The following is a 104,522-nucleotide window of genomic DNA, read 5'->3' as shown; positions in this document are numbered from 1 at the left end:
GGAAATAATGAAATAGCAAATTGCCATTTGTTTCACTGTAATGCCGCATTTTTGTTTGACTTGAAGAGTTAAGGGGTGAGAGAGTTGCTGCCTGTTGCAGCAGAGTTTGCCCCCATCATTTTTATCTCTGTTTTGACAGAGGTCTGTGAGACAGAGTAACTAGTAAAGATGCAGACACAAGTGAGTTTTACAACAACGACCAGGCAGGAGACAGCTGGTATTGTAGCTTAGTGACTGAAACAGATGCAAACTGAGAGAGAGAGAGAGAGAGAGAGAACAGCTTAAACCAGACTAAGGTGGTTGACTGGTCTCCAAGCATGGCAAAGCTGTTCTGTTTTTGTGGTTTTAGAGGGGTTTTGAGGACTGGAGACCAGCTGGTCAAAATCTGTTACTTTTCAGAAAATATGTTACAAAAGCTGTCACTGTGGCAGTGCCCTTTCAAAAGGTCCTACAGTAATATGTATTATATAGGTACAGATATGTATACATTTGGTACCAATATGTGCCTTTTATGTACCTGACCTCTTGCCAAACTCTCTTGTGTGCTTTCTTGCCTAATCCTCTGAAACTCGCCCTCTCCTCCCCATGATCTCATCAGTCACCAGGACGTTTCAAAACAACACGCCGTTCAAACAGATACGTGAATGGCTGCTAATTTAGTAGTCAACAGCTTCAAAGGTCACCAAACTCTTTGTTCAGCTGGTCTCCTTGCTAAGACTGTCTAGTAAACTTTGACCTCTGTGGATGAGCAAGTACTCGTGAAAATCAAAGGCACACATGCTGCGAGAGATCTTGTCTCCCGAGAACATGAGTTGTTGGAAATGTCTTTGGAGGTCGGGAAATACTCCAAGCCTTAATTTTGTGCAGGCAATGAAGTACTGCATCTGAACGGGTAAAGGCTTTTCTCATCGAGAGAATCCTATCATGACAAATGAGAGAAATAGTTTCCAGATCTGATTCTGAGAGATTTTTCTTTGCTCTTTAGAGAAATTGCATGACGAGTTTTAGCTACAATTAGGGTTCACGCCAAAGGGTGACAACCGTGAACATCGTCTGGATCTCTAGGCATAAAAAATGTGCAGATTTCAGATAAGAAACTTGACGAATTTAGATCTCTTGCCATATACTCTTTTTGCTTTGTGCCAATTCCAAAAGTTAGTAAATGACGATTTATATTCATGAAACATCGGAAAAGTATTATACAAGAATGAACACTTTGTTTGCATTGTTGCCAGTACAGCATTTTCAACAAGTGAGTCAAAGTTTAGTTTGGGACTCATATAAAGAGAAACAAGTGAGGAACGCAGACTGGAAATAAAGTGTTGTTTGCTTTGCAGGAACTCAAACATTTACTGAAAGAGATTCTGTAACACTTCTCCTGGATTTTCTTCTCTTGTGGCCCTGATAAACACACACAGACCTAGACACTACCACCATCACTGACCAATTTCTCTTTCAAGAGACTGACTGACAGGCACATTTGGTTTCCAAGGTAACCAAGCTTTTGTCTATCTTGTTGCCAGGTGACTGGTTGTCACAGAATCAAAACAGATACACATTTAGTATTTGATGTAAATCTACAGTTGTAACCTCTCTCTGTTTCTTGATCTGTCTATCAGATTCTCTCTCTCTCTCTCTCTCCTTTGGGTTTCATTTAACCTCATTCCTACATTTACTAAACCACCAAATACAATATCATCATAGGGTTGCAGATCTTTCAACAGGTGCAGAATGCAACAGTTCTCTCTGACAGACAGATAGACGGCCGGATAGATAGACAGACGATTGATAGACAGATAGAAAGAGTAGGTAGGTAGGTAGGTAGACAGGCAGACAGACAGACAGACAGAAAGATAGACAGACAGACACTTAGACAGACAGACAGATAGAGTAGATAGATACAGTAGACAGACAGACAGACAGACAAAGTAGATAGTGTAGATAGATAGAGTAGATAGAGTATATATATAGTAGATAGATACAGATCTCTCTGACAGACAGTCAGACAGACAGACAGACAGACAGACAGACAGACAGATAGATAGATAGATAGAAAGAGTAGATAGAGAGGATAGATAGATACAGCAGACAGACAGACAGAGACAGACAGATAGACAGACAGAGTAGATAGAGAAGATATATATATATATATATATAGTAGATAGAAACAGTTCTCTCTGACTGACAGTCAGACAGACAGACAGACAGACAGACAGACAGACAGACAGACAGACAGAGTAGATAGATACAGCAGATAGACAGAGTCAGTCAGACAGACAGACAGACAGACAGACAGACAGATAGATAGACAGATAGATAGATAGATTAGATACAGTAGATAGATACCGTAGACAGACAAACAAACAGACAGACAGACAGACAGACAGATAGATATAAAGATTAGATACATTAAATAGATACTGTAGATAGATACCGTAGACAGACAGACAGACAGACAGACAGACAGATATAGTAGATAGAGTAGATAGATAGATAGATAAATAGAGTAAACAGACAGACAGACACGATAGATAGACAGACACAATAGATATACAGACACGATAGATAGATAGATAGATAGATAGATAGATAGATAGATAGATAGATAGATAGATAGATAGATAGATAGATAGATAGATAGATAGATAGATAGATAGATAGATAGATAGATAGATAGATAGATAGATAGATAGATAGATAGATAGATAGAAAGAGTAGATAGAGAATAGATAGATACAGCAGACAGACAGACAGACAGACAGAGGCAGACAGACAGATAGATAGATAGATATATAGATTAGATACAGTAGATAGATACCGTAGACAGACAGACAAACAGACAGACAGACAGACAGACAGATAGATATATAGATTAGATACAGTAAATAGATACTGTAGATAGATACCATAGACAGACAGACAGACAGACAGACAGACAGACAGACAGAGTAGATAGAGAAGATAGAGTAGATAGATACAGCAGATAGACAGACAGATAGAGTGGATATATACAACAGACAGACAGACAGACAGACAGACAAAGAAACAGACAGACAGACAAAGAGACAGACAGACAGACAGACAGACAGATATAGATAGTATATAGATACAGTAGATAGACAGATAGACACTTAGACAGACAGATAGAGTATATAGATACAGTAGATAGATAGACAGACAGACACTTAGACAGACAGATAGAGTAGATAGAGTAGATAGATAGAATAGATAGACAGACAGACAGACAGACACACAGACAGACAAATAGATATAGATTAGATACAGTAGATACATACCATAGATAGACAGATAGCATTGTGTGTTTGTGAAGGCATGTCTGCCCTTCAAGTGACACAGTTTAGAGGGATCTGAGACTAGTCGGGTAAATTTGGCTAATTCTGCTGATGTGCCGGGGGAGAGAAACACACTCCAGCTGACTGAACTGGGTTAATATTAAATGTAGGGCAAAGATCCAAACCAGAACCCACCACACACGCTCACTAAAACACTTCTCCAAATACAAATGGTGGCTGGTACAATACAAAGACAGAACGCAGACCACAATGGAGCATCAGTGCCACACACACACAAACCCACTTTAACGCTCATCTACGGCGCACTGGCATAAACAAACACACAAGAGCTCTCACACAAGTAAACTTTCAATGGATCTATGTTCTACTGATTGTCTACTGCGTAAATATTTACTTTAACACTCTCGATGTTCCCCGTGCTCTTCATCTGCTTCACAATATTCCCGGCACCCCTAATGTGGAAAAAGATACAAACACAATCACACAAAATCTGTTTACACCACCCATAGAGGAAAAGACAGAGGGAGAGATACATGGGTAGAAATCATTTGGTCTGCCACACACGCAGCACTTATGCAACAATGCATAATACAATGCATTTGAACAGACTACTGAACAAACAACAGGCACCAGAATTAGCAGTGAACAAAAGCAAACCTGACGTAACACTTCAGTTAAAAGAGAACCAAAGAATAATGTTCATCTTTATTTTCACAAAAGAAATTGCATTCAAATAATCAATGATAGGACAATAAAATAGCTGCATGGAAATTATTGCGCTTACCATCATTTATCAAAATATCTTCTTTTGTGTTCATCAGAAAAAAAAAATTCTTACAGGTTTAGAACCTGAGGATGAGAAAATCATTACAAAATTTTCATTTTTGGGTAAACTATCCCTTTAATACATTTTTATGTAGTTATATTTTTAGCAAAAATCTCCTTTAGGCTGTGCTATATTGCAAATACACTCACAGGTGAAAGGGTACAGACACTCTGCTGTGTGTCGTGCCTAATTACACCCCATAGACGTGACCATATTCACACATAGAGACAAGAAAACTCCAGGGGGACATTTAGGAGTCCTGACTATTAATATAAGCAGACAGTGTTAATGTTACACGGGGCATGATTTGTACTTTGTGCTTATGGGAGATCCTGACCTTTCAGAAAGAATGAGAGAAAGAAAGTAAGAGGGAATGAGAAAGACATTGCGTGTAATGTGTAAAGTCAATGACAGCTGGAGGTTCTTTTGAACGGCTTGAATACGGGAAGCGGGGCATTTGTGAGTTTGCCTGCGTTCAATGTATATCATGAAGCTTGTGTTACACCACATGTACATGTCTTCTGTATGTGTATTTGCCCTTTACTGTAAATTAAGGGTTTGGTTCCAAAACGCAATAAATCCATTTTGACTAATTTCGTGTTTTCTATAACAAGAAAGTGACACGATGGAAAATCACTATTTTCTGTTACAAACTTTCACATGGCATCTTTAGTTTATAATAACATAAAAAATTCAAATCCATAATTTGATTTATTTTAAAAACGGATTTTTTTCCCCGCAAAATGCAATAAATCCCTGACACGTTTTTTTTAAATGCTATAAATATAGCAAATCAATATATAAATGTGCATTCATCAATGCCATGTTATTTTCATTTAGTTGACTAGTGGTATACACTGATTAAAAAATAAACATTAATGGCATTAATCAAAACACTGTCATTGCTGCTATCATCCTTGTGATGTCGTCTCTGAACTTTTTTTGACAGTAATCAGCTGTAAAATGTTTTGGTCCTGCTCGATTTTCGTTGACTTGAGTAAAATAATGAAAAGTTTTTCATAAGATGAGATCCCATGGGGTCTATGTGTTAGCATGACAGAAGTTTGATGCTGTCGTGTGAGAACAAGCAACAGCCGACATTTTTCCGTCTCCCGAGTTCCTCTGACGTAAATTATTAGATTTTGATGGCTTACGTTTCTTCAACGCCACAGAAAACCACCACAGGTTTATCAATGCCATCAAAGTATTATTTTGTTTTTGTTTGTTTGTTGATCACGAAGTACAAAGTAGATGAGGAAAACTAGAATTCTGTGTGTATTCAACATGCCGCCATTGTTGTTTACAATGTGTGGAATGGTGCGCTGTGATTTGCTGAGCGGATTTATTGCATTCTGCAGAGAAGAAAGACTGGGGTTTATCACGGTTTGGGAAAAAAGGGAGAAAAATGACAGAATAATACAGAGGATATTGGATTTTACATAGAATTAAAAATGTACTTTTTAATACTGACCAGATACAATACTGATTTTGGCGGTAACAATAAAAAAAAATGTTTATCATGTTTTGGAACCAAACTCTTTAAATGATGTACCAGAATAACTGTGGGTATACACCAGTTGTGAGTTTAACAATTTGCGCGAGTAGATTACATACAAAGTCAATGCAAAGACGCGATCAGATGCGTTCTCGCGTGGGGCGATGCGAATGACGCGATATGGGCGGCACGTTTACCCTGAAAACATGCGCTATTCGCCTCAAACACGTCTTCGACCAAGTTGAAAATATTGCGAAAAATTTGCATGACACAAAGTTAAATCCCGCGAGTAATCTGGAGCGAGCAACGCGATTGCACGCATTGCATTTGGTGCAAACTAGTGATGCACCAATGTATCGGCCGCCGATATTTATCTGCCGATTTTTTAGGAATTTGAAACCAATTTGTCTGTTTAAATCGGTATCGGCCCAAAAAATCCAATCGGTGCATACCTAGTGCAAACCCACAGTAACACATTTATGGCACACTACTATTTTTTTAGGTGTACAGAACTCGCAGTTTCAAAACACGAGTGCGCATGAACATACGGTAAATGATGACAGATTTGTAAATTTTTGGCTGAACCCTTCCAGCAGATCCACACCTCAAACCTCTTTAACTCATTATTTATCCATTTTTTTTTTAAACACAGAAATAATTGAGGTCCTAACCGCACTCAGTAACATCATATATAATCCGGAACTTATGTTTCCACACACACTTTAGGAAACATGGACCATGAGAAGAAGTCAAAGCTTGTGTTTTTATGTCCGCAATGAGAGTTTCTTAAGTCATTAATAGTTTCTTCGCCTCCTAATGCCTCCCTACACCGAATATAAACACGCACAAGTATTACCTTCATAAATCCCTACCACAGACTCCCCCTTTCAAAAACAAATGTACTCTTTCTGTCACATGCAGACATGTTCATGGTTCACTGGATCTGTACGCAGCCTCCACTGTATCTGTATAGGACCGAGGGCCGGCAGGTTTTGTTTTGTGGAGGGAAATAACAAAGAAAGACCCCCATTCCCTGACCCACACCGAAACCCTGCCCACACTAAGCCCCTCACACGCATTCCACACGGTGTCCGGGTCAAAGGCCACGGCAAGCATAATAATGAGTTAAAAGGGATATGAGATGCGAACAACGGTGAAGTTCATTCACGACTCAAATCCAGCTCAGCGGAGAGAATTTGAGGGAACAAAGTGAACTTAGGGGAACTTAGTCTTTGTGGAGGTGAGATGAAGGATGCTAATCACACAGTTTCTATGATAGCATCACTTTTCTCCAATTGGTGGACTGTCCCGCAGCATCATGGGTAATATATTACATTAACGGGACTAGTCAGACATAAGTCCTCTATAGAGGCATACCATTTATTAATAACCTTGAAGTTTTAGGTCTGTCTTAATAGGTTTAGAGATATAAAGAAAGGTTAAGAGATATTTACAATATAGAGATTGTGAAACAAATTTATACCTTACTGTTGTGCCAAGTTAGGGCACAATTGTGAGGGCGCTTGTGTGAGAAACAGCGTGTATTAAGTGTGTTAGAGGAAGTATGATAATTAAAAGCTGTTGTGGTCTCTGCACAGAGCGTGTCTCCAGAGGAAGATGCTAATCTTTATGAGCATGTGTGCGAGTGTGTGACCTGTGTCTCTATGGGAGGATGCGTCTTCTGATGGAATGCTGACCTAGAAACCACAACATGGATAATCCTGACAAGATCACAAATCTCATTCTGTCACCAAAAGGATGTGTGTTTGCAGCTTGTGTGGAAGATAATGAGAATTATGTGTGTATAGAATTGAAAAATCACCCACAAATGCCTCATAAGAAATTATATGAATTATGAGTATTTGGTATGTATGCGATGCATGATAACAGATGCCGTAAAATATATATAAAAAAAGTTAAAAAAGAACATTATTTATAACATTTCAAGTCAGTGGTTAATTTAAGACCAGCTCGAGTGCAAGTACAGGTCAATAAACACAAAAATTTAAAAGGGATGCTGTATATTATACGCATAAACGAAAAGATTCAATGCTAACCTCTAGCCTTTAGCCAGACCCCTTTAAATCACGAGCAAGCTCTTTGCACACACACACAAACAGCCACAATGAAAACAAACACACACACAGTCACACAGTTTCGCTATCTATGAAGCCCAGACAAATCTTCACCCCTCAGGCGGCCATTAGGAGAGCGAAGGTGAGTTTTAGAAAAAGAAGAGAGCTCGTATATATGCCATTATGATGGGACCTGTCAATCATGAGTACTGGAAAGTTTCATGGATTTTAACTTATTATAATGAGATATATAAATATTTGAGATATCTCTTTAATAACTTCACTTGTCTCTGAAATCGTGTACTGTGACATCTATTGTGCACATACCAAATTACTAAATTAAATGAAGCTGCTTACATATTACATCAGCCATGTTTGTCATATTGTGTTTAAAAAAAATGTTTAGGTGTTGTTAAACCACAATTTATCCATTTTAAAAATCAAATGTTTAACTGTATGGGAGCTGGAAAATGTGCATATTTTCAAATAAAGTGAAGTGTCCCTTTTAACACAAATTGGGTGATTCTCGCGAAATTAGACTTATGAGGTGTCATGAAACATTTTGATAAAAAAAGTAAATGCTATCAAAATAACAAGCATACAGTTACAAACATCGAAGTTCACGTACTATTTTGCACATGATTTCAAATGACATCATACAAACCAATTTAGTTGTTTTTTCCACATTTAGGGGGGAAAGTCATTACCGCAACGCGTCCATGACTAGATTTGGGTTATTTGACATGGAAATATTTATAATTAAAAAATCTAAAAAATAAAAAGCTTCAGTGGATGTTACACTATAAACATTTACAGTAAAGAAACATGTGGTATTTGGTGATCAATGGTAAATGTAGAGACAATAATACGGAATATAAATGTGTCCAAGAAAAAAATTCTCATGGTCCGCAACAATTTTCAATCATTGTTTAAGCCCTCAAGGAACTAACATTTAAAAAAAAATTTGTTGGAAGGGACATAATTGACTGTGACACTCAAGATGGCTACCAGGAAAGCAGTTCTTCTATACAGATAAAAGATGAAATTTTGTTTGTCATAGTACCTTGACAACTTTTTAGTTCTCATTACCGAAACATGAGTTTGTAAATGCATATATTTATGTAATATCATGTTGCGGTAATGATAATTTTTGATAATGATAATCTAAAAAATGTAAATAATTCTGTAGGAAATCTTTTTTCAATCCTCTAAAAATAATGGTTATAGTAAGTTCAGACCTTAATCTTATATGTGCAAAAAAAATTGGCTTCAAGGGCACCCAAAATGTGTTTTTGCTATAATAAACACAGAGATGTGTGTATTCTTGGACAACGCATTTAGTGTGTCGTCCAGAGTTGTATATTACTTAAGTATTTTTACTTTCTACATAAAAGTAAATTTTCAATTATTCGTATTTTATTAGTGTTTTTCTTTGGAAAACAAACATTCCAAAACATATTATCATAATTTTTACTCCACTACATTTCATAATTTCAAGTTTTTGGTTTATATTTAGTATTTAAGTACATTAAACATCTATTAATTTTTTGTACTATTACTTAAGTGAAAATGTTTTCGTACTTTTACTCAAGAAAGTAAAAGTACACAATTTTTATGTAATTAGGCATTAAATCTATTTTAATATGCAATATATAATGAATACACAGTATGATTTTATGCTTTAGAATGTAGTGAAAATTTTTTAGTAAAGAAAAGTAAATTTTTTTCCCAAGACAAACACTATGATAAAGCATAGATGCTTGGAAAATGTAACTAAAATACTTAAGTATTATACACCTCTGGTGTCGTCCCTATACTAACACTTATTGTGTTGTATTTAACACATCACTTCTATAACAGTGCAGGACACAGGTTCTCTCGCCACAAAGCCCATTAATTTTCCCCATAGACCTTTGGATTATTGCAAAAAATAAGCTCTGTGTTTAACAAAAGTTAAAAACACTTACACATTTTGTCCAACAAATTAATCTTCACAGATAAACACAAATTTTATGAATTTTGAAGTCTAAATGCGTTTACTAGAAATAAAACAAAAACCTAATTTAGACTTTAAAATTCATAAAAGTTGTTTATCTTGTTGGACAAAATGTATATAATAAACTTTTGTTAAACACAGAGATTATTTTTTGCGGTAATCCAAAAGTCTATGGGAAAAATTAATGGGCTGTTAGCGAGGAAACGGTGTGCCGCAAACTTCAAGAGTTGGCCTACAAAAATACGCCATGGAGAGGTGCATGACTTGTGTAGACCTGATAGCATGTTTCCCAGAATGCATTTAGCGTAAATGGCAATGAAGCAGAAAACACATAATATTTTGAACTACTATGTAAGAATGTAGTTGTGTCTGATGAGCCTCTAAAATTAATTTATTTAATGAGCATTGTTTGGTCTTATAGGCTATTATTTGTTCTTTTATTTACATTAAGTCTGTATTTGTTATTATCGTTTTAGTTGAGGTAAGAGGTTCACAACTTACAGTGAAAAGGCTGGTACAGGTAGACATTTGATAATATGTGTGTATTGCTAAAATTTTGCAAAGCAAATAATCCTAAGGCATTTGCAACATTAGCCTATATAAATATTATTCTCATTTATGCATTTAAAGAGTACATTTCACAAGACTTTTTTAAGATGTCAAATAAATCTTTGGTGTCCCCAGAGTGCGTATGTAAAGTTTTAGCTCAAAATACCCCATACATAATTTATTATAACATGTTAAAATTGCCACTTTGTAGGTGTGAGAAATTGGGTGTTGTCTTAAATGCAAATTAGTTGATCTCTGCACTAAATGCCAGTGCCCTGGTTGGATATTGCAGATTAAGGGGCGGTATTATCCCCTTCTGACATCACAGGGGAGTCAAATTTCAGTGAGCTATTTTTTCACATGCGTGCAGAGAATAGTTTACCAAAACTAAGTTACTGGGTTGTTCTTTTTTCAAATTTTCTAGGTTAAGAACTTGGGACCCAATTATAGCACTTAAACATGAAGATTTTCATGATATGATAGTCAGATTTTCATGATATGTCTTCTTTAATTCAAATGACAAAATGCAGCAATTACATACATCAAAACAATGTTGATAGGTATGTTTATCAATTTTATGAATGTTGAATTTATTTAAAAATTCAACGCCTGTCAGGTAGGCCTAACACATCTAAATTCTCACAAAGACGCTTTCTCTTTCTGTGAAGACTCTCCACGAGACTCCGTTCTTTACGTTGTTGGCATTAAGAAACTAACTTTACCTTTGTATGTGGCTGGTCAACTGTCGGTGTGAGAAAAGCGAATATCAAACCAGCCAAGCGCGCGTTTGATGTGCGCGCTCATGTAACAGACTCGTCTTTGACAGACTGTCAGTGTCCCGCTGGGGTAGAGATATTATTGGACTGAAAAACAACTCTATCGTATGCTGCCCGAGGATGCGTCCATCGCGAAGTCTGTGTTTTGCTTCAAGAACAAACACACACATTCAAACAGAGCAGCTGCCGGTGCTTACAACTGTACTGAGAAGGGTCATGTGGGGTTTCTGTAGAAAGGGGTTTTACGACGTGTCAAGATGCCCTTTGATTTAGTGTTCGGACTTGAGGGGAAACATATCAAATACTGATACGAGATGAATGAGAAAGACAGAAAGATGATAAAGGGAGTGATTGTATCAATAAAATGCCAGTGATTTCATCCAGCATTTATTTTAAGACAGTCTACAGACAAACAGTGTCGCAATGTGGAGGTTAAGTTAGGCTTATACCGTTCAATCAGAAAGGGGATTAAAAAGTTGCTAAAAGTATCTAAAAAGAAAAAGACATACCATAAAATTACTCCGTGTGCGTTACATTCCAAGTCTTCTCAAGCTTCGTTAGCTCTTCGTTAGCTTTTTGCAACAAAAGGTTTTATTGTAATATTAGCCTCATTCATGCGGTTGAGGCATTGATAGTGAGGGCAATCCCATAATGCTTTGCGCCCAGTTCAGTAAAAGTATAAATTGGAGATTGCAGAAGAGTTCGTAGCTATTTTATGAAGTGGCTATTTCAAATTAATTTATACGATGTGAATCATACAAAAAACTTGATCAAAATAATAAATAATAATAATAATGAAGCCCCAAAACCCAAACATCACCAAGGCTAAAACAGATGTAATAGCATTAATGTTGTGTTTATTGGAAAAAATTTTGTGATGACGTTTCAAATTTGGTAAAAAAAAAAATAAAAAATAAAAACAAAAATCGGTATTATCTAGAAAATAGTTTTTGGTGACTCTTAGAAATAAGACCCTTTCAATTGTAAAGTTCTAATTAATGTATTACATTATTAATGTAATTTCTTGCCAAATATTAAATTCATGTATGTACATTTTCAAAGAAAATTCCTTCTTTATTATTTTTAGGAAAGATGCTGCCACATATGAATTCTATAGCCTGAGGCAATCTTAAAATTCAATTGCATTTTTATGGTGTACTACATATAGCATTGTACAGTTGTAGGCCTATTGTAAATGTTGTATCTGTATTGCATAATAAAATGCATAAATGATTTATACCAATTAGCCACCTCATAAAATAGTTATGAATTGCCAAGAGATTGTTGAATATCTTTAGGTTTCTTTATTCATTAGAAATATTGTAACACAAAAAGGTTGCATTTGTTAACATAAACTAACAATAAACAATACTTCTACATAGTTTATTAATCTTAATTCATGTAAATTTCGGCATGTTTATAAAACCGATTGTTGTAACTGTTACAATTAGTTAATGCACAATAAACTATCATGAATGTATTGTTGAATGTTGAACTGTAACTAACATTAACAAGAATATATACATGATGAAAAACTTTTGTTCATGTTAGTTAATGCTAATGTTAACTAATATAACCGTATTGTAATGTGTTACCAACCTTTTTTTTAATCACTGTACCTAAAAACCAAATATAAGTGCATACCTTCACCGGTCAAAAGCACACACCCATTCTTTATTTATATATTTTTCCACATTACAGAATAATAATAAACTCATCCAAACTATGGCATAACAAAAATGTAACCGTGGGAATGATGTCGGTGATTAAAAGCATTCAAAATAAATCAAAACTCTGTTATATTTTAGCATCTAAAGTGCAGTCACCCTTTGCTTAGAAACTGCAAAACCGTACTTGTGTCATTTTATCAAGAAGCTTCTAAAAATGTCACCTTAAAGGAATAGTCAATTTTCTTAAAAGAAAAATCCAGATAATTTACTCACCACCATGTCATCCAAAATGTTGATGTCTTTCTTTGTTCAGTCGAGAAGAAATTATGTTTTTTGAGGAAAACATTGCAGGATTTTTCTCATTTTAATAGACTTCAATAGACACCAACAATCAACACTCAACACGTAACAGTTTCCTTCAACGGAGCCCCAAAGGACCACAAACAATCCCAAACGAGGCACAAGGGTCCCATCTAGCAAAACGACTGTCACTTTTGACAAGAAAAATAACAAATATACACTTCTAAAGCACAACTTCTCGTCTAGATCTGGTCCAGCGGGACCTAACGTAAATGCGTAGTGACGTAGGGAGGTCACGTGTTACATATATAAAATGCACATTTGCAGACCATTGTAAACAATAAACTGACACAAAGACATTAATTAGTATCAGTTGACATACAACAACGTAGGAACGGTCCTCTTTCAACACACTTGTAAACACTGGGGCGGAGTTTCACGTTCGTCTTCTTTGACCTCTTGACGTCATGACGTATTCACGACCGGATTTGTTATTTTTCTTGTCAAAAATGACAATCCTTTTGCTAGACAAGACCCTTATGCCTCGTTTGGGATTGTTTATAGTCCTTTGAAACTCCGTTGAAAAAAACTGCCACGTGCTGAGTTAAGTATTAATTGTTGGTGTCCACTAAAGTCTATCAAAATGAGAAAAATCCCGCAATGCCTTCCCCAAAAAACACAACCTCTTCTCGACTGAACAAAGAAATACATCAACATTTTGGATGACATGGTGGTGAGTAAATTATCTGGATTTTTCTTTTAAGAAAATGGAATATTCCCTTAAGATGAATTTGAGAGAATATCGAAGAAGTTCAAACTTTTTTGGGGGGCTCTTTAAGGCTGATTTCCATCAATATTCAGTCTAAATCATCTCTTTCAAAATAATATTTTAAAATATTTTATTTTAAAATTATTCTGGTTGGCACAGGTATATTTTTATAGTAATGTCAAGCATGTAACTATGCACCTTTAGATCAATGTTAACATTTCAGTCAAGTGTATCAAAAGTGTTTTGACTGGTAGTGCATGTTTAAACTTCTTAAATCAAACTATTGAAATCAATTCAAAGTCAAGTCTCCTATGTGAAAGACTAGGTTGTAGACACAGGAGCAGTTTGGGAACTGAGCTAGACAGATAGACAGAATCACACTTGTGAATGATAGCTGTGATAAACCAGCACAGTGGCAGAATTACAGCATTGGCAACAACCTTTCAGTTTTTATCAGTGCTTTTTACTGCATGGAATGTAGTTTTTATTTGATTGAGTGTCTGTGTTAAAAAGAGAGAGAGAACTAGAGAGATATATAATATATATATATAAAGATACAGGGCTGGTAAAGAAACAGGAGCACCGGAACATTGCTTTTTTCAATGTCTTAAACATTGTCTCAACATTTTTAAACATATTAACATTTATTCAACATTGTCTCACTACTTTTGTAACATCTCAACAGTCAGCATCTCATCAGGTCCCATCCAGTCCAACTGGAGTTTCAAAACTTTGAAAAGTTTGTGTTCCTCTCTCTCTCTCTCAATGAAATAAGGACCGTTTGTAGAAATACTATAGAGAGATCAGAAATGCAACAGTCTTTATCACAATTCAGTTTCAAGGCAACTCAAATCATGACAATTTTTGAACATAAAAAAATTCTCCTGTGAAATAAAATGCAAAACGGCGTTGTTTGGAATTTTTGCCACAGGTACTGAAATGCTTTCGGTGCCTTAGGTCAACATTAATCATGCCAGATGGTTTCTCTTTGCTCAAAGCTGATCAGGACAAAAGGAAAAATTCCTGCCTAACCCCATGCCCTGCCTAGCCGAGGAAGCGATTTGCGTCGAAGGATTTAGACAGTCAATCACACAATGCTCGTTTGAAGGAAAAATTATTCCTTGATAAAAACAGAAAAACGAAAAATTTGCACTGAAAAGCCTACAGGCATGCAGGGGCGAGAAGTTTGGGAATTCTGTGTGCCCTGTTTAACTGAGGCTGTTGGCATGATATAGTAAAAGAAGTTTACAATCGCTGCATCCCCTCTGCATTGCAATAACATTATTTGTCTCTGGCTCTATTAACAAAGCAACACTTAAATATAACACAATATGAAAGGAAATGTGAAAGCATCTTAACAAAAGAAGTGTTCACAATAAAACCAATTTCTGCCATTTTATGCGTGATAATGACAGGCTTAATCCTTAAATCAATATTGATAAAGAAAACTCAAGTCATTTGGGCCATTTTCACAGTCACTTTTCATGTCTTAATGTCATGTTTCATAAACTGAAATAACCGGTGAACTGTGCACCAAAAGCTTTAAGCTGATACGGGTGATAATGTCGGTTCAGAGACATCACCCAAAATATGATAATGAGAGGCAAGATTGTAACCTAGCAACAGATATTTGTAACACTCAATAGGACGTGGACAGCTTGTAATCGGGTTCATTAAGACACACAGAGGCGCAGTATTATTCAATCTGTCTTTGGCCAATACAACAATCACAAAACTTCGAAACGTATATATTCTGTACAAACTCACAGCCGGATTCCATCTCTTGATGTTATATGTGAAAACCCAAACAGCTGTAATGTAAATGTATGTGTTAAAAGTGTACAAGATGACAGTGTGTGTCTACGGTAAGCAAGCAGTTCATTACAGTCTACACAGTACTTCAAAAGCTCACGCTGAAGCCCTCAAATCATCATGAGTGCAGTCTGTGATCTCCTAACTTTGACCTTGGACCCCTTAGAAATGCAAAGAAGGGTCTCCAACTGAAACCATCAAGCATTCGTCTTCACCTCCTCCACAGGCACTTCCCGCTCCTCACGTAATGATGTTTAAAAACCGTCAAAAACAAACAAGTGGGTGCTGAGCAGTTATGATAGAAGAGTCTTTGATGCACAATAAATAAATATGACTGAGATCTGGGTTCAAAGAAACGAAGACAAACATCCACATTCAGATGAAAAAATATACAGGGGGGCGAATTCACTAAAAATGAATTACATTCGCCGAAAGCGCTCGTATATTGTGCATTTCAACAGATCTGGATACTGTACAGTATCTCTCCAATACTATAATCCTGTATCAGCACTTACTGAAGGATGCATCTGATTATATGCCTGGCATTTTATTATCATTTGATGATTATAGTAGTACTGTATGACTAGTAGAAAATGGACACAAATATATCTCCTTAAACACAACTGCCTTTTGTAGGCATTACTGTAAGTGCAACTGCCAGGCAAATAGTGCAGAATTGTGTGATGCGGCACAGTCCATAATAATGCAAATTAATAAAGAGGTGCGCTTGTGCTGAAAACAATAACAATGACACATTTAAATATTTCAGCACATCTGGTGCATGGTTAAACCAAAACATGGGTGGATAGTAATAGGCAGGTTTTGGTGTAAATGTTTAGTGAATTCACCCCCAAAGTTGTTTAAAAAAAAAAAGTATTATATTATTAACAATTCTACTGTTTGGTTTTAAGGGAAAAGCACATGAATCTGAACCCAACCATTAACAAGCTCATTTAAACTCATTTTGAAAAAATGTGTGACACTTCCGTACATACATTCACTTTCCCATGTCACACACGTGTAAATAAAACAAACACTCTGCAGTAACATAAACCCCAGATCTGTACCGAACTTCCAGCCGGCAACACAGTAAAACAGTCGACAGGTTCATCTTCTAATAGAGTGCTGTAAAATCTAGGCTCTTACATATAGAGTCTTTTAAAAACACACCCTATGTGTGGATAATAAAGTCAGGCTATCTGTGTGTTCGGCCGTCCTCTTCTCATACTTTATAGTAGATATTGGCGGGACTTTGTGGGGGCATCTCCTGCACAATATAGACGGGGTGTCCGTAATCGCCGCTGACTTTCTCGTAGTGGGGGCAGTAAGCCGAGTCCGAGGTCCGCAGCGGGATGATGATGTCACTGGGCTCGGAGCCATTATTGTTTCCCCCGCCCGACCCCGTCCCCACCCCGCAGGAGCTACCCCGCTTTGGGGTAAGAGAAGAAAGCGAAAGAGCAGGGTGGTGAGTCTCCGAGTGCTTGGCTTTCCGGCGACGGTAACACACTACACCGATCACGACGGCGATGAGCAGGAGCAAGGCTCCCCCGGCACCGCCGGAGATCAGGGCGATGTTAGACGCAGACACGGCGCCGCTGTCTTCTCTCTCACCGGCATCACCTCCATCACTCCCTTTAGAGCCATTTTCCAGATCTAGAAGAGAAGAGAGAAGATCGATCAATAATGTCTTAAACCATGTAGCTTATATGCTTTCAGGCTTTATTTTATGAGTAAACCTACTACAAATATTTTGGTACTTGTCTCATGTTTGGCTTCAACAAAAATACATCTTATATCATATTTATCAAATAAGCCAGTCCAGTCTAAATTTCCTTTATTCCTAAAAAGAAATTTGATATTAATATTAATACACCAAGTAGGGTGTCATCTACAATTTTCGGTTAAAGGAATAGTCTACTCATTTTCAATATTAAAATATGTTATTACCTTAACTAAGAATTGTTGATACATCCCTCTATCATCTGTGTGCGTGCACGTAAGCGCTGGAGCGCGCTGCGACGCTTCGATAGCATTTAGCCTTAGCCCCATTCATTCAATGGTACCATTTAGAGATAAAGTTAGAAGTGACCAAACACATCGACGTTTTTCCTATTTGGGACGGGTAGTTGTACGAGCAAGTTTGGTGGTACAAAATAAAACGTAGCGCTTTTCTAAGCTGATTTAAAAGAGGAACTATATTGTATGGCGTAATAGCACTTTTGGGAGTACTTCGACTCGGCGCAGTAACACCCTCCCTCTCCCATTATGAGAGTGAGAAGGGGAGCGGACTTTTCAGGCGAGTCGAAGTACTCCCAAAAGTGCTATTACGCCATAAAATATAGTTCCTCTTTTGAATCCGCTTGGAGAGGCGCTGCGTTTTGTTTTGTACCACCAGGCTTGCTCGTATAACTACTCGTCTTAAATAGGAAAAAACGTTGATGTGTTTGGTCACTTCTAACTTTATCTCTAAATGGTACAATTGAATGAATGGGGCTAAGCTAAATGCTATCGAAGCGTCGCAGCGCGCTCCAGCGCTTAAGTGCACGCACACAGATGATAGAGGGATGTATCAACAATTCTTAGTTAAGGTAATAACATATTTTAATATTGAAAATGAGTAGACTATTCCTTTAACACAATCATCCTCGGTTGTGTTGTTAACTTCATGCTTTATTTTAAAACCTTGGGTTAACATTCTTATTAACAAGATAAAAACATCAGTGACAATTTTAAGAAATAAATCCGCTATGGTTGTCTAATGTCTTTTGGAACATGTGGCATAGTGTGAAAATCAACTGTGTCCCACATTCTGGTTATTACCTGGAGTTTTACTGTTGGGTCGGGCTGGATCGGGTTTGGGCTTTGGAGGAAGGCCATACGCAGCTAAGGGAGCAAACAAACCGATATGTGTTACATGTTCAAAAACACGAAGTGCGTTTCAATCCAGGGTTCAATTACATCGATAACGAACAGGAGAATGAGTGTTAATGGTGATGATAATGGTACTTACTCTGTCCCACTTTGAGAACCAGCTTCATCCCTCGTGTCACGCACACGCCTCCTCTCATGCTATCGATGCCCTCTTTGGTGCCATCAGAGGTAGCTTTTGGAAAGAGGTTAAAATAACAGAATCACATTAATTTTAAAAGTACTGCTTTTTAGGGGACCATTTCAATTCATTTTAGATGATGCTTCATTGAAACCTTGTGAGTTTCAGCAATAAATATATTGGATTATGATGCTCACTTGAATGCACTATATGATTACCAAACTTGCTAAGTGAGTGCATGAGTGCATGTGTGTGTATTAACCAAGGTGATGTACAAAAATATGATTAATACATTACAAAAAACTGTGATTGTACAATGCAAAAAATGCTTTTATCATTATAACGCACAGATATTTCCATCTACTGAACTTGTCATAGTATGAATAAAGGTGTTACTGTACAATTTAACATTAGCTTTTAAAGTTTCAACTTTCATCTGTAATTAAATTTACAGCTATTTACAATTTATAACACCAGGTTGCAAAGTTTACATTTACTGTATAAGCTCGGAAATAATGGTACAAAAGCTCTTATCGGGAAAGTATCCTTTAAAAAGGTTGTAATACGATTTAGGTACAGATATGTATACGTTGTTTTAAATAGGCTACACACTAATGATTGCTCGCTGCCAACAAAATAAATGTGCCATGTCTTATTAAAAAATGGTTTGTCAAAATGTATTTTTGTTCATATCTTTAGATATCTCAGAATTTGATTTTGAAACTGTAATATGGTTTTTACAGACTGGGTCACATATAAAAAAAATTTTTGTCAATTGTGCTGCTTTTTCTCACATATTTAGACACTTGTATCCATTTATAATTGAACTATAGTTAGATGAGGGATGAATAGTGTAGATACCTGTCTATTATAGACAGATAGATAAATAACATCCACTTCAAGTATATAGACAAAATAGTATTAAAATATTTGCCTGACAGCTTAATTTTTAGCAAGTGTTACAACTAACCCCCTGCCTGTTACAATGAAACCCACCTATGGTGTAAGTTGTAACGTTTGCACATTTGGTGTAATTGTCCAAGAATACAAGAAACAAACTTCAAATGGTCATTTGTAGCAGAGATTTGTGTGTTGCTTGTGTAAAAATGTAATTAATCAAACTTAAATATTTTTTTAAAGATTGAGCCCTAACCAAAAAGCGTTAGGCTGTGCACCGCTCTCCCCTACTTTTTGGAAGGGACAGCTTTTGCACCTATTTTCTGACAGTGTGGGGATTAGACAGAAGTTTTAACTAGATTATTTTCTGTCCTCTTTGTCAACAATTGTAAACACTGAGGCGTAGTTTGCATACGTCATCCGTGAACTCTTGACATAATGACGTATTGCGTGAGGTCGCGCTGGCGCATCACATGAGCGGAGATAGACGAGAAGTTGTGGTTTAAAAGTGCATATTTAAAAAGTGACAATCGTTTCGCTAGATAAGACCCTTATGCCTCGTTTGGGATCGTTTAGAGTTCTTTGAAACTGCAATTTTAAACTGCATTAAACCCGTTAATGTTGGGGTCCATTAAAATGAGAAAAATCCTGGAATGTTTTCCTCAAAAAACATAATTTCTTCTCGGCTGAACAAAGAAAGACATCAACATTTTGGACGACATGGTGGTGAGTAAATTATCTGGATTTTTTTAAGAAAATTGACCAATCCTTTAAGAATCAACCATTGTTTTTTTACAGTGTATAAGTAAAGTACAATAAGGTTCTAGTCAACAAATAATCATTTTACAACCACTGTTCCTGTCCTAATATTTAGGGCCCTTAATTTACTGTATAAAGCGGAATGTCATGGAATTTGGATTCAGTTTTTTTTAAAACCCATTAAATTCAAATGCAATTTTTTATGTGGTTTTATTAATAAGCAAATAAAATAACAGAAAGGTGCAGAAACGGTTCCCTTTTGTCTAATGTTGGACATAAATAAAAGATGCGTCCGTTTCTCATCAAGCATTGCAAACAATGGCAAGCTTTGCCTTATCAGAGTGCAAGCAGGTTTCGTCAAAGCCTGGGACACAGCAGATCAGGTACAGTATACATGTACTTTCTTCCCACGTCTGCCTTGCGTGCGTACACATCCGCACAACACGACACTCTTCATAAAGCTTTTTTATTAATTGAAATTTAATTGAACCATTAAAACCAGAATCCAGAAATTTGGGATTTCATAGGGCCCTAAATATTGTTACCACTGATATAAACAATAGCATTACATCTTCCTTACTCTTAAAAACATAGCATATAAAAATAGCATGAAGGACTAAAAAGGCAAGTACTCCATTCCCGCATCTTGTTTATATGAGTAACTCATATGTAATGGAAAATGTCATTACTGCGCAAAGAGACAAAGCCACTAAAGCAAGCCAATTACTATTTAAAGACAGTCATCCGCAATTTGTATGTTTTTGGAAACTTTCTGGTACTTACGAACTCTTTGGTAAACTAATGGACAGAATACACACACCATTTCTCATATTGCCTCACTCAGATTAAACCCAAACTTGCCCTGCAGCTTTTCAATATACTGTATGCAAACAACCCGTTCAGACTCTACGCTCCATCTTCTCTGTTCCAGATGACAAGATTGTGTCATTATCATTGGAACAGAACGGAGAGCTTATCTTTTAGATCTTTTTTACATTGCTGAGCTTAGTTTATTTTCAGATTAGGGAAGCTTAAGTATTTAATTTTGTTTTAAATTGCTAACATTGTTAAACATACAAGAATGGATGTAAAAGCATAATGAAATCAATTCTTACAGAGTGCTTGTATCTCTTAAGATTCGCTTTTTTCCTATTTAAAACTTGGCCTGCTTTGTATATAGGAAACTCTTTTAGTAATAACATTGACTCGACCGCAACTATGATGCCTTTTAACAATGTATACAATAATCCCTCCCCACACACACGCGCATACACACACACACATTCATTGCATCTTACAGCATTCACATTACTAAATATTTCATAGCTGTGGCGCCTCGGTACTTTAAAGCTCGGTACTTTATCCATGTAACTCTGAACAACTCGCCAAGCCAGTACTGAATACTGCATTCAAATGCTGTTCAAGATCCCTATGGCACAGAGAGACGCATCTTCAAACTTATTTTCCTTTCCAAAAATAAAACACGTTCATGACGGCGATATTGAATTCTTCAACGCAGAAACGCTCGGCATTCGATCCATACAATATTTTACTGAACTGAATGACATGCTGTAGTTAATCTCCAGCGCGCTCAGATACAAAGACTTTTCCATCCGAAATCTCTCTCAATTATTATATTCTTAGTAAACCACAGACGACTCCTGCTCATGCGAAGTTATGTCGACTAGGAGTGCCAGTAAACATTCAACAGCTTTTTTAGGTGAAACGTGAAAAATGTTTCAATACGAAGTTCAACTTTAAAGCACAATATTCATATTCACACATTTTCTAGTGGCACTTACATCAAATGTAATTTTAAGGAATGTTCCAGGTTCAATACCTGTTAATATTTTCTCTCTTGACATGCTTTCCATCACCACCGAAACCATTATTAGTGCAACATACATTTACAGTTCACAAAGCATTTTATGACCCAATGTGGTTTCACCTTTTGAGCCAGTATAGATTTTAATTTTATTCTGGTGCTTTAATCGATAGATTTCCAAGTAAATGCATTACTTGAACACAATTTTTACTAACAGAGACGAGTCAATTATTCTTTTCCCTATGTCGATATTAATAGCGTGAACGTGTCAATATAGCACACCTTTATAAGCACAATTTAAAATTCATGAACCTCATTTCACCTCTCATTGCCTAAACATGGGTCAAAAACATTAAAACACCGATGTATCAAAATCAAGACCAATGAACTCCTTTTCTACGGATATGCCAAAATAAACTCTTGGATTATATCCAACCAAAATATTATATTCGCTCAAACTTGACTTAAACATGGAATAATCTTTAGGGAACACATTGCATATAAAAGCTTCAACCCCTCACACACAAATACGTGCAAACACGCATTCATGGATTGAATCCAAAAACATGACCTTTTCAGTGCTCGCGGCTGTCATTAGTCAACACACTGGAGGTGTAGAGAAAATGATTCATCACCTAATGGCTCTCATTGTGTTCTGTACCTCCCTGGATCTCTGTTCTCCCTGTAGGGATGAAGGGATGCAGAGACAAACGTGTAAAAGCTAAGCTTGTTCGGCAGATGGAGAAATAAGAACCGGGATACTCAGGGGTGCATACCAAAATTTCTCTAGTAGACACTGCTTCATGATTATTATTAATATTAATTCCAAAAGCAAAATGAAACTACGCTACTTTATTTAGAAAGCTTAATAAAGTAGGACACGTTCAAAATGAATGGCATTCAAAAATGCAAAACTGAAAATAGGCTAAACAGAAAGTTTTAGGAGGAATTCCTTTTAAAATTTAATGTTAAAATTAAAAAATATCCCTTTAAAGCCAAGATTTACTCGCTTGCACTAAAGTACACAAAAGACTCTCTGGAACATTTTCAGATCATGCTGGGACCAAATTTATGGAGTCCATGCCAGCTTAACTTCATGTTGTTTTTAGCCAACACTAATAAAAAATAAAGTTAATTTCTTTTGAGTCCAATTGCTATGCTGATAATATAATTCACGACTCTATTAAATGAAAACAATGGCATGCAGCCTTCAAGTATATTTCTCAATTAAGTAAACACTGCTTCAAGCTCCCATGTAATTATTTCAAGAAATATAACAGAAAAGACATTATTAATAAAAAAAAACAAAAAAAGACTATAAAACAAACATGCAGTTTATATAAAGGTGTTTTTGCATAAAAATGGAGTGAAAATCTTATTTTAGCATAGACTTATTATTAAAATACCAATAGTTTTGAAAAACCTATTAAACAAAAGAGAGAAGCGGCTTAGTTAAAAGGTGAAGAAAGTTGAGAGAGTGAGTAAAAAAACAGACCTTCTGAACGTTGTTTGTGGACAAAAGGTTATTAGTTTAAGAAGAAGAAGATAAAAACAGATACGACCCATACGGCAAAAAAAAAAAATGTTTTCTGGCCAAAAATATATTTTAAATATATGCTAAACACATTTTGTACAAACACTGAAAAACCAACTTTTTGGTGTAGATTAACTCTCATAATTTCTACATAATAATATTAACATTTATTGAGAACTAGATTTTCCTAAAATGATGATAAATACACAATAAATTCATGTAGAAAATGAACTGTGTGGGAATAGTAAGTCGTATTAGATATTTTCTTGTATTATTTAAGTGTTTTATAGTCACTGCACATAGTCCTAAAATAATTCAAGAGCAGATTCAAGTAAAAAAATCTTAGTTAATTTAACTTAAGAATATTAAATCATTAAACAACAAAAAAATCAAGTAAAATGAACTTAAATTTATTTGCACATGTTGCAAGGAATACCCACAATCCTTTGCGCTTGAATATTTTTATTTTTTAAGCCTTATCACAGAATAAGAACTGATAAGAATTTAATATGTGTTAATAAAATGTTATAAAGGTTTAAGCTCTTATATTATTGATGTTGTTTTGTTGCAAATGATAATTTTGTAAAGTCACCGTTCAGGTGATCAGTGTTTCTTTACATGAACCCTGTTCGGAACATTATATTGTGTTTCTCTCCACAGTGCGGACAATGCATGTCAAAAACGCAGTTTGTGTGCGTTTCTGTTTAGAATCAAGTTTATTCAATGACTGAAATTTTGTGTTATAATGCCATAGAACTATGTTAAAGAAAATAACACAGTAAATATGATTTATTTAATATTTTTAGGACAGCAATGCTTCAATTTCAAAAAAAAAAAACTAATAGATTTTACCTAAACGATTAAAATAAATCTAACTTCTAAAATTAATTATTTAAAATATGTTTTTCATGCATTAATAAGTAGATTTAATTTGATTTTAGTAGGTAAGCTGTACTTAAAAAAGCAAAAAATTTTACTTAAAAAAAGTTAGTGCAAATTGTTACGAGGATTTTTTTAAGTACATTTTACAAGTTGTTTTTTTCAGTGAAGTAATGCTCAATTGAGTATATTTTTAAATACGAAAATATATTTAGTTTTAACCTTCATATATCAACATTTATTCCAAAATGTATTTCAAGGGCAAGCAAATATATATTAAATACAAACAATATTTTAAAAATATGCTAATACAAGTTAATTTTACAAAGTATATTTTTGAAGTTGAAACTATATTTAATTTTAACTTTTTTTAAACTCTTATGTTTACAGGTTTCGTAACAAAAACAAAGTTTTTCTTTTATTGCAATGTAAACATATTTCCTTGGATTGAAATATATGGAGGGCTAAATATATTTGGTAATGCGGTAACACTTTACAATAAGGTCCATTAGTCAACATTAGTTAACTACTAACATGAAAAAAAACATGAGCAATACATTTGTTAAAGTATTTATTCATATTTGTTAATGTTAGTTAATAGAAATAAAGCTTTAATTGTTTATTCATGTTAGTTCACAGTGCATTTACTAACGTTAATGAGATTTTAATAAAGTATTAGTAATTGTTGAAATATTAACAAAGATGAATAAATGCTGTCTAAGTGCAATTCATTATTAGTTCATGTGGTTGTTAACAATTGATAACTAATGAACCTTATTGTAAAGTGTTACCGTTAATGTTTTAAAATGTAGGTGAACAATACATTTTTGTAAACACATTCCAAAATATTTCAGCAAATATATTTTTTGGCCATTTCTTGTATATTTTGAAATATGTTGAAAAATAGACTTTACGGTCAACATGTTCTCCCGAGCAGTCTGAAATAAGAGCCAAAGCTTCGGAGAGTGAGGGAGAGAGAGAGGGAGAGAGAGAGAGAGAGCGTGAGAGAAAGAGAGAGAGAGAAAGAGACAGTCGAGTGCAGTAATTGAGATGATGATCTGTGGCGATGGAAGGAAAGGCATGTCAAACAACGAAAAGATAAAAACTGGCAGTAAAGAAACTACTCTTGTCTGGGACATTCTCAACTCTCAATTCCAACTGCCTCCAAAACTACCCCACAAGAGATCCCGGTCTGGAAAACGAGGACTGACCCATGCTGTCCAGTGACGGGAGTAACAACAGCTCGAAAAGATGGTTTTAACCCCTGACAAATAAGGCCGGCAGCCAAGTCAACCTTTTCAGCCCGCTAGGAATTAACACAATCTGTTTGAACTGCACAAACCAAGAGTAATTTTCTTGAGTAAGCTAAAGTTCCTGCTGGCAAGAAGGCCTCAATGACCTCATTACCCAGCAGCCGTGCCAGGGCAGGCCTAAAGGGGGCAGCACGCAATTTGAGTGTGTTATTATCCAGGACTATATACAGAACAAGAGAGGTGTAGTATTGTGTAAGTTGTTGTTTTAGCAAAGTTTTAATGATCATCCATGTTTACTTTTTGCTCTTTTTATTAACAATACAAGGAAATATGTACACAAAATGCTTTCTTCTGCCAAAAGTCTCTTGACCTCTCTTGGCATCACATTTGAGAAGACTGACATCATTCGATTAGGATTAGAAATAAGAGTTTTATTTAATTTAGGTTTAAGAGAGCCTGCAGTTTCTTGCTATTGCTCAAGAGGAGCTGACACTACAATATTGCACTGTTTTTAATACTCTACAAAAATTACCTGTACTTTCTAGCTGTATTTTAATAAAGACCCTACTGAAAAATCCATTAGAATTGGAATTAGCTGGTTTAAGCTGGTCCTCCCAGTCTGGCAAAGGCTGGTCATGCTGGTGGGTCAGCTGGTCTTCCAGCCTCACCAGCTAAGTCCAGCTAGACCAGCTTAAAAAGTGACCAAAACACAGCTAGACCAGCTTGTTACACCAGCAAAACCAAGCTGGGAGACCAGCTAAAACCAGCTCACCAGTATATGCTGGTCTTAGCTGGATTTTTCAGTAGGGGAGACTAAAAAATGTATTATATATGGCCATTATGCCATTGCAAAATCAACAAATCTAATGGTGACCTTAGACTTTTGCACAGTACTGTATTTCTAATGATATAATACCAGTGTGGGAATTTCCAAGGACACCTAAAAATCTCTTTAAATGCATCTCGCTGCACCTCGACAAAAGGTTAAAATGAAATTTTATGCTTTTGTAATATGAATTTTTGCACATTTGACACAGAATGCACAATTATATCCGCTCACATCAAGTTTAAACTTAAGGTGACGGATGGAGTTCAACCAATCCTTCCTAAACAGAAAAACAGAAAAAGCCTGATCATGTACAGAGATGCACTAAGAGCATTTAGTATCAAGGAAGCAAAGGAAAAAATATGCCTTATTGTGCAACTACAAGGTCAGAATACTCTGGGCTGCAAAACATTTTGACATAAGAACCTGTTGACCAATGAGAATGTCAGAGGGACAGGTCCAGTTGTGCTTTCAGCAATCCAATTTGCTGTATTCCCACTTGGTTTCAAACTGATCCGGCTCCAAAAACGGCTCCTTCTATCCGCCAAACGCTCCATTAGAGCTTTCTCTAGTGCGTAAGTGCCCTGAGGCTGGAGATTGGGAATATACACACTTTTTTTCAAAGCTGGAACCTCAGTTATTACCAGCTAGCATAATTTTCTCCGCGGTTAGAAATTTGGATCTAAAACAAACACCTTTGATTGTGGGAATGCGATGCACTTTGCAATTGAATTCGGCCTGCTTCTGTGATCTGTATAAAGCCTTGTCAATCCGTGGACTTAAGTAGATTGTGGTTAAGCAAGTCTTTTATCTGCTACATCGCAGATGTGATGTGCTAAGTGAAAATGTTAGTGTGTGTATGAGGAACAGGTGGTTGCGCAATGATTGGGTAGATATAACTTAAGTGAACTCTTCATTGATTGGTCAGTCTGTCTTATGATGTCATTGAATGGCTGTTGCTGCCAACAAGTGCTCCTAGGACAGGGGTGGGCAACTTCTGGTCCTGAGGGCCAGTGTCCCTGCAGAGTTTAGCTCCAACCCTACTCAAACACAGCTGAAAAATCTAATTGAAGTCTTCAGGACTGTTTGGAAATGACATTCAGGTGTGTTCGATTAAGGTTGAAGATAAACTCTGCAGGACTGCGGCCCTCGATGCCCACCTCTGTCCTAGGAAGTTCATACATCCTACAATATTTTTGTGGTCTTAACTTAAAGGGACATTCCACTTTTTTTTTTAAATATTCTCATTTTTCAGCTGCCCTAGAGTTAAACATTTGATTCTTACTGTTTTGGAATCCATTCAGCTGATCTCTGGGTCTGGCGGTACCATGTTTAGCATAGCTTAGCACAATCCATTAAAACTGATTAGACCATTAGCATCATGCTAAAAAAAAAAATAGTCCCCTGCCATTGAAAGTAACCAAGGGAATCACTATGCCTCCTGCAGCCATGTTACAGCATTAAAGTCCTTGATCATAACGCCAGAATGAAAGTATAGTCCTAGCCATATCTGCCTAAAAAAAATCACAGCTTTTAATTTTCTGTCGGTCTTAGTACATGATGTAACTACAGAAGAGTCAAGTCTTAAATAGGAAAAATATTGAAACTCTTTGGTTATTTTTTAGTGCGATGCTAATAGTCTAATCAGATTCAATGGATTGTGCTAGGCTATGCTAAAAGTGGCAACACCAGACCCGGAGATCGGCTGAATGGACTCCAAAACGGCAAGAACCAAACGCTTAACTCCAGGGGAGCTGGAAAACGAGCACACTTTTTACAAAAGTGGAGTGTCCCTTTAATGTTTGTTAGCTTTGTGTGTGTTGGTTTTATGGTTCACGGGTTATGTTGTAAAAATAAAGGCAATTGATTATTTTTCAAACAAGAACCTAAGAGCTCATCGATACTGTAAGTTCCACCCAACTTTCCATTTTAATAAAGACATGCATCAATACTAGGAGGATAACACATAGGGTCTTTAATCATGTCCAATACCAGTTTTATGCCATGATTTTGTAATTAACGCCTCAACTCAGAAAATCCAGGCTTCCAATTGGTAATAACAACAACACTGTAGTGTCATTCATCACATAAATACAATCCTTCTGAAACTTAAAGGAACAGTTCACCCAAATATAAAAATTCTCATAATTGAAAAAATTCATTGTAAAAAAGTTGGTTCAACCTAAAAAAGTAAGTTACCTGGTTGCCTTAAAATTTAGAAAAATATCAAACTTAAAAATATTAGCTGACAGTGAATTTTTACACAACTTTATATAATATTTTAAAGGGGACATGTCACAAAACTTTTTTAAGATGCAAAATAAATCTTTGGTTTCCCCAGAGTACATATGTGAAGTTTTAGCTCAAAATACCCCATAGATAATTTATTATAACATGTTAAAAATTGCCACTTTGTAGGTGTGAGCAAAAATTTGGCATTTTGGGTGTGTCCTTTAAAATGCAAATGAGTTGATGAAATGCAAACACTGAATCACAATGATGGTGGTTTGTTGCAACTGAAACTCAATTGTGCTGTCAATTATTTTCTCTCTCTCTCTTTCTTTCTCTCTGCACTAAATGGCTTTGCCATGGTTGGATAGTGCAGATTAAGAGGTGGTATTATGATAAGAAGATGACCTATTTTTCACGTATTTGCAGAGAATAGTTTACCAAAACTAAGTTGAAAAAATTTCACTGTAAAAAGTTAGTTCAACTTGCCTTAAAATGTAGAAAAATGTTAAGAAAAAAATTATCTTTTTCACATTCTAGGTTGATAGAAGCACTTGGGACACAATTATAGCACTTAAACATGGAAAAAGTCTGATTTTCATGCCATGGCCCCTTTAAAGTTGAATGTCCTCAAAATTTAAAGGCAAGCAGGTAACTTACTTTTTTAAATTGAACCAACAAATCTGTTTTTACAGTGTTGGACTGAACATAGAGTACTCAAACAGCAATAAAATGTGATGTTATTAATTGTATAAATTGCTATACAAGCTTTATATTAAATTAGGTTTACCTAATATATTCGGGATATTGACTGAAGTTTTTGAAGCTTTAGCTTTATCAGTCCTTCCAGAAAAATGCTGAGTTTTTTTGTGATTGTTGCGGGCAAAAATCCTCGATTTTGCGGCACGTTTTCTTAAAAAATGTGATGGAATATGCGGGATATTTATGCAATTTATGCGTTGGAATTGCAGGAATTTCCAAAAATTGCGGAACTTGCTAAAACTGCGGAAACTTGCAAAAGCTGCAATGATGTTCACATCACATAATCACGTCATGTCATAACGTTCCCATGGCAACAGAGGACACGGCTGCGCTTGTGTGAAGTAAATGCAACATTTTTCAACTTTCTGCTAATATATATGTGACTTTTTGCTACGAAAATGCGGGAATAATGAAACCATGCAAGCCCCCGCATATTTTGTGCGCGGAAATCTGTAATTAATGCGGCGAAAGTGCGTCGTATTTGAAAAAAATGCGGCCCGCATAAATATGCGGACTTTGGCTGATTATACAATAAATCGTGCGATCGCACAATCGCGTTTTTCTGGAGGGACTGCTTTATTCAAAAAAGAACACCGAAGAGTGACTTTTAAAAGTGGAAAACTTTGCACTCAAGAGGGTTTAAAGGCGGAGTCCACGATGTTTGAAAAACGCTTTGGAAAAGGAGACGGGCCGACTACCAAAACACACTTATAGCCAATCAAATCAAATCAAATGAAAGATTCTATTGGGGTAGGGGCGTGTTTGTTTAGGTGATTTCAAATATCAACATTGGCTTTCAAACATCATGGACTCCGCCTTTAACAGTCAAATTTGTTAAATACCAATGAAATGACTACAGTGACAATTGAGTAAATAAGACATTTTAATTACTGACTAATTAAAAAAGATTCTTGCAATTAAAGTGAAATTACTCTCAACCTAAACATAAAAACCTGATAAAAACGCTCATGTACAAGAAAAACATGTCAGACGCACTTAGAGGGTTTTTGCATCTGAGCTCCTCATCTTTAAATGTATGCATTTGCCAGATGCTTTTATCTATCCACTGAGTTATACAAGAACACAAAATAAGCTCAAAATATATATACGTTCTGCTTCAGAAGACATATTAACCCACTGGAGTTATTTGAATTACTTGATAAATGTATGTGCATTTTGGAGTTTTACCGTGATGTCAGTTTAATATGTTAGTTTTATATATACTGCATATGTTTTAAATACACTGTATATGGCATGATGGTGAGGGTATTTCATTTTTTTGGTAATCTTTTCCTTTAAAAAGCAGCATGTGACTGCTGCTTAACACACAATGAGTGACAACACAGCCGGTCTCTATGGAAACGGCTAAAGTCCTGTGGCTGTAATCTTAAATGTCATCTTTGGTGAGCAATTGACAGGTATTAACAGCTAATCCTGTCTGACATCCCCTCCGCCTGCACACGCACACAAACAGGGCTTTCTGCTTTAATGATTGACCCATCCAGCGGCTCAATGCAGAAACAGGCAGACAGAACCCCTGCAGTGGACAGAACCACCAAACAGTGACATGGACATAATTCAGACTCTTCTAAGATCACAACAAAATACCAAACTATCACTTTAACAAGGCTGTACATTCACAGGCGAAGCAATAAATTTAGCCGCAACTAATGAAACAAGACATAACTCCTAGTTAACCGAGCTGTCTGGGCATGCTGCTCCCTGCTGCTTAGACAAGAGTAAGAGAGAAAGAGAGGGATGGCAGGTTTAGTAATGGCCAGGGCCGTGCACAGGGGGGTGGCCCGGTGGCTAGAGCCCTGCCTTTCTGCCTTCATCTCCAGTCTTTGGAGAGTGCAGACGGCAGTTCCCCAAGTTTGTTGCATTCACAGGTAGATTCATTACATTACCTTAGTTGTTGATCAGCTTAATTAGTAATTTGGTAGTTTGTTTTTGTATTTCGGTCGGTAATGATTTGCTCTCTGTCTTCTAAAACTTTTACATTCATTCTAAAGACTTCTTCAATATGTCTAGATATGACATCTTTTAGGAAGTGTCTCAGAGACGTATAGCAGATGAGCAAACAATCAAAAAACAACATCTTGCAGATATAAATGCAGACATCAAATAGACATCTCCGAGATGTATGTGTGCTACCAGTAACAACTAAATATTCACATTCTTAAAATTACAATGCTAGTTTTATCAAATATCACCAAATTTGTGATTGTTGGCACACTTTGTAGACAAAAAATACAAAAAACAATGCCTTCACAAAAATGAAGACGGAGTGGAAAGGGAGGCTGCTAAAGGCAACATTGCAAACATGGATTCAAAGCTCCAGCAAGCCAGCAGGTAAATCATATAGAAGATTTAGCAGTTTGTCACACTTTAATTCTTGTTATTAAGTATATAATCACTTGTCTTAGTTTCTACTAGTAATCTATAATAATAATTATCATATTTGATTAAAACCATATTAATAGTACCACCCTCCTTAGTGCCCGTTTTTTGGTTGGGCCACTGCCCCTTAAAATCTCTGTACACGGCCCTGGTCTTAGTTCACCTTGACATTTGCCCAACATTGGGTATTGAAATGAAAATCCAACATTGGCCCGACGTCAAAATCAGACGCTGATCCGATGTCAAGACCCAAAGTTGGCCTGATGTCAAAATTCAATGTTGATCTGAAGTTAGGATCCAATGTTGATCTGACGTCAAAATCCGGCGTCGATCCGACGTTGATATGATGTCAATATCCGACATCAAGATTCGACGTTGATCTGACGTCAAAATTCAATTTTGATCCAACGTCAACAGTCAATTGATTATTTTTAAAACAAGAACCTAAGAGCTCATCAATACCTTAAGTTCCACCCAACTTTCCATTTCAATAAGACATGCATCAATACTAGGAGGATAACACATAGGGTCTTTAATCATGTCCAATACCAATTTTCTACCATGATTTGTTAATTAACGCCTCAACTCAGAAAATCCAGGCTCAAAGAAAATCCTAAGCTTCCCATTGGTAATAACAACAACACTGTAGTGTCATTCATCACATAAATACAATCCTTCTAAGACAACTTAAAGGAACAGTTCACCCAAATATAAAAATTCTCATAATTTAAAAATTTCACTGTAAAAAAGTTTTCAGGTTTTCACTTGCCCTGCCAAAATTTTCACTGGCCCCAATAAAAAATGTCAGTGTCTGTCACATATTTAAAAAAATAAAGCCCAAATCCGACGTCAAAATCCGCAATGATCTGACATCAATAATCAATGTTAATCTGATGTCAAAATCCGGCATTGATCCGACGTCAAAATCCGACATCAAGATCCGACGTTGATCTGATGTCAAAATTCAATGTTGATCCAACGTCAAAATTCGACGTCAAAATCAGTGATGATCTGACGTCAAAATGCAACATTGGCCTGAAGTCAAAATGCAACATTGGCCTGAAGTCAAAATCCAACACAAGTGGATACAGCAAACTGACAACAGTTTTTGTCAGTTTATACAGTTTTTCCAGTATAAGTCTGTGGACATTTGTTATAAATAATATTGCTTACAACCTAAAGGGTTTCTGCAGGTCTTAAAAAGTCTTAATGGGTGAGGTTCTGTAAGGGTCTTGTCAGCAGGGTTAAATAATTACAAAAACTATAGGATCCCAGTATTTTTAACTTTTCAAGGCTACTTATAATATAAATTTTCATAAAGGTTACATTAAGAATTAATGATCTAAAATGAGATCAGATAAGAGAGATATAGAGAGATGGAAAGAGAAGATGAGACGAGTATAAAGCAGAATGAGGAGGTTGCCCCTCAGATTAAACGAGTTTCTGGCAAACGTAAGCGTCTCTTTTATCATAAACCCCTCGAACCGTCTGCAGCATGCTCGTATTTTGACATCACATGAAGTTTAGATGACGCAACAAACACATATTTTGAAATGATGAGCCACACACATGACGGGCTACATACATGTTGTGACGAGCTTTGCATCGTGCGCCCTCAAAAAAAGAAGTCACTGGCTGACACTGCATTTAAATGTGAAAATAATAATATTATATTAATAAGTATTATTAAAAGTAATACATTTTGGGAGGTAATATGAGTTAATACTCGATTGATATTAAGGCTGTGTAACAGGTTTGCAATAAATTAGCAATTTAGTTTAAAAGTAATGTATGGTCAATAATATAATATCTGGCAGGGATATGTGTGTGCAACTGTACATGACAGTGGTGATATTTATTTTATGTATTCATTAAAATGTCAGATTTGTTTTATGCAACAACCAATATGTTGGTTATATAATTGAAAAAACTTTTTTATATAAAATTTAAATATATTTTATAAAAAGAAAGGGGTTACCCTATACAATCAAGCACAATATCGCACACTGAACTTCCTTCTATACCACACAGCCCTAATTTATATGCTTAATAGTCACGAAAATATTCACACACACAAAAAAAATCATAAAACCATGCTTCATATAATTCAATTTATCTTTTGCTGAAATATGCCCCAGACAAGATTTCATAAGATTCACCTAGATGAGTGGAGAGAGGATGCCAGAGAGGATATGACAAATCGATAGTCATACGCCAGGCAAAAAGAACAATCCGAGTTAAACACGAGTGAGATGATAAAGGTTTTCTAGGTCATGTTCATGTCAGTAATGTTTGGAGGAGACAGAAACGAGGAGGAGAAATCCAGTAAACAGACCCACTTTTAACAGCTTTTAAAAAGGAAACACACCTGTCAAACACATCACGACAACGCAAAACGCACACACCATCTTCCTAAAACAAACGCTCACACAAATACACACAGACTGAAAAAACACAGGTGGGAGTTAGAAAATAAACTGCGCCCACTACGTCGAATGTATACTGCAATGTTTTTAGTGAACTGGATGCCAACGCTGTAATTCAATTCGATGGATTTAACACCTGCTTAAACTGGGATGTGGGTGCTTAGCGCACCGCACAAAGTTTTGCGCTAAAACACCACACGCAAAAGTGCCGCAACAGTTAAGCGAACTGCCCCAAAGTGCATCCGAACTGCAAATTCAGCAGTTCAAAATTGTCCCGGTGTTGAAGGTGAGTATTTGATGCATGTTTGAAGAGGTGTGGAGAGGCATTAACAAAGTGAGAGCTTGTTACTGCGACGGATGCCTCCTCCCTCATCCAAATCCCAAAGGCCCCGGCGTCAAACCCCCGCGCCACAAAGAGCCCAGATAAAGACACATTATTGAGAGTCAGCCTGCCGAAATAACGCACTCTGACATCTGAGTCAGCCCGCAGCCAGTAGCGTGGAGGTGGGGACGCTGGGGAACAGTTAAAGAGGAGAGAAAAGAGAGAAACTCCATGAACTATTTGCTGATGAGATACCGCAGTAAATGAGCATCTCGGCTCTCTACGGATCTGCCCGTCGAGCTTGATGCACACTAAAGTGCTATACATTAATGTCATAAAACATGCATATTTTAGACATCAACAGTCCTTAATCATCGACAACTGTCAGCAAACATGGTTTTGAAAGCATATTCATAATTAATGAATGCATCATCCCTATTGGCAAAAACCTTTTTTCAAGGTTGATCTTTCTTCTGGTTGATGCGTGGAAATTATTTTAAACATTAACACAAACGGAAATCTGATGAACTGATTCTGGTGCTGCTTTATTTCGAGCTGGGGCACTCAACTCAATTTTCGAGACCTAAGAGGAATAAAACGTTTGTTTGGTTAGGTTTGGTTTTGCCTGTTATATCAAGCCTAAAAACAAAATCTGAAACTTTCCCACGTGCGTAACAGACAGCACTACGTGATGGATTTGTTGTTTGAGTTAACAGAAATACTTGCAAGGCATTTTTCTTTTTCATCTTCACCACAATTCTGCCAGTAATTCAGCTTCAACCACTAAATATACATGCATTTAAACTTTGCTTTGTAAACAGTTTTAGCTTTGGGAGAGCCATTATTTTGTATATGTTATAGTTTTTTGAGAAAGATATGATTTTAACCCATGTGCATTGTTCAAATTTGCACACACACACACACGCACGCACGCACGCAAGTTTTTATTTTGGAGTTATACTCCATATAACTCAATGTACAAGCCAGAAATTAAGCTCTGTTTTGCACAGGCCTACTAAAGGGTTAATGATGCCACATGTTGATCAACAGTAAAAACAACAAATTTTACCTCTTGGCAAAAGGAAAAACCACCAACAATAAAAAATGCATGATAATAAGGTGTCATGGCTTTGCAATCAAAAAATTTTACTATAATGGAAGTCAATGGGGCAAAAAAGCCACAAACAACTAATTCGGGAGAAAGAATTAAAAACTGATGCTGCACAAAAACAAAAAAATGCATCAAAGCCAATGTTTTTTCTAATCTTTGACATGCCCTAGACTGTGAAAAAGGTTAAAAAAATCCAGTCCACAATCACTTTTTATATTGAAAATCGGTCATTTTGTGTTTTTTTCCCCCTAATGACACCACTTATAAACTTGGCAATTAAAGAGTTAAAATTATGGATTTTTTTGTAAAGATTTGGTAGTTTTGATCAATATGGTGGATTAACAGATTTATGCAAAAAAAAAAAAAAAAAGGAAAAAAATATTCATCTGATAAATTTTTACAGGCGTTTAATTTAGTGGATGTTTTCATCCACGAACAACACAAAAGGGAAGTACATTTTCCCAAGGTGTATTGTTGAGTTTTTGAAAAATTTCAAAGCATTTTCTCAAAATAAGTGTCAATAGTCCCTTTCACACATAACAGTCTTTACTGGTAATTTACTGGTAAATTGCAGTTAACAGATCATGTGTGAACAGAACCTTTCCGGTAAATCAGTGCTCCCAATTTACCAGTAAGACCAGTTGTAAGATTACCAGTAATTTACCGGTAAGCGCTGTGTGTGAACGAAAATTATAGGATTACCGGCATTTAGAACGGACGACGTCAGACCGTGCTGACAGCTTCGGGCCAATCATAGCGTTTTAATACAGATGACGCGTTTACCCCCGCACTGTTTACTAACGTTTCCACACACATGCTGCTTGAAAGTTGAGCACACCTGAAGTTAACATCCACATTTCTTCACCAAAGTTGATAAAAACAGCTGACCGCCGAATTGCCGAAGTCCTTAGCACGTCCTCTGTGAAGCCTAAAGTGCAAACAGTACTATTGTTAAAAACGCATTTTCGGTTTGACGCCGTCTCATTCAATGTTGTTTGGTCATGAGCAACTTCGCGACGTGGATTGTTTACAAATACAACACTCGAGCTCGCCGCGTGCTACAGGTACTTCCGCTTTCTCAACGAATTTACCGGTATTTTGATACTGATGTGTGAATGATGTCTTACTGGGACTGCGTGTGTGAACAGCACATTTTTGTATTTAGTGGTAAATTCATTCTGGTAAATTCATGGTAATTTACCAGAATTACTGTGTGAAAGAGGCTATTATAAGATGTGTCACCAAAAATCATTCCATTTGCTGAAACAGAGAAAGTTGTGGCCAAATGAAGACTCAAAAAACCCCCTAGTGAATGAAAACATCCCGAACAATGCATAAGGGTTAAAAAGCTGCGAATATTTAGATGGTAAGAATGTGAGTTTGCCACTTGTCATGTAACGTCTGGATCACGACTTCAGCTGAACATGTTGTACATGAAAATGACAGATATAAAATCCGAGAATTTTTTTTTTTTCGAGAAACCGCTCCAGTGTATAAAAATTAGCAAATACATTTAATATATTCAGCAGAAAACAAGACGTGTTAAAGGGATAGTTCAGCAATTTCAGTTATCCCAAGCTTAAAAAACATAGTCCACGACTTCTCAAGCCCAAAAAAGTGTATCCAACCATGACAGAAGTTATCCACACAGCTCCAAGGGGCTAAAAAGGCCTTTTGAGAGTAATCAATGCGATTTTGTAAGAAAAATATACATATTTAAAACTTTAGAAACAATAATTACTAGCTTCTGTTAGCGGCCAATGCACATTCAAAAGAGAGTTTCGGCGTAGAACATAGTGTATGATGTGTAGTGACGTAATGATGACAGGGGCGGCGTTTGCGTATGGCAGGGTATGGCAGTTGCCATACCCTAGCATTCAGACAAAACACCAGAAATCAACCGGTTATAATGATGCTCATTAAAGATAATTTTAAATATTTTCAGTAGAACATATCTGAACATTGGTAAATCACTAATAGGGATAATTTACACGTGTGTTCGACTTTATACTCTAACACAGGAACCGACATGCGGATGACATTAACTTGCCGCGAGAGCGGTTTGAAAGCAAACTCTTCCGATGATTTCTCGCCTCACCCTCGCGGTACTTTGATGTCATCAGCCTGTCGTTCTTGCTTGCAGCGCAGCTTTTAGTCCTTGCAGGAGGTTTCATGATGACCGCTGTTGCTATAATCATTATTTTCGCAAGTAAACTCCTTTTTTTGATTTAACATTCAAACAGACTCACGGTTCTCCCCCACACTCGCGCATGCATATTGCATACATTATTCCAGAAGTAAAATGATTTGTTCTCTGTGGATAAATAAACATGTTCTCTTACACTGGGAAATTGTAGCGCAGTATAAGTTTATTAATTATTTGCGCGCGTTTTTGAATATGGCGACTTGTGGAATAAAAACTGCACGACGACAAAAGGTAAGACTTGTTTTTGCATTTAGCCCTGTTTTACTAAGAGTTTTAATTAGTGTTTTAGTCTTAGTTGGTTAGCTGGTTGGTTAACTACGTGTGCTCTATCACATCATTAAAAGTCTTTATTGTGTTTAGTGTTTATTGGCGGCTGTCATGACAAGATTTGTGAAGGGATGTTACAGTATGTTTTGATATTATCTTGTTTTAGTTTATCTGTTGCTGGAGTTGCACTTAGTTAAGAATGACAACATTTGAAAAGCATTTTAAATAACCATGATTCTATTTTTTCTTTTCAATTGTATATTGCTTCCGTATTGTTGTCAGTAAGTGTACATCCGTGCAATCATAGTATGATTTTGTACAGGTTGGTGGAGTATGTACACATATGGATATAATGTGGTTTCATAGATTTGTTATTTGAATGGCCTTCTTGTACGAAGAATTTTTGCCATACCCTAGGTTTTCGTGAAACGCCGCCACTGAATGATGAACTCTGAGACACAGAGGAGATACCAAAACAATGCCAGTAACAAATAACACGGATATTAAAGAAAATTGCGGAGGATTTTTATATAAGACAAGATATTGAGTTTACCTTATCTATAGCTAAAACAACATGCACAATTTTCATCAGATCTTATGCATTGTACACTACGCATAATACGCATTGGCCATTACCGGAAGCTAATTATTGTAGTTTCTAAAGTTTTAAATATGGATTGTTTTCTTACAAAATTACATCAATTTATTAACCCACTGGAGCCGCGTGGATTAATTCTGAGAAGGACGGATGTAGTTTTTTTGGGCTTGAAAGTCGCAGACTCTGTTTTCTACTGTTACAAAGCTTGGAAGACTCAGGACATTCACTAAAAATATCTCAAATTGTGTTTGTCTGAAAGATGATGGAAATATGTATCTTTGATGGCTTGAGGGAGAGTAAATCATGCAGTAATTTTCATTTTTCGCTAAACTATGGCTTTAGGTATTAAATATCCATACCAGCATTATATGTATGCAAAAGACTATCTATTCTCAAAAACATATGCTAAATGTATTCTTGTGCTGCGTTCCCAGCCCTGGTATTTTCATCACAAAACAACAAACTAGTTATTTGAATCTGACATTGATTTATATTGTAAAATATTCCTAAAGAAAATGGAAATATGCTGTTTTCATATGCAGTCGCAAGATTAGGTCGTGATTTCTGCAACAAGCTTCAGTTTTTCAGCACGCTGAATTGACTTTTCTTGCAGAGTTTCCCTGCATTTTGACAGAACCCATTCTTTGCTCTATTTTAACAAGATGCCAACTCCCCGCTGGTCAAAAATGGCCCACAGCATGATGCTACACAACTCGCTTCACTGCAGGTATGGTGTTTGTAAGGTGTAGGCAGTGTGAGATCTGCACCATTTTGAATTCAGTTCAAAAGCTCTACCTCGGTGCCACCTGACCACAAAATCCTTACCCACTTCACAACTCTCTCACCGTTATTCTTTCTGGCAAACTCAAGATGTGGTAAACTCAAGACCTCTTTCTGAGTAATGGCTTCTTTTGTACCGCCACCCCATATAGTCTGGTGTAATGCAGAGCTCTTGATATGGTTGACCTTATACTCTATTCTCAGCAACTCAACTGGCGTCTTCAAGTGATTGGTGGCCTTTCACAGGTTCTTGTGTACACACAGAGTTTTAAAGACCAACCTTTGCTAGGCGGCGGCTGGTCACTGTGATGTTGCCTCCAGTATATTCGAGTAGTCTTCTGAAGATATATGCTAGCTTCATGTGAGAAATATATTGTAATATTTGGGTTATGGTTTACTTTAAGGTGTGCATGTAATTATACATTTAAGTACTGAGCAACTAACTACAGGGTTACACAGTAAAAAGTGAAAGCTGGATCTACTAAAAATAGGGCTGGGTATAGATTCAGATGTTCCAGATCGTTTCGATTTCGATTCACAAGCTTTCAAATCGATTCGATTTCGATTCTCGGTCCGATTTTCGATTCTCGACTTAGTTTTTATACTCGATACTCGATTCAACTCAACGAATATAGATTATATAGAATATTATATTAGATTATAATATATTAGAATATAGACTGAATGAATGAATGACAGGCTCGCCTCTTGCTCCTTGGTAACATCGCGCAAGGCAAAAAAAAGGGGTAGCATCTAGTGGAGAAGACTAGTAATTAGATTAACATTAATCTTACGTTCAATGTTTGCGGAAACAAAATTGAAAAAATTGGTGAAATTGTTTTTTAAAAATTACTTTAATAGATAACACCTGAAATGTAAGTTGAGAAAAAAATTATTACCAATTCAAGCAATTTTTTAAAGGGCACCTATTTCATTGCTAAAAACAACGTTATTTTGTGTATTTGGTAAATTTTTGTAGCTCCAGATATCCTGCCTTGCTTAAAACACACAGATTTTTTTTTATTCAGCTAATCTGTAAGTTGTGATTGGCCTGAATATCTCTCTGAATAAGACTCGGTCACGATCCAATGCTGACAGGAGTCCAAAGCGGGAGGAATTTTGATGATGACCATCGTGTCCACGTCAACATTCCCAAAACTAGTGCCTACAATCCGTGTTTGTTGTAGTCCCAGATAAGAGATTAAGGTTGGAAACAATAACTCGCGTCATCATTTACTTTGGAGTTTGTACCTTTTGCATATTGTTAACATGTATTAATAAACACTTACACACCAAAGGAAATGTAAAATCGTGAATCGGACCATAGTTGCTCTTTTAGTTAATCAAATTTTCACTTTTTACAGTGTAGCATTAGGATAAGGGTTTGGTTTACGGTCAGACGCAGCCTTTGTGACATGTGAAAACTAATGCTGTTCAGTGATGTAATTAACATTTTACATTTTAGTCTGTTCCTTACACAAAGCTGCGATATAGCCTTTAGAGACTTGTAATGTAAGACAAGAGTCACATAAAGTATATTTATTCTTACCCCATGACCATTTAGTATACAACAGAAAAAACTAAGGTATGAAGTATGACTGCTTTATATTTCTGGATCTACTATTCCTTTAAATTTCTGCGTATTCAACATGACTACTTTGTAAGGCACTATATGTTAGAGGAGGGCTCTCTTTCTCTCTCTCATTTCCTCTGAGGTAATTATCTTAATGGGTTGACTAATAGCACCTCTCAGAAGTGTGTCAATGGTCTGGGAGGGATGCAGAGGACGGGAGTGGAAATAGATTCTGACAACACACTTAGGGCTCTCAAAATCGTTGTCTTAAGCCCGGAGTATTTGCCGGTGTACGTACAGTATGCGGACCCTAGTGTATGCGTAAAAACCAAGAGGCAACCTTCCAATCTCTATCATGAAGCCAACACGGAAGTGACTTAAAGGTGCAGTGTGTAATTTTTTAAAGGATTTCTTGACAGAAATGCTAAATAATATACAAAACTATTATCATGGGTGTATAAAGACCTTTTAACAATGAACCATTCAGTTTTTATTACCTTAGAATGAGACGTTTTTATCTACATATACAGACCGTGTGTCTCATTCAGCTCCCTTGTTCAGTAGTCAGGGCACTGATCATGGAGTCGGACATTTTAAGGGCTGTCTCAATCGCAAAATCCGTTCAGTGCACTGGAACGTTCGTTACCTAAAAATTCCCACAATGCAACGCAAAAACCAGTGAGCACCGATGGTCCCTATGTTCCCTAACCGGAAATCACGTGACCTTTTCTGAAGCTCCCCAACCGAACATCACGTGATCCAACTCAATAAACTTTATGATATGTTACAGAACTTTTATAAAGAGAAACGTTTGTTTTAGTTGTAAATATAAACACACATTGCTACACAGTAAGGGACCACAATGTAGTCAATATTTAAAATAATATTATTTATTTAAAATTGTAAATATATTTATTACAGTTAAAATGTAATTATATGCCTCCAATTTTATGCACACATATGTAAGAGAATAATGACAGCATTTTTCACAATGTACTGTTTTTAAAATTAAGTCAGAGAGATGTTGGTTTTGCTGGTTGTTGATGAGTAACAGCTGTGAGTGATTACAACGCGCTTAAGCAGCCACGTGATAGAAAAATAAGTGAACATTGTCCCAATGTGAAGTGAGCTAGGGTCCTTACCAGTGTCCGAACCTGTGTACACAATATACTGATTCACGACCTCGGGAGCTAGGGAACTAATTGAGACACACGGAGAGGGTCACCTTACGTGAAAGTCGCCATTTTGTGCCGCCATGTTTCTACAGAAGCCCTTAACGAACAAACTTTTTTATTAATTTGTCTCAGTAGATGATATGTTTTTCCGATGGTGGCTACTGTAGCTTCTCTATGCATTTCAAAAGCGAGGGAAGAGCAGTGAACTGAGCCATTGGTTGCAATTCGCAACCTCACCACTAAATTTACATACTGCACCTTTAAACTGCCTCCAAAAGGCAGTCAATCCCCATAGACCCCAATGTTAAAGTCATTTGTTTTGGAATATTGTGGTATTTTTTTTACAAATGACTTATCTGTGAGCTTCATTTTTTTAATTAATGTGCCCTCATAATCTTTAATCAAAAATGCAAATATCCTCCCCTCCTCAAAATGATCTCTTTACTTCCGGTCATGTGGTATGGCAGGTGGTCGGAGTCTGGGAGAAGATCGCTGCGATTAGCAATTAGCAACTAGCAACACAACTCAGCTTCAAACGATCCAATCAGATCTCGTTGGACAAATCCAGCCCTGCCTTATTTCATTTCAGAAGCTGATTTCATATACATAACCACAGGGAAAATTACGCAATCGATACTTCCGTTTCATGATGACTTTAAAATGCCCAACTTTACAGCAGAAATACATTTGTTTACAACCTGGTTCAAAAAGTGTTTTCTTTGCCTCCTGCAGCTGTTTGCATCTCGTGGTAAAGCAGTAAAGTTATCGATGTTAATTTGGGTTTTTGCTCTTTGCTGATTCAGGCAGTTTTTGCTGTTGTTGTTATAAAAGATGTCTTTCGTTTTGTGGCTCCTGTGCAGGTTGTCAATTCAACAGGAAAGTTTACCATTCTCCCTCTGTTTACAGACGGGAGGTGAGGGCACATAAATGCGCTGATGACGTATCGTGTCTGCGTGAACAGGCTGCACGGTGGCATTCAAATTACGCTTATGGATGAGGGACAAAAAAGGCAACGTCCGTTCGGACCAAGATCTATGATTGGGTGAACATTTTTTGGTCCTACGCCTTTCACAGATGACATAAATTTCTACAAATACATTTAAACAACTTAACATAGTGATTGCTATCAGGATGTGAGGAGACTTTTAACCGGCATAACTAAAAATGTTTCTGGATCAAATCAGATACCCTGCCTTTAAGCCATACATTTCTGCATAAATAAGGGCGCGGCCACTTGAGTGACACATTGCCATTGCTGTCACTACCGTCAAGCTAGGTGGGCTTGGTTTCAGCAACCAGTCACCTTATGTCTACCCATGTCCTGCCTCTTTACCCATTTTTGGTTATCCGTGAGTGATGTGCGGTGACGCGATACCATGATGGCGGGAGGAACTATTGGCTTTAAAAAAAGATCTTCACAAACCTATAGGTGACGTCACAGACACTACACATTTTTTACAGTCTATGGCAAAAACAGAACTGTACTTCTAGCTTTAACCCGACACAAAATAAAAATCTGAAGAAATGTCACAAACTCACTGTGTTTAGACCTTACCCAAAACAGTACCAAGTATGTCTGTATTTGTGTTTGGTTATGATGCCTCTGTGCTGATGCGCCAGATGTCCTCCGGCTTATCTGCTACGTAACAAAAAGTGTCTTATACCTGATAATTCTATTTCCACTCCAGTCACGCAATATCCAACATACAAAATGAGAGAGAGAGAGAGAGAGAGAGAGACAGCGAGCGAGAGAGAGAAATAAAACAACTTAAGGCCTTGGCGAGACAGTGGAAATGTGAATGTGTGAGGTTCCATAACATTTCCATAATAGCTCTACAGAGCTTTCACCAACATAAACATACATTTTCTCCATAAGGGGCTACGATTTTGTCTTTCCCTCACCACGGTGTTCTCACAATCTATCCATCCTCCTTGTCTCCAGTGAACAGCTGGTGAGAATTCCCACAATCCCTCACACGATAATCTCCCTCCCTCTGCTCACATGTCCATCCATCAAAAGAGTCTTTCTCACCCCTGCTGCTGTGCAAGCGTGTGTGTATCTGTGTGTGCGTGCTAGTTATGTTGGATGTCAATGTGAGCATCCTTTCTACCCGTGTGATAAGTTTAGTAACATGCATTGAAATCGAATGTTCATGATAAGACTACAGTGGGTGCAATCAAGATATCACGGCACCCAAATCTCAAAATATTATGTAAAACTGCATCACATTACATATAAGAAACAGCACATCCATATAACTAAGTGATACAGTGAGATTTGAATACTGTTTTTTGGTATCATGGCAAACTTAGTTTCTATAAGAGCACAATGCCAGACGTGTGTATGTTTGTGGCTTTCTATGTATACATGTGTATTTGTGTGTATGTAATGACTACATGACCAGATGTGGATGCCAAGAGGTTAATGAATCGCTGTGTTAAACCTTCCATATCCCATTAACCTGAGACCTACAGCATGATCTGTATCAGAGGAATACTGTATAAACACACACACACACAGTTCAGATCAGACCGACAGATGCAGAAATCAGAATACAGCTGGAAACTCATACAGACACATTCACAGGGATAAACACAAATTCTAAGCTGTGACACAAACACACATGTATACACACCAAGCGTTGTGTGGCGAGGGTCTCTGATTGCTGACCTAGTTTGGGAGGGACCTGTCACTACTCGTAGCCATCACAAAGCCAACTCACTGGCTCAGCACGCCAACCACACACAAATACACACAAACATATACATGCACATACGCACTAAATGTCGCAACTTGGAAAACAGCACGAGATCCGTGTGAAATTTAATTATACGTGCTTTAATTTTCAGTTGGCTTACAACTGTGCAGTGAGGTATGCTAAACGATACCACAGCGCTAAAAATAAGTTTTAAATGGCATGCGATAGAAATTTCTCACATATTTCTATGAGTATGAGCTACCAAATAGAAAAAAATATATTGTTAAATGAGTTGTAGGAATAGGGCCCAGATTTAACAACAAAGATGCCCAATTTCTCCAGGGTTTTAATAAACGGGCAATCAAAAAAGTATGCTAACACATTAAAGTAAGGTTTCAGTTGTTTTCCCCACTTAACTACATTAGTTAACATGAGCTAACAATGAACAAAACTTCTGCATTTAATTTTAAAGGGGGCATTTCACAAGACTTTTTAAGATGTCAAATAAATCTTTGGTGTCCCCATAGTACATTTATGAAGTTTTAGCTCAAAATACCCCACAGATAATTTATTATAGCATGTTAAAATGGCCACTTTGTAGGTGTGTGCAAAAATGTGCCGTTTTTGGGTGTGTTCTTTTAAATGCAAATGAGTTGATCTCTGCATTAAATGGGAGTGCCGTGGTTGAATAGTGCAGATTAAGAGGTGTCATTATCCCCTTCTGACATCACAAGGGGAGCCAAATTACCTATTTTTCCACATGCTTACAGAGAATGGTTTACCAAAACTAAGTTACTTGGTTGATCTTTTTCACATTTTCTAGGTTAACAAAAGCACTGGGGACCCAAATATAGCACTTAAACATGGAAAAAGTCACGCCGTTTTCACACCGCAAGCGTGAGCAGCGCGTAAGCGGCATGTGTTTTTTCGGCGCCCATGTTAACAAGTTAAAGCATGCACACCGCACGCGTGAGCAGCGCATGCTCGCGTAGCAGGAGCGTCCCTGAAGCAGCAGTGCTGCGATCGTTTCTGCTCACGCCCAATTAAAGTGACAGTGCATTGTTTATGCTTTAAATGGTCGTGGATTGATGCGAAAAAGTGTCATTTTACCATAAAATCATAAATGTGATGCCAAGTGTGTTTCAAACAGTCATGACTTTGAGCAATTTAAAAGAAAGCAATGAAATATTTAAAAACACCAGATGACTACGCTGTCATTCAATGTCTGCCCAGCACTAAATGAGTCCTCATCTATAATGTTCAGAGAAATAGATACATCTATAAATCTATGCTTAAATTGTTGAAGGGAAACACGATCGACTGCTTCATGCTGTCAATCACTGAGTGATTTTTTTTAATCGTAAAACTTAAGATATTTAATAATGTGCTATGGGCTTTTTATGTCTATAATTGTGTATTGTGTCTATATCTGTCATTACACGGACCAGAACAGCACAAAAACAATGTGCTGATTAAACAAATCACATTTATATAAATTACACTGATCATCAAAAAGAGTAGAGGTTTTGCTCATTGATGCATGTAAAATAAAGTAATGTGAACTTGAGATTTTTATACTGTTATTAAACTGCACAGTTTGCGCTGCAAACGCAGCCGGTGTGAAAGCACAATGGACACGCACAGCAAACACTCTCCTCACGCGCTGCTCACGCTACGAATACACGCTGCTCACACATGCAGTGTGAAACCGGCATCAGATTTTCATTATATGTCCCCTTTAACATTTACTAACAGGCATTTGCTTACATATAGGACGATGAACTAACATAAGCAAACAGTGAACAGTTGTATTGTATTAACTAGCATTAACAGAGATGAATAAATGCTATAATAATATTATTTACTGTTAATCTAAAAAATCGTTAAGTAAGTAATTTTTTTGTTTGAAAAGTTTCTGCTTACAAAGCACAATGAAGTAAGGTGTTCAAACTGTGAATAACTCTACATTGCAAAAAATGACTTTCTTACTTAGTATTTTTGTCTTGTTTTCAGTGGAAATATCTGAAAATTCTTAGGTCGGGATGTATTTTCTTGATGAGCAAAATGACCTGGGAAAGGAATACTAGTTTTTAGACAAAAAATATACAAATTAAGGGAATCTGTGCTTAAAACAAACAAAAAAATGTGTTTAAGAAAAAAGAAATCTTATTTCACAATTTTTTTTCTCACCCCATTGACAGATAATTTTGCCTGTTTTAAGGACAATTTCACTTAGATTGTATATTGTTTGTCTTAAAACTAGACTTATTTACTTAGGTCATTTTGCTCATCAAGAAAAAGCATCTTGGTTTGGGAATTTTTGGATGTTTCTTCTGAGGACAGGACAAAAATACTAAGTGAGAAAGTCATTTTTTGCAGTGTATTAGTATTAAATAACATTAACAAAGATGAATTAATGCTGTAATAATATATTATGTAAGGAATAATTGACAACAGGCCATTGAATTATTCAAAAATAATGCACACGCATGGTAATTTTTAAATAATAACCACGGTTACAACAGACATTCTTTGATGGTTCTTTTAAGACATTTGATAGGTTAGGTGTGCGTTTATCAAAAAATAATGCATACCCATGAAACATTTTTCAACCAATTAGAATAAAGCAATCTAGCCCTGTGGTATAACTATTGTTAAAAAATATTTTCCATTGTGTAATAAAAATAAAAAACATTTTAGTAAATACATTCAAATGCTTAGAATCTCTCACAACATGTTAAATGTATATATTTAAATCTGAATCTAAAGTAAATCGAATAATATTTTAAATAATAAATTGGCAGAATTTTTTTTGTCTTTCTTAGAAAGTGTCATGCTTTTTATAGCTTACACTCAATACTGCATGGACCAAATTTGTGCCAAACTCGATGATTCATGTTGTCCCAGCATGCTTTGAGAAACTTCCATATCTTTAGTGGCTCAACTGAAGCACAAACAAATCTGATCTTTTGTACAAAAGATTTGTTTGCAGGTCAATGTCACAGATTCCTCTATCATTATTTATTTATTAGTGAGCTTGAAATAGTGCAAAATCCTATATTGCAAGTTTTATACATCCCACTGCTTCAACATCCTAAAACTTTCCAGGGTCTTTAAGGTTATTAAAGCGGCGGCCAACTTTTGGACCCCAATGCAAATATGTCCTTACACACAAGCACACACAGGATAGGGTGGTGGGAGTAGAGTTCATCTCTAATATTTCAGCTTAACCTTGATAAATAAACCAACAAGACCTCTTCAATAATTAACAAACCCTCACCACAATTCCAATCCAGCATGACAAACACACACAAGCATGCAGACACTGACGCTCAAGGCACCAATGCTAAAAAACCTGAATAACTGTAGCCTGAGCAAACAAAGCCGTACTCATACACGCACAGTAATACACCCCTAATCCTGCGTTTAACATTTAGAAATCCTCTTCCGGCGATGTCAATGAGGCAAGCTTTTATATACACACTACAGCCGTGAATTATTGACAGCGCAAGCGTGTGTTTGGCAGATTGTGATGGCAGAGAAGAGGTTTTAGAGAGAGATTCTGATGCGGTGGTGTTTTTTAATGCTTTTTAGGGTAAAGTGCTCCTTTGGGAACTCAGTTAGCGCCCGGTGATCAAAGTTTTGACAAAAGAGCTCCGAGCGTTTGATACACTCTCAGCACGTAGAAGATCTCAGCTTCAAACAGTCTAGATCACAAGGGAAACAAGCACCAGCTAAAAGCATCGGTCTCATCCCCCCACGCCGCCCCAAAACCTACCAAAATAAACTGCACTTTTATCATATGTTAAAACATGCGATTAGTTTACATTCACCATGACTCATACAAACACAGACACCAAATATAGATCTCCAGGAGGAAGTTCACACATACACACGCCTAAGGTCATGTCATGTGCGTGTTTGGTGTAGGTCGGGGGCTGTAGCGCCTAGCTCCTCTAAAATGCCCTTGAGTCTTACAGGCCCATTACAGCCAATTAAGATCTACATAATCATTAGCGTGTGCAAAACTGCACAGCATCCGACGCTTCGTCTTTCTAGTTTTCATTATGGGCATATTGTAGAAATTAACAACTGCCAACATGGGTTAATTAAAAGTGATTTCCCTTGGGAAAAAACAGCAACGCAGACAGTCTTTTGTTTTATCAGTGGATTCATCTTTTGGTGGAATGACTATGGTAAATGTGACGGGACATAACCACTGCGGGCCACGTTTATTAACACACTTGGGTAATTTGTAAATATCCAATTCGACCTCGTGGGAAAACATAACTATTTCACAACTTTAGATAAATTCATACGATTGTACAAAAGCATACAATTATTGAGGAAAAAAGCAAGAATGAGGCCCTAAATCACTAAACCCAACAACGTCACTAGGCTGAAAGCAGATTTTAATAAAGCGAATAATTTGAGTCCAAATTCGGCACCTTGTAAAATAGTTAAAGGAAAACATCACCAATTTTTCAATATTTTACTATGTTCTTACCTCAACTTAGATGAATTAATACATTCTTATCTTTTTTCAATGCGTGCACTTAATCTTTGTACAGCGCGTCGTGAATGTGTTAGCATTTAGCCTAGCCCCATTCATTCCTTAGGATCCAAACAGGTATGAATTTAGAAGCCACCAAACACTTCCATGTTTTCCCTATTTAAAGGAATAGTCTACCCTTTTGCCATACCAAACTATGTTATCACCTCAACCCAGACAAACTAATACATATCCATCCTTCCCCAATGCGTGCACTGCACAGCGCATCGTGGACGTGTCAGCACCCAGCCTAGACCCATTCACTCCCTTGGCACCAAAAAAAAGTTTTATTTTGTGGCACCATACTTACTGGTATAACTCCTCATGTAACAGTCTTTAAATAGGGAAAACACGGAAGTGTTTGGTGGCTTCCCTGTTTGGTACCTTAGGAATGAATGGGGCTGGACTAAATGCTAACGCATTCATGATGCGCTGTGCCGTGCACTCATTGAAAAAAGATAGATATGTATTAATTCGTCTAAGTTGAGGTAATAACATAGCTTAATATGGCAAAAGGGTAGACTATTCCTTTAAAGACTGTGTTATATGAGTAAGTATGGTGGCACAAAATAAAACTTTAGTTTGAAACCATAGGAATGAATGGGGCTAGGCTAAATGCTAACACATTCAAGAAGCGCTGTACAAAGATTAAAAGTGCACGCATTGAAAAAAGATAGGTATGTATTTATTCATCTAAGTTGAGAACATAGTAAAATATTGAAAAACGGTGGTGTTTTCCTTTAAGTATTACAATAAGATTCTGTTGAAACATCCCTAAAATGTTTTTTTTACATTCCATCCATTTGTCAGTGATAACTTCATTTTATTTTTAGCCAGTCATCACTTTTTCGTTTTCACAACAGTGGATAATGTACGGCAGCAGGATAATGTACAGTTAGTTGGTTGTTGATGCAAAATAAACCCCGACAGGGTCATCAGGACCCCGTCCTGAAAAATGAATCATCCTAATGGGTTTTATTTTGCAATGATGACTGGCCCACCATATATTATACTGCTTATTACAAGCTACTTACTAAATAAATAAATAAAGTTGACATTAAATATTGATTCGAGTCGAAATGATTATTATGTGAGAAAAGGAGACCGTGGAGTGCACTGAGAGACATTAAACTAGCACAGTGTAAGAAATTGGTTGCAGGGACAGCGGTCAATTATGGAGGTCATTATACAAAAACATCTGCCCACAGAATGCCACAGTTGACCAACCAGAATCGAGTATTCCGAAAAGCTGTGTACTAACACACAGTAGACTCGGATAACTTCACCCACGCTTACTTACCTATGATATAGTAGTCTCGTAAGTTCTTGAATTCGTGACCCCACAGATTAGGCGAATACTCTTGGAACTTGATGGTAAATCTCATATCGCTGTTGGGTTTGTCACAGGTAAGCAACAGGTTGGGGGCTCCCATCACCTCGCACCTGTCGGCCTGCTCTCGAGAGGAAACCAGGTACAGTTTATAATACTCGTAGTCAGGGGCAGAGTTCGGACCTGGGGGACTCGATGCCGGGCATACAAGGTCCAAACGGTCACCTATCTGAGGGTAGAGTATATACCCCCTCTCATCCCCGAACCTGCAGAATCAGAAAAAAGAAAAAATGAGTAACGACCATCTCCATGGAAACTGAGATTGACAGTCTGATATTTGCTTGCGTGTACGTGCGTGTGAAACCACCAGCCCTGTTTGATGCTGAAACTGCCCTTTTATTCACACCTTTTTTTTTTTTTTACTAAAAACGCAAACACGCATGCCCTTTCATTCTGGAGAGCGATTTAGAGGGCATGCGTGTGGCTGTGTGTGCCAATGCGATGAAAATGAGCACTGATGCTGCAGGCATGGGCGACAGGTATTAACTCCATTACAACCTTCACTTTGACAACTGACTTTTGATTCCAAAGTAAACACAATTAGTCCGTATTTTATAGTGGGTTTTTCGGTCAAACCGAGGCCAAAAGCTCAGACGATGCTCTTAAACTGTCTCTCACATCTTAATACCTCAGACACTGTAAAGGCAAAAAAAACTTGTGGCATTTACAAGACTGACATTTTAACGCTATTCAGACACAGCCTGGTTCTGAAGTTAAAAATTTACCTCATAAATAACCTTGCTGCAGATAAAGGCGCTTTGTTGAGCTCTCTCTCCCTGCTAAGTGTCTAATGCTCGGAGAACAGCATGACATTTCCATCAGGCTGGGACATGCAGCAAAAGTCCAATTAAGCACACTGTAGTTTGTAAGACATCATTACACAGAGATAGACGGAAGGATGGATGTTCCTAGTCAGCTAGACAGTAAAGTGAGTAAAAGAACTGAAACAATTGTGTAACTGAAAAAGCACCGAACCTGTGGAACAATACACATGCAATAACACACTAGGGCTCAATCAGTCAACAATACACCCAAAAAAAAAAAACATGCAACCCAAGAGGTAACAAAAGCCAATGATATATTGATCTTATAGGTCTCTATCATACACCCGGCACAATGTGCGACGCAAGTGTCTTTTGCTAGTTTCATCCCGGCGCAATTATCATTTTCACGTTTAGCGCCACGTTGTTTTAATAGCAAATGCATTTGCGCCCATGGGCGTTATGGTCTGAAAACGAAGTCTGTTCAGGCGCATTGCTATTTTGAGGTAACTAAAGTAGGCATTGACCAACAAAAACCTGGTCTAAAGTCTAAAGTCAATGGCACAATATTGTTTTTGTTATTTAATGAGCGCCTATAAACGGGACGACAACACGCATTTGCTTATCACACACATGGATGCGCAACAGCACACAAATGCTTTTAAAATATGAAAAACCAAAGGATTAAAATGTAAAAGATTATTATTGAGTCTCTTGAACATAAATGAGGATCGATTATGAGACGTTAGAAGGCGTAAAGAGCTGCTTCACCTGTAGATTGGTGAGTAATTAAATGTTTTGCTTTAATGCAATTATTGTATATATTTTTAAATGTTTTTTTTTAAATGCTACCCCATGTATTTATTGTATCTGATGACTTTGTACCTGTTAATATGATGAGATAAAATCCTTTTTTAAGCAATGCTTTTCAAAGCACTCATGGCGCTGTCCGAGTGCTGAAGGCTCTCCACACGCTTGTAAATTCTCTCTCCTGTTTGTTACAAATAAAGTATTTTTAGAGTACAAACCTTTTCTTGCATATTTGCAAATAATGTTTTGAGATAACACAGATCATGTAGGCTATCCATTCATTTACAGCAATTAAAAGCCTGCTAATTTTACTTCCATGACTAAAAGAAAATGACTTGGTTTTAATACCAAAAAAATAACAGTTTCAATACAAATGAGAACAACGCAACATTTTAACATCAATCTTAAACTGGTGGTCTTCTTTCTCCGCTTAGTTTTTCAGTTTACATATTCCGCCATCTAAATAGGGAATGGGCATGGCGCCAGCGGCTTTATAAGGGAATGAGAGCTGAGACTCTCATTGGTTTATTGCACGTTACACCCAAAACACACCCATTACTCATTACGAGAATAGGAACAACCCTTTTAGGCTGTGCGCTTGGCGCACAAACCATATTTCCCCTTGTTAAATTAGCAAAAGTGGCATCTGACACACCCGTTTAGACTGTGCGCTGTGCACTTTAGACAATGTACTTAGATCGTTGAAATAGGGCCCATAATCTTTTTTTATCTGATTTTGAGTTCCGTTTAAATGTTTGAAATAATTTATTTATTTTAAAAAATCATTGAAAACTGAAATTTTAGTTTTTATTTAAATAGATCATAGACCAAATAAGAGGTAAAGTAATCAGCCAATAAGAAAATTCTGGAAACTGATCAAATTTATTTGGTCCATCGGCCATTTTAATGTAAATATAAACTAAAATTTTCTATGATTTTTTTTATAAATCATCCCAGGGTGAGACCTTAAAATAGTGCTTGGGCTGCACGATATATAAAAATGATCAATATATCACAAATGTGACTATAGCAGTTTGCATATTGCAATGGTTTGCAATAACTGAATTACGAGTTATGGGCAGTTTAAAGTTTTAGGTTGATGGATGAAAATAGCAGAGACTGGCAAGGCAGAGAGTGAAGCTTTCTTTTCCCCATAAAGAAGGTGAAACACGAATGTTGGTTATTTAAATTTAGGATATAAAAAAGATATATAAATTGATTTGTACCAACTTTAGCATTTAACATATTGTACAGTATGTTGTGACTAAAGCATCCAGAATAAATCAAAACTATGGTCAATGGCATCCGGTGACTTCTTTTTCAAGGGCGCACAATGCGAAGTTCATCACAACATGTATGTAGCCCATCATGTCAAAATATGTGTTCGGCCTTTTGCATAAACTTCTAAGGGGTTTTTGATAAAAGAGAGACTCGCGTTTGCCTGATACTCGCTTAATCTTATGTGTAATCAGAGTTTAGTGTTAAGGGAGTGTCTTGCGCGTATTTTGTGAACGTGAGCGTCTCTTTTATAATAAACACTTTCGACGAGTGTGCAGCAGGCCTGTATTTTGACATGACGCAATGAACACATATTTTGACAAGCAACACACAAGACACACATATTTTGAATTTGCGCCCCTTGGAAGAGAAGTCACTGGCCACCAATGACTATAGTATATGTAGCATCTTCAAATTAATCACTCTATGCCTTGAATTTGCAAAAACTGCACCTGTGGCATTATGGTTGCAAGATATAAAGGTAAAATGTGATATATAACTTGCTAAAAATGCAACATACTGTAATTCCTATGGTTAAATTTTTTTCATTCCATAGTTTGATGAGTTTACTATTATTCTATATAATGTGAAAAAATATAAAAAAGAATGAGTAATTTCCTAAAAACTAATAAACAGGGATGTACTGTATGTTAGGCCTCGCAATTACTTAATGGTGTTCAACCAACCAAATCATCTGAGGCTGAAAATTATGACCATGCATACACTTCAGCAAATGCTCTCTGACCATATAAGATTAACTGGGTTCATCAGACTGTGTATGTTAGGTTATTTATAGGAGCTTGTTTAATCCTTTTGTCTGCATGATATATTCACCTAATTGTGTGTGATCTAAGACACAGACATACAAAACTAAAGCGTGATTTAAAGTTCTGGATAGGACCTACACGTAGCATCTAGTTCAGAGGTGGTTGGCTGTTGCCTTTCCCGTTGTGACTTTGGGGTTGGTGTATTAGAAGTTTTTGTGCTGGTGTGTGATGTTTCTCGTGGCTTATTTGAATCCCAGGCTTCTTTGCTCTCATGCAGCAGAGATGGAGTGACTTTGTGTCGCCCTTGAGTTTCTAAGGCCGTTGGAAGCTTTGAATCCACACTCGGCTTTTCTCCTTTAACTCATCAACGAACCACCTCTTCACTCCGAACAACACAATTTTTTCCCATAAGCCCATACTGTGTTTCCCAAAACCAGTTTTAGCCAGATAATGTGACGGGCTGAAGAGATTTTATGATGACAGTAGTAAAACAACAAACATTACATTCCCAAATCATGTGCAATCGTGCACTGCGCGCATTATGTTGTTTGACAGGAGGATAAGCGTGTTCCTGCTATGCTTAACATTACCATAAAAACACACTTTGACCCACACATGCATGCTAAATTCAAAACAAATATCTTGTAAAATACATATGATTATCTGACAACAGCAATGATGTTATTTTACTTTTTTGTAAAGTTTACAATGCAAAGCTACTTCTCTACACTGTAAAAAGTAAAAGTTGGTTTAACTTAAAAAATTACTTCAAAATGATATCACCTAAAAATGTGAAATTTTGTGTACATTTAAGTTAACTATATCACGTTGGGGATAGCCTGCACTGCCAATGGTAGGCTATATATTGCATGGCACATCTGCTTAAAATCTACAAAACTGTTAAACTTTGTCGGCTCATGACACTTTAAATAAAAAACAAGCAAAAAAAACTTGCTTTGCTACTGAAAATTGCATTTGCAATGGGTGTGAACATCCCCTATGGGGCGCGAAAATTGAAAAATTATGAAAAACAATATTACTGTTTTTATTAAATTACTGACAAATTTACTATTATAAATTGCTATTGAGGTGTAGAATGGGGCACTTGCATGTATTATTTACTTTAAGCTCAAGCTGAATATCCCGACTGTCCTTCGGTCCCAAAAGAAGACATTTCTATCAGAGAGCTGTCAGACCCCTGCTGGCGAAGAACTAATCACCGTGTCTGTTACTAAGACCACCGCAGAATAACAATGGACAAAAAGCAAATCTCAGCATAAAACATGTACTAATAGAGGCAAATGTAATATACCGCATCTGTTTCTGACTACAGTACGCTGATTTTTCAAAAGGCTTTTAAACATGTCAACATTTTTCAGTTATGTGATCACCAGTTGAGGAGCTGGATACGTTTCTATTCGCTCTACAGGAAAAAGCTGCTTTGCTCGTATCATCAACAAAGATTGTCAGTTCTTTCGACAAGCAAATGCGCAAATATTGAAGGCACTTTGAAATGGTTATCAGGCCTGACAAAATTCAATTTCGTTTCAGGTTGGTGGAGTTTTCTATAAACAGCCACAAAAGTGTTGCAGGCATATTTATTCAGAGAAGAGGTGATATTTGGTTTAAATTTAAGTCAAATCAAAGTGAGAAACGCTTATAAAAAACCTATGAGCTCCATAAACTCTGATTTTATTATATGGCACCATCTGAAACCAATCTTTTTATGTATGAAATGCTGTATGCAGAATGAAATGCTGATGTTATCTTCATTTTAAAAAATTGAAAATTGTGAAAATAGTATTTATACACAGTATGTGGGAAAAGTAACCATAACCTAGACAGGAACCCTTACACATTGTGATCAAGCACTGCAATGTAAATGTCGTGGGACAGGATTGAATTTAACAAGTGAAATCATAACTATAAAAGTTTCCTTATGGCATACGACAGTAACCCAAAGCTTAGGAAATGTAAAAATGTAGCACGAAATTACACTTTACCTCATTGCAGCAATGTAGATAATCTCCCCTATTTCATTAATTGCACTTAACTAGGAAAATTAAATGATTTAAAGAATTCCTTCCTCTGGTTTCCCTATAAAACGTGTGTATGCTTGATGGAAAAAATCTGCAAAAAGTAGACTAAACCTACTTTCTCTTAGTGGTTGGGTTAACGTTAATCTGTAGTAAAATTGATTTAAAAACAGAAGCATGCGTTTGTGTGAACGAGCCTGTCGTCTAGGGTCATTGAGACCTGCTGAGTGGACCCAGATTACTTTAAGAGTCCAGAGATTGTTGTTTCATGTTCTTATCAGTGCTATTTAATTAGGTAAGGGCTGGAGATAACTTACACATTCCTGAACCCTGACGGCCTGAAACTCACTTACCACATGGCCACATGAGCCAGCGCACATGATACATGTCCACCGGGTGACGTTCAGTTCTCAGAGCGCTTGGAAGCGTTTGAGAAATTAGTGAAGGAAACGCCGGTCAGAGGAACTCCAGGGAGCTCATGGACCCAAAGGCCTCGACTTCTCAGCCAAACATGAAAAGACTCATCAAACTCCAAACACTCGGATGATTAAAAATGAACGTCACTAAAAATAACCTTCCCTTTGTTTGGAAGCGAGGGCGGGGAGGGTGAAGGGAGAGAAGATAACTCCCTACTCACTTTTCATGCAATGTCTTGCTTTCTCTTAACTCTCGGTTTTCATGCTCGCACCGAGCCATGAGGGAGCAAACAGTTTATTTGTGGATAAAATTTTAGGCAGTCAGTTTAGTTTACGAACATTTTGTGGGAGCTTACAGGGCTCCAGACTAACAGGGCTCCAGACTAACTTTTTTCACTAGGAGCACAGTGGCCACCAACTGAAAATTTTAGGGGCGCAACCAGAAAATTTAGGGGCACATACCGTAAATCAACATGCTAACCAAATATTCACATTTCTACTTAGTAATACACTGTATTACTAATAAATACTTTGATGATAGATGCAGAAAATACAATGTGCTGTTTTAAATTCAGTGTCACATCACAAAAAAAATAAGACTTTACTGGGTTGTGATGGAGAAAAACATCCACGATGCATCTATCTTGAAAACCAACCACATGTTCTCATCATTGTCTGTTTACTTTCTTCATTGTGTTTCTTGACAATGCTATTGTTCATAATTCATAATATTATACGGCTTGCCAATTACCTACATTCTTCCTTCAGGAACAATAACTGCTTATCTAACCTTCATAAGGATGGGTAAACCAGACAGAGAGAGAGAGAATAAATTGTATAACAGCAGAAGCCAAATCCTATCAAGTCCTTATTTATGCATGACAAATGGCAAAAAAAGTGAAGACAGCTAAATAAAAAAAGCGTTTTAAAAAATGAAACCCTGGCTGTCATCATCACAATCATTGTGTTTTACAAGAGTGCCGATGTTTACAGCTGATGCATGCGGCAATCTTTAGCTTTTTAGCCCAATGTAATACCATCCCCACCCCCCACTATTCAGAACCATCATCGGAGTAATCTTAAAACTGTAATTACGCTTTCCACGCACAGTACGGTATCATGCCAGGGCTTTGAAGGGCTGCCAGAAACGCACCTTTGAAACAGAAAATTAAATATGAGTGAAACAAGAGAAGGAGGTTTTCATCGAGAGGACGGCAGGTCCAGCTACATTACGCCTAAATTGAAGACTCTAGGGTTGAAAAGTCAAACTGTAAAGTTTTAAGAGTTTGAATGATAACAAAGAAACAGTTAATACATCTCCAATATCTACTAATCTCCAATATCTTTAATTCAAATATCAAAATACCTTCTGCAAGACAAAATGCTTCTCATGTCTCACACGTCTTCTCATGTTTCAAAAGAGATGTCAACTGGACTCAGATTTGCCAAGACACATCTTTGCAGCCAAAAGTCAATTATCAACAAATCCAAGACCAAATTCTATGTATACTCTATGACCTCTACTCTGTGTCTTATTTTCATCTGTCCTACAGAATTTTGGGAGACACATCTGAGACAAAGTATTAAATGTGTACTACATAAGAGCAACTCCTAAGCAAAAAAAAATGCTTTTCTGGGAAAGAAAGTGAAAGAAATGTCAAAGAAGAATGAGGTAATGAATGTGTCGAGAAAAAAAGATAAGATGAATAGGTGAGGAGAATGTGACAGAAAGGGAGTAAGACATTAACTCTGGAAAGAAAAAGAGTAAGAGAGAAAGTGTGTATAGAGGTAATAATCCCTTCACAGATGGCTTTGTTGCCTGACTGATGATGGAGCAGTCCATATGATGAACTAATGGAGGGGTGTTGTGTAGAGGATTATCCTCCCACTCTCATAACCCCAAAAACTGAGGTCAAGTGCTCCAATTCCATTTTCAGTCCATTTAATGCCACAATCAAAAAAATCTCTCTTTAACAATGCAACGTTTTCTATGTTCTAGGTCTTATCTCTTTGAAAAACACACGAATGGCCCCAAAGAGATGTGGGTGGGACTCGCACCGTGGCACACATTTACGAACCCCAAATCCATTCTTTTCACTAACAATGTTTTATCGCGCCCTGCTTTGGTCCCTAGAGAGGGTCTATACAAGATCTTTCACCAATCAATCATGAATTCACCAGGCGAACTTACCGCTTTCATGAGACTACAGTAGAACAGCCAACAAACCCTCAACTTCCACGCAAGATCTGATGTAAGCTCTGTGCTCTCAACAGACTCGGCTCGTCAGTTTTCCAAACTATATCTTTTCCTATCCTAAATGTTTTAATTTGAAACGCTTAACCCAGTTAAGCAAGCTTTTATCCATGGCCAATTAGCAGCCGATTCATTAAATATTGAGGAAGCCATGAAAGACTACGTTTTTAATGTTCATTTGGGGCATAGAGTTGTACAACAACTTTCCCCGGAGCGATGCATGGAGACAGTCTGTGCTCACCAGTGATTATGCTCATTTAGGGGCCGAAATCCGCTCCTCCCCTCCCACGCATCCCTCTATCCCATAACCTGTCTGACCCGTTTTATCGTAGCCTCGTTTTTTTTCTCTCCATTCAGGCTTTAAAAGAAGACAAAACATGAGACAATACACAACTTAACAAGACCTTCGAGAGTTTGCTCGGTTTAAACTATGTTTCTGTATGAAAACATTATTCATTAGTATGCTACTGTGTGTGTGTGGTGAGTTACATTACTGTACATTTGTGTTACAGGCATATGTGTCAATTTGTGTGTGTGTGTGAGAGAGATATAAGACAGAAGTGAAAAAAGATAGAGAGAAATGACCTGGAAGGGATGCGGCTGGTGGGGTGCGTAAACACGTTGACCTTTTCAGATGCCAGAGGAACATTTATTCCATATGAATGAGTTCGTCTCTCTATGTCTCACATTATCAGCCCAAACACTTCCTTTCCTCCTCTTTATCAGTTAAAACTCACTGCTAAGTTTTTATTTTGTCCTGTAATTCAGCCATCTATCATAATCTTTCTGGCGCCAACCTGTTTGTCATCTCTAATGTATTTACAGTATTCTGTATGTGACGCAGCGCAATGTTAAAATGCACAAGTATCTATCTTTCTCTGCCCGAACACCTACTTTCCTCCTCTTTATCAATTAAAACTCACTGATAAGTTATTATTTTGTACTGTAATTCAGCGATCTATCTTAATCTGTCTGGCTCCAACCTGTTTGTCATCTCTAATGTATTTACAGTATTTCTGTATGTGACGCAGCGCAGTGTTAAAATGCACAAGTATCACCAGTCAAGGTGCCATTTTTAAACAAACCAACTTCCTAGTTGTTTTTCCTGTCGCTTCACTTAGTCATTCATCTTAAAATTAGGGTCAAGGGAATTTTCTGATCTGTATCTCACACACAAGGTCTCTGTTGCTTCCCTGTTATTCTTGTCTAAAGTGCATCAACAGACAATTTAAAGGACCTTTGCATGGGTTCTGCAGATTGTGTCACTGTGGGAGAAGCACCCATGTCTTATCTTCGGAGGGCATGCACGCGACCCATAATCGGGAGGCAGTCAGCCGGAAAATGCCCCAGTCTCTCTGAGCTTAGAGTGTCCCAGCGTCTGTCCAATCCTTTTACTAGACCGTCCCTGTTTGAGTCTGGACAAAACCACCCTTGTCCCAAACAGGGTTCATTTCTGTATAGTTCATAAGTAATACATTTTGGTCCGAGTTTATGTAGTTTGAAATTAACTATATTCTTAAACTTAATTTGGACAAATAAATAATCGACTTTGTAAGGGTACAAGGTTCTGTTCAGCACCATGAAGCAAAGTATAAAATCAGTGGACCAACTCTTAAATACCCAAGATCAAGTATTCATTAATAATTCAATGCAGTATAAACTGAAAATGCTCATATTCTATTGAGATAACTAACCAGTATTGACTATTCAGAAAGGGTGACAGTAAATTACATAACTAACCAATACTATTTGTGACCCTTCAGGGAAAACCACAACTAAAGTGATTTTTCTTCTACATAAAATCATCCTTCATAATGCAAAGAACATTCAGGGAATTTTTTTAATATTGACTGAGTAAATAAAAGATTGGTTTGGTTGAAATCAAATTATAATTAATTTAAATACAGGCAGCATCAAATTTTTTTACAAATAGCCAACTTTTTGTATTGACTAACTTAAAACAAAATATTTGTTTAGTCGTTATGGTATGCTGGAGGCATTTGAGTCTAATGCTAAATTTATGAATAAAAACCAGAAAGCAAGTTTTGTAATCTTCTATTTGGGTGCACGATTATTATTTTTAATCTGAAATAAAGGCCAATACCCTTCATCACCAACCTACCTTCTGTTTAGTGAATTCCAGTAGACTGGCTCCATGTTGGTCGCATCTACTGCTAAACTCTCCATCAGGAATATTAAGAGAAATCCCAATCCACTGACCCAGTCCGAGAACGCCATAGCCAACCAGGCACCCCTAGTCTGGACTCCCATGACACTCCTAGAAAAATGAGTGGGACGTATGGAGACAAAAGAGTGTTGGGGGACAAACGGGGCTGAACTTCAGGAGATCCCTCTAAGCGTTTGGAGATGGCATGACGGCAACATCCACATCTGAAAGACCCCGGGAAATCAGAGCAGAGCTGTTTGTAAAAGAAAACAGATTAAAAAGCATCATACCCCTTTGTTCCATAAAGGGAGGTAATGACCTCAACCGAATGGCACAAGGAACTGTGTCAGATTGGGAGAAGGCAAGCAGCCATATGGTCAAAGTATGAATATGATTTGGGATGGATTTCAAACGATATTATGATTGCGGATGGAGTAAAGAAAGTTGAATGCTTGTAAGTGCACGCAGACTGGTGCGGGGCGCCGGGTCCACTGCGGGTGAGTTTTTAAAAATGTGTCTCCATAAACCGCAATATTAGCACTTCTATAAAAGACTCGAGGTTTCTCCCGTGGAGAAAATGAACATCCAAGCCCGTTTGAAATAATTAAAGTCCTTCAGCAGACAAAAGTTGTAGCGCAGTTTCCCGCTGATGCAGAAAACACCTTTGAAGTCCAAAATTGTCTTTGATGTCCAAAATTGAACTTTCAACGTCTCATCGGATTTCCGAAATATTCTAGCTAACTGACATGCGATCTGATGTCCAGTTCAGAAACAACGGCGTGGACGTCCATCAACTCCCCCTTTACTTTAGCAATGAATCACAGTCCGAGTCACAACGAAGAGATAAAAACCGATAAGGGGCACAAACAGCAGTATATTGCAAAAGTCGAGTGCAACAAATACAGAAAAGCGACCGTTTGGTGCAAAAAACGAGATATTCTAATTCTTGTATTCCATGGAAACCGCGCGTGCCTGCCGCCGCTCTGCAGAGTCTCGCGCTTTGACGAGCGCGCGTGTTGCTGACTGACTGACGGGGGAGGAGACTTGAGAACAGCTCTTCTGTGAGGTAAAAATGTTAACAAATGTAACCAAATGTCAAACATGTTATCAATTTATCCACACTTTTTTGTCACCAAACGGAGCATAAAAACTATCGTCACTTTAACGGTTAAATGTTTCGTGTTGTTTAAAGCGCTTGCGTCGATTTCAGAACAACACTGCAGAGCGCAGAAATACATAGCTACACATGTATTTTGTTTTTGAAGTATAGAAAAATGTGTAAATCGACTAACAGTTTTATCAATTTTGTTTTGAAATTCTAACGATTTTGTGATTATATTGTGCAAAGTAGGCAGGAATAGAGGTTTGGCGCCGCTCTTGTGGTCTCTCAGTGTCAGGGTCATGATGATTAACATTACGGGCCACAAATGTCCTGACAGGATTGTGCACAAGGAGAAAACCTTATTCTTTACCTCACCCGAAATGTTTATATGGTGGTTTCCCAGACATAGTTTAAATTAATTCAGGACTAGGCCTTAGCTATAGGACATTAAAGTAGTTAATACAAAAATTCCTTATAAAAATCAATACTGGTATACATCTTGAGAAATTGTATTTAATAAAATGTCATAAAACTGGGGCCCCCCTGGCACCAACTCGCGGCCCCTAGTTTGAAAACCACTGTCCTAGACAACAAAAATGTAAGGGCTGTCCAAACTGAACACAACTTGCACTGACATCTTAAAATAGATCAGTACATTTTATTTTGCCTCAAAATGCACACAAGTAATGTTTTTGTAAGGCACGTTTGGTAAAACTAGTTATATTTCCTAATTAAACCAAGGCCTAGCTCTGGCTTAAAATAATCCCTGTCTGGGAAACTGCCCCTGGATGTCAGTGAAAGATATATTTAAATTAAGGCAGCTAAAACATGTATTCAAGTTTGGGATAAGCTCGGTCTAGAAAACCATCCCTAAAGGGCGGTTTCCCGCACAGGGTTTAGATTAATACATGACTAGGCCTTTGTTATATCATAGGCCATTTAAGTAGTTTATAAAAACAAACTTTACAAAAAATATATATAATACTGCTGTGCATATTGAGACAAAACAATGGCACTGATATATGTTAAGATATGTCAGTACAAGGCGTTTTTAAATTTAGTCAGCTCAAATATGCATTTTAGTCTAGGACTAGGATAAATCCTGTCTGGGGAAACCACCCCATAAGGGATTATTTTAAGACAGGACTAGTCCTTAGTTTGATTAGGAAATATAATTAGTTTTAACAAACATGCCTTACTAAAAACAACCCTATAGGGCAGTGGTTCCCAAACTTTTTCAGTGTGCGGCCCCCCCTTGTGTACAGTGCATTCCTTCGTGGCCCCCCAAAGAAAATTTGTGACAAAAAACTGTTCTAAAACTCAACATTTTAATAAAAAAAATTAAATTATACAAAAAAGTAGTGATTTTGGTTTGTAGCCTTATTATTTTAGGTTCAATTAAACAGAATTCATGATAAATTAATGTATTTCATAAAATGTCATAAAACTGGGGCCCCCCTGGCACCATCTCACAGCACCCCGAGCCCCCAGTTTGAAAACCACTGCCATAGGGAATTATTTTAAGACAGGACTAGGCCTTAGTTTAATTATGAAATATAACTAGTTTTAACAAACATGCTTTCCTAAAACATCACTTGTGTGCATTGTGAAGCAAAACAAAGGGCACTGATGTATTTTAAGATATGTCAGTGCAAGTTGTTTTAAGTTTGGGCACCCCTTACATTTATTTTAGTCTAGGACTAATCTAATCCCTTTCCGGGAAACCACCCCTAGGCTATTCTATTGTCAAGGGTTTAAAGGTCTTAACAGTAACTTTGCAGTGGGTCTAAATATTTGATAGTGTATGCTTTGAGGGATCAAATGGGGAAAATTTAGTCCAAATAAACCTTAAAAAAAAAAAATGTTTAAACCTATAAAAAGACAAATATATTTGGTCGGCCCACAATCATTGCAGCTTAGTATGAGCATCTCTTTCCATTTTATGTATGATTTTACTGCCTCACAGTGGATAGAAACTGTAAAGCAGAAAACAAATCTCCGCTTACCGTTTCACCACATTTACAGTATCTGACTGCCAAATACTCATTTTGTGATAAACTCCAGTCAGCTTACTTTTGAAAAAATAACACCACTAAACTTATTAAACCTTTAAAAGTTTTATTTCCTGTTTACATATTTTGATCTTTTCAAAGAAAATTCAAGACTAATTCTCATCTTCTGTATGTACCCACCTAATCATTTAAACAAAGAAAAAAAAAACACTTGCCAAACTGATAAAAGGAAGCAATCTCCCTCCTGTTCATCTTAATTTTTTTTTAGATTTCAGCATATATCAACCTTCATCTTTACATGTCAAAAGTTGCTGTTATTTGCTTAAACATTAACATACCAACAATACACAGAAAACACTGTGGAAACAACCCACAGAATGTTATGAGTGATTTCAATGTAGGGAAACATCCAGCCAGGCTCAGATTTCTTTAGATGAATACATAAATGAGTGTAGATAGAGCCTGCGCTGAGTTTTGCTAACAAGTGTTATGTTAATGTTTACCAGGGTTGATCTATTTTGTACACTTAAGGCATGTGAAACACCCTAAGAATGATTGCCTAAGGTGAACAGAACTAACAGGGACCAAAATCATTTACATTATTTACAGGGCATCCAAGTCCACTCCTTAGCCAGGGGCGAGGCAAACTTACAAGTGTCCATGTACAGACACATATAGTCCCTGCACATGCATGCACGCACCTAGTCCGTCAATAGGTCCCATTCTATTTTTGAACAAATACAAAGAAACAACGGTGGTCTCTTGCTTAATCCTGTTTGATGATACTGGATGCATCCTGGTGTACGTGCTGGTCCCAGCAGGAAGATCCTAGGTTACTTCCATTTTCAAAAAACTGAAAAACAAAAACCCAGCATTAAACCACAAAGAACCTTCACAAACTTCAATCTTTTCAATCTTGCGACTGCTTACCTGTTTAATTGCAGTTCAGGATTTTCATTTACATCCATTTCTTCGGTAACTACGGTTATATCCATTTTTCTTCTTTTATAAACAGGCAATATGCCCTTGTCCTTGAGATTTAGTTCAAGTGCGTGAAGAAATGAGGGGGCTTTGCTTTAGTTCGTCTACCCCTCCTAAACTTCATCACATCTGGACTCCCTTGGTGGGGAGGGTAGTTTTAAAGAAATATGATTGATAGATGTGATAATCTGCGATTCTCCACACAGTATTCTCTTCTATAAAGGCATAAAGGATTTTTTAATCAAACATTCAAATGACAACTTTTTTCAAATGCCGTGGGATTTCCTTCATGTGAAAGTGTTTCAGAGAGCTGGCAAATGATGAAGAAATATCCATCCTCCTTTGATAGTGTGTGTGGGAGATGGATCCACACACATTCCCTCTCTTTGTACCACTAATCGCAGCTGGTTGCCACTCCTCCAACTACAGGATGGCATTTGAGTTAGTGCTTGTTTTCAGTCCATATCTTTCTTTACAAAAATATAATCCAGTCAGAATAAAGAGTGAAATATGCATTAAAGCAGGTATCTTTTCTTTCTATAGATCAAGTACCAAAATCTTATATTCTGATCCTCAAAGTCTTTCTCTTTTCAGAGGATTCGGGTGAATTGATGCAAAACAACATGGATCACGATCCCAAAATTGTTTTGTGGAAAAACTAATAGACTTTCTTTCAAAAACAAACAAAAAATAGATTTTCTTTCCAAAAAAAAAGACTGCTACACACTGCAAGATCCTTGGCTCTCATTGGCGCTGTATTAAAAGCGCAATTAAGACAGAAAACTGACAGTCCTGCACGTTCCATCGAGATGGGTAAGAAACTTGGAATCTCCGGATGCAGTGTAAGTTTTGGAAGAGCACAAGCAGCCGGAGACCGTCAGGTCCATACAGGCCACACACGTCCCAGAATCTGACCTCTGATAATAGGCATATTTTGGATGAGGAGGCATGTCCCGCTCCGAGACACTCGAGCCTTGCTTTTGATGCATTGTTATACATTTTTTGAAATACATTCATTCATAATACAACATCCTTAGAATTAAAATAAAAAACAAACAAGAAAAACATATTCAAAAAAATACAAGGTAGCAGCCTAGAAAGTGCTCCAACTCAAAGTTCAAATACTTACTTTGTATAGAACATTAAAAAAATAAATCATTCATCCTTTAGCAATGATAAAGTAACAACAGACGCACACAGGATCACAGCTCTGTGATGACTGACTCCAATACCAGCCAACAAAATCCACACACACACACAATCTTTCTGGACAGAAGACACTTCACACATCATGGACAAAGAAGGCCAAAAGGGAAGGGGAAGAGTTGTAACGCAAGTATAGTTTGTGTACAGACAACAGAGGAGCTACATTTACACACCAAACACAAGCTCTGAGACCCTGATCGCCCTCTTAGAACACAGCCGAACGGGCCAAAGAGCACCTCAGCCATGCTTTGAAACACTGGAGGGTAAAAATGCAATGCTTGACTGTCCATTACGCCTCTTATGAAGAACCTATGTACAAAAAGAGCTAACACAAAATTCTTCTGTCCAACCACACTCACGCAATTAAGCACACATGAAGTACAAAAATTGTGTCGAACAAAATAAAAGCATGGCATCTGTTTTATACATGTCGGTAAGCAATAAAATTTGTGCAGACTTTTCTTCATCTCACACACTAAACGCACGCACTCATATTCACAAAAATCTATTCTAAAGTTTAATTTTTTTCTCTTTTTCTTTTATGTTAAACAAGTGCAAATCTTCAAGTTTTCAGATTCAATTTTTATAGCTTTACCATGAACATAAAAATACAACAGTGTTTGTCTTTTAGGAGAGATGGTCTCACCTCCCCTAAGAATGCTCTTAACCTTCGCGTTCGATACAGCGGAAAAACCGCTCCGTTCCTACCGCTCGTATGTATACTCATACAAATACTCTACATATAATATATGCAACAATATATTCACACATTTTTGCATTGTAAAAAAAACTCCATTTCAAATATGAAAACATTAAAGTGCAACGGTTTAAGTAAGGTGCTTTACTGGAGGAAGGTGGAAAAGGATCTCCTCTTCACACTGAACCTCCCAATAACCCTCTCTCCTGCTCCTCTCGCAGTGCAGAGTGAGAGAGAAAGAGGGGGAAAGAAAGAGGGGGGCGTTGGCAAATATTGCCCCGCCCCTCCCCTCACTGAGCAGTGCACATTCCTCTGCTGATTTGCTCCAGGTTTAAGGCCTCAGGTAAACTCAAGTAGACGGGCTGGGTCAGTAATCCTCCACCTGCTCCAGCTCACCTCCCCCCAGGTATGAGTAGCCTGCGGAGCACGGGAAACCAGAGAACAAAGGTTGAGAGGGTCTCTTTCTAAAATAAACTTCCCATCTGGGTATATAGTAATGACTAATTCATAGACATTCCATCTGGTTTTTCTTCCACTTAAGGCACGGCACCAAACAAAATGATTTTTCAATAAGCATATCTGTTATAAGATCCTATTCTCTAGATGAAGATCTGACTGTGATCCAGAAGGCAAGAATTTGACTAAGAGCCAGAATGCAGATTAAACAGCAGTAGTTCAAAGGTTACGTTACCCAAGGGTTATTCTAGGTAATGTATGCATGCTGATGGGTAAAGCTGAATGTGAGGGAACAAGGGTGTGCGAGTGTTTATGTGATTGCGTGCGGGCTAACCGAGGATACTGGGGTCGGAGGGGAACATCATGCTAGACTTTTTCTTCGCTTTTCCTCCCTGAGTGTCGTACACACTGCCGCCCTTATTCATGTGAGCTGCCTGGAACATCGACTGTGAGGAGAAAATGCATAAAGACTTTAAAAATTCAACAAAACAGCTTGTAAGAAAAAAATCCCAAATGGCTGGGAAACTGGTAAGTATCACATCCAGATATGTAAAAAAAGATAATATTTTAACAGCTATGCCTTACTTCAGTGGTTCTCAACTCCAGTCCTCCGGACCCACTGCTCCGCACACTGTGCATGTCTCCCCTACCTAACACACCCGATTCAGATCATCAGCTGGTTATGATAGATTCCATGAACTGAACTGAGTGTGTCAGATATGAGAGACATCCAAAACGTGCAAAGCAGTGGGTCCCGAGGACCGGAGCCGAGAATGTTTTTTATAACAGGTCTCAAAATTTACTTTTTTAGTAGGTAGCACTAGTGCTGTCAAATTTAAAAGCTAGGAGCACCAGCAAAAATTTAGGAGCATCCATTGAAAATTATAGGAGCACCACAACTTCATCATCCTAAAGATTTAAAGCTTAAATGATTATTTGCCACACACTTGACTTGTGCTTCCATTTTAAAACAAGCTCTTTTGTGCTTAAAACATGTAGATTCATGGGGCCCTATGCAAACATTTACTGTTATTTTAAAATGTTTTTTATTTTCACAAATCCCATTTTTTATTTTTCTGGATTCTGTTTATAAAATTTTCTTTTTCTTTAATGGTTTATAACATTTAACTTATCCAACGGCATGTTTAATAAGCTGAATGCATAAAATGCAATAACTTATCTTTTATAAAATAATAATAAAAAAATCATTAAAACGTAAAATTATATTTTTTTGTCAAAGTGCTAAATAACAAAACTTTGTTTAAATTATAAATGAAAGTACAAATATTTTGAGGGTGATTATTTTACTTTGTAAAATAAAATTAAAACAATTATTTTTATTATTTTACAAAAGTAGATTTAACTATACAATAGTAATATATTTCTGTTAACTTCATTATGTTTAACAGACTTTTATTTTGATGGGTTATTGTCAGTGTGTATAAATTCATCAAAACGTAAAAATTTCGGTTTCATCGGACGCACTTGCGCTGACGTGATACACGGCTGGATCCGAACTTTACTTCCGGTTTCGTTTTTTTAATGGTCTGACTAGTTGCTAAACTGATCTCTTGAACAAATGCCTCGTCGAAAATAACAAATGTTTTGGTTTCCTATTTAATCCATGTAATGTTTTTGCATGTAATATAAATAAACTATGCTTAAAGAACTTTGTTGTTATTTATTCTTAGCGGAGTTTACCGGAAGTTACGTGCAGACCATGACAACCGCTTGTTTATGTTGTTACTGCTGAAACCGTCTATATAAAATAGTAATATATTTCTGTTAACTTAATTATGTTTAACAGACTTTTATTTTGATAGGTTGTTGTCAGTGTGTATAAATTCATCAAAATGTAAAATTTAAATTTTTTGTCAAGTGTTAAATAACAAAACTTTAAAGGTGACATAGAATGATTGAACAGAGTATTTATCCTTGTTCTGTGATGTGACATGTAGACAAATTTTTTTTTTGGGGGTCTGTAATGCCTTAGAAGCTTCCTAAAAACCTCTCTCAGATAGCTCTATTAGGGTGGGGGATTTTAAACAAGTGGTTTTGCACCTATTTGATTCCCCCTACTGGCTTAACTTGCAATCTCATTACTGATTGGCTGACTTTGCTGCCACTCAAAAAATGTAGCCAATTATTTTAAAGTGGAGGGGCAGTTAGATGCCTGTGATGTCATAAGCATTATTTTAATTATTTTAAAAGTAGATTTTACTATACAATAGTAATATATTTTTGTTAACTTCATTACGTTTAACGTACTTTTATTTTGATGGGTTGTCAGTGTGTATTTGACAATCGCATTTCTCAATGAAACAAAGAAATCGGCCTCTTGACAGCAGCTCTGAATATGAACTAAAAACAGCACGACACCGAGTCATCTGTGTAAAGTTTCATTGGTCTGTATGAGACGTTCACTAATAATTCCACAGTATATGTGAACGTTTCGTAAAGAAATTAAAAGCGGTCACCACAGCAATCATTTGCGCTCACACAAATGCTCCCAAATATATTTTAAGGTAGCGACAATTTAATTGCAAATTTAATTTCGCAATTTCGAGCCCTGAATAAAATTAAAAGGTCATTTAATAATTTTATATAGTGCATATCTACCTGCAGGGGGAAGTTCATGTTTAATCCAGAAACTTCCTTGGATAGCTGTAAAAGGGTACATACAAAATATATGTTTAAACTAAAACTAAAAATACAAAAGTTTAAAAAAAGACACTATACATTATGCAATCTTTTTGTTGTAAAAACACACCTGCTGCTGCTGCTGTCTCTGGTGGTTTGCTTTCTGTTTGGCACGGCGCTCCAGAAACTGCTTGGCAAACTCTTTGGCTTCAATAGTATCACCCAGATAAATACGGATGAAGTCGTGAACATCATACGGAGACTCCACCTCCTTCAGATATGCCACGATGTCGGGCACTACAGTAAGAGAAATAAAAGTGCGAGTCTAATTTCAGCTCCCAAAATTCAGTTTGAAATACAAAGAGGAAAGAGAACTGATGGGACAAATTTACCATCTGCTGAAGATGAGTTACTTGCAGAGGTGTTGAGAGCGTGAAGCATCTGTTCACACCAAGTGGTGAAACCATCCTGAGGTTTCATCCCTTGAAGCAGCTTCAGTAGCCTCTCCTCCTCATCAGTACGCTTACGGCGATTCAGCATGTACTGATCACTGAAAACAAGCATTTTTCTCATTACCACTGTTGAAGAGTTATATTTCTTGAAAGATTCATATGTAAAAATCTTGCTTTATTTCTTTTATGGGCAATTTCAGTGCTGGAAGTACAGTGGAAGTCCTTATATGGGCACTTTAACCGGAATAGCGCATGCACACACCAACCAAAGAAAGACGACTTTATATGTACCCAAGATTTATGAGAAAAGCAGAAACAGCATGTTATGTGAGCTTTAAACATTGACTGGTGAATATTTCGACTTTGCATACCTGAGAGAGGGACTGCTGCGGCTGTTCTTCAGGCCAATGTTGCGATGGCTGGCCTGGTTCTTCATGGCTTCGTCCCACATGCCCATAGCAGGGTTGCCACCCCCAACCTTCCCATCCATGCCAGCTCCTGTCCACATTCCCGTTGGCCCGTCACCCCACTGGCCCATTGTCAAACCTCCGTGCTGAATCAAACAAATACAAGCTGCTCAAGTGGCTGGCTAACATTGACGAGATGCAGTAAGTACCCCATCCCTTTTAAAAGCATGTCTTTCTATTCCAGTCATTCAAACGTAGCTGTGTATTTTGGCATTTATATTGATAATCCCATCTAATGGGCTCTTAAAAAGGCGCCAATGAAATACTGCTTCCCTGTTGGCTGCCTGATAGTCAGGTGGTTAGAGCCAACACTGACGCAATATCTATTTATACTCATTTATGGGTCAGCTTGTCCTATTTACAGCTCAGCAAAAGTTATTCAAATCTAAAAGAATGCTGATGGACTGTAGTCCAGCTATTACAGACTTCTTACCCTTTGCTGCTGCTGAGCTCTCTGCTGCTGCTGCTGCTTGTGAAGTCTCTCAGCCTCAAGCTCCAGAAGTCCAATGTTTTTTCCTGCAGATTTGCCCATAGATAGAGCTCCTCCCTGGCTTCCGCTCCATCCTGCACCTCCTGACACGCTCTGCTGCTGGCTCTGCTGCAGAAACTTCATGATCAACTCCTGCTGCTGTCGGGACTTGTGTAAAACACAAACACGTGGTACGCATTTAATTCCATGAAGAAAACTGCATAACTATAATATCATCTCAGGGGCAGGTAGGACATAATAAAATGCTGAGTTCCTGAGAGGTTGCTTACCTGTTTTCGTCTATAAAGTTCTTCCTCATCTCTTCTTTTTTGTTCCTCTTGCTGCCGGCGTTTCTCCTCCCTCCTTTTCCTCTCCTCCTCTTCACGCTTCAACCTGAGTTCGGCTTCACGGATCTAACACACACACACATAACACAAGCTGAATTAACATGAATGTAGTGAGTCACAGTGAAAATTATTCTGGGTACAAGCTAATGCCAAAATGAATATTCGATCGTAGGTCTCTTACTTTCTGCAAATGTTCAAGATTTGGACCCTGAGAGGAGTTACTCATGGTTAAGTCCCACAGACTGGTCTCACCGCCTACAATGCACAAAAGAAACAAGTCATGAAAACCAACAGCAAGAACATCTGCACATTTAGGCATTAAGGAGTAGCTAATAAAAAGATACGTTAATGCAATATTCCAGCCGAATATCAAAATTACCTCATGCCTCACTCACCCTGAAGCAATCCGCGATACATATGTTTATCATCTTTCAGATGAACACACAGTAAGTTTACAAAATGTGCTTGCACTTCCAAGTTTTATAATGGTAGAAAACAGGTATCAGGGAACAACTTCTAACTTTAAACCATAAAATAATGCATCCATCCTTCACAGAAGTAATCCACACGGCTCCAACGGGTTAATAAATTTCTTCTGCGGGTAATTTTGTAAGAAAAATTCTCATATTTTAAAGAGCACCTATTTCATTGCTAAAAACAACATAATTTTGTGTACTGGTATAATACAATGTGTTTGCGTGGTTTATTGTTAAAAAAAACACATTCTGGACATTTTTGTAGCTCCAGATTTCACTTAAACGCACGGATTTGAAAAGCTTTGTGTCCCTGATTGGCCAGCTAAACTGTACGTTGTATTTGGTCTGAATGCCTCTGACTGTCAGACGGAAATGTGACGCTCCTTACCATGTTTGAAAGATTCACTCACAATGCAATGCTAACAGTAGTTAACTTACAGGCTGTGAGTCTGAAGCGGGAGGATATTATGATAATGTCGGTCTTGTCTACACCACCAATCCTAGGAAGTAAACTGGTGCCTACAATTCGTTTGTTGCTTGTTGTAGTCCAAAAAGAGATTTATGTTGGAGACGATAACTCGCGTTGTTTACTTTGGGGTTTGTACTTTTTGCACATCGTACTATCGTGCATATATGTACTAATACACACCAAAGGAAATTTAAAAACATGAATCGGACAATAGGTGCTCTTTAAACTTTATAAACTACAATAACTAGCGCCTGGTAATGATGGCATCTCTGACTCATGCGATTAACGAAAGTCACTCCGCAACATACCCATGGCAAAACTCTAGTACTAGAAAGCTAGTTATACCAGTTTATAAATTATGAAATATGGATATTGTTCTTACATAATTGCATCGATTACCCGCAGAAGACCTTTATTAACCCCTTGGATTACCTCCGTGAAGAATGTATGCACTTTTTTGGGGTTTAAAGTCAAAAGTTGTTCCATGTTTCCTGTTTCCTACCATGATAAAGTTTGGAAGCGCAGGAACATTTACTTAAATAACATTGACATATGGATCTCGTATTGCTTGAGGGCGAGTAAATCATGGGATATTTTGATATTTGGCTGGAATATCTCTTTAATGCAGAATGAAGTACCTGACTGCTGAGAGACTGAGGTAGGCATATCCCACAAGGGTCCGGTGTCTGGCACTGACATGGACCTGTTCATAGCAGGCATTATTCCAGACTCCCTAAAAAGATACACATATCACTTACACAGCCCAAATATACATATATGCCTGTACAATTTACAAGGTATGAAGTTTGACATACCTGTTCAAGTGCTGGAATCTCATCTGAAGTTGTTGGTACAGGGCTGCAGTGGCAGCTTGCTCTAACTGTTTCTTCAGAAGCTCCTGGTCCATGTTTCCCTATAAAGGCATAATGAAATGTATCATTTACAGGAATAATGAGGAGCACAGATCCAAACTCTTCTAGAATTCAATATTAAATCATCAGGTTGATATTTGGAAATCCTAAACAGCCTACAGCTAAGCAAATAAAAAATATCTTTGTTGAAACATTTATTGAACATCACAGTCTTTTATCATATTATTGTTGCCACAATAAAAGCAGTTAGCCATTAGAAGCCATGCATTGATTTGTACAATGAGCCGTTGCAAAGCATGACCTTAAATAGCTTATTTCTTTTGTATACATATATTACAAAATGCCGTTTCTTACCAGAAGTGGAGGAGGAGAGGGGCCGGGAGAAAAAGGCACACGTCCCCACATCTTAATGACTTCGCCCAGAGGCTGAAAACCCTCGTCACAACCACGTTTGACCAGCAGGTTCATAGCAAAATACCCCGCTTGAAACCATTCACACATCTCCACTTTAGTGAATGGGCCTAAAAAGGGATAGATAATCAAGTCGGGGAATTTAGCAAGTTATTCAATCATAAAATGTGTGCAGTCATTAAATTTTACTTGTAGTAAGCGTTACCTTGAATCTCTCCTTGAGGGTCTTTGTAGAACCACTTCATTGCGGATTCGTGGGAGAGGGGCAGGGCGCTGGCGGAGTGTGAAAGGGTGTGTGGGGTGGAGTGAGAGTGTGGGTGTGAGGTGGGGTGTGGGTGAGCGTGCACCGCAGTGATGTGGCTCTCTTGAAGAGCTTGAGTGAAACATTCATCTTCGAGAGATGTGTCCTGTAGGGATGCCACCATCTTTTCTGCCTCCTTTAAAAACAGTTTAAAAATGTATAAAAAAAAAACATACTTTAAGTTAATACAAAAAGCAAATCACATACTGACCTGCTGAAGGTGCTTCATGCCATCTTCCTCTTCAGTGTCTCCTCCCATTGGCGGGAGGTTGGTACTATTGGTCAGGGGAGGGGAGGACCTCCGCATTTGCTGTGTGCTGCCACCAGCTGAAGGTGCATCTATATGAAAATAAATTTTATTTAAATTTTGTGCGTTTTTCATGTTCTTAGAGGTCACTGTGTATAAAGCGAGAAAATGCATGATAAATAAAAAAGATGGGCACGTACCTTCAGCAGGCTGGGGTGCAGGTTTCGAGGGGGGAGTGATTATAGTTTTAGGGGTCTCTTGCTCTGGAGGGGATATGGAAGCAGATACAACAATTGGTGATGGTGGCTTTACTTCAGGCTGACGTGTAACCTCGCACTCCTCTGCTAGGAAACAAAGAAAAATTAGTAAGCATTCAAAAACGTAAGGGACCATCACAGTAATACTGCGTTCAGGCGTCAAGCACGAGTGATTTAAATGTTAAGTCAATGTAAAGAATGGCGCGAATTGAGCGTTGCCGCGGCAAACGCGCAAGTTGAAAAATGTGAACTTTGGCAGAAAAACACACCACGTTAACCAATCAGGAGCTTGCTCTAGTAGTGACGCGAATACAGGAAGCAAGCAGAGTCGCAGAAGCCCCTCCCATGACGTGAATTTCCGCGTGAATGTCTCGATGACTAGAATTTCATGCGCAATTCGCAAATTTGACGCCTCAAACGCGGCTGGTGTGAACCCAGAGTAAAAGATGGCAGATTATGAAGGTCTAACAAACCTCCCATTAAAGGCGGGGTGCGTGATTTTTGTCATTGTAGCCAATCAGCAGTAAGGGGCGTGTCTACTAACCGACATCGTTGCCTGGATTGCGCATGTGTGGGGCGGGTCTATCAAATGAAGGTCCAGATTCTATTGGGGTAGGGGCGTGTTTGTTTAGGTGATTTCAAATATCAACATTGGCTTTTAGAGATCATGCACCCTGCCTTTAAAGGCTCTTTTACAAACGGCACAAGGAAAAACACAAATTTATGACATAATAAACGTGACTCGGAGCTAAATTTGATTCGTAAATGGGTTTAAACACCAATAACAATAAAAAATACATTTTACAGTTACAGCAAAACTAAAATCTTCCTTACGTTTATCAGTAGGGCTATCCTTTCTCTCCTGACAACTCTCTTCTTCTTCCTCCAGAGCCTCAAATTCCAGTTCCTGGTCTTCATGGATTGTATCTCTGGGGCTTTTCTGCAGGGTGACATGTGTTATTTAATCCATGTACCACAATGCATTTAAAAACAAAACAAAAAAACACATTCAAACCTTAATGCACATGAATGCTCCAGAAGAGTCGAAGGTTCCCATCTCCCCCTCTTCTTCATCGGTGCACCACTCAGGCAGGCCATCCCTGTCGTCTTCTCCTCCCTCACTACCAGCTCTTCTCCGTCCACTCTCTCCATCTCGGAAGTCAAAGTCAAACTTCCTACGACGGCCTTCACCACTGATGTGATCCCGCCAACCGGCTGAACGAGGACCCCCATCTAGAAGGTAGACAATGCTAAGTTTTGTCTTATTAAACTAAATTTAAAACGAACAACTTAGCGGTCACACGAGTGTACCATCGCGCCGTGCCCCTGCAATCCTCCAGCTTCCCCCAGGCTCCGCCTCATCTTCTTCCTCCTGCTCCTCTCGGAGTATGCGCCAGTTATCGCTGTCCGAGCGGGTATAATCTTTTCTTCCCACAGCTCCGCTATCTTCAAAGCCACCACGTCCAGCATCAGCTCGCCTTAAGGGCTTCTCAAAGCGTCGTTCACCTCTGAAACAGCAAACAAAACTCTTTTAACATTGTGAAATGGTCATCACAAAACAGCATCCAAAAGAGCACAATATTGACTGTAAGAGGGTTTCTATGTCTTGGCTAGATATATCATACAAAGGTTTAATAATTATATTTTATAAACTTGCACAAATTCCTACAACCCACCTGTCATCCCAGCTCTGGCTGCGGTGCATTTCACGTCCACGGCCAAAGCCAACCTCTTCCTCTGCACTTCTTTGGTAGAATCCACCCTCTCCTCTGCCTCTTCCTGTATATATTATATTATTATATCCAATACAATGAACTATAATTAATTAAAATAAAAAACAAATATATATGCAGCTCAAATGACTCAAACGCATATAATCATACACATATACTCAGTTTCCAAAGCAAACACATGCACTCTGCAGGGACTTAATTTGCATTTGGTTTCCTAATGTATAAACTAGCTTATACGTAAAACAAAATTACTTTGGGCTTAGAGGAGTCTCATAACTAGTCTTTATATGCGTGTTTCATCATGAGATGCAAAAACCATTGAGATTTTCATGTTTGGTTGAACTAATCTTTTAATTTACCTCTGCCTCCTCGAGTGCTTCCTCGCCCTCTAGCCACACCGGTTGGTACAGCCCCTCCTCCTTTACCCATAAGCCTCAGCACCGCCACGCTATTCACAGACATTGAGAAGTTTCTCTGAAATAAAATAAGAAGAATGGCATATTTTACATATTGTTATGACTTCCAAAATGCCTTATGGGAATATAAAAAAGCGTGGTTGTCTTATATTAGGCATGGTGACCGACCTGCTCCTCTTCAGTAAGGGGCACCAGGGCCAACGGCTGCTGAGGCTCATCCTGCAGGATGGGGGCGAACTCCTTATCCTGCATGTCCTCAGGAATCTATAAACACAAATAAATGTTAAGACCTGTGGTAGGTATGTCCGAAGCTCTCTAAAATATTTGACTAGTACTCCACATGCCACAAGTCTTTCACCTTGTTATCTTTGACATAAAGTGCTAACATCTCTTCGCGGCCATAGCGGTAGTCGGCCAACTTGGACTTTGGCATCGCAGGGGATGGGGGAGGGGACGTCACGCTCTTCCCTCTGGATAGTGCACGGAGCCTAAAGAAATTAATTAAAAAATTTCAAGTTTTGATGTAATATAAACAGAGATTGTTCCACGATCACTTAATTATACAATAGAGGAAACGTCTGCTTCCTCATGTTGACGCTTAAAGGGAAGTAAAAGTGTAACCAAAATTTTACCCACAAGAGTCTGCCAGTTCATATTTTTTACCACATTTAACATTATTATTTAGATATGACATAAATAACGAAGAAAATATAGACATATGACTATTACAGTAAAATAATGTGAAAACGAACAATCACAAAGTGAGAAACTTAAACTTTGTTTCTAAATCAGCAAGTTTAAGGTTTGTTTTTGGCTATGCTCTATGAGTCAAGCAGTTCACCAGTGGCGTAATTACACATATTTGCGCAATCAGATCACTTTAAATATAAAACAGACTTCCTAAATACTAAAGATGTTCAGTTATGTGCTGTACACAGGGTTCTTAAGTCACAGCCAAGTAAAACTGTCAGTTAATAAGATTTAAGCTACTGGCAAGAGAGCTGAAAATATTTTCTTTTCGGAGCCGTTTACACCTCGTATTAAAGCAACACTATGTAGTTTCCATGTAAAAATGACTTACAGCTCCCCCATGTGGTTGAAAAGCGCATTAATGCCTGGTATCAGACACCCTTCTGCAGGCAGGGGGAGGGGCGGGGCTGTGTTTCCTACCCTCCACCGCCACTTTCAGAGTGTGCTTGTAGCAGCTAGGAGGCTGCTCAGGTTGCAGCAACAGTACAATTTGTCCAGTTAAAAGTTGTTCTATCGCTGAAATAATTTTAGAGACATTATTTAAAGGTAAAAAAACTACATAGTGTTGCTTTAAAGGAATAGTTCACTCAAAAATAAAAAAAATATAAATCACTATCTAAAAATGTTTTCCAAAAATGAACGAACGACTTATGGCAGGGGTCTTCAACAACTCAGATTTTAAAATTTTAAATATGACGCGGGCAAACTTTTAACTCATCTTTTTACCTTTTATATATTTATGTATTTTAGTCGTAATGAAATTGCAGGTTAATCATAAATCTGTCATGGGGGAAATCTGTCAAAGGTGCAAGAACCTGTTGTCTCTTGCCTCATAAATGTCAAAAATAATTCATACTGACTTACAACTACAAGGCGCACCTGACAATAAGACGCAGCACCAACCCCACCAGCAGTTATGAAAAAACGTGGCTTATAGTCCAAAAAATACGGTAAAATCATTTTTACTTTGCACACCGTTTTGATTGGAACGCACAGAAATACATCACTTCCGGTCGGGCGTGTCACATGCGGTGTAGTCGCACAAGTTTATTTTCTTTCCAAAGCTCGAATTGGAATGGATAATTACACACCCACAGATGGTTGACAGCCCCTTTCTGTCTCCCTTTGCGTGTTTTCGGCCGTCATTTGTCATGTACCGTGGAAAGGTAAAAGTAACCACACCGAATTTAAATCACACTACGGCCGTATCTCAATCAAAAAGCTGCAGCCTCCGGAGGTCCCATTTCCATGCTGCATATGTCATTAAGTCTTATTTCAGCATTTTAACAATTATAAAGTTGACTAATATTCTTAGTTAATCGTAAATTGTTGTAACATGCTTATGATTTGTAAATGTAATGCTCAGTTAACTTAAACTTAATGACATATATGCAGTCTGCATATGCGACCATTAGAAGCTGCAGCCTTCAGATTAAGAAACGGCCAAAGATGACCGGCGGGCCGGATAAAGACGATTGACGGGCCACACTTCGCCCGCGGGCCGCAAGTTGACTAGCCCTGACTTAAGAGGTTTGGAACAACATGGTGGTAAGTGATGTAAGATAAAAAGTTTTTTTTATATTTATTTTTGGGTGAACTCTCCTTTTTAAGATATGGATTACAAGTGGATGACACTACATACAAGTGTAAAACTTTTCGGGCTCGTCCACTTTTGAGCACATTCAAAAACGCATTCAACCGGATTGCTTTTGTGGTGTAGACTCTCCACCTACTGACCTAATGTGTAATTGTAAACTATTATTGTGATGTTGGACTCTTGCTATACTTGTCTTTCTTCATATACACTACTAAAGAATGTGAGGTTTTGCATTTTTAATCTAAACATAAAAAAATTACCATTCTGGACCGAAGTTAAGTGTCTCAGCAGTCATATTCTGTGTGTCCAGAGGGCTCAAGGTTTCTATGAACATAAGGGAAGAGAAAATAATAACATAAAATATGTTAGCAATGACCAGCAAAGAAATAAGAGAGTCACACACACTTTAATAACAAAACATAATACTATTTGTAACTAAAGTAAACTGAACTAAAGCTAACTATACAAGGGTATATGAGAAAAAGCATCAACAAAGAGTTTTTAGGGGGAAAGTGCTTACCTTGTCCAAAGAACAGGACTGTTGCAAACCAGAAGAAATGTGGAAAAGGAATGAGATGGTTCTGTCAGAACCCTTATGACGGTTCTGTGTGCTGAGGTGGACTTGGTATTTCTAAACTCTGTAGAAGTACTGTAATAGCTGCCAGTTTCAGGGAGATAAAGGCCGAGTATAAAGCCAGAAAAAGCGCTCCAAAAGATGGCACACCACACTAACGTGCCAATTTTTTCTGACCTTTAAAAAACAATTCAGCAAATTGAAAACACTAGAGAGAGAGAAAATAAGCTATTTTATTAAGAACTTGTGGCAGCATTAATGACAGCAGTCACAGCTAAAAAACGTTCAGGGCAGTTTGTGACGCTGTATCTATTGCTATGGAAATCTCTTTTGAAATATTCTGATGACAATTTCACTTCTCGGCTCCCAACACCTCACACCTGTAAAGAAAAAACAGCACTGACTGATAATTGTGCACAACAATACATTTCATGCATGCCTAACAAGAATAGGTTATGCAATATAATGATATACCAAACTTGTTGCACTTAATTTTTTTAAAGGCATAGTTCAACCAAAAATGATAATTTTGTAATAAATCACTTACCCCTGTGTCATTCTAAACTACCAAATAGGACAAACAGAAGCCTCAGGGATTTCATCAAAAATATCTAATACAATCGGAGCACTTTGTTGGTTTAGAATGACACAGGGCTAAGTGATCTATGATAAAATTATAAATTTGAGGTGAACTATTCCTTAAAGTTTAATGAATTTGAAAACTTTCTTGACTAGGAACATATGAAGAGTTTGGTTCCAAAACTCGACAAACACCTTTTTTTTAATTAGTTGCAACCAAAATCAGTATTGCATCAGGTCAGTATTACAAAATAAATTCTTAATTGTCATATTTTCTCCCTTTTTTCCAAACCTTCTCTGCAGAATGCAATAAATCCACCTAACCAATCACAGTGCACCATTCCATGCATTGTAAACAACAATGGCAGAGCTTTGAATACACACAGAATCCTAGTTTCCCTCATCTACTTTGTGATCAACAAACAAACAAAAACAAAATAATACTTTTGACGACATTCCTGTGGTGGTTTTCATTGACGGGAAAGAAACATAAGCCATCAAAATCGAATAATTTACGCGAGAGGTACTCTGAAAAATGCCGGCTGTTGCTTGTTCTTTCGACAGCATCAAGCTTCTGTCATGCTAACACATTGACCCCAGGGAATCTTATGAATAACTTTCCATTATTTTACGCAAAGTCAACAAAAATGAAGCAGGACCAAAACATTTTACAACTGATCGCTGTCAAAAAAGTTCAGCGACGACTTCCCAAGGATGACAGCAGCAATGAGTGTTCTTAAAATGACAAAGCAAGTGTTTCGATTAATGCCATTAATGTTTATTTTTTAATAAGTGCATACCACTAGTCAAATGAATATAACATGGCAAAGATGAATGCACATTTAAATATTGATTCAATAAATTAATAGCATTTTGAAAAATAAAAATTTGTCATGGATTTATTGCATTTTCCGGAAAAAAATAAAACGTTTTTATAATAAATCTTTGAAAATCAAATCATGGATTTGAATTTTTTTTACGTTATTATAACCTAAAGATGCTATGTAAAAGTTTGTAACAGAAAATAGTGGTTTTCATCTTGTCACTTTCTTAGTATAAAAAAACAAATTTTGATCCAAATTTGTCTAAATGGATTTATTGCGATTCTGGAACCAAACTCTTCATATATTATTTCACGAGTTCATATTAACATGTAATCAATAGGGAATGAGATGAAGCATATTTGGGGTGCTGTCCCCCTCTTTAACTAGGATAGATATACTAGCTGAGAGTGAGGTGATGGGGTGGAGGAGGGATGCTGCAAAAAACCTGTCACGAGGACAGAGGTGAGGGACTGCTATTTATAGGCAGACCTCTTTGCACTGATTGGTTGAATCACATGACCATGCTCCTCCCAAACTTCGTTAAATAAACTTCATTAAAAAATAAGTTGAAATAACTTACCCTAAATAGACTTTTTAAGTTTTAGTAACCCACTAAAAGAAATGACTTGTCAATTCAAGTTGATTAACTTACAAATTTAAGTACAACAAGTTATTTTACGATGCATATTCGAGCTTTAAGACCAAACTATCATTTCAAATTTAAGCAGTCACCTAAAATTAAACAATTTAATTTTAAATAGAAATATATGATCAATTACTGTACTTTACAAAATTCATGACACACCGCAGGACTACTGAAGCAAACAGCAAAAAAGTCAAATAAACGATGTATTGTTCTTTAAAGCATATAACACATAACGTTTATCCTACAAAATTTGATTCAAATGCAACATTTCAACGATTAATTATAAATAAATAACATTAAATAAACAACAAAAATGCACATTGTATGGTAAACTTTATCAACTGTATCGTCTGCGAAAACTTAACAAATCAAAACTCCATTAACACGGTAACGTTACAGCTCATATATGTATATCCATCGAAAGTTAAGCAACAAAAACAATGCAATTGAGAGACATTTTATAACAAAATCCAATAACAAACATAACTTTAAATCAACTATAAGGGTTGAATTAAAGCTGCAAGCAGCGATGGAAGGGCCCTCGCACGCATGTGCACCGCTACCCTATGGCATTAGTAAAGCAGTGAACCAGGGGGATATGAATTAAAGGGGACATTCCAGAAGACGTTTTTAAGATATTAAATAAATCTTTGATGTCCCCAGAGTACATATGTGAAGTTTTAGCTCAAAATACCATATAGGTAATTTATTGTGGCATGTTAAAATAGGCAATTTATGGGGCTGAGCAAAAATGCACCGTTTTTGTGTGTATCCCTTTAAATCCAAACGAGCTGCTCAGGTGGGCGGAGTCTCAAGCGCTCCCGCTGTAGAGCTGACAGAACATCGAGGGAGATTCTCTCACGAAAGAAGTTTGTGAGCGATGTTAAGCATTATAAATATGAACAAGTTTAAAAAGTCAATTATCTGTTTTATGCATACTAAATACATGTTTATCAGTAGATGGGGAACATTGTGGAATAAAAATAAAGACTTAAGGTCTCATGTTGCCCTTGTTTTAAACAGGCATAATGAGTTTCAGCATGTTACAATAAAATACACGTCCACAAACACTCAGAAGTTTGCTTTTTGACCAAACCACACGAGCACATTTAAATGATCTGTAATAAAACAACACGTTTAATGCTTAAACTTTAGAGAAACAGATCAAATGACATGTTTAAGTTTATTGTGCACACATATTGAACACATTCGCGTTTCTGTCAGTCTCTCATCTATTTTGTAACTCCTCATTCATTTGAAACTTCAGAGAAACATTAAACAACATATTTACTTATTGTGTATTATAGTGAATACGCGTTGTTCACTCACTCTGTCTCGTGCAGTGCATGAATCCTCGTGTTCATTTATATAAACTTCAGAGAAACATATTAAACAACATAACTTGCTTGAAAGCGAACCGTCGCGTTGCTCTCTCTCTCGTTCGTTCGCTCACTCGCTTTCTCTCTCTTGCACTAAGGTAACGTTAATCCTTTAGAACGTTAATTCAATCTTTAGAAAGATTATTAAAACTACAAGTTATAAGATTGTAGGCTCCTGTTTGTGTTTGATGGAATACAAACGCGTCGTGCTGTCAGTCATTCTTTCTCTCTCTGTCTATCGCACTAGAGGTAGCATCATGGTTGGATAGCGCAGTTGAAGGGGCGGTATCATTATAATTGGAGCCCTTACCTACGTCATGGGGGGAGCGAAATCCGCATGACCTATTTATTCACATGCTTGCAGAGAGAGCCTTACCAAAACAACGTGACAGGGTTGCTATTTTTCATGTTTTCTGGGTTGGTAGAAGCACTGGGGACCCGATTATAGCACTTAAACATGGAAAAAGTCTGATATTCATGGAATGTCCCCTTTAAAGTGGGTAAATATAGGTAGATATTCAAAGGAAAATGTGCAGCAGGTGGCGCTATGACTGTACATGATTATTATTATATTGACGTGTTCAGGCCGGGACCCTTAACACACGTGTGAAGTCTCGAGCAGATCGAACAATGTTTGTCTGAATTACAACAGCTTTCTGTTTCAGGGCAAAACATCACACTTTGCCAAGCCGCCACGGACACGCCCTTCAACGAAAAGTCAAGATCTTCTGAATATATCATATTAAAGTCCTTAAGATCAGTATTACCAAAAATGATGATGATTTAATTAAATATCTAAGAGCAGTAAATCACAGCGTAAAACATGTAATTTCCTGCAACCTCTAGGTGGCGCTATGATTAAAGCTGAATATTGGCATTGAAATGTGTTCAGGCCAAGACCCTTATCAAACTTGTGAAGTGTGGGGCAGATTGAACATTGTATGCCTGAGTTAGAGCCACTTCCTGTTTCATGGCGAAAATGCCGAAATTTGTCAGGCTGCCACGGACACACCCTCTAACGAAAAGTCAAGATCTCCGCAATTTAACATCGCAAAGGCCTTTAGATGACATTGACCAAATATTACGATGATAGGATTAAGTCTGTAGGAGGAGTTCGTTAAAGTACGAAGCCTGGAAATGACCAAATTTGCACAGAAATCACAGCAAAAATTCAAAATGGCCGACTTCCTGTGGGGTTTAGAGCTTAGCTTCAAGAGACTTTTTTGTAAGTCTTGGAGTGATAGATGATCCTACTAAATTTCATATCTGTATGTTTTTCGTAGTGGGGGGGCTGTTCTTTTGAAATTTTGCAGGTGGCGCTATCGAGCCATTTCTACACGCCCACTTCTGGCGCCTATGCCACATGTAAATTTTCGCCACTTCTGACGTTTGTGCAACGTTTTATGACTTTTTGGGCTTGTTTAGCCTGTCAAAAATGCGATTCATTTAGCGATACTTGGCGAGGCCGCCATGGACACGCCCTTTAATGAAAAGTCAAGGTCGTTGTTTTTTATCATCACACAAGGTCTTGAGATTACACTGGTGAAATATGATGTTGATATGGTTAAATATCTAAGAGCAGTAAATCACAGCGTAAAACATGGTATTTCCTGCTGCCTCTAGGTGGCGCTATGAGTGTTACTGAATTATGCCATGTTGATGTGTTCAGGCCTGGACCCTTATCAAACGTGTGAAGTCAGGGGCAGATTGGACATTGTATGCCTGAGTTATAACAACTTCCTGTTTCATGGTGAAACATCACACTTTGCCAGGCCGCCACGGACACGCCCTTCAACGAAAAGTCAAGATCTTCGCAATTTATCAAGGAAAAGGGCTTAACATCAGTCAGACCAAATATGATGATGATTTGATTAAATCTCTAAGAGCAGTAAATCAGAGCATAAAACATGGTATTTCCTCCTACCTCTAGGTGGCGCTATGAGTGAAGTTGAATATTGGCATTGAAATGTGTTCAGGCCAAGACCCTTATCAAACGTATGAAGCGTGGGCCAGATTGGACATTGTATGCCTTAGTTAGAGCCACTTCCTGTTTCATGGCGAAAATGCCGAAATTTGTCAGGCCGCCACGGACACACCCTCTGACGAAAAGTCAAGATCTCCGCAATTTAACATCGCAAAGGCCTTTAGATGAGATTGACCAAATATGATGATGATCGGATTAAATCTGTAGGAGGAGTTCGTTAAAGTATGAAGGCTGGAAATGACCAAATTTGCACAAAAATCAAGGCAAAAATTCAAAATGGCAGACTTCCTGTTGGGTTTAGAGCTTCGCTCCAAGAAACTTTTTTGTAGGTCTTGGGGTGATAGATGATCCTACCAAATTTCGTATCTGTACGTTTTTCGTAGTGGGGGGGCTGTTCTCTTGAAATTTTGCAGGTGGCGCTATCGAGCCATTTCTACACGCCCACTTCTGGCGCGTATGCCACATGTAAATTTTCGCCACTCCTGACATGTGTGCAAAATTTCATGAGTTTTCGAGCATGTTTCGCCCCTCAAAAATGCGATTCACTTTGGAGAAGAAGAAGAATAAATAATAATTAAAACTGCAAGCAGTGATGGAAGGGCCCTCGCACGCATGTGCACCGCCACTCTATGGCCTTAGTAAAGCAATAAACCAGGGGGATTGAAATTTCCGTGGATAAATATAGGTGGATATTCAAAGGAACTTTGAAGTGCCACTACTCCTTCATGCAGCAGGTGGTGCTATGATTGTAATTCATTGTTGTAACATTGATGTGTTGAGGCCAGGACCCTTGTCAAACGTATGATGTCTGTGACAGGTCGGACATTGCATGTCTGAGTTACAACAGCTTTCTCATGGCGAAAAATCAAACTTTGACAGGCCACAACGGACACGCCCCTTAAACGAAATGTCAAGATCCTCACAATTGATCATTGTGAAGTCCCTAAGTTCAGACTGACCAAATATGATGATGATCTGAATACATTTCAATGAGCAGTAAATCACAGTGTAAAACATGTCATTTCCTGCTTCCAGCAGGTGGCGCTATAACTTTTACTGAATATTGCCATGTTGATGTGTTCAGGACAGGACAATTATCAAACTTGTGAAGCGTGGGTCAGATTGGACATTTTAAACCTGAGTTAGAACAACTTCCTGTTTCATTGAGACACACCGACATTTGGCAAGCTGCCACGTACACACCCTCCATTGAAATGTCCAGCTCTCCGCAATTTAGCATTGCAAAGCCCTTTAGATGACACTCACCAAATATGATGATTATCTGATTAAATTTATAGGAGGAGTTTGTTAAAATACGAAGGCCAGAAATGGCAAAATTTGCACTCGAATTACAGAGAAAATTCAAAATGGCTCACTTCCTGTGGGGTTTAGAGCTTTGCTCCAAGAGACTTTTTTGTAGGTCTTGGGGTGATGCATGATCCTACCGCATTACGTATCTGTGCGATTAACGTAGCGGGGGGGCTGCTTTATTTAATTTTTGTAGGTGGCGCTATAGAGCCATTTTAACACCCCAAGTTCTGAAGCCTATATCACATGAAAATATTCGCCACTTTTGACACGTGTGCAACGTTTCATGACTTTTTGAGCTCGTTTAGGCTGTCAAAAATGGGATTCATTTAGCGATACTTTGCGAGGCCGCAACGGACACGCCCTTTAACGAAAAGTCAAGGTCGTTGCTATTTATCATCACACAAGGTCTTGAGATTAGACTGATGAAATATGATGTTGATATGGTTAAATCTCTAAGAGCAGTAAGTCACAGCATAAAAGGTGGTATTTCCTGCTGCCTCTAGGTGGTGCTATGACTGATACTGAATTATGCCATGTTGATGTGTTCAGGCCGGGACCCTTATGAAACGTGTGAAGTTGGGGGCAGATCGGACTATGTATGTCTGAATTACAACAACTTCCTGTTTCATGGTGAAACATCACACTTTGCCAGGCCGCCACGGACACGCCCTTCAACGAAAAGTCAAGATCTTTGCAATTCATAACCGCAACAGGCTTAACATCAGTCAGACCAAATATGATGATGATTTGATTAAATCTCTAAGAGCAGTAAATCACAGCGTAAAACATGGTATTTCCTCCTACCTCTAGGTGGCGCTATGAGTGAAGTTGAATATTGGCATTGAAATGTGTTCAGGCCAAGACCCTTATCAAACGTATGAAGCGTGGGGCAGATTGGACATTGTATGCCTGAGTTAGAGCCACTTCCTGTTTCATGGCGAAAATGCAGAAATTTGTCAGGCCGCCACGGACACACCCTCTGACGAAAAGTCAAGATCTCCGCAATTTAACATCGCAAAGGCCTTTAGATGAGATTGACCAAATATGACGATGATCGGATTAAATCTGTAGGAGGAGTTCGTTAAAGTATGAAGCCTGGAAATGACCAAATTTGCACAAAAATCAAGGCAAAAATTCAAAATGGCGGACTTCCTGTTGGGTTTAGAGCTTCGCTCCAAGAGACTTTTTTGTAGGTCTTGGGGTGGTAGATGATCCTGCCAAATTTCGTATCTGTTCGTTTTTCGTAGCGGGGGGGCTGTTCTCTTGAAATTTTGCAGGTGGCGCTATCGAGCCATTTCTACATGCCCACTTCTGGTGCCTATACCACATGTAAATTTTCGCCACTTCTGACATGTGTGCAAAATTTCATGAGTTTTCGAGCATGTTTCGCCCCTCAAAAATGTGATTCACTTTGGAGAAGAAGAAGAATAAATAATAATAATAATAATAATAATAATAATAATAATAATAATAATAAACCGAGCAAAAACAATAGGGTCCTCGCACCCCGGTGTGCTCGGGCCCTAATTAAAACTGCAAGCAGTGATGGAAGGGCCCTCGCACGCATGTGCACTGCCACTCTATGGCCTTAGTAAAGCAATAAACCAGGGGGATTGAAATTTCAGTGGGTAAATATAGGTGGATATTCAAAGGAACTTTGAAGTGCCACAGCTCTTTTTGTGCAGCAGGTGGCGCTATGATTGTAATTGATCGTTGTAACATTGATGTGTTGAGGCCAGGACCCTTGTCAAACGTATGATGTCTGTGACAGGTCGGACATTGCATGCCTGAGTTACAACAGCTTTCTCATGGCGAAACATCAAACTTTGACAGGCCACCACGGACACGCCCCTTTAACGAAATGTCAAGATCCTCACAATTTATCATTGTGAAGTCCCTAAGTTCAGACTGACCAAATATGATGATGATCTGAATATATTTAGATGAGCCGTAAATCACAGTGTTAAACATGTCACTTTCTGCTTCCAGCAGGTGGCCCTATAACTTTTACTGAATATTGGCATGTTGATGTGTTCAGGACAGGATACTTATCAAACTTGTGAAGCATGGGTCAGATTGGACATTTTAAATCCGAGTTAGAACAACTTCCTGTTTCTTTGAGAAACACAGAAATTTGGCAAGCTGCCACGGACACACCCAACATTGAAATGTCAAGATCTCCGCAATTTAGCATTGCAAAGCCCTTTAAATGACACACACAAAATATGATGATTATCTGATTAAATTTGTAGGACGAGTTCGTTAAAATACGAAGGCAAGAAATGGCAAAATTTGCACTCAAATTACAGAGAAAATTCAAAATGGCTGACTTCCTGTGAGGTTTAGAGCTTTGCTCCAAGAGACTTTTTTGTAGGTCTTGGGGTGATACATGATCCTACTGCATTTCGTATCTGTACGATTAACGTAGTGGGGGGGCTGCTCTATTGAATTTTTGTAGGTGGCGCTATAGAGCCATTTTAACACCCCAAGTTCTGAAGCCTATATCTCATGAAAATATTTGCCACCTTTGACACGTGTGCAACGTTTCATGACTTTTTGAGCTTATTTAGGCTGTCAAAAATGTGATTAATTTAACGATATTTTGTGAGGCCGCAACGGACACGCCCTTTAATGAAAAGTCAAGGTCGTTGCTTTTTATCATCACACAAGGTCTTGAGATTAGACTGATGAAATATGATGTTGATATGGTTAAATCTCTAATAGCAGTAAGTCACAGCATTAAACATGGCATTTCCTGCTGCCTCTAGGTGGCGCTATGACTGTTACTAAATTAAGCCATGTTGATGTGTTCAGGCTGGGACCCTAATCAAACGTGTTAAGTCGGGGGCAGATCGGACAATGTATGCCTGAATTACAAGAGCTTCCTGTTTCATGGTGCAACATCACACTTTGACAGGCCGCCACGGACACGCCCTTCAACGAAAAGTCAAGATCTTCCCAATTCATCATCGCAAAGGGCTTAAGAACAGTCTGACCAGATATGATGATGATTTGATTAAATCTCTAAGAGCAGTAAATCCCAGTGTAAAACATGGTATTTTCTACTACCTCTAGGTGGCGCTATGACTGAAGCTGAATATTGGCATTGAAATGTGTTCAGGCCAAGACCCTTATCAAACATGTGAAGCGTGGGGCTGATTGGACATTGTATGCCTGAGTTAGAACAACTTCCTGTTTCATGGCGAAAACGCTGAAATTTGTCAGGCTGCCACGGACACACCCTCCAATGAAAAGTCAAAAGCTCCGCAATTTAACATCGCAAAGGCCTTTAGATGATACTGACCAAATATGATGAGCATCAAATTAAATCTCTGGGAGGAGTTTATTAAAGTACGACGCTTGGAAATGTCAAAAAATGACAGAGAAAATTCAAAATGGCTGACTTCCTGTGGGGTTTAGAGCTTAGTTCCAAGAGACTTTTTTGTAGGTCTTGGGGTGATAGATGATCTTACTAAATTTCGTATCTATATGTTTTTCGTAGCGGGGGGGCTGTTCTCTTGAAATTTTGCAGGTGGCGCTATCGAGCCATTTCTACACGCCCACTTCTGATGACTATACCACATGTAAATTTTCACCACTTCTGACGCTTGTGCCAAATTTCATGAGTTTTCGGGCATGTTTAGGCCTTCAAAAATGCGATTCATTTCGGAAAATAATAATAATAATAAACGAAGCAAAAACAATAGGGCTTTGCACCCACGGTGCAGGCCATTCTGGCCTGCTCCTCGGTGCTCGGGCCCTAATAAACGAAGCAAAAACAATAGGGCTTTGCACCCACGGTGCAGGCCATTCTGGCCTGCTCCTCGGTGCTCGGGCCCTAATTAAAGCTGCAAGCAGCGATGGAAGGGCCCTCGCACGCATATGCACCGCTACCCTATGGCATTAGTAAAGCAGTAAACCAGGGGGGTATTAATTAAAGTGGGTAAATACAGCTGGATATTCAAAGGGAAACTGGTGTGCCACACCGCCTGTGTGCAGCAGGTGGCGCTATGATGGTACCTGATTATTGTTATATTGACGTGTTCAGGCCGGGACCCTTATCAAACGTGTGAAGTCTGAAGCAGATCGGATAATGTATGCCTGAATTACAACAGCTTCCTGTTTCATGTCAAAACATCTCACTTTGCCAGGCCGCCACGGACACGCACTTCAACGAAAAGTCAAGATCTTCGCAATTTATCACGGCAAAGGGCTTAAGATCAGTCTGACCAAATATGATGATGATTTGATTAAATCTCTAAGAGTAGTAAATCACAGCGTAAAACATGGCATTTCCTGCTACCTCTAGGTGGCGCTAGGACTGAAGCTGAATATTGGCATTGAAATGTGTTCAGGCCAAGACTCTTATCAAACATGTGAAGTGTGTGGCAGATTGGACATTGTATGCCTTAGTTAGAAGAACTTCCTGTTTCATGGCGAAAACGCTGAACTTTGTCAGGTCGCCACGGACACACCCTCCAACGAAAAGTCAAAAGCTCCGCAATCTAACATCGCAAAGGCCTTTAGATCAGATTGACCAAATATGATGACGATCTGATAAAATCTCTAGGAGGAGTTCGTTAAAGTACGAAGGCTGGAAATGACAAAATTTGCACAGAAATCACAGCGAAAAATCAAAATGGCCGACTTCCTGTGGGGTTTAGAGCTTCGCTCCAAGAGACTTTTTTGTAGGTCTTGGGGTGATACATGATCCTACCAAATTTCGTATCTGTACGTTTTTCGTAGTGGGGGGGGCTGTTCTTTTGAAATTTTGCAGGTGGCGCTATTGAGCCATGTCTACACGCCCACTTCTGGCGCCTATGCCACATGTAAATTTTCGCCACTTCTGACGTGTTTGCAAAATTTCATGAGTTTTCGAGTATGTTTAGGCCCTCAAAAATGCGATTCACTTTGGAGAAGAAACGGAATAATAATAATAATAATAATAATAATAATAAACCGAGCAAAAACAATAGGGTCCTCACACTGGTGTGCTCGGGCCCTAATTAAAACTGCAAGCAGTGATGGAAGGGCCCTCGCACGCATGTGCACCGCCACTCTATGGCCTTAGTAAAGCAATAAACCAGGGGGATTGAAATTTCCGTGGATAAATATAGGTGGATATTCAAAGGAACTTTGAAATGCCACTACTCCTTTATGCAGCAGGTGGCGCTATGATTGTAATTGATTGTTGTAACATTGATGTGTTGAGGCCAGGACCCTTGTCAAACGTATGATGTCTGTGACAGGTCGGACATTGCATGTCTGAGTTACAACAGCTTTCTCATGGCAATAAATCAAACTTTGACAGGCCACCACGGACACGCCCCTTTAACGAAATGTCAAGATCTTCACAATTTATCATTGTGAAGTCCTTAAGTTCAGATTGACCAAATATGATGATGATCTGAATACATTTCAATGAGCAGTACATCACAGTGTAAAAAATGTCATTTCCTGCTTCCAGCAGGTGGCGCTATAACTTTTACTGAATATTGCCATGTTGATGTGTTCAGGAAAGGACAATTATCAAACTTGTGAAGCGTGGGTCAGATTGGACATTTTAAACCTGAGTTAGAACAACTTCCTGTTTCATTGAGAAACACAGAAATTTGGCAAGCCGCCACGTACACACCCTCCATTGAAATGTCAAGATCTCCGCAATATAGCATTGCAAAGCCCTTTAGATGACACTCACCAAATATGATGATTATCTGATTAAATTTATAGGAGGAGTTTGTTAAAATACGAAGGCCAGAAATGGCAAAATTTGCACTCAAATTACAGAGAAAATTCAAAATGGCTGACTTCCTGTGGGGTTTAGAGCTTTGCTCCAAGAGACTTTTTTGTAGGTCTTGGGGTGATACATGATCCTACCGCATTTTGTATCTGTGCGATTAACGTAGCGGGGGGCTGCTCTATTGAATTTTTGTAGGTGGCGCTATAGAGCCATTTTAACACCCCAAGTTCTGAAGCCTATATCACATGAAAATATTCGCAACTTTTGACACGTGTGCAATGTTTCATGACTTTTTGAGCTCCTTTAGGCTGTCAAAAATGGGATTCATTTAGCGATACTTTGCGAGGCCGCAACGGACACGCCCTTTAATGAAAAGTCAAGGTCGTTGCTATTGATCATCACACAAGGTCTTGAGATTAGACTGATGAAATATGATGTTGATATGGTTAAATCTCTAAGAGCAGTAAGTCACAGCATAAAAGGTGGTATTTCCTGCTGCCTCTAGGTGGCGCTACGACTGATACTGAATTATGCCATGTTGATGTGTTCAGGCCGGGACCCTTATCAAATGTGTGAAGTCAGGGGCAGATCGGACAATGTATGTCTGAATTACAACAGTTTCCTGTTTCATGGTGAAACATCACATTTTGCCAGGCCGCCACGGACACGCCCTTCAACGAAAAGTCAAGATCTTTGCAATTTATCACCGCAACGGGCTTAACATCAGTCAGATTAAATATGATGATGATTTGATTAAATCTCTAAGAGCAGTAAATCACAGCGTAAAACATGGTATTTCCTCCTACCTCTAGATGGCGCTATGAGTGAAGTTGAATATTGGCAATGAAATGTGTTCAGGCCAAGACCCTTATCAAACGTATAAAGCGTGGGGCAGATTGGACATTGTATGCCTGAGTTAGAGCCACTTCCTGTTTCATGGCGAAAATGCCAAAATTTGTCAGGCCGCCACGGACACACCCTCTGACGAAAAGTCAAGATCTCCGCAATTTACTATCGCAAAGGCCTTTAGATGAGATTGACCAAATATGACGATGATCGGATTAAATCTGTAGGAGGAGTTCGTTAAAGTATGAAGCCTGGAAATGACCAAATTTGCACAAAAATCAAGGCAAAAATTCAAAATGGCAGACTTCCTGTTGGGTTTAGAGCTTCGCTCCAAGAGACTTTTTTGTAGGTCTTGGGGTGATAGATGATCCTACCAAATTTCGTATCTGTACGTTTTTCGTAGCGGGGGGGCTGTTCTCTTAAAATTTTGCAGGTGGCGCTATCGAGTCATTTCTACACGCCCACTTCTGGCGCCTATACCACATGTAAATTTTCGCCACTTCTGACATGTGTGCAAAATTTCATGAGTTTTCGAGCATGTTTCGCCCCTCAAAAATGCGATTCACTTTGGAGAAGAAGAAGAATAAATAATAATAATAATAATAATAATAATAATAATAATAATAATAATAATAATAAACCGAGCAAAAACAATAGGGTCCTCACACCCCGGTGTGCTCGGGCCCTAATAATAATAATAAACGGAGCAGAAACAATAGGGTCCTCACACTTGTGTGCTCGGGCCCTAATAAAGAAAAGGAGCAGTAACTTATCAATACGCTCGCGCTGCCCCCTCGCGCCTCGCTGCAGGCCTTGATTAGCAATCTACGACCCCTTTAAACACTTTAATAAATAACTGCAACTAAACGTACTGACACAGTTCGTGATTATCATCAAAATACCAATCAATGTGCATAATCCCACTGCTCATTCAAACTGTGAACTAAAAAATTAGTAAACACAAACCTCTACTCCGGGATGTGCCAAAGCGAGCCTGCTGGCCAGCTAGGCTAAACTAGCCAGCCACTGTATTCTCCAGAGTTGGATCTTGTTTAAAGAAACCGCTCCTTTTGCACGTACGTGCTCCGTGGTTGGTTTGATCACGCCTGTGTCCGACTTAAACCCTTATCGTGAATTTCAGCTGAATTTATTCTATTTATTTTGCAACTGCAACGGTCGCAATGAGTTTTCCCGTCTCGCTCGGTCGTCTTGTTGTTTGTGTTTTACAAAAATGGCTGTTGGGCGTCAACCACGTGACGAATCCTTCCAATCAAACGCGACTTCCGCTAAACCACACACACTTCTTCGTTGTAACGCGGTGAGGCGCTCACTTACAGCAGCGTCAATGCTGGCGACACTGCATGACTGTTTTTATTTACTTATTTCGTCCTGAATAGGCCAAATGGGAAATGTAGACACACATTCAAAGTGTTTCCTGCGAGTGCTGGTTTACTAAGGTTCACTTGCATGTATCGGGCTGCTTAAGTGTTTGTCGTATGCTGTGGTCACGGTGCATCAAAGTAGGAGTTTCTGCCCATGTGTTTCTCTAAATGTTCACGTATAGCTCAGTGGTAGAGCATTCTGTTAGTTAGCACAAAACGTCTTGGTTTCGTACCCGAGTCTAACTCAAGTTAAAGGGGACATTTCACAAGACTTTTTTAGGATGTCAAATAAATCTTTGGTGTCCCCAGAGTACATATGTAAAGTTTTAGCTTAAAATACCATATAGATAATTTATTATAACATGATAAAAAATACGCCGTTTTGGGTTTATCCTTTAAAATGCAAATGAGTTGATCTCTGCATTAAATTGCAGTGCCATGGTTGGATAGTGCAGATTAAGGGGCGCTATTATCCCCTTCTGACATCACAAGGGGAGCCAAATTTCAATTAACTAATTTTTCACATGCTTGCAAAGAATGGTTTACTAAAACTAAGTTACATAGCAGTAAGTGACCATAGACTTCCATAGTAGGAAAAAAAATATTGTGGAAGTATTGTGATAAATGATGAAGAAAATATTTTGATAAATGATGGTAACGCACAGTTGACGGTACCCATTAAATTCCATCATATTTTTTTATTCCTACTATGGAAGTCTATGGTCACTAACTGCTGTGTGTTTAATATCATTTCTCAAAATATCTTCTTTTGTGCTTATTAGAAAAAAGAAATTCATACAGGTTTAGAACAACACGAGGATGAGTAAATGATGACAGAATTTTCATTTTAAAGTGAACTATCCCTTTAAACATGGAAAAAGTTAGATTTTCATGAAATGTAACATGCATTTGACCCAACTATGCATTTTCGTTGCATTTGTAACACAGCAATATTTTATATCTTCCACAAGAGGACTGAACAGTTTTACTGACTAAAGTCATCTAGGGCCTCAGGGGTTTAGCTCCATTACCCTTTTCATACAACTAATCTTTTCTCACATGGTGTGGATGTTTGTGACAATTTACGTGAATACAATAAAAAAATGACCACTTAATCTTCTCTTTGAATAGGCAGTCTGTCAATATCCAGGAGCAACAACTTTGTTGTTTTTAAAGGTGCACATGATGAAAATAATGCTTCTCATAACTTTAATGCTTCTCATACATACACTGTCTATAGACTGTATCCAAGATAGCTTAAATCTGCTTTTGTATGTTTAAGAGTGTGTCGTATGCAATTATATGGCTATGTGATAGCTGGTATATTATCATATATTATCAACTGAATTAGGAGAAGTGAATATATCCCCAGTCTTTCTTTCTTTATCGTCTGCTGACACAGGATACGCACATCATACTCCTTCTAACTGAGAAACACTTGAAGCTGTCAAGAAGGTCCCATGGGAACTTCTGACAGAATTGCATCTCTTCATTATGCCTGTGGCTCTTGCCTTCACAACAATATGGCTCAATGTATGCTGCGGGACAGCACTTGTGGTTGAAGACTTCAACCATGTTGACAGATGCAAGGACTCACTGTACATGGACACCCCACCCCGTGGCGTTAAATGATGATTTGCCAGCACTGCCCTGACAACCCTGCATGGATCTGAAAACGAATCACCGGGTGGATAAAAGCCAAGGTCATTAGTTCAGTTGGTGATAAAACTGATTGCTGGAATTAAGTTGCTTTGGATAAAACGGTCTGCTAATTGCATAAATGTAACAATGTCATGACCTTCTTTCCATTATGCAGAACTGGATGGTAATGGAAACGTGATGTATTTTCCAACTACCTGCACAAGAAGTTCGAGGATAGCCAGGTGGTTTTGGGAGACTACCCTTATGTGGTGCTTTACCAGAGAAGCCATCTGATCCCAGACCGGATCGAATCAAGGCAGTACCTATACACACTCGAGTTCAACTTTGAATCATGGCATGAACATGAAGTGCACACCCATACATATGCTGAAGAGCAATAAATGTATGTGGAAGCAGCATAAACAGGTTTTGTAAGCTATGAAATAGCTATTAAAGAAAAGTCTCACATCATGATAATGTTTTATAGCCTATACGAGCCTTTAACGACTGACCACTAATTTGAAAGATAATACCACAAGTTAGATTAGCATGCTACAGGGAGATTTCCTTTATTGCACGAGACCATAATCTAATCGGAGGCAGACATAAATGAGGATGGATATGCAAATTCGGTGAAGCTAATAAGCTTTAGTGGAATAGATGAACTCTCTCTCTCTCTCTCACTCACTCACTCACTCACTCATATTTGTCTGTCCCCTATAATTTATGTTGATTGTCTTTTTTTAACATAATTAGGTGTTATAATTTTTATTATTTAAATGCATTGTAAATCGTAGTGTAAAGTGCCCCAGTTTGTCAATGTTTAGAGCATTGCTGTGCATAGTTCAGGGTTCATGTAGTTTTTTATAGATTAAAAGCAAACTTTTAAAGGTGCAGTGTGTAAATTTTAGCAGCATCTAGTGGTGAGGTTGCGAAGTGCAACCAACGGCTCAGTCCACTGCTCACCCCTCGCTTTTGAAACGCATAGAGAAGCTACAGTAGCCGCCACCGGAAACACGTGTCATCAACGGAGACAACTTAGTAAAAAAGTTTGTCCGTTAAGGGCTTCTGTAGAAACATGGTGGCACAAAATGGCGACCTACATGTGTATGCAGATAAAAAGGTCTCATTCTAAGGTAATAAAAACATAATGGTTCATTATAAAAAGGTCTTTATACACCCCAATAATATAGTTTTGTATATTATTTTGCATTTCTGTCAAGAGATCCGTTTAAAAATTACACACTGCACCTTTAATGTATTAAAAATAATGCTCAAATCGTGTTTAAACGAAATAAATTGTCGTTAAATGTGTGGTACACTTGAAGAGCTACACTTTTGTCAGGCCTTCACATAAGGCGGCTGTTATTTAATAGTTGTACACTAGATGGTGCTGTTGTCAAACTCATTATTTTAAAATCAAAATCACTGACAGATCTCTTCATTCCTTTAGGCTTATTTTGAATAATATTAATAATAATAATAATAATAATAATAGTTTTTGTAATTACAAACATCAGAATTATTTAACAATATTAATTTATTCTTTTTTATCTTTTATACAGTACCCTAATATAAACGCTTCAGGTGAAGTTTAAATAGTCAGCCCCCAAACAAACGTGAGCGCCCTGTCGTCACACGACCGAGCAAACCAAGATGAGACAGCGCGAGCTATCAGACTCACATCGTCACGTAAAAGTCAACGTGCGCTATGCGTTGAGTTGAAAGTTGCGCAATCTCAAAGGAGGATTAAAGACGCTTGAGACTAATATTGCAGGATTTAACTGCATTATGCATCGTAAAAATGCACTTTGCGGATGCAAACATTTTCAGGTAAGTTCCACCTGGAGCATAACGATAAACATATAATTTTCACAGACGTCTGTGCCATAGTAACTAGGCTACGGTTGCATGATGTACTGTATCATAATCCTAATGATGGATGCGTATATGCATGACATAAAGCTGAAGCGTAAATAATAGATCACGTGTATTTTGGTTTTGGTCGTTCTTATAAACTGTTATAAAGTTTTGCATTAACAGTGAGAGAGTTTTAGAGAGCGTGCTGCACATGAATGCTTATAAGAAACTACTGTATAATATTACAGGTTCAGTGGCATTGCAAAGACAGAATAAATTATCATAATTTAGAAATGTAGACAGATGAAATATACAAATGAAATGAAATCATAGGCAATGAATGCGGCGCCCTTGCTCGGTGTGTGAAATAAACTCAAATGAAACTTATTATAATTTATTTTATTATTTATTAGTAATTCAGATATCAGACATATTTCTTATTTAATAAATAAATTAATACTGTAAACAGCAGCAGTCCAGAAATAATGACGAGTGTATGTGGACGTAATGACGTATGTTCAGCGAGCGCGTGTGGGTAGCGTGGCCGAGCGGTCTAAGGCGCTGGATTTAGGCTCCAGTCTCTCTGGAGGCGTGGGTTCGAATCCCACCGCTGCCAAACCTTTACCATTTAAATACAGTGAAAAGTCATCGTTATATTAGTAGTATGAATATGTAGACTATTTTTGTCCTGCCAAAATAATGAATAATCTCAATTGAACTCAAATGGGCGTGTTTTGTGTAAGTGTATTACCCACAATCATCTATAGAATTTATGATGTGAAATCAAGGTGGTATATCCTAAAATGATCTGCCGGCGTACTCAAAAGTTTATATCATCCCGTCCCTGGAGCAGTACATGTTTCAACAACTGGCTTTACATATCAGAGGTATGCGGATTCAGTTCCTGGAGGGATAACGGGAAATATTTTCAGGTCCTGGGATAAGGTGGGGTTCCTCTACGGTATATGGGTATGGGGGAGGGAGGCACACCCATTAAAATGTCTCCGGACAGCCATGGGTTCTGCACTATCACCTTTGTGTTTTCAAGCAAGACCTAAAAAGTCGCTTTGGGTATTGGTCCGCTAAATTGAATATCACATTTTTATACAAGCTAAACCATGAGAGGAGATGAAAACAAGAGACAGAGTTTTTCCATACAACGATTGTCTCTTTTCAGATCTGGTGTCAGTTTTAATGGTGTTCTTGTGGCTGGCCGGAGACCCCGTATCGCCCCTTAGTCCTATCTGTGACCTGCGTGTTCTGGACCACTTTGTTGGAGAAGCTCGGGACTCTGAGGTCATCATGGTGAGGTCACAAATCTCTTAATGCAATCCAGTTACATTATTCTCACATTATACATTATACTCTTTCTGTTTCTTCTTCCCAGCGAGGTTGCAGAGGGGGCTGTGGTGTGACGAAATCCTACTTTGTTCCCTTGACTAGCGTCAACTTTGCTGTTTGGGAACAAACAGATGTGAGTCACGATGTACCGTGTGTAAAGTTACTGTGCAAATACAGTAGTAGAAGCATTTCTTCTGATTTATTGCGTGTGATCAGGTTCAGGGGCAGGCTGAAGAAGTGCAGACTGGGCTATCATTGCTTGTCCGGGCTCTGGGTGCAGCGAGAAGCACAGTGAGCAGCTCACCTCTGGCCAGCACGCTGGATAACAACATCAGTAACATGCACAGCCTTGGCCAGATCCTGCACAGTCTACACTTAGAGGTATATTAACTACTGGGTTCTCCTGAAATATGCCTTTGATGGTATTTGGAAGTGTCTCCAATTGGAAAATTATTTTTAAAAGTGCAAAAAAGCCTTTTGAGTTTAAATGAATTATAATTATGAAGTGAAAATATGCCTTCAATAAGATACAGTGAATGCATGTTTCATAGACATTAACAGCCAGCTTTTGGCTTTCTAGGTAATCGTGCAAGTTTGCAGGTTCACTAAGTTTGCCTTTCAAGTTTGGCCTCTCTCACTCTGTCTGCAACAGTCAGTGTGGCGGCATGTTTCTAGGAAGCGTGATTTTTTCCTAATGTAGTTCAGTGACTGTCAGGTGAAGCGCGGTGCTGTTCTGTGTTGGCACGTGTCTGTTTGCTTGCATGCATGTCATAATAGCTGTGTCGGTGAATGTTGCAATGCTTGATATTTTGGGACCTTCTAGGATACAGGATATTTTAACCTACTTTTGAAGTTCAGTCATGCGCAGGGCATGACGTGGACTGGGGATCACACCAGTGTGATAAGATAGTAATGTTATATGCAAATTTCTTCCATGTGCTATATTACAACACCATTTCAAATACAGTATATGGCCTAAAGCCTTAAAGCCTTTTGGGACGGTTTCCCAGACAGGGTTTATTCTAGTTCTATTCTAGTCTAGTTTATTCTAGTCCAGAATAAAATGCATGTTTGAGCTCCCTTAATTTGAAAACAACATTAGGGCTGTCAAAAGATGATTCGCGATTAATCACATAAAAAAGTTTGTGTTTGCATAATATATGTGTGTATACTGTGTGTATATATTATGTATTTATAATTCACACATACATGTATGAATTTAAGAAAAAAATTATTTATGTATTTTTTTATTGATATTTATAATATAAAATATATCAATAAATTAAGAGTTTCGTTGCAAAAAAAGATAACTCAGTTTTTTTATTTTTTCAGAAATCTCGTTTTTTGGTTGTGCATTCCAATTAATTTAAATTCAACTGCAGTTGGTTTGTTTTGATTTAAACCTTCATAACTTAAAAAAATACAGCTAAGTAGCACCATAAAACTAAATAATAACTTGATAACATAATAATAAACATGTTTTGACAAAAATGTTAAAAAAAACAATTTATCTTGTTTTGCAACGAAACTCTTCATATATATAAATATACATGTAAATGTTTCTTAAATGCAAACATTAATGTGTGTATTTATATATACATAAAATAGTTACACACAGTGCACACACATATGCTGCGTCCGAAACCGCCTACTTCATACTATATAGTAGGCGAAAAGCAGTAGGCGAGGCGAGTAGTATGTCCGAATACATAGTATTTGAAAAACAGTATGCGAAAAGTACCCGGATGACCTACTACTTCCGGTTAGATTTTGCTGTGTGCATACGATGGACACTTCACTATCCCATGATGCCCGGGAGAGGAGTTATCCAATGAAGAAGTAGAGCCATGCGGCTGTTTTCGCGCTGGAATGACTTGACGTGATGACAATGTATGTCACGTGATGTAGCAACATGGCGGATGTAGTACGTCCAAATCTCATTCATACTACCAGGATTCATACTATACAGTACCTACTGTTTTAACGCCAAGTAAGTAGGTACTTCATCTAATTCAGTACCTACTATATGCGGTTTCGGACGCAGCCATAAATTATGCAAAAAACTTTTATTTTGTATTTGATTAATCGCAATTTTTCTTCTTAAAGGCTCTAATTAACATATATCAGTGTCATTGTTTTGTAACAAGAAATGTTTTTTGCAAGGTATGTTTGTAAAAACTACTTAAAGGGATAGTTCACCCAAAAATTAAAATTGAGTAATTTTCTCATCCTCATGTTGTATTAAATCTGTATGAATTTCTTTTTTCTGATGAACACAAAAGCAGATATTTTGATAAATGATTGCAAGGACACAGCTGATTGTAACCATTGACTTTCATAGTAGGAAAAACAAATATGATGGAAGTGTTGTGATAAATGATGATGAAGATTTTTGATAAACGATGGTAAGCGCACAATTGATGGTACTCATTGAATTCCAATGTTATATGTTTTTCGTATTCGTAATTTGTTTTTCCTACTATGGAAGTCAATGGGTACAATCAGCTGCATGCTTACCATCATTTATCAAAATATCTGCTATTGTGTTCACCAAAATAAATACTGGTTAAGAACAACATGAGGATGAAAAAATTATGATTGAATTTTCATTTTTGGGTGAACTATCCCTTTAAACGTCCCACAGGGTTCCCATGACCTCCAATGATTTCAAGTGAGACTACAATCTAAACAGCCGTTTATTGGCATTCATTGCTTATTCATTTAAGCTAATTTTTTATAAACTCACAGTGCACACTACATTATAAGTCTCACAACATCTCGGACAGGTCATGAAAATTATTTTTTTTAATCCGTGATATTCAGGAAATTTGACATTTTGACACCCTGGTCCTAATATAACTAAGGCATATTCCTGGATTAATCTAAACCCTGTCTAGGAAACCGCACCTATATTAACTACTGTATACAAACCTGATTGTCCTCTGCAGGGCCTGAAGCAATTAACCATAACTATCCGACTTACAAATTAGTTTCTAACTAAGCTTTACCACCGTTTTGTTTCCACAAATCCAGGGCAAGTCCGCGGCTCTTCCGGACGCTTCGTCTCCTGCAGGCATCCAGACGCAGGAGGTCTCGACCCTCCCAGAACTTCTGCAGGTGCAGAGCAGTTTCCTGCGAGGCAAAGTCCGACTCTTGCTCTCAGCTGCACCCGCCTGCCAAAAGCAAAACGGCTGAGATGAACTCCGAGGACCTCATAAACTGTTTACGACTGCCGCGAAGTCACGTATACACACCAACTTGCCCGGACAAACTCGCTTGATTGCGAGGCGTTCTTCAAAAAAACACTACCAAATCGTAAATCTAAAGTGTTCCTGTAGCTCAACTAGGAGAGCTGGGGTCATTGTTTTGATTCCCGGCGAATGCACTGTAAGTCATTTAGGAAAACAAGTCCTCTGGATGTTGTCTAGCTCTGCATTTAAAGCATGCTGTCAGGTATTAAGCGCAGCAGAGCTGGTGTGCACAGAGAATGTGTGAAGCAAAACCGCATTGACACCCTGACCTGCCCGACGAGCCCAACATGGCATGCGAATGTGTGGAGGAACACATCTGAGACCACAGGCGGGTTGACTGTTAGCACAGAGGCTCACTGCAGTATGCCGAACAGCTTGTCTGGTTGTTTCCAGCCACCTGGACTCTAATACATCCGAGACATGTCTGTGGTTAGATTTTATTTATTTATCTTTGTATATATATGCATTTGTTTTTGTATAAATCTGTCATTTGTGCTGCTATATTATAATAATGTTTTCATTTTTGTTAAATATTCAGTTCAATAATCAGAAATAAATCACTTTATATGTATGGCTGCTGTTTTTATGTTCACCTTAAAAGTATTGGAGTTACCGTAGAAGGTTTGCATGTGAATTTGTGTTGTAGTATAAGAATATTCTCTCTTATTGAAATATATATGTTTTGCTGCAGGGTCAGATGTCTATTTATGGTTCAACAGGGTTTGCTTAACCACTGGATCTCAACCCTTTTCACTTCAAGACCCCCTATAATATTTGCATGCCCCCACTCAGTCTATTTTCTAGCCAATAGAGATGTTTTAGACTAGACAGATATATATATATTTATTTATTACAAAAATAACCAAACAATAAGAAATATATTGGCCTCTGAACCCTGGTTGAGAACCACTGTCCTAAACTGCTCACAAAACTGTGGGCTCTTTAATGAAATTTGGTGCCATCTGGAGGACAAATGAGGAAGTGCAAATGAATAAAAATCTCATTGGACTGGATAAAAAGTTTACTAATAAAACAGAAATAATAAATAAATAGTCCATATTATTTCTGGGTTTGATAGATGGACAATTTTAAAGGAAAACACCACCGTTTTTCAATATTTTACTATGTTTTTACCTCAACTTAGATGAATTAATACATATCTTTTTTTCAATGCGTGCACTTAATCTTTGCACAGCGTGTCGTGAATGTGTTAGCATTTAGCT

At 37.9% G+C, this 104,522-nt stretch overlaps 3 protein-coding genes, 1 long non-coding RNA gene and 1 other non-coding gene across 6 annotated transcripts; 3 read left to right on the top strand and 2 right to left on the bottom strand.

Annotated features, from left to right (window-relative positions):
- Positions 1 to 14,211: 14,211 nt before the first annotated feature.
- efnb3a (ephrin-B3a) lies at positions 14,212 to 62,279 on the bottom strand. Its single transcript, XM_055208622.2, has 5 exons — positions 61,539 to 62,279; positions 51,005 to 51,300; positions 18,593 to 18,685; positions 18,403 to 18,465; positions 14,212 to 17,235 (listed from the first exon to the last, which is right to left on the bottom strand). Exons 1-5 carry the CDS (start codon positions 61,685 to 61,687, stop codon positions 16,805 to 16,807), a joined length of 1,032 nt encoding a protein of 343 aa, XP_055064597.1. The 5' UTR covers positions 61,688 to 62,279; the 3' UTR covers positions 14,212 to 16,804.
- Positions 62,280 to 62,562: 283 nt separating this feature from the next.
- Positions 62,563 to 97,543, top strand: LOC141369053 (uncharacterized). The gene is made up of 3 exons (XR_012372576.1): positions 62,563 to 62,649; positions 96,609 to 96,909; positions 97,023 to 97,543. It is a non-coding gene; the product is annotated as an uncharacterized lncRNA (long non-coding RNA).
- gigyf1b (GRB10 interacting GYF protein 1b) lies at positions 64,784 to 95,087 on the bottom strand. The gene is made up of 26 exons (XM_073874208.1): positions 94,791 to 95,087; positions 80,462 to 80,895; positions 80,202 to 80,265; positions 77,953 to 78,082; positions 77,763 to 77,858; positions 77,538 to 77,652; positions 77,122 to 77,224; positions 76,757 to 76,953; positions 76,461 to 76,678; positions 76,280 to 76,385; positions 75,389 to 75,532; positions 75,153 to 75,280; positions 74,846 to 75,077; positions 74,584 to 74,750; positions 74,173 to 74,270; positions 73,996 to 74,090; positions 72,594 to 72,667; positions 72,356 to 72,478; positions 72,030 to 72,233; positions 71,501 to 71,682; positions 71,070 to 71,227; positions 70,808 to 70,974; positions 70,657 to 70,701; positions 68,372 to 68,483; positions 65,628 to 67,998; positions 64,784 to 65,550 (listed from the first exon to the last, which is right to left on the bottom strand). Exons 3-25 carry the CDS (start codon positions 80,234 to 80,236, stop codon positions 67,949 to 67,951), a joined length of 2,979 nt encoding a protein of 992 aa, XP_073730309.1. The 5' UTR covers positions 80,237 to 80,265; positions 80,462 to 80,895; positions 94,791 to 95,087; the 3' UTR covers positions 64,784 to 65,550; positions 65,628 to 67,948.
- Positions 97,544 to 98,431: 888 nt separating the features above from the next.
- epob (erythropoietin b) lies at positions 98,432 to 103,870 on the top strand. 2 transcript variants are annotated; one of them, XM_055208624.2, is made up of 5 exons: positions 98,432 to 98,680; positions 99,885 to 100,012; positions 100,095 to 100,181; positions 100,265 to 100,429; positions 103,082 to 103,870. In XM_055208624.2, the coding sequence occupies exons 1-5, from the start codon at positions 98,665 to 98,667 to the stop codon at positions 103,241 to 103,243; spliced, it is 558 nt and encodes a 185-aa protein (XP_055064599.2). In that variant the 5' UTR covers positions 98,432 to 98,664; the 3' UTR covers positions 103,244 to 103,870. The 2 variants fall into 2 exon arrangements, with proteins under 2 accessions (XP_055064599.2, XP_055064598.2); XM_055208623.2 differs by lacking the exon at positions 98,432 to 98,680 and having other exon boundaries at positions 99,179 to 100,012.
- On the top strand, positions 99,242 to 99,323 carry trnal-uag (transfer RNA leucine (anticodon UAG)). Its single transcript has one exon. It is a non-coding gene; the product is annotated as a tRNA-Leu (tRNA).
- Positions 103,871 to 104,522: the final 652 nt, after the last annotated feature.

The sequence above is a fragment of the Misgurnus anguillicaudatus genome, chromosome 12 (assembly GCF_027580225.2).
Source record: "Misgurnus anguillicaudatus chromosome 12, ASM2758022v2, whole genome shotgun sequence".
NCBI classification, from domain to species: Eukaryota; Metazoa; Chordata; class Actinopteri; order Cypriniformes; family Cobitidae; genus Misgurnus; species Misgurnus anguillicaudatus.
This window is presented reverse-complemented; position numbering and strand designations above follow the sequence as displayed.

Excerpts from the sequence above, each read along its gene's own strand:
- gigyf1b (XM_073874208.1), bottom strand. The coding sequence starts at position 80,236 with ATGACTGCTGAGACACTTAACTTCGGTCCAGAATG. Across the intron at positions 74,091-74,172 it reads AGATTCCAGCACTTGAACAG|GGAGTCTGGAATAATGCCTG; the intron begins GTATGTCAAACT and ends GTATCTTTTTAG. Across the intron at positions 72,234-72,355 it reads AACTTTATAGACGAAAACAG|TCCCGACAGCAGCAGGAGTT; the intron begins GTAAGCAACCTC and ends GTTTTACACAAG.
- epob (XM_055208623.2), top strand. The coding sequence starts at position 99,836 with ATGAAAACAAGAGACAGAGTTTTTCCATACAACGATTGTCTCTTTTCA. Across the intron at positions 100,013-100,094 it reads GGGACTCTGAGGTCATCATG|CGAGGTTGCAGAGGGGGCTG; the intron begins GTGAGGTCACAA and ends TCTTCTTCCCAG. Across the intron at positions 100,182-100,264 it reads CTGTTTGGGAACAAACAGAT|GTTCAGGGGCAGGCTGAAGA; the intron begins GTGAGTCACGAT and ends GCGTGTGATCAG.
- efnb3a (XM_055208622.2), bottom strand. The coding sequence starts at position 61,687 with ATGGGAGTCCAGACTAGGGGTGCCTGGTTGGCTATGGCGTTCTCGGAC. Across the intron at positions 18,466-18,592 it reads GGTTCTCAAAGTGGGACAGA|CTGCGTATGGCCTTCCTCCA; the intron begins GTAAGTACCATT and ends TTGCTCCCTTAG. Across the intron at positions 17,236-18,402 it reads ACCCAACAGTAAAACTCCAG|ATCTGGAAAATGGCTCTAAA; the intron begins GTAATAACCAGA and ends CTTCTCTTCTAG.